Raw genomic sequence first — 129,847 nt, forward strand, 5'->3', positions numbered from 1 at the left:
GAACAGATTTCAACTTTTGCAGCTGGTAAAGGACAATTTTGATTCAACCTCCCAAAGCTTTGTTTGCAATGCTTTCAAAACATCTTCCATCTATTGAATTGAAAAAAGAATATAAAAAATAAAAAAGATTAAAATCATGCATGGTTAAATGATTAAAATATTCATCACTAATATAATTTCTGAACACATTATGCATTACATATAGATATTAAGTGTTTAACGGAATTCTGTTTATGTAAGACATAAGCCTATTAACAGTAGTCCTCAACCCTCTAATCTGCAGCCTTTTTACACACTCATCACTATCTTGCCTATCTGTAAGAGGACGTTAACATTCAAAAACCAGATTATTTTTACCGTGAAATATTGATTTAAGAAGATACATTTGTACTTTAATGATTTTAGAATATATACCACTTTGATTTTAGTATGAAATGTTTTCTTTATTATTTTCTGGATAAAGCTTTAGCTTAATTTGTAGTTTGGCTCCCCAAAAAATCAATTTTACTAACAACTGAAATAAATAAATAAGAATAAAATAAAATAAGTACTCGCTTACCATGAAAGTGCTAAGATCAAAACAGAGGTCACAATAAGGATTATTCCTGGAGGAGCACTTGTTCACTGACTGAAAGCTATTCATACAAAGATACAAATGTGTAGAACAAAATTACCTGCTTTAGCGATTTTTCTATTTCAACTCGGCTTTCAAGATTAAAAAGCTCTTTATCTTCTGACACAATTTGCTTTTCAGAGGACCCTAAAACATAACTGAAGTATAATAACAGTATAAAGTTAAAACATGAAAAGGGAGTAAATATAAAATTTATATTAACAATATTAAGGGAATTCCCTGGCTGTCCAGTGGTTAGGACTCTCAGCGGCCACTGTAGGGGGCAGAGGTTCAATCCTTGGTCAGGGAACTAAGATCTCACATCCCGCGAGGCATGGCCAAAAATAAACAAACGCAACAAAAAATTAAAATATTAAAACTCAAAGTATATTAAACTATATATTAGTACCAAGTAAAAACATAAAACAACTATTTTTGTCAATAGCAACCTACATAGGAGGCTAAACTACATGAAATCATGTTTTTCTCCATAACAGCTTTGTCCGAAGAGCCCTCCACATTTCCCAATATTATAAGTATTTCATTACTGGGAATAAACTTGCTCTTTAGTAAACTGGGCGGCAAAACATTACCACTCATAGTTCAAAATTCTATTTTAAAGTTTACAAAGATTCTGAAGAAGCCACTGCTTTATTATATCAATATTTTTTTTCTTTTTTTTTTATTTATTTATTCTTTTTTTGAGGTACACCAAGTTCAATCATCTTCAATATTTTTTTAATATAATTTCTCAGGAATGTGTGCATTTTCAAATTTGAATTTTAGTATATAATTTGTGGGTCAACTCTAGATTACCTAAATTTGGGGAACTTCAACAGTTACCCTATAACTTACGTTTTGCTCCACTCTCTGGGGTGATGAGATGTCATAGTTTAGAAAATAAAAAAAAAAAACAGAAAAATTGGCCTGGTAATGAAGGGAAAACAGACCCAGCTTTGGTAACCAAATAAATCTAAACAGTAGGGGAAAAGGTGCTAGTATTTCTCAAAAAACGAAACTTGATTTGCATGTCTTTAGTAGAAGTATTTCATTACATGTAACAACTTCAGTATGTCACTTCTTTTATCAAAGAAGAACAGTTTTCTCTTAGAAACTCAAGATTAAACTGAGCAAATTTCTGAAAAACGTCATGGGAGGCAAAATTGCAGAAGGCAATTAATATCCTGTTTAGAAAAGAAAAATGAGATGAGGGGGATATTAAATGGTATTAAGTAATTTATAACACTGTAAATAAACATTACAGAGGGCATCCACTTCTAAAACAAACCAGGTTCCTTGTCATTAAAATTCTGCCCCAAGAGGTAACTTTACCTTAAATTCAACTGTTCAGGAAAAAACAGCCCCAATACTATAATTCTCTATGGAGAAATCTTCCACATATTTTCTTTTATACAGATATGCATCACATTTCAAGTTTTGTACCAACCGTACTAAAGATTTCATGTCGTTTTTACTTGTACTCTCCCCCACGTGATTTACACAAAGCTTAGTAAAATTCTCATGGAGATTAAGGAAACAGTTGTTTGGGTTTGGGTCTTCTATTTAAAACCAAAACAGATCTGATCTCTCTCTAGGCAGGCCTACATGCTTTACATCAACGAGCAGTACTTGCTATATTATTCTCTTACATAAAGACTGTAAAAAGTTTCCAGATTTTATAACTTTGATCTGTCTACTTTCAAAGAAGGTGGCAAAACTGCAGTTATCGAAGATTAAATGAAAAATTATAATAAAAAGAACACTGTTTTAAATTTTTTAAAGAGAAAATCTAAGAAATTCAACCAGAGTGACGAAATACCTTGAGTAATGAAAGTGTAGGCACTTTCTTTTCTTCTTAAATTGTTCTTTTTTCTGTTATTTAAGGTTTCCTAGCCATCTTTGAAGTCCTGAGGGTTACATCTTTTCCAGGATAAGTGAAAATACATTGGGGTCAATTGATTGTTTCCTATTTTAATTAGAGGACCATTAAGGTATCTGTCATCAGACTCTAATTCACCTTGTCTCCTAACACTTTTTAGAGGTCTTAAAAAATGAAGGTACTTCTTTGCATCTCTCAAAAAAGCAGACAATTACTTACTACTCTCAAGGAAATAGCTGAAGTTTGAATTTCTACTTTTCCAGAACACCAAAGGGACTTCTTTCCTGACCATTTCTGAAATTCCTATTTCTTCATGATATTCTAGCAGACTAAAAAAAATAAAATGGACAAAATATAATGATCCAAGATAATTACTTTAAAAAAAAACCCATTAAACTAAATTCAATTATTAAGAAAAACAACATATTTTTACTCTGAAAAATGTTCTCACAGTGTTTTCTCCTACAACTTAGAATGACACTTTTCCAACAGCAAACAAATCAAGTCCAAACAAAACATCACTAGCTTGACTGTCAGAAATTATTACCTAAAAATATATTTTAACCAAACAATGTTTAGTTTAAATGTTTTCATACCAACTTCTCTGCAAACAACTTTCTGAAAATTCAGTTATGAGCTATTCATTTATACATCAAACACACCTTTCAATGGCTTCCACACTGAGGCAGAACAAGTCCCGCTTGTAGTCTAGATTCTTGGGTGTGCATCTGTATACGTAGCCAAGGTTAAGTGAACATCCTGCGCAGTACAAAGTCTCCAGGATGCTGCAACAAGACATGCCGCTGCTTTAGCAACTCAACAAAAATCCCATTGTTGAGATGCATAAACACCTAAATGTTTAAGTTGTTAAAGTATGTTGTTATGACCCTACTAAGTCATATGTATGAGAAAGGAAAGAATGACAGTAAGATGCTTACATTAGAAATGTAGACAGTCACCTCCATACTGCCTTAAGTATCTAATGACAAAGGGCATGTACAAAAGTGACAAGAAGAGAGTACAGTAAGGTGGTGTTTTTCTAGAATGTAAATGCCTCAATCCAGTATTAAGAAAAATTAACTAAAATTTTGAAATAAGACAAAAAGATTCTACATGTCCTTTAAATGTTATGTTGTCCACCAAGGATCATTAATGCTCTGGGGCAGGGATGGGCAAATTTTTTTCTGTAATGACCTAGAGAACAAACATTTTAGGCTTGCAGGCCACATGGTGTCTGTTGCAACTACTTGCCTCTACCACTATAGCATGGAAGCCACCACAGATAACACATAACTGAATGGACACTGTCTGTGTTCCAACAAAAATGTATTTACAAAAACAGGTGCTGGGCCCACAGTTTGGGATAAAGGATGGGTTCAGGTGATACAAGTAAACAGCACTAAGTAACACTGGTTCAGAGCAGAAGTCAATTCTCTTTTCAATTCTCTAGCAGTCCTGATTATAAAGAGAAGAAGATATAAAGAGAATATCTTTAGCTTGTATCTCACAGTTGCAAATCTTTTAACAGTAAGAGAACAGACCTCAGGCTCAGAACCAGCCAAGCAATAGTATCTCAGCTAGAATTTAATAACATTCGTTTTCACTGTAATTATCTTCACAGTTACTTTCTAGTTACAGCAGATGATACATTTATGGCAGTAATATAAAGATTCCTTTCTAAATAAATTTAAATAAAAATTCAGAGAAAATTTAATGAAAAATATTGAGTACACGATAGCATAGCTGTTACACGGATGTGGCAAAGACGGCAGAGTTGACATAAAAGTGACTAGAGTTGGGAAGTAGAAAACACTCTGCAGGAAGCAAAGAGAGATAACAAAACATCATCCTAGCTCTTACTAATTAGTCCTGTGTCCTTCACGAAGGACAGGCCTCCCCAGGCCTCGCTTTCGACATCCACAAAATGAAAAATGATCTAAGGCTGGGTTTTCCAAATTTTAATCACCAGCACGCTGGCAGTACAATTTTTGTTACATCCACGTACTACTTGTTCTGTTAGGAACTTAATTCCCCTTAAATAGAGCAATTTTTTAAATTAAAATATACTTCATTTAAATAGGACACTAACATTACTAAAAATTAAAAACCAATATTTTAAAATAAAAAGTATATATGATTATTAACTTCTGTTTAGTTGCTTGTATACCACTTACTCATACACATCAGTAAGACACGTTTCAGGCAACAATACTAGAAAGCAGAGCTTCCCATTCAGCTTGCTGAGGACACCACTTACAGCAGATAGGTGGCAGGTATAGCAAGATACCAACCCCTTCAAGCCTTGGAGTGGCAACTCAGGCCCTGGGACTGCTGGAGCCCCTGTGCTGTCTTTCCACAGCCTGTCTGTTTACCTCAACAGGCTGTATATGTGTGTATGTGTGACATTAGCATTTTCTATGGGCACCGTGACATGAAAAACGTGGGGAGCATTAATTTAAAGCATCCTTTGGCTTGGAGATTCCACGATACAGATATTTTCTTTTCCTATTTTTATTTTCGATTTTCTTCAGCACCAAGCCCAATCACCCAAAAAGGGAGGGTCAGAATATGCCCTGAGAAGTTTAGAAACTCTTCCATCTCATATCTAAAGGACACCCCCATTGCTCAAGAATTGATATGGGAATGACTGATTTTATACTGATTACCATGAAAAAAGTTTCATCCCAAATCTTACTGCTGATGATCTTTTTTAAAGATTTTTATTTGAAAAATAAACATTTTCTCTAACATACATATTCATAGAGATATACCCTTACTCACCAACCATTTTCATCTTTACGTTTGGATAGTATCTGTTCCTTATCCACAGAAACATTACAGGAAACACCTAGAAAGAAGAAAGTAACAATAATTTATTAAGGTGGTTTGTTATAATTTACATGCAGACATTGAGAGAACTTCTAATTCAACTTTAATTTTAGTACTCAGAAGGCCAGAAAAAAATAAGCGCCCAAAGTCACACATGTGCAGGGTGGTTTGAAACTATATGTACAGGGTCTTCTGGAAAAAGGTAGCAGAACAAGAGTTATTTCCCTCCCCTCCCAGAAAAACACTGAAATTAACAAAATGAATACAATGGGGGGGGGGATTCAATTGACAGTAAAACTTGGAACAATTAGAACCTCAAATCACAGACTACCAAGAATACCTGCCACACACAGTAAAACTGGAATCAACCCAAGGAAGAGGATAAAAGCCTGTGCGTACACCTCCAGATCTCACACAGAGCTCATCTCTCTAGAAGTAATTGAGAGGGCCCTCAGGAACCCAGCCAAACATCTTTCAGACCACAACTTGGACAGGGGTCAAAGCTGAACCCTAGAAGCAGCAGAAAACATTCCCAGTCCCCAAGTTCAGGACACAACTAAAGGAGGAGAATGGGGTGGAGGGACATGAAGAAAGGACATCAGATCTAAAATGGCCAGAAGAGACTCTTGATTTCACCTCCTCTACAGGCTACCTTAACTCAGCATATTCCACCTCCACCTACCCATTGCTCAAATCAGAAACCGGTGTCACCCTTGATTCACTGTCTCCTTACCCTGCTCCCCCCACAGACACGCCACAGATAAGTCCTGTCAATTCCACCTCACCACCCTCACTCTAGCCTCCAAACCACCACCTCCCCTTCCTGGATGGCTGCACTAGCTCCTGACGGACCTGCCCACTTCCATGCTTATTCTTCTCTTCAATGTGTCCTCCAAAGGAAAAACTGGGTCATATCACTCTCCTGCTTAAACACCTCATTCCCTAGATTAGATTCTCATTCCATGGAACAGCCCACAAGACCCTGAATCTTCTGGCCCCTTCCTCCCTCCCTAAATCTCATCTTTATTCTACTATTCAGCCACACTAGCCTAACGGCTTTTGCACTAGCTGCTCCCTGTGCCTGGAAAAGCAGAGCATGACCCAAGAACGGAACATGCAGCCAAGCTGACATTCATGTATAAAGACAACAGAAAGACATTTCCAACACTCAAATTTGAAGCTTGCTTGGGGATGGGGAAACCACTGGTGATGATTAATCAAATAAACAACTCAGGAATGAGAAAGCTATTAATAAGCTTCCTTATTATTAATGAGTCCTGGACTTGAGAAATAAGTTCATAGAAACATTGTATTAAAGCTAAATGATGAGGACTACCCTGGTGGCACAGTGGTTAAGAATCCACCTGCCAGTGCAGTGGACACAGGTTCGATCTCTGGTCTGGGAAGATCCCACATGCCGCAGAGCAACTAAGCCCTCACGCCCTAGAGCCTGTGTACCGCAACAAGAAAAGCCACTGTCAGGAGAAGCCCATGCACCGCAACGAAGAGTAACCCCTGATCGCCACAACTAGAGAAAGTCTGTGCGCAGCAATGAAGACCCAACACAGTCAAAAATAAATATTAAAAAAAAAGCTAAATGACGATGCTATGGCTACAGAACAGTATGTAAATATAAACTTGGACAAAGTAAAAATAATTAAACTAACTCAAATTGGAGTGGGGAGGGGAATGGAAATTAATCCCACAGTTCATTTCTTAATCTTTCACTGGGAGGAAGGGAAGGTGGGAGAGGGTATTAAATCGATTTGTCTAAAGCTGATTAAAAAAAAAAAGAATATTTATATATAGTTTTAAATTTTAAAAACTACTGGTATAGAAAAGCTAAATAACAGAATAGTGTTTTCAAACATAAAACAAAAGAAAGAGCCCACGTGATAAAGGATACAAAAGACGTAAAAACAGGAAGTACGGTAAAGATTTAACACCCAACATATCAACATTATTTCTTTAAAAAGCTGTAAATGACATAAACTCACCTACCAAAAGGAAGAGCTTCTCCTACTGTATCAAAATCTCAACCCAAATACATACAGTTGTTCTAATGGTGGCAATGCTGGAAAAAAAAACCTAGACTTCTACCAACAGGGGCAGACTGGGAGGATGAATGGCATCTCCATTAAAGATATCACTGAAGTGGCACTTCCTATTTCTTCTGAACACATGACACACATTAACTCACTTAATCCTCCTAATCACCCCATGTAAGTATTATCCCCATTTTTACAAAGGAGGAAACTGAAGCACAGAGAGGCTACGAAGTTTGCCCAAAAAGACACAGCTAGTAAGTGGCAGGCCAGGATTCAAACTCATGCAGTTGAGGGCCATCACCTATACTGCCTCTCAGCAAGGGTATAACAGGCAACTGTTAAAAATGTGAAGTATTCACTTCACTGTACAGTAGAAACCAACACAACATTGTAAAACAACTATACCCCAATTATTAAAAAAAAATGTGAAGTATGTCTATATGCACTAATACGGAAAAATACTCAGAATATACATGCAGAATAAAAAAGTAAGGATGCTTAACAGTATAAATAATATAATCTCAAGTGTCTTTTTAAAAATTTACATGTTTAGGGAATTTGAAAAAATTTACATGTTTAAACATGCTCATACATACACGGAGAGTATCTGGAAATCTAAATGAGAATAAAGTATGCTGAACCCTGGCGACATGAGAATGTCAGGATTGGGGTAAGTTCTGCATTATTTGATTTTACTAGGCAAAGATTAATCTCAATGGATTGTATGAAATGTATCTTCTTAGGTTTACGTTTAACAACTGAAAGGGACTCAGCAATTACAGTTAATTGAACCCTTAAGGAAAACAGGTTGCAAAAAGTTTCAGGTAACAGGTGGACACTGCTGCCCTCCTTTCTTCCCAATATACCGCAGAAAGGAAAACACTCCACAAACGTCAACAAATCGGTGGTGAATTTCTGCCATAAATATTTACAGAATTCAAGACTTCTCTGGTGGCACAGTAGTTAAGAATCCACCTGCCAATGCAAAGGACTCGGGTTCCATCCCTGGACCGCGAAGATTCCACATGCCACGGAGCAACTAAGCCCATGTGCCACAACTACTGAGCTCTCGAGCCACAACTATTGAGCCCACATTCCACAACTACTGACGCCCACACACCTAGAGCCTGTGCTCCACAACAAGAGAAGTCACCAGAATTAGAAGCCCACACACTGCAAAGAAGAGTAGCCCCCACTTGCCACAACTAGAGAAAGTCTGCGTGGAGCAACAAAAACCCAATGCAGCCAATAAATAAATAAATACATGTTTATAAAAAAAATTTACAGAATTCAAAGCGAGCCTAAACTTCATCTTGAAAACAAGTGCAAAAAAAAAAAAAAAAAGTCATTTTTACGCCAACTCAGAAAAAAAATAGGTGAACCACTCCCCTAAATAAATACTAGGAAACAACAAAACAAGGAAACGTTGGCGAAACACACAGGTTTCAAAAGATACTGGCTCTACCAGTTACCTGTATGCTTACTACATCCTCCTTCCTCTCCAATTCTGATAGGGTTGTTGGTGCTTTTCTTGTAAGTCTCCTCACATTTTTTTGATAGCATTATGTTCTGTCAACTGTACGGTTGTACCACTTCGGACGGTAAAGGCGTCCGCTGATACAACTACTAAGATCTGAGACATCAACCCTGACATCCCCTGAAGGAAGCAGGCGCGGCTAAAAAGCTTAGTTTCCTAAACCGTTAACAATACTATTTACTGACGCACAGCCCGCTAATTTCTATGAGGAGTAACACGGAGCAGCTACACCCTAAATGCTTACCGGTCATCTTTTTTCTAAGCAAGGCTCACGACGACGCTGCGATTCACCCACGGCTCTTCCAAGATGGGGAAACCCCAGAAAAGGACCTGTCACTCGGGAGCCCAAGGTAACAGGGATGACCCCCCTCCTCCCCCTTTTCTGGGTCAGCTCATCTCTCAGGCTTTTCTGCTTTTAAAGACGCTGGGAGGCCCCCAAACACCCTCCCGCCTCCTCCGGGGCTGCCCAGGTGCGGCCACCCCCGGGCAGAAGCCGGCCCTCAGCCCTACGCCCCCCGCAAGAACTGACAGCGCAGCAGGATGCAGTTGGTGTCTTCCTGGCTCGTCACCCAGCTCAGCGAGTCGCCCAGCGGCCGCCGGCAGCCGGAGCACAGAAACACCAGCGGCCTGTCCCCCTCCTCCTCCGCCGGCTCCGCAGCCTCCTCGCTCGCCGTCCTCTCCGCGCAGGCCACCGACGCGTCCCCGCTCACGGAGCTCCACATGCTCGCCCACTTCTGCAGCAGCTGGTGGCGGCTCGAGTCTTCTGAGAGCCGCCTGCCTAACAGCGAGGAGTCGCTCCTCTTGCCCTTGTCGCCACACGCACACCTAGTAGAGGAGCATCTTTTGCAACAATCCGGAGACCAAGCGCCCGCCATGAGCTACAAACTGCCCGCGCGGCGGAGCGTCACGGGAAAAAAAAAAAAAAAAAAAAAAAAAAAAGGAAGGTCGCCGTCGCGCATGCGCCGGGCGGGGCGCGGCGTCGGAGGGACGGCCGGCAGGCTGGCAGCGCGCATGCTCGCCTTGGAGCTGGGCCTGGCGCGGGAGTCACTGCGCCTGCGCCAGGCTTCCCATCCTTAGGAAATTGAAGCTGCGGGAGATGGGCTCGTTAGGCTCCTTGAGGAGCGTGAAGCCTCTCGCGTAGGAGGGGAAGTTACGCCCTTTCAAAAAGTTACGCCCACAAAACTAAATTACCAGCCCCTCACGAGGAACTTGGCAATGGTTACTAAATATGCCGCCTGTACACCCCTCTGAGATAGAAGTGTTGGGGCACAGGCCTGCTTTCGGTGGCCTGCTCCCTCTGTCTCTATAGCTACAACCCCTCACATGTAGCGTGTCTAAGAGTCACCTGGAAGCTGGTTAAGAGACAGATTTCTGAGTCCCACTGTGCACTGCAAAGAAAAAAAAATGCACAACTAAAAGTTGAGAATTATGCTTTATTTGGTGGACTTGCTGAGGACGTAAGCCCAGGAGGCAGCCTCTCGGTTAGTTGTGAGGGACTGTTCCAAAGAGGTAAGGAAGGAGCCAGGAGGTATAGGAGATTTTGGCAAAACAAACAGCAACAGAAACAGGTAGTTGGAACATCAAATGATAACTGTTAAAGAAAACCAGACATCTCACGTTAATAAATTTCACACTTTTTTTATGTATGGGAAGATGTGCTCATTGAAATCAGGGCGCTACAGTGGCTGATGGCTTGATGGCCAAAACATCCTTTGTTAACTGAAATGACAGGTGACATTCTTCATCTACACCCCCTTCACAGATTCTAAATCAATAGGTCAGGAGGGGCCCAAGAATTTGCTTAACAGGCTCTTGGGTGATGCAGATGCTGTCGGTGGGGGCACCTCCACTTTTGGTTGCCAGGGCTCCAGTTTGTCTGCCTAATTTCCTTGAGGTGGAGAAAGCAGGGGTTGTTGGGGAGCCACCGCATCACACGTTCCTTTTGTACGTTGTTATTGCTCTAACGAGACCCCCGGAAAGGGCCCCAGATCACTCAAGCTGGCACTGCAAGGACAAGTTGGAGAGGCGTCTGTGGGCAGTGGTGGTGTTCCTGGAAAGCGTGTAAGTGCCTCTGCTTTCTGGATCTGGGAGCCATTTGCTGCTTGAATGGGGCGAGCATCCCTTCTGGCTGGTAAGGACAGCCTTCCTCAGCTGCCCCAGGAAGCTGGCCTTTGACTTTAAAGCACCACAGTTTAAGGACAGGAAAGGCGGGTGGGAAACGGACCAGCTGCGATTTGGACAATCTGGCAGCACATCTGGGAAGAAAGGTACCCCCAAGGCCCTACATCTGCTCTTAGAATCCTTTGAGTGTGCCCCAGGTCACTGCCCACTTTGCTTGGTCAGATAAACATTTACAAAAAAAAAAATTTACTTCCAATTTTAGTCCCTCTGGCCACTAGCAATAAGCGAAAGCTTTGAAATCAAAAGCCTTGTGTTGACCTACTCCTCCAGGAGGTATAACCATGTAGGAAACTGTGAAAAGGCTACTTGCCTTCCCTGAGCCTAATTTTTCATGGTTTAAGTGGGTCAGCATAATAACCCTGCAGCAGGGTTATTACGGGGATCATGATGTAATGTGCGTGAAACTACTTTATCTCTAGCAAACTGTGCCCATGTTCATCAGTCTCCAAGTGGAAGAAAATGCTTCAAATATTTTAGGTTTTTATGTCAAAGGGATAATCTCTTTGCCTCAGGCTTTGGGTTCCTATTAGCAACACTTGAATACTGTGGTGGGATATCCCAGTAAGGAAGGAATGCAGAGCCGCGCTGCCTGGTGCCTTTTTTTTCCTTTTCTTTTTTTTAATTTATTGGCTGTGTTGGGTCTTTGTTGTTGCACAGGGGCTCTCTTTAGTTGTGGTGAGCGGGGGCTACTCTTCATTTTGGTGCAAGGGTTTCTCACTGCGGTGGCTTCTCTTGTTGTGGAGCACGAGCTCTAGGCTCTCAGGCTTCAGTAGTCATGGAACTTGGGCTCAGGAGTTGTGGCTCGCAGGCTCCAGAGCACAGGCTCAGTAGTTGTGGCGCACAGGCTTAGTCGCTCCGCGGCATGTGGGATCTTCCCAGACCAGGACTCGAACCTATGTCCCCTGCATTGGCAGGCGGATTCTTAACCACTGCGCCACCAGGGAAGTCCTGCCTGATGACTTTCGGTGGTCCTAGGAACTTGTGTCTTGCTGGGGCCATTCCTGCATTTAAATTTTAAAAAATTTTTTAAAAAGAAAAATAATGTTTTACAACTGTATTGCTATAAAGATACATATACAAATATTATTTTTTAAAATATTTCTTTGACCTACAAGTTCATTTGTTTTCTTCTGATTTCAAACTTAAAACATTTTTTCATGGGGTCTTAAAAATATCTCAGGCCCTCAGCACTGTGTCTAATGGAGAAGTCATCCCCAGAGCAAAACGAGCACCCTTTAAAGTCATGAGAGTGTTTGTATTATGAATGTAAAATATTTAGATACCCACAAAATCATATTTTATGTGGGGACAAAAAGAGAGGCTTGAATAAGAGGACCTTGGACTGGGGGTTGTAGTTGCTTCCTGAACAACCCTTCCCACCCTTCCTCTGAGTTACACAACTAGGAGATGTGGATAAGGCTGAGTCTGAGCCCCATCACCTCCACTACCATCACCACCAATTCCAGGAAAGGGTCCCCAGATGTTTAACGCAATGGGGATAACCCATCTCTCTCCCACAGTGAATGAGCCGGGATGGCTCCTACCCCAGGCTTAAGCCAATCAGCCTACGGTTCTCCCCTGGCGTTAGGAATTGACCTGGGATAAGAACCTGACCTATGTTGTTAAATTTTATCCAGTCAGAATAAATCTCAAGACTCTCATTCAGTGGTTGAGGGAAAAGATGTCCTCTTCGTTCCCTGGGTATGAACAAGGAAGCACATACCCGGCTCATATGGCAACCACCTCGTAAGCATGGAGACGGGCAGAACTGAGAGAATTACAGAGAAATGGAGCAGCTGATCTCCGGACTTTTTTATTTCTGGGAACCAATAAATTCTCTTTATTGTGGAAGCCAATTTGAACTGTTTTGTTCTGTTTCTTTTTACCAGCAACTAAAAGCATACGTAACAGTCTGTTATAGTCTGTTAAAATTGAGGTTTTAACTGAGACTTCAAAATGAGGTAAAGATGACATACCAGAATGTGTGAGACCAATTGCTTCTCCACCCCACCCTCACCACACACCCCAGAGGAATCTTCAGAGTGGATATTGGAGAACTAATTCCCTCCTGCCCTTAAACCTCCTCCCACATTCGGGGAATATTAGAGACTGGAGAATGTGGTGACAGAGATGACTTTGTGAGTGATTTTTTGGAGACTGGCTGGGCTGTGAGTTCCAGTCCTCTTCCCCAGTAGAGAAGGGGAAGGGTATCTCTCCACTTGCTTCCATCTTCAAGGAACCATTCCCAGAGCCTGGGTATCCCCAGGTGTTTGCAGACACACTGGCCCCCATGAGAATTAGGCTGTTGAGTTGTTTTGGGGGTCACAACAGAGGTGAGCTGGATAGATTGTCAACTAGATATGAATTTTGCTGATGGGAAGGTCACCTAGAATTTTAAGTACTGCCCAAGAAGATGACCCGAAAGGATGAAGATTCTCCAACAGGGAGCATCCAAGTGTGAAAGGGCCCCTGGGGAACCAGGGCTGAGGGGAGCACCAGATGGAGGGGAGACCTTCCCAGTCATGGGTGTGCAGCTGGGATTGGGGTGCAGGGAGTTTCTGAGGGGCCAGGAGAAAGAGCTTGTTCTGACCATGCCAGGCCAGAGGGTGCAAAACCGGGTTATGACAGAACCAGTTCAACTGAAACTGTCCTGTCCCCTTTGTCCCCCATTTCAGTCTAGGAATGGAATAGCAGGGTGCAGATGAGGTGTAAAAGAGAGCAGAGCCAGCCACACGCCCTTCCCCCACTAGAGGCAGGGGCCCACCTACACATCCTACCTGGGGGAGGGGGATGATTCTTATGCTGGAGTGAAGATTGCAGTGTTGATTAATATCTTGGACTGAATACTGTCCTTTCATCACTGAGATTTTTTTTGCAACTAAAGTGGTTGCAAAATTGTCTGCTCCCTAAGGAGGGTGAAGGGGGGCGCACTCAAATTCCAATAATTTGGGGAGGGTTGCTTTACAACATGTCAAATAACAAAGGTGGAGACCGCATGCAGGAGAAAACCTCAAGGGATAGAAGGAACCCTGGTGAATAGCAATGGAGCTGACACCATACCTCCCTCATCCCGCAGGGATGCAGGGAGGGAAACAGAGTTGGGAAGAGCAGACAACCTTGAGAGAGTCACCCTTCCATCAAGGGATGCAGCCAGCTGAGTTGACCTCCCAGGGGAGGGAGGCTGGAAATTAAATTCCTTGACCATGTTCTCATCCCTCCCTCCAGTTTCCTGCTGGAGCTCCCCATTGCCCAAATCCAACTGGAATCCAGAAGGCACGAAGCATATTAAAGTGATCCGTACACATCAGGGTGGAGAGTGAATCTGGAGGGGCAAACAGAAGGAACCCCACACATGGACCACCTTCGTCCTTGTCCAGGGGCACAGGAAGGCCATCCTCACCAAGTAAGTTCTAAGAGCACAGTAGGAAACAAAACTCAAAATAAGGTTCTATCTATTTTTTTGATCAGGGATTGAACCCAGACCCCCTGCCTTGGGAGCGTGGAGTCTTAACCACTGGACCACCATGGAAATCCCAATAAGGTTCTATCTTGATTTTATCCTTCAGTCCATCTTGCCCAACATACCAGTTACTCAGACTATCTGATACAACCCTCATTTCTGGCTGAGTTCAAAAGACTTGGTATAATTAACAAACATATGCTAGTCTAATTCAATATCTATGGCTAACATTAGAGAAAGAGGAAAAGATGTAGCAAGAAACTATAACTAGGGGAGAGAAGGAACAGGAAAAATTGGAGAAGAGATGCATGAGACCTTGACAGCTTTTTTTAAGGAATTTTATTAAGATATAGTTGACATACAATAACTGCATATATTTAAAGTGTACAATTTGACATTTTTTTCTTATTAGTAATGTATATATGGCAATCCCAATCTCCCAATTCATCCCACCCTAACACCCCCGCCCCCTGCACCTTCATAGTTTTGATGGAAAAAATTTATGACTTTTTAAATGTGCTCTGGCGATTGGCAAAAATCAGAAATTAATGGCATCTGATTACAATCAGGGACTAGATGTTAATTGCACGCACTTCCTTACACTTACACACAGAATGACAATGAGGTGTGATTACAGGTCCTTGGAATCAGCCAGCTGGCCCCTTTAGTATTTAGAGAGCTGGCTGCAGCTGCATTTGAAGACTGTTTGTTCCAGCTTTTACTGGTAGACAGATGTCTGGGAGCCAAATGGCACTAGCACTGCCCTCCCTGACCAGCTGCCACCAAGAGAAAGCCATGCTATGCACTCAGCCCCTCGAGACCTTCTGCCACAATCAGAGCCTCCTTAGGGAGATAAAATACACTGTGGGGAAAAGGTGGTTAGATATTTATATCTGTGTTCTGGGGTGAAACAATAAGTACAGGAATATGCTTCACTTTCTGAAAAATCCTCAGAGGCAGGATGTTCTTTAAATAGTTCTGTTTCCCTCTCCTAGTTAATGTGTGGAATCACGATTTTCCGGTCTTTAACAGAGATATTTAATTCTCATGCAAGTTAAAAAAGAATAAAGAGAAGAACTTGTGATTTTTCAGCAAAATCATGTGTTTGAGCTGGAAAAGAATCACAGAGATGCTTCATCCTCACATCTTACTCTGCCAATAGAAGAGGGGGATCTGGGTTGGTTCAGAAGTCATGGATCTAGTTAGCGGAAGAGATTGGTGTATATCTGGGCTGCTAGATGTCCAGCACTATTCCCCTTTTTTCCCCTTTCCTCCCGTCCCCCACTCCAACAGTGTGGCTGTGGTGGGCCTTCCCATCTTTAAGATCTTACCCAACTCCTGCCCCATCCCAAAGGTGGGCTCTCACCAGTCTTAGCCATCACCTTCCTGGCCACAGAGTTTGGCTTTAGGTGAGCAGGTATCAGGACGAGAGCCTATCAAGTCCATCCCTGGAACTTTTCATGTCAAAGCTTGGAGGGAGAGTCCCCTGCTCACCCTTTCCTCTTGATTCATGATTCCAGAACTGTCATCACCCATGTCCCCATCTATGTGGAACAGCCTGGCATGACACTAACCATCAGAGGGAAGCAAGATGTGAGGTGGAGATCGAGAGTAACAGCAGCATCCCAGTTCCCACTGCGCTCCCTCTGGTTCTGTGGGCCCTTCACAATTTGTTCCCATTAAACCCCGCTGGTGTTTAAGCTAGTTAGAACTAGGTTTCTGTCACTTACTACCAAGAGTCCTGACTAATACACAGATTCCAGTCTAGAACCTAAATACAGTGGTCATACCACTATACCACATTGTCGAAATATAATACCATACACTTGATAATGACTTGTAGATTTCAAAATATAGTCCCTCAAGGGGGCTAACTCTGGAGAATTACAATGTCACTTAAGGGAAGAATATATTTCCAGTATACAATTCTTAAGTCAGTCCCTTACTTTCTTTCCAAGCACTCCTTTGTTTTCCTCCTAGTTCTTTTCAGACTTTTTTGTAAATAACAGAGGAAGGTCTCAATTAGGGAGTAGTCTTTAGCACCCTAACCAAACATCTAAACTCAACACAGACTGATCCAAAAGTGAAGATTGTGACTCCTGGATCTGGAATAATACTTAGAGACCTTATGTATCAAAGATGTAAATTGTGTATCTTTAAAGAGATTTGAGGCAATGTTGCATCCATGGTAGAAGGACTGGAAGATAACATTGAAGAAAATTCACAGAAAATATAGTAAAATAACTAAGAAATATAAAAAGTGGGGAGAAAAGATAAGAGGCATAAGCGATCAGTCCAAGAGGTCCAACATCTGACTAACAGGTAGTACAAACAGACGAGAAAGACAATATAAAGCAGAACAAATAATCAAAGGAATAATACAATATAATTTTTCAGAGATAAAAGATTTGACTTTTCAGATGGAAAGGCTATACCAACAGCCCAGAACACACAAAAAAAGAAATAATCTCACACCAGGACTTAGCGTTGTAAAATATCAGAACGCCAGCCTTCAGAAAAGATTCCTAAGTTTCACAGAAAAAAAAAGGTGCAAGAATCAGAGTGGCATTAGACTTCTCATCAGCAACTCAATTTTAGAAGCCAGAAAGTTCAAAATTCAGAGGGAAAATAATTTTCAGGCTGGAATTACATACCCACGTGAATCATGATCCACGTACTATTGACATTTTCAGACATAATGTGTCTTAAACATATCCTTTCTTATTAAAAGTGTGCTGCAACAAGAAATGTGAGATGCAAGGTCACAGTTAAAGAAAAGCAAATATTTAATATATGAGGAGATTCTCCACCACGCTCATTTTTAAACTGCACTGAAAACCAATAGCTCACCTATCAGTTTGATGAAATCTGGAAATCTGACAACATAATCTGTTGCCCAGACTGTTGTCCAGGAAAACAGGTAGTTTCCTACCTGATAGGAATGCAAGGTATTATAACCTCTTCTATAGAAAGGAATTTGTCAATGTCTAACACAATTACATCTGTATGTATCCTTCGACCCAGAATTCTCACTTTCAGAAATTGATTCCAAAAATACAATGATAAAAATACGATAAAAACATGAACCCAAGGTATCACAGCAGCGTCTGCAATAACAAAGACTGAAAACAACCCAAACAGCCTCCAGTTGGGAACTGGATGGATAAGTTGTGGTATATCCATACAAGGGCAGCATTATATATCTGTAAAACAGAAAGAGAAATATCTCTACATGCCAGAAGAATAAAAGCTAGAGTTCTACAGATATACCTTATTCTATATATTTGATTTTGGAATTATGTAAACATTTTATAATTATAAATATTACATAATTATAAAACAAAATAAAATTTTAAAGTGATCTCTAAATATTGAAATAATATATTTAGTGGTGCGATAACTTCATACAGAAGAACAATTTCAAGTGACTCTAAAACATGAAGTTGACTACACATATCTCGTAGGAGGTACTCTAAGAACAAAACATAACAACCAAAAACCCTGCCCCACCCTCCCCCCAGAAAAGATCTTACATTGTTTTTAGTAATCATGTTGTTGATACTAATATTATTATTCTGAGACTGTATGTGTATTGCATATTGACTAATTATAATTATTTTGGGAAATAGGATTTTAAATTTTGGAAAAAAAAAGATGCAGCTAAGAAACGTAAGGTTAATTAAACCTCTATGGTGATGATTCTGAATTTAAAACTATCAGTATGAGAAAAAGAAAAAAATTAAAAATAGAAAAAAAAAAGCAGAAACAAAATATCAGTATGAACTCATGATTTTTTTACCTTAAAAAATACATGTCCTAGCTCTCTATGTTGACTAGGCCTGAACATTGTAACCAACTCAGCAGCAATAAGCACCCTTCACACCCAGAATACCATACCTAAATATTTCCTACAAAAAAAATCAGGAGTCCTTGCAGAAATGGCTGAATCCATGATCTGGGGTAAGAAATGTATAAAATGAGCCTGGAACATCTTGTCATTCCACAAAGCAAAGAAGCAATAAAAACCAAAACAAAGCAAACTACTAGTATAACCAACATGAAGAGGCTCTCACTGTCCAAATATGAGGTAATGTGTGCATCAGGAAAGATAATAGCTGTAATGGATTGGAACACACAAATAGGTTTCATTGCATGAGCGCATAATGACTCAAAACAAAAACAAACGAACAGGGCTTCCCTGGTGGTGCAGTGGTTAAGAATCCGCCTGCCAATGAAGGGAACACTGGTTTGAGCCCTGGTCCGGGAAGATCCCATATGCCACAGAGCAATTAAGCCCATGTGCCACAACTACTGAGCCTGTGCCCTAGAGCCTGTGAGCCACAACTACTGAGCCCACGTGCCACAACTACTGAAGCCCGAGAACCTAGAGCCCATACTCCACAGCAAGAGAAGCCACCGCAGCGAGAAGCCCATGCACCACCATGAAGAGTAGCCCCTGCACAACACAACTACAGGAAGCCCGCACACAGCAACTGAAGACCCAGTGGAGGCAATAAATTAAATAAAATAAATTAATTAATTAATTAACAAACATCAAACAAACAAACAAAAAACCTCTCAGTGTTCACTGCTGGAAGGTGCTAGAAACCTATTATTTTGAAAATTGGCAAAAAGAAAAAGAAAAAAAAAGGAAAGAAAAAAGAAAGAAACAAGTAAATCAAACATTTATCCTACTTAGGTATGAACTGTACCTCAGGTAACCAAATAGTTCATAAAGGAAGTCTTTTTCCTTCTTTTTTTTCTCTTTTTTTTTCCTTTTTTTTTTTTTCCTTTTTTTAAAGGATAGTAGTGAAGAAGGAATGATGGAATAAGTGAAGAAGGAATGATGGAATAAGTGAAGAAGGAATGACGGAATAAAGAAATCAACATTTTTACAATGCTTGATGCGTTAAAGGATCTCAGCAATGATCATCACTGACTGATAATATCACACAAAAAGACACACCAGACATTATGTGTCTCCCGAGGGTAAGACACCACACCATCTATGAGGTATTCTTGCCAAAAAAATTGAACCTAAATCTGACCCAGCCTCTAGCTCTAAATTCACTTCCCAGGAAATACAGGCAATGGGGAACATAACTAACACCACATGGGATCCAATTGGCAAACTCTTCAGAGCAAATAACTCATTTCCTCAACAAATAAATTCCAAATTTTAAAAAAAAAGTAGGAGGGAGAAGAAGCCTACAAATTTAACAGGAAGACTTCAGAGTCATTTCAACCAATTGCAACGCATGCAATTTATTTGCTCCTGATTCGAACAAATTAACTATGAAGAAATTATGAGACAAACTGGGAAAATCTTAACATTGACTAGATATTTGATGCAATTAACTATTATTCTTTTTTAGGTGGGATAACAGTATTATGGTTTTACTTTAAAAAAAAAAATCCTCCTTCAAAATGGATTAAATGCTCCAACCAAAAGACACAGACTGGCTGAATGGATACAAAAACAAGACCCTTCTATATGCTGCCTACAAGAAACCCACTTCAGACCAAGGGATACATATAGACTGAAAGGAAAGGGATGGAAAAAGATATTCCATGCAAATGGAAGTCAAAAGAAAGCTGGAGTAGCAATCCTCATATCAGACAAATAAGACTTGAAAGTAAAGACTATTAAAAGAGACAAGGAAGGGCACTACATAATGATCAAGGGATCCATCCAAGAAGAACATATCACAATGGTAAATATCTATGCCCCCAACATAGGAGCACCTCAATACATAAGGCAAATGCTAACAGCTATAAAAGGGGACATCGACAGTAACACAATTATAGTGGGAGACTTGAACACCCCACTTACATCAATGGACAGATCATCCAAACAGAAAATAAATAAAGACACACAAGCTTTAAATGACACATTAGACCATCTCGACTTAATTGATATTTATAGGACATTCCATCCAAAAACGACAGACTACACTTTCTTCTCAAGTACACACGGAACATTTTCCAGGATAGATCACATCTTGGGTCACAAATCAAACCTCAGCAAATTCAAGAAAATTGAAATCATATCAAGCATCTTCTCAGACCACAACGCCATGAGACTAGATATCAATTACAGGAAAAAAACCGCAAAAAATACAAACACATGGAGGCTAAACAATTCACTCTTAAACAACCAAGGAATCACTACAGAAATCAAAGAGGAAATCCAAAAATACCTAGGAACAAATGACAACGAAAACACAACAACCCAAAACCTATGGGATGCAGCAAAAGCAGTTCTAAGAGGGAAGTTTATAGCAATACAGTCCTACCTTAAGAAACAAGAAAATGATCGAATAAACAACCTAACCTTACACCTAAAACAACTAGAGAAAGAAGAACAAAGAAACCCCAAAGTGAGCAGAAGAAAAGAAATCATAAAGATCAGAGCAGAAATAAATGAAAAAGAAAGGAAAGAAACCATAAGAAAAATAAATAAAACTAAAAGCTGGTTCTTTGAGAAGATTAACAAAATTGATAAACCATTAGCCAGACTCATCAAGAAAAAAAAGGAGAAGATGCAAATCAACAGAATTAGAAATGAAAAAGGAGAAGTAACAATGGACACCTCAGAAATACAAAACATCATGAGAGACTACTACAAGCAACTATATGCCAATCAATTGGAAAACCTGGAAGATACGGATACATTCTTAGAAAAATACAATCTTCCAAGACTGAACCAGGAAGAAATAGAAACCATGAACAGACCAATCACAAGTACAGAAATTGAGGCAGTGATTAAAAATCTCCCAACACACAAAAGCCCAGGACCAGATGGATTTACGGGTGAATTCTATCAAACATTTCGAGAAGAGTTAACACCTATCCTTCTCAAACTCTTCCAAAATATTGCAGAAGGCGGAGCACTCCCAAACTCATTCTACGAGGCTACCATCACCCTGATACCAAAACCAGGCAAAGATGTCACAAAAAAAGAAAACTACAGACCAATATCACTGATGAATATAGATGCAAAAATCCTCAACAAAATACTAGCTAACAGACTGCAACAGCACATTAAAAAAATCATACACCATGATCAAGTGGGGTTTATCCCTGGGATGCAAGGATTCTTCAATATACGCAAATCAATCAACGTGATACATCATATCAACAAATTGAAGGATAAAAACCATATGATCATTTCAATAGATGCAGAAAAAGCTTTTGACAAAGTTCAACATCCATTTATGATAAAAGCTCTCCAGAAAATGGGCATAGAAGGAAATTACCTCAACATCATAAAAGCCATATATGACAAACCAAAAGCCAACATTGTTCTCAATGGAGAAAAACTGGAAGAATTCCCTCTAAGAACAGGAACAAGACAAGGGTGTCCACTCTCACCACTGTTATTCAACATAGTTTTGGAAGTGTTAGCCACAGCAATCAGAGAAGAAAAAGAAATCAAAGGAATCCAAATTGGAAAAGAAGAAGTAAAATTGTCACTCTTTGCAGATGACATGATATTATATATAGAAAACCCTAAAGACTCTACCAGAAAACTGCTAGCACTCATTGATGAGTTTAGTAAAGTAGCAGGATACAAAATTAATGCACAGAAATCTCTTGCATTCCTATACACTAACAACGGAAGAGCAGAAAGAGAAATTAAGGAAACAATCCCATTCACCATTGCAACAAAAAGAATCAAATACCTAGGAATAAACCTGCCTAAGGAGGCAAAAGATCTGTATGCAGAAAACTTTAAGACATTGATGAAAGAAATCAAAGACGACACAAACAGATGGAGGGACATACCATGTTCCTGGATTGGAAGAATCAACATCGTGAAAATGACTGTACTACCCAAAGCAATTTACAGATTCAATGCAATCCCGATGAAATTACCAATGGCATTCTTCACAGAACTAGAGCAAGAAATCTTACGATTTGTATGGAAACGCAAAAGACCCTGAATAGCCAAAGCAATCTTGAGAAGGAAAAATGGAGTTGGTGGAATCAGGCTTCCTGACTTCAAAGTATACTACAAGGCCATAGTGATCAAGACAGTATGGTACTGGCACAAAAATAGAAAGGAAGATCAATGGAACAGAATAGAGAACTCAGAAGTAAGCCCAAACACATATGGGCACCTTATCTTTGACAAAGGAGGCACGAGTATACAATGGAGAAAAGACAGCCTCTTCAATAAGTGGTGCTGGGAAAATTGGACAGCAACATGCAAAAGAATGAAATTAGAACCCTTCCTAACACCATACACAAAAATAAACTCCAAATGGATTAAAGACCTACATGTAAGGCCAGACACTATCAAACTCCTAGAGGAAAACATAGGCAGAACACTCTTTGACATCCATCAAAGCAACATCCTTTTTGACCCACCTCCTAGAATCAGGGAAATAAAATCAAGAATAAATGAATGGGACCTCATGAAACTTAAAAGCTTTTGCACAGCAAAAGAAACCATAAACAAGACTAAAAGGCAACCCTCAGAATGGGAAAAAATAATTGCCTATGAAACAACGGACAAAGGATTAACCTCCAAAATATACAAGCAGCTCATGCAGCTTCATACCAAAAAAGCAAATAACCCAATCCACAAATGGGCAGAAGACCTAAATAGACATTTCTCCAAAGAAGACATACAGATGGCCAACAAACACATGAAAAGATGCTCAACATCACTCATCATCAGAGAAATGCAAGTCAAAGCCACAATGAGGTATCACCTCACACCAATCAGAATGGCCATCATCACAAAGTCTGGAAACAGCAAATATTGGAGAGGGTGTGGAGAAAAGGGAACTCTCCTGCACTGTTGGTGGGACTGTAAGTTGGTACAGCCACTATGGAAAACAATTTGGAGGTTCCTTAAAAAACTACAAATAGAACTACCATATGATCCAGTAATCCCACTCCTGGGCATATACCCAAAGAAAACCATAATCCCAAAAGAAACTTGTACCATAATGTTTATTGCAGCACTCTTTACAATAACCAGGACATGGAAGCAACCTAAATGCCCATCAACAAATGAATGGATACAGAAGATGTGGCATATATATACAATGGAATATTACTCAACTATAAAAAGGGATGAGATGGAGCTATATGTCATGAGGTGGATAGAACTACAATCTGTCATACATAGTGAAGTAAGTCAGAAAGAGAAGGACAAATATTGTATGCTAACTCACATATACGGAATCTAAAAATGGTACTGATGAACTCAGTGACAAGAACAAGGAAGCAGATACAGAGAATGGACTGGAGAACTCGAGGTATGGGAGGGGGCGGGGGTGAAGGGGAAACTGAGACGAAGCGAGAGAGTAGCACAGACATATATATACTACCAACTGTAAAAGAGTCAGTGGGAAGTTGTTGTATAACAAAGGGAGTCCAACTCGAGGATGGAAGATGCCTTAGAGGACTGGGGCAGGGAGGGTGGGGGGGACTCGAGGGGGGGGCGTCAAGGAAGGGAGGGAATACGGGGATATGTGTATAAAAACAGTTGATTGAACCTGGTGTACCCCCCAAAAAATAAATAAATAAATTAATTAAAAAAAAAAAAAAAAGAACATAGCCTGGCATATCGTACACATTCAATAAATATTTCACAAATAAATGAAGTAAATAAAAAAAAAATCCTCCTTCAGATATACATAGTGAAATATTTACAGATGAAGTGATATATTTAGTATTTGCTTCACAATAGTCCAGAATGGGGGGGAGTGGGTGAAGCTAAAGATGGAACTAAATTACCCAGGACTTGACTGTCGTTGAAGTTGAGTGATGCTTCCATGGAGTTTTATAATACTATTCTTGCTGCTTTTGCAAAAGTTTGAAATTGTCTGTGATAAAAATTTATTTCTTTAAAAAAGTCATGCAAATTTTGCATTTGCTGTGTTATATACCTATGCTTGTTTGAATATTAAAATAACTTTTAACCAAAAATCTTTGACAGCAATGGATACCCCAGAGAGAAGTGCTGTGTAACATGACGTTTGCCCCATGTGGTAGGCTGAATAATAATCCCCCAAAATGTCCACATCCTAATCCCTGGGACCATGTGAATATTACTTTATATGGCAAAAGGGACTTTGCAGATGTGACTGAATTGAGGATCTTGGGATGGAGCGATTATCTTGGCTTGTCGGAGCGGACACCATGTCATAAGTATCTTCATAAGTAGGAAGAGAGAGATTTAACTACAGAAGAAGAAGGTGATGTGACAGCAGAATCAAGAGGAAAGGGAGTTCCCTGAAGGTTCAGTGGTTAGGACTCCACTCTTTCACTGCCAAGGGCCAGGGTTCAATCCTTGGTTGGGGAATTAGGATCCCACAAGCCACAGGGCCAAAAAATAAAATAAAATAAAACCAAATTAAACTGAAATGAAATAAAAATAAATCTAAAGAAAGAAAGAAAGAATCAAGAGGGGAGAAGGTATGCAGGGAACACAAGCCAAGGAATGAGGACAGCCTCCAGAAGCTGGAAAAGGCAAGGAAATAGATTTCCCCCCAGGGCCACCAGAAGGAACCTGTCCTGGCACCACCCTGATTTTAGCCCCAGCACTCATTTTGAATTTCTAACTTCCAGGACCATAAGATAATAAATCTGTGTTGTTTTAAGCCACCAAGTCTGTGGTACTTTGTCATGACAGCCACAGGACACAGACACACCCCCGTGTGCAAGTCCTAGGTGTACTGGGCAGAACATGGAGGCTGCCCCACCTGGCTGCATCCCAGCTCTCTCTGCCCAGAAAATCGAGCTCCCAACACCTGATCAGAGTATTGTGAGAATCACGGAAAATACCCAACACAGTGGCCAGCTCAGGTCATTGTCCAGTAAATGTTTGTTTCCTCCTTTCTCTTCTTCCTTTACCTTCTCCCCTGCACTCACTCTGTAGTCACAAGGATAGGTAATGAGTGTGTGCATTTCCTATAAAAGAAAGCATTGAAGGAAAAATAACTTCACCTTCAAGTTTGGAGTTATAAATTAACATGAGAAGAAAAACAATGCCAACCATCAAGGTCTTTGAGGTATTTGTTAATATAAACATGTCATTATTATCTCAGAGAGCTGACCTTGATGGGAGTATTAGTTCGTATTCATGTCAAAGGGGAAAAAATTTTTTAAATCTGTTTTTTTACCAGGTCACTTTCCTGGGTATTTAAAAATCAAGATTATTACCAGACCAATAAATTCATTTTAACAATCAGTATTTTGTCAGAAGTGAAAATTCCAAACTAATGAAATTAAATTATGTTCAATTTAATTAAATTGAGATTGAATTAAATTAAATTGGAAAATGTATCAAGGAAGGAAAGAGAGGAAGGAAGGGAAGGAAGGAGGGAGGGAGGAAGGAAGGAAGAAAAAGAGGGAGGGAGGGAGGCAGGAAGGGAAGGAGCGAGGGAAGGAGGGAGGGGTGATGGTGCTGTGTGTCAACTTGAATGGATCACCAGAAGCCCAGATTATCTCATTAAACACTGTTTCTGGGTGTGTCTGTGAAGGTGTTTCCAGAAGAGATTAGCATTTGAATCAGGGGACAGAGTAAAGCAGATGACCCTCCCCAGTGTAGGTGGGCACCATTCAATCCTTTGAGGGCTTGAAAAGAACAGAAAGGTTGAATTCACTCTCTGCCTGACTGGGCGAACATCAATCTTCCTCTGCCTGGCTCTCAGGCCGTCAGAGTGCACCTTGCACCTGCTTGCGTGTGTGTCTGTGTGCACGTGTGTGTGCGTGTGTGTACATGTGTGTATGTGTGTATGTGTGTATGTATGTACAAGGGTGAGTTAAAATTATCCACACCCCAGTTATATGAAAACTTCTGTTGACCTCACTGTCTTATTAGCACTTCCCGTTCAAGGCTACTGTCTCCCCAGTCACTGCTGTGCAGGTGTGAACATGTTACATCAGTTCATTTGTAACTGCGGTGCAAGCAAAAATGGATGCCCCACTTGCGATCTGCACGAAAGAAGAGCAGTGTGCAGTGATTCATTTTTTGTGGTCTGAGGGTATATCTGGCGCCACTATTTATCGAAGAGTTTGTGCGCAGTATGGAGAAAGTGCTTTGTCTCGAAGAAGTGTGTACGAATGGATAGAGAAGTTCAAGGAAGGTCGCACAAGTGTTAGCCAACAAGAAGGAGCCAGATTCACTTGTGATGAAGAAGTGAAGACAGCGGTGCATTCGTGGCTCTCAGCTCAGCCTAAAACATTTTTAATGAGGGAATATAAAAGCTTGTTGACAGATGGACAAAGTGTATTGAAAAGCAAGGAGATTGTGTCAAAAAATGATGTAATTGTCTTTTCTAAAAGTTAATTAAATTCTACAGCCAGAGTGTGGATAATTTTTGATTCACCCTCATATGTGTGTGTGTGTGTATATATATACATATATATATGTATATATACACACATCCTCCTGTTGGCTCTATATCTCAAGAACCCTAATAGAGAAGGAAAGAAAGAAAAGAAAAAAAGTTAATTTACCTATCATTCCTCTGTTTTAAAAATGTTACATAAAAATGTGAAAATCCTCCTTTAAACCCCAAGCAACCTCCTAATTTCAATCCATAGCTTTACTTACACAAATTTGGTGACCTTTAGGAAAGTCTATGAACTATTGAAAATCTGCAGTTGAGTAATATTTATCCCATGTCCCGGCCTCCCTTCTTGGGAGATGGGCCACAGGGAAGAGTCCAGGTTCCAAATCCAGTGAGGTGCCTGGGCACCTATCAAGCAGAGCTCTGCAATACCTTACAGGTGACTTGCACTCTGAACTGTGAATTTCAGCAATTTACAGATCCGGTTCCTTTAGACAGAGGCAATTGACTTAAGTGTTTTGTTGCTGTTGTTTTGAACTGGTCCTTTCAAAGACACTTTATTTTGTTTACAGATCAGGTAGATATACCCATGCATATACCCATGTAACACATCTGTGTTGACATAGAAAACATTTCTATTGCACCTAGAAAGTTCTTTTTTGCCTCTTTCCAGCCTCTCCCCAACTGCCATCCCCAGAACTAAAAAAAATTTTTTTGGCATAGTTTTGCCCTTTTTTTAGCATTTCACATACGTGAAATATACTGGTTTTATTTGCATTTCCCTGGTAACTAACAATATTAAGCACTTTTTAATGCGTTTACTGGCTATTCTCATATCTTTTTGCAGTTTGTCTATTGCCAATTTTTAAATTATGTTGTTTTTTTTATTATTGAGTTATATATTCTGCATATAAATTCTTTATCAGATATGTAACTTGTAAATGTTTTCTTCCAGTACGTGGCTTGCCTATTCATTTTGTGAGTGGTCTTTTTTAATAAGCATAATTTTTAAATTTTGGCAAAATGCAATTTATCACTATGCCAATTTCTATTTTTTCAAAAGCTACTGAGATTATGATTGGGATTGCATTGAATATTTAAATCAATTTGGTTTCAGTTGACATCTTATTAACACTAATGGGTATTGTTTCACCCATGAGCATGGTTTCTGTCTCTAAGTTTTAGGTCTTATTTAATTTCTCTCAGTAATATTTTGCAGTTTTCAGTCTTGTACATCTTTTGTGAGTTTTATTCGTATGTATTTATAGGATTTTTTTTACAACAGCAGCAGACATTTTTAATAGAATCTAAAAGCATAAATAATACTTGAAAAGATGTGTATTCTGCAGCTGCTGGGTATAGAGTTCTGTACAAACAATAAGGTCTAGATGACTGATAGTTGTGTGAGTTTGCTAGGGCTACCATAACAAAGTACCGAAGACTGGGTAGCTTAAGCAACAGAAATTTATTTTCTCACAATTTTGGAGGCCAGAAATCTGAGATCAAGGTGTCAGTAGTGTTGGTTTCATTCTGAGGCCTCTCTCTTTGGCTTGTAGATGACCACCTTCTCACTGTATCCTCACATGGTTTTTCCTCTGTGTGTGTCTGTCCTAATCTCTTCTTATGAGGTCACCAGCATATTAGATTAGGGCTCACTTTAGCGGCCTCATTTTAACGTAATTACCTCTTTAAAGACCCTAACTTAGATCCCTAAATTTATGCTTTTCACCTGATGTAGGGAATTTTCAGCGATTACATCTGCAATATTATTTTTCCGTCCTATTCACTCATTCTTGCCCTTCGGGGTACCATTTACCCATATGCAAGAATGCTTTATACTATCCCACATGTTACAGAGTCTATTTTCTAAATCTCTTTTCTCTTTGTTTTTCAGATACGTTCTAATTATCACCGCTCAAGTCTCCAGCTATGCCCACTACCATCTCCTTTCTGTGCTAAGCCCATCCAGAGAATTTTTCATTACGCATGCCCTACTTTTCAGGTCTGTACTTCCCATTTGTGTTTTGTTTTCAGTTTCATTTTCTTTGCTCAGAATCCCCCATTCATTCATTAATTTTGGTTGTATTTTCTTTTTAGATCTTTGGACATATTTATAACAGTTGCTTTAAGGTCCTTACCTGCTAATTCCAATATCTAGACGATCTCAGAGTTGGTTTCAGTTGACTTCATTTTCTTCAAGACTAGAGAGAAGTTACATCTTTCCTGTGTCTTTGTAATTTTTTTTGTAATATACTGAGCACTGTGGATGACATGTTATGGATTCTATTACCAGACTCTGGAGTGTTGATTTTTTTTTTATCTACAGGCAGTGAGCTTCGTTCTATTCAGACTCCAGACTCTGCTTCTCCTGAAGTGAGAAGCAGCTGAAATCACTCCGTTCTTTCAGCGTTTCAGTTGTTACTTTCCAGCGGGTTCCTTTGACTCCCTTGCACATATACAGTTCAGGAGTCACCCAAGGATTTTTTGTTAATTTATATTTTGAAATAATGTAAGACATACAGAAGGGTTCAAGAATAGTACAAAGAGCTCCTAGCATCAGCAAAACCAAGAAATTAACACTGGTGGAATATTATTAACTAAGCTATAGAGTTTTATATTGATCTCACCAGATTTTCCACTAATGCCCTTTTTTTAAAAAAATTTTTTTTCCAGTTTTATTAAAATATACTTGAGCTACAACATGTGTACGTTTAAGGTGTACAACATAGTAATGTCCTTTTTCTGATTCAGGAGCCAATTCGAAATGTTACGTTGTGTTACTTGTCATGTTTCTTTAGTCTGCACCAATTTGTGATAGTTTCTCAATTTTTCCTTGACTTTCATCACTTTGACCCTTTTGAAGAAGACTGGTCAGTTATTCTACAAAATGTCCTCCAATGTGGTGTTTCCTGGAGTTTTATCATGATTAGATTGAAGTTATGCATTTTAGCAAGCATACTGCCCTCCTCTGTGGGTACACAATGTCACTATGTCTTATTACTGGTGATGTTAACTTGATCACTTGTGTAAGGTGGTATCTGCTGGGTTTCTTCATTATAAAGTTATCCTTTTTCTCTGTGTAACTAATAAATAATTTAGAGTACGTACCTTTTAAACTATGCAAATATTGTTTCTCTTCAAACTTTTACCCTCTAACTTCAGCATCCATCAGTGGATCTTGCCTGCCAACAGTTACTATTGTGGTATTCTAGTGGTGGTTTTCTATTTCCATCCATATTTCTCCACTTATTTATTGTAATTCTTCTGTTAGGAAGGGCTATTCTTTCTCTATTATTTGTTTACTTAGTCATTTATTTATATCACTGTGGATTCATTTACTTTATCCTGTGGTTTATAATCCAACACTGTCATTAAATATATATTTTGCTCAAGTTGTTCCAGATTTGGCTATCATGATCTCTTTCAGGTTGGTTCTGTACCTTAGCCAAGGATATGAGCAATGTTCACACACAAATTTGAGGGTTTATTCTTCTATGACCCTCTACCCTTCAGGACTCCCCTCTCCCAACTTTCTAACTACTCTGTCTGTTGCCCCAAACTCTGTCCCCTGACTTCTCAAGCCAATGTATCTTTAGTTTTCTGCTTGAGTTCATGCTGTTCCATGCTATGAGGACTGAGGAAACATACAAGCAGGGAAAATGCTGTATAAATACAAATCTCACCCAGCGCAGTTACTTTTTTTCAAGTGTTGGCTTCTCTTCAGTTTCCACCTGCTTTTGTTTACTCTCCAGTGCCTCCAAATAGTTGTTTATCATATCTTATCCAGATTTTGTCATTGCTATCTGTGGGCTGGTTAGTATGATACATGACATTCCACAGTTATTGAAAGCTATTTGATTGGGTTTTAATTCCATAATTTTGTATATCAAGAACCTGAATTAGCTGACAGTTGTTACATCATTCTTTGCAGCCTTAAGATTTCTGGTTGTTGGGAATAAGTTTTGTTTATCTCATGGAAAGCTTTTAGTATGATTGATACTATCGACAAATACTGATATTACAACTATTGGGTAAAGCACGGTCTTTGTCTTCAAAAACTTTAAAAAGCAGGTAGACAAGTAAGGATATGTATGGAAGTGAATTTTAAAATATGCTTACCAGAATAGCTAAGCATTTGACAATAACAAATGTTGGTGAAGATGTGGAGCAACTGGAACTCTCATATTTTATCAATTATCTTCTCCTGTGTAACAAATTACCCTGAAATTAATGACTTAAAAGAACAACCATTCATTTACAGTTACCAAAAGGGAAGGGGGTTGGAGGAGAGGGATAAATTAGAAGTTTGGAATTAACAGATACACACTACTGTATATAAAGTAGATAAACAACAAAGACCTACTGTGTAGTACAGGGAGCTATATTCAATATCTTGTAATAACCTATAATGGAAAAGAACCTGAAAAAAATTTTTATGTACAGTTAGATATATATTCAGTTATATATACACATATAACTGAATTGTTTTACTATCCACTTGAAACTACACAACTTTGTAAATTAACTATACTTCAATAAAATAAAATTAAAAACAAATAAACAGAAAAGAACAATCATTTAACTAACTCAAAATTTCATGACTCTATAGATCAGCCATTTAAGTCAGGCTCAGCTGGGTGTTCTTTGGATTTTGGCTGTGCTCACCCAAGGGTCTCCAGTCAGCTGCTGGTCAGCTGGAGCACTCCAGTCCTCGGGCTTAGCTGGCTGTTGACTGGGCAACAGGTCTCTGATCACCCAGCGGGCTAGCTTGTGCTTATTCACAGAGTAACTGGACTGGGTTCTGGGAGAGTGGGCACCTGGCCTTTAGGCCTTAAAACCTTAGCTTGAAACTTTTACAACTTAATAGTCCTACTTATTAGTCAAAGCCAAAACAAGCCACAAAATCAAAAAATGGGGAAATGTGCTTCATTTTTTGATGTGAAGAGAATATAAAGTCACTGGGTGTGTAAGGAAAAGGATTGTAGGCATTTTTGCAATACTCCATATATATTACTTGTGAGAGTTTAAATTGGTATTGACACTTTTGTAAACTGTTTAAGAGTACCTAGTAAAGCTATCCCCATCAATATCACTCCTGATACATACCTGATATATAAATTAGTACTTATGTCCACCATATACATGAAAAAGAATGTACATAGCCCATTTATTCATAATAGCCAAAAGTGGAAACAATCCAAACTTTCATCAACAGGAGAATGGTTAAATAAATTACAGAATATTCATATAATGGGATACCACAGAGAAAAATAAAGAACACAGTGAGTAAAAGACATGAGATACAAAAGAGTCATATTGTATTGTAGGATTGGATTTACATGAGGTTTGAAATTAGGCAAAACTAATCTGTGATGATAGAAGTCAGAATATCGGTTTCCTTGGTGTGTATGGGAAGTAGGGGCTGGCTATCCACCAGGCAGGAGCCTGAGGGTGCCTGCTGGGGCACTGGAAGTGTTCTGTATCTTGATCTGGATCATGGTGACGTGTGTGTATGTTTCTGTGTGTGTAATAGTCATCAAGCTATATCTGTAAGATGCGTGCATTTCATTTATTGTAAGTTATATATCAATTAAAAATTAATTTTTTAAAAGGTGGTAGTGACGCCAAATACACGTGATTGGAGTTGAGGGGAGGGAAAGTTACTGGAGTCTGGCAGGATCGGAGAAGTTGTGCTGGGCCCTGGGGAACTTACACTTGAAGGAACCAAATAGGAGGAAGATTCAGGGCTTGGTGGAGGGAGGGGCAAGCACCCCCTCCTGACTCAGCTATTCTCACACTCTACATCACTCCACCTGCCAATTTTGCAAATCCCCTTGACTCCAACCTTCCAACCACCTCAGTTTAAAATGAGAAAAGAAAAAGTGATAGTGACTTGGACAGATACATGTTAAATTGCTTACAAGTATAAAAACATGTACGACCCCAATTAAGGTAGAACTGGTAGCATAATTGTTTCTGTTTCAAAACATCCTTAAAAGCCAGAGATCCTGTATCTTTATTTTTTTATCAACAAGATCTCACTCCGCCTTGAAATTGAACCCCTCTTTGGTCACATTTCTCTTTTGCTCATAGTCTAGGTCAACTCATTTGACCTTCAATTCCCAGTTGAGAAGGGGTCCCTGTCTCTTCGCCCTCCTTGTATCCATGGCTGTGCCTTTTTTTTTTTCCACTTCATTTATTTTTTTGTTTGCAGAAGGAGTTGAAACAAATTTTAAGGGTATTTTCATTTTTTCCCCCTAAACATGAATCATTCAAGTAAAACCAACTTAAGTATATAAATGTAGCAAAGTAAGGTGAAAGTAGCATAACAACCTAAGAGGCAAAGGGTGGGGGGGGGAAGAGGTGGGTGCAGTCCACATATAACATGCATAAATGCCATATGATTCACCTGCCCAGCGCCACCTCCCAGAAGGCAAGCACAAGGACACAATTTAAGAGGATGTTTTCCCCCACAAACATCTGAGAATGTTTCAACTTAAAGCTTAAAGTTAAAAAAAAAAAGAAAAGAAAAAAACAAAACGGAAACCCCCCACAAACCACCCAGCCATAACCACCTTCCTTAATTGATAGGAGTTTCTTTTCATTTCACAAAAGGATTAATAAAAATATTGAAAAATTATTTTCTTATCTTATATTTGTAAACATAACAGAAGTCAGAAGTTTCCACGCCTGTGTCTCAAGAGCTTGATATTCTTTGCCAATTGCTTTTTGTAAGTCACTTGTCCATGTGACTTACCTTTCCATGTGACTGTTTGTCCCATGTGACCGGTCCATGAAGACTGCCTGGAGCTCATCAAACTGGGAGTTGGGAGACTCAGGTTCTAATCTGGACTCAGTCACTAATTGGTTGGGTAAGCCTGAACATGTCACTTAACTTTCTGGAAAATACTGTATGTGTGTGTGTGTTTGCACACGCACACACATGGGTGCATGCTGATGGATGATAATGGTAACTGAAGGCTAGGAAAACTTCTTACTAGAAGTTCTCTAAAAGGGCAGGCAGAGAGCTGGAGAAGGTGAATAGTTAAGGCAAGGACTAGAAGGAGTTCATCTGTATCCAGGGTTGGCATTGTACACAGAAATGGATGGATGGATTAAGAGAGAGGGGGGCAAAAGTAGAGATGGAAGAGAAGATGGGCTCAATGGAGGATGAGAAATGAGAAAAGCATGGTGGGTGGGAGGAAAGGCTGCATTTGCTGGCGGGTGACAACAACAGCTTATATTTACGGGCACCTTCTACAGCCAAGGCTGCTATAAGTCCTGTGCCTGGCTGTGCCCATTGGTAGTCCCCGGGGAGACCCGCGCTGTGGTCATGCCCATTTCATGGATGAGGAAAGCCAGAGCTTAAGTCACTTTTCCAGGGTCATTCTGCTGGGAAGAGCTGGGATGCAAAGTGAGCAACCTGGCTCCAGAATCCATGCTCATGTCCCCCACACTCCACTGTCCCTTAACCGAGGACTCCCGGGAGGCATGTGCACAGCAGCATGTACAGCAACAGCTGGACGTACACAGGGATGTGCATGGTGTACGGAGTGTCTTCTCAAGTGGATCTTTCACTCCCTCGCTTTCGAAACCCAGGAGCTCATTTCTGCCTGTCTAATCGACTGAACCACCGAGGTTCAGCTCAGGGGGAGGGGTCCCCAAGGAATGCCACGGGCCCCCATCCCGGGGGGCCTGAAGTTATCTGGGTTCACTGTCTACACTATCGGTGCCCAGCTTTGCTCTGGCAGTGTAGACTTGAATCAAGAAGACTTGGAAGTTGATATATCGGAGGGAAAGTCCCCATAATTCTGTGTATTTTGATTTCATAACTAATTCTCAAGGGCTAAATTCTAGGGATCCTCTCACATTTAGTCCTGTTCATTCCCAGTCCTTGGAATGTTCCTCTTGATTGCGTCTGTGGTCTTAGAAAAGTGAGCGTACAACTTGAGTCAGGCCCTGACCAGAAGAATCCTTGTCACATTTGCCGTCAGCCGAGGGCTGGTGAACCCTATTTCACCCTGGGGCCCTATTTCCCAAGAGCACAATCCATGCAGGATCTTGGCCCGGAAAACAGCCTCTCCAGTCTGAACAAATGTAACTGCCTGGTTGGTTCTTGGGGGCCCAGATGAAAGCTGGGAAGTGTGCTCAGTTGGAGCGGAGTGTTCTTTCGGTTTAATTAATTGGTGATGTGTACATGAGAGAGGTTGCAAGTTCAGGGTTGAATCACTCAGGTTCTGCCCTCAGATAAGGAATCCAAGCCAGTGATTTGCCGGTTGCTTAATAGCACCAAGAACTAACTGCCTTAATGCAAGTCAAGGGCACTGCCAGGCTTTTGATTTGGTTTGCTTAACTTTTTAAGTATTTAAGGCAAAAAGTGACCCTCCTTTCCAGTCCTAGTCCACATCTTGCCTTTCAAGGGGCCTGGGGAGATCTGTTTTCCTGTCCTGATGCTGGGGGCCAACCTAGAGCTACACTGGGACCGCAGGCTCCCGCCTTGCAGCTCTGTTTGTTTTGGAGTTCCATCAAGCGGGGCAGGATGGGCTGCTCCACTTGAACGCTGAAGATGTCAGGCACACCCCACCCCCTCGACCTTCCTCCCAGCCCCATGGGTCTGATAAGTGGGCAGGCCTTGAGCCTGGAGACCCACAGACACACTTAGATGATTTTACAGCAATCGGCTGGGCAATCTCCTGGTAGAGCTCCAAGCAGCTCCAGAGGGTCTCATGCCAGTGCCGCAGGCATGGCCAACAGAACCAACGCCACCACCCCGTACTACAGCTACGAATACTACCTGGACTACTTGGACCTCATTCCCGTGGATGAGAAGAAGCTGAAAGCCAACAAACGTGAGTCCTGAACTGGGGAAGCTGGCCAGGCAGGGGCTTGGGGTTAGCCCAAACGGCTTTTCTCCATTCACTTATGAACTCCAACAGAAGTCACGGGGAGGCCAGAACTCGACCTTGAATGCGTGGATATAAGTGAATGGGAGTGTATCTGTTATCTTCTGTAATAAGTTTGGAACGAACTGCCTGAGAAACTAAGACACTTTGGGAACAGAATATACTGGTAAAACAGATTTCTTGATAGAGTTAGATTTGTCTAGGGTTCCAATAAGCTACATGAGTTTCTTCAAATTGCAGATTTCGTGTTTTCTGTTGTCTCGGTGCAGACGTGGGAGAGAGTTATTGTGTCCACTTCTAAGATGCATGACTAATTCTTTAATTTTTTTAATTAATTTTTATTACAGTATAGTTGCTTTACAATGTTGTGTTAGTTTCTGCTGTACAGCAAAGTGAATCAGTTATAAGTACACATATATCCCCTCTTTTTTAGATTTCCTTGCCATTTAGGTTACCACAGAGCACTGAGTAGAGAGAGTTCCCTGCGCCATACAGTAGGTTCTCATGAGTTATCTATTTTACATAGTAGTATATATATGTCATTCCCAATCTCCCAGTTCATCCCACCCAGCTTCCCTTGTTGGTATCCATGGATAAGTTTGTTCTCTACATCTATGTCTCTATTTCTGCTTTGCAAATGAGTTTATCTGTACCATTTTTCTAGATTCCAAATATAAATGATGTTATACGATATTTGCTTTTCTTTTTCTGATTTACTTCACTCTGTATGATAGTCTCTAGGTCTAGCCACATCTCTGAAAATGGCACTATTTTGTTCCTTTTTATGGCTGAATATATATTCCATTGTATATATGTACCACATTTTCTTTATCCATTCCCCTGTTGATGAAAGTTTAGGTGCATGTCCAGGCTATTGTAAATAGTGCTGTAATGAACATTGGGATGCGTGTGTCTTTTTGAATTATGGTTTTCTCCGGGTATATGCCCAGGAATGGGATGGCTGGGTCATATGGTAGTTCTATTTTTAGATTTTTGAGGCACCTCCAAACTGTTCTCCATAGTGGCTGCACCAATTTACATTCCTACCAACAGCGTAGGAGGGTTCCCTTTTCTCCACACCCTCTCCAGCACTTATTGTTTGTAGATTTTTTGATGATGGCCATTCTGACTGGTGTGAAGTGATACCTCATTGTAGTTTTGATTTGCATTTCTCTAATGATTAGTGATGTTGAGCATCTTTTCATGTGTGTGTTGGCCATCTGTATGTCTTCTTTGGAAAAATGTCTATTTAGATCTTCCCCCCATGACTTACTAATTCTTATTAAAATACCCACCAATGCTTAATCTTCACAGTCTCAGGAAGCACAAGTTAACATCCTTTTCCTCCTTTCCCTGCCCAGTCTTAATCTCTTGAATAACTTGGTACTTTGACAACAATCTTCTCTGGTTATTCCAGCTACTCAGTCAAAATAAAAAGTTAACTGAGGAAATGAGCATAAAAAACAAAACAAAAACAAAGTCTCAGTACCAGGAACCCATCCTCTCTGCCTATCCTGGAGTCCCTTGGGTTCCTTGGGTATTTCGCTGCAATCACACACTATGTCTGTCCAAAAATAAATGCAGTCTTTAGAAGGAACGGGGATGTTTCTCTTCTGAAAAGAAATATAGTCTGTTACACACCAGCTCAAAACTGAAATTCACTCGATTGTTATTATGTTATAAAAGGAGGACCCCTTGAAGGGCCCTTGGGGAAAGTCCTATAGAATGTATGGTTAGGAAGTGTTCCTGTTTCCTGTTTCATTTACAATTTCCAGAAGTTGAGGACTTCTGTTTCATGTTTGCTGAGGACTTCCTGTATCCCTGGCACTGTAATAAAACTTTTGGAGGGACAATAGATTTCATGTGTGTTTCCTGATACACAGTATATAATCATGAAATTAAAATGCAGATTTTTTTTTCACATACAACTCACAATAAGAAAGACATATAGTAATAGGGAGAAAGTGGCAGATTTGAACTAAAAGCCCACTCATGTATATTATCAAAAGTTCAGAACTTCAGAATACATATTAATCTGGACAACATAGATTGGCGTTCAGGAAAGACTTTTTAAAGTTAACACGAATTAAATAGGAGCTTCCCTGGTGGTGCAGTGGCTAAGAATGCGCCTGCCAATGCAGGGGATACAGGTTTGAACCCTGGTCCAGGAAGATCCCATATGCCACGGAGCAACTAAGCCCATGCACCACAACTACTGAGCCTGTGAGCCACAACTACTGAGCCCATGCTTTGCAGCTACTGAAGCTCATGCGCCTGGAGCCCGTGCTCCACAACAAGAGAAGCCACCACAATTAGAGCCTGCGCACTGCAATGACGAGTAGCCCCTGCTTGCCGCAACTAGAGAAAGCCCGAGCTCAGCAACAAAGACCCAACGCAGCCAAAATAAAAATAAATAAATAAATTTATTTAAAAATAGAAATAAAAAAAATAAAGTTAATACGAATTAAATAAAATTCTGGCTCAGCTTCAAGCATTCCTGCCCTTTTGTGTGCCAGACACCCCCCTCAGCCACCACCTGGGCCCCAAAGCTTCTCCCTGCTGCTTTGGCTGGGGGACCATTTGCAACTTTAGAATCTTAGAACCCATGATCTCAATTCTCTGCCCCTCCCCGCTTACCCACAAACAATTTCCGTTTCTGGGGAAAATCTCTAAATTGTGTGTGAGGTTTCAAATGGTCTTTCTTGCACGCTTGAACTAGAGTTGGAAGTTTACAACCTGGGGAGCTAGAAATGAGGTCAAATAAGAAATTCCTCCTCAAACTCCCAAACCCAGTAAAGATTATTTAAGGAAGGAATCTTGCCAGGGAGACCAGTCACTGCCCCCACCCCCACCCAGACAACCTCAATGTTGGGGGCTTTTGACACTCACAGGGAGAGGCCAGTCACTGGGTCCCTTCTATGAAGAGTAAACATGGATTGGTATTTTAATAGAAAGTATTCAAGTTACATATCTTAGGGGACAGACAAAAGAACTTTCCCATATCTGCATACAGACAATAGAAAACATGATATCTACAATTTGAAGAAAATCACCTGCTTATTGGAACCCTAAACAAATAAATTAAACTCTATCAAGAAATCCACCTTAAGGAAATTCCCTGGTGGTCCAGTGGTTAGGAGTAGGGGCTTTAATTGCCAAGGGCCCAGGTTCAATCCATGATTGGGGAACTAAGATCTCACAAGCCACACAGTACAGCCATAAATAAATAACTAAATAAATAAAGTAATTAATTAATTAAAATTTAAAAAATTTTAAATCTCATTTATTTAAAAAAAAGAAATCCATCTTAAAAGGGTATCCTGTCTCAAAATGTCTTAGTGTCTTAGAAAGTTAATTCCAAATTTATTACAGAGGATATCAGATATCATTTTACACCCAAGCCCTAGATATCAGAAATCTTTGACACCCACAGGGAAGGGTGCTCCTTCTAGGCTCCTTTATTCCAATTTGTGTCTCACTTATCCCAGGCTTCATGTCTTATCTGAATTTAATTTCTATTGTCTCTGGAAAAGAAGTCTGGGGCTAGGCAAAAATCCCTCCCCTGCAGGATGTTGAAGCCCTGAATAGGTCAGTTGTCTTGTTATTTCTGGGTTATCAGCTGTGTCTATATCAAGGCTAGGTGCGTGCACTCCCAAGCCTTTCGGCTGTAATTCATATCCGAGCTCTGCTACTTACTAGCTCTGTGATCTTGGGCAAATCAGTTAGTAAGGCCAGGCCAGATTCAGGAGGAAGGGGATTTCCCTAGTGGTGCAGTGGTTAAGAATCCGCTTGCCAGTGCAAGGAACATGGGTTCGATCCCTGGTCCAGGAAGATCTCGTATGTTGCAGAGCAACTAAGCCCACGCGCCACAACTACTGAACCTGTGCTCTAGAGCCCGAGAGTCACAACTATTGAGCCTGCATGCCACGACTACTGAAGCCCACACGCCTAGAGCCCATGCTCTGAGACAAGAGAAGGCACTGCAATGAGAAACTCGTGCATGTGCAACTGGAGGCCCAATGCATCCAATACATTAATAAATAATTAATTTTAAAAAACAGATTCAGGAGGGGGGAATCAGATGTGTACTAGTGGGAGAAGTGTTATGGAGGCAGTCTTCAATTCACCGTAAATAAGAAAAACATGGCAGATGTGCTCTACAGAAAAATCAAATAGGAAGCACGGCTAGGAGAGCTGGGGCCAAGGAGGGTTGAAACCTTGACTAGGGTGGTTGGTGAAGGCCTCTCCAAGGTGAGCTGTGAAGAGGTGAGAAATCAAGCCTTGAGCTCGTCTTGGGAAGGAGCCTTTTAGACAGCGTGAACACCAAGGGCAGAGGCTCCGAGGCAGGGGAGTGCCTGGTATATTCCAGGAAGGACAAAGAGACTGCAGTGACTATTCCTTGTATTTTTGGAAACTACCTTCGAAACATCCTTTTTCGCTTAAAATGGAAACCACTTTATTATTTCATAAGTCAACACAAGCCATCCATCAAGAAGAAAAAAAATAATAGAAATACTGTATGGGCAATCGATATATAAGGACCATAATGGAAGAAACTCAAATGGCCAATGAACATGAGAAGATGCTCAGTGTCAGAAGTCATCAGGGAAACGCACTGGGAAAGAACAGTCAGATACCATTTCACACCCACTGGATCCGCAAAAATTAAAAGGCTGGAATTTCAAGTGTTGGGGTAGGAAGTACAGAAGTTAATACTGTCAAATGCCACTAATGGGATGAAAATTGTGTTCACCGTTTGGGAAAGCAACTTGGCAAGGACCAGAGAAGTTGCGGATGTTCACAGGCATCATTCAGCATCCCTCTCCCAGGTGTCCCCCTAGGGAAGTGTTTGCACATGTCCACAAGCATACGTGTATTTTGACGTTCATTGCGGCACTGTATGTCGTAGTCAGAAATTAGAAATGACCTAATACCCATCAACAGGAGATGGGATAAATAAACAATGGTGTGTTACTACAACCACATTTTTAAAATATACTTTTTAAAGGTTGATATGCTCTTTAGTAAATTACATCACTCTACCAGTCAGAAGAAGATCAGTGTTGACATTTTGGTGCCCAGCCAACTAGGGTTGTTCTGTGTCCATATCCCCATGTGCACACAAGCACATACACACACACGTGCATGGACATACACACACACACACCCCTATACACCCACATACAATTGGACTCCTACTCTGTGTGTTGTTTTGTAATAACTCCTGCCTGGAGCTGCTGAGGGGAAACTGAGAACTTCCTTGGATCCCCTCTCTCCTTCCTGGGTCTGTCTGTAACTGTTTGAGGCTGGGTCCAGTGGGTGGGAAAGTGGACATCCTCTCCTACAGATGCTAAACAGAGCTCAGGTGGGGAGGACAGGCTGAGCTTGCGGGAAGTTGTGTTATCAGCTGGTGACAGTGACTCCATGTTCTGGTCTCTTTGGAAAACAACAACCTACAAACTTACCTCCTCCTTTCCCCTGGTTTCTGTCTCTCTCTATCTTCACTTCCATCTCCTCAACCTTTTCTTTCCCTGGTTGCAGGTATATTCCCTTGAGCAGTGCGCAGCCTGTGTAACTGTTCATGGCATCCCTACCTAGGAGCAATTCCAGGCTTAACCACATGCACTTTGCTTGTTTCCCTGCCCCTGCCCACCCCAATAGGTCTAAGCCCCCTTCTCCTCTTTGTAGATGCTTTGAAATTAGGCACTGTCAATTTTATTTTCATTCTTTCCAATGAGACCCACTTCCACATCAGACCAGAAACACTCCATACCTTTTCCTACCTTCTGGGGCCATTGCTCATGATTAATTCAACAATGAAAATTCTGCAACTATCCATTACAGGCCAGATGGTTACACTGGGAGCCGGAGGTATAAAAGCAAACTGACTAAATTTGCTTGATTTTTTTTCAAGAACTATTTTATTTTATTACCATGATGATCTATTTTATGATGATGTATTTTCAAGTAGGGTACAGACCTCATGACACTCCTCCACCAGATTTAGGAAACTGTTAAAAGTTAGGACACCACAGTACATCTAAACTTTTCAATAACTGTTTCTTAGTATCATCCAATATCCAGTCTATATTCAACTTGCCCCAATTCCCCCCAAATGTGCACAAGAGCTACTTTGTCCACTGTATGCTGATGGGCTGCCTCTGGTCCCTGGAGTCCCTCTTAGTCTAGATCAGGCCCTTTTTGTAGATGATACTGGCTCGAGGCATGAAGCAGATCACTCCATTTATCCTCCACTGTCCCATCAGGTGGGAGATACTGATCAGTAATAAATGGTTACTCAGTTAACGGTGTTAGGCTGGAGATTTGCAAAAGGTGCCAACAGAGCACAGAGAAGGACACCCCTAGGGAGAAGTAAGAGGTGAAGGAAGGCTTCCCAGGGATGATGTGGCAAAACTGAGTCCAAAAAATCGATGGGAATTTGCCTGCTATCCAGAGGGCTGGCGCAGGGTAGAGAACAGTTACACTGCTGTATATAAAAGAGATGCTTCCGGGAGGGCACTTGGAAGAGTGACAGGGCATGAGCTCCAGCTCCCCCAGGGGCCAGGTTCTTGTGGGCCAACCTCAGAGGATCCCTGTAAACTGCAGGGAGTCATTTAAAAGTGTAAGCAGGGAAGAGACAAGGACCAATTTGCTTGCTAAGAATATGGCTCTGGTGAACATATAAATGTAAGGGTCCGTAGGGTAGTGGTGACACATGGGCAGGAAACAGCCATGCGTCGGGGCTGGAAGTGTAAAGCTGAAAAGAATGAATGCGTGTGCTCTGGTGTTACAGCCAGAGGGATAGAGGTATGTGGGGCTCAGAGAGGCCGAGTGACTTATTTAGTGTCACCCAGCTGAACAGTCATAGAACCAGGACGTAAATTCCAGCTCTGATGTCTCAGGGCTCTTCCCAGGACACTTGTCATGATTAGGGGGCAGATTCTCACCAGGCTGTCGGATCCAGCAGAGCAGGAAACTTTGTTCATCTCTCTCTCTCTCCTCCCCCCCTCTCTCTCTCCAGCTCCTAAATAGTGCCTAGCGCATAGTAGGCACACAATAGATGTTTGCAGAATGAATGAATAAATAAACTAATATGACGCAGGCAGCTCTTGCGAGCATTATTAATTTTTATGATGAGTATTTTCATCAATTATCAATGTATTGCTTCTCAGTTCTGAATACACCCTTCAAAACTGGCTCTGGGATCAACGATGGAATTTCTTGAAAGTGAACACGTGTTAGGCTTTCTCGGGAGAGGTCTCTGAAGGGCACTGTAGGAAGGCTGGGAGGGTCAGCAGTGAGGGCGTGGGGACATCTGGTGGAACCAGCTCTACTCCCTGGCCCAGAACATGGTGCCTCTGAGATCTTGCAACCTCAGTGTGACAATAATCTCTCTGCAGCCATATCGACACAGAAATCTAAGCCCCTGGGCAACCTGTGGTCGGTGGGGGAGGGGATGTGCCTCCAGAGCCCCTGCCAGCCAACTCCACCATCCGTTCTCCATCCTCCCTCCACCCCCTGTCCCCCAAGCCAGATCTCTGGATGGTTGTCCATGGTTTTTCCAGCAGCTCCAGACCAGCTCAGACCTGGCTGGACCACCCAACATCTCTGCCATCCAGTGGCCAAGCCATATTGCCTCCAAGGAGGTCTGAAGCTTTTCCAAGTTTGTCCTTCCTTGGTGTTATGGGCTGAATTGTGTCTCCCCCGAATTCCTATGCTTAAGTCTTAACTCCCCATACCCCAGAATGTGACTGTATTTGGAAATAAGACGGTTATAGAGGTGATTAAGTTAAAATGAGGTCATTAGTGTGGGTCCTAATTGAAAATGACTGGTGTCCTTGTAAGAAGAGATTAGAACACAGATTCGCACAGAGGGACAGCCATGGGAGGACCCAGAGAGAAGAAAGCCATCTGCAACCCAAGGAGAGAGGCCTCAGAAGACATCCACCCTGCTGACACTGTGGTCTTGGGCCTCCAGCCTCCAGAACGGTGAGAAAATAAATTTCCGTTGTTTAAGTACCCAGACATGGCAATTCATTAAGGCAGCCAGTATGAGTCCATTCATGCTGCTATAACAAAATACTGTAGACTGGGTGGATTATAAACAACAGAACTTTATTTCCCACAGTCCTGCAGGCTGGGAAGTATTCAACAGACACATAGGGCCCCGTTGACTCGAGGGCAGGGCACCCTCTCCTGCAAGGTGAAGGTCATGGAGGACTCTGAATACTATCTACTGTCTCTAAAGAAAATTCCTTAGAGCTAAGCATCACTAAGCCAGCTTTTAAGCCCTGTCTTAGTCTACTCAGGCTGCTGTAACAAAATATCACAGGGTGGATGGCTTAAACAACAGACATTTATTTCTCACAGTTCTGGAGGCTGGAAGTCCAAGATCAAGGTGACAATAGATTTGCCGTCTGGTGAGGATTTGCTTCCTGGCTTCCTGGTTTCTCTTTGTGTGCTCCCATGGCCTTTCCTTGGTGCAAATGGAGAGAGAGTGTATTCGTGTCTCTTTCTCTTCTCATAAGGGCACTAAACCCATCCTACCCACCTCTCAAAGGCCCAACCTCCAAATGCCATCAACGCACTGGGGACCAGGGCTTCCAAATATGAATTGGCGGGGGGGTGGGGGATGAGGGGGGTAGGAAGGAACACAAACATTCAGTCTATAGTGGCACCTTTGTCTTGGCCATCAGCTGAAGCAGACAGAGAATTCACGATGCACATCCATCTCCTAGACACAGTTCAAATAGGATCTGCCTGGGTGTGCTCTCTTGTTCCCTGCTCTTATTGACCTCACATTATTTTGTTTTCCCATATTGTTAAACATTCTTTCACAAAAACTTTGTAAATAGCAGCATGGGGTTCTAGAAATTTATGTCTTTGAACATACAGAATGCTTCTAGGATTTTGATTTTATAAACAGTGGCCCTGGGGAGAGAAGAAATCCTTCCACTGTTGTGTGTTAAGTAAAGACGTCTTGCCTACTTTTGTCCTCAGCATGTGAATTCAAAAAAGCTTACTAAAAAAAAAGAAAAGGCCTAAAACATGCAAAACCAGAAATCTCCCTCATCCACCCTCTGTGCTCCGGTTATCACTGTGTCTCTTTAGTTTTCTGTGATGACCAGAAAAGGGCAGCATCGGGTGGTCTCAGGGATGCACTGTTTCTTGGCTTTGAAGGACGGGTAAGGTAAGAGTGAGTCCAGGTGAGGGTGCACAGAGGTCAGCCACAGCAAGCAGGTGACCTCCTTTGCTGACGAATGTGACTTTCTCTCCCTGCCAGTTCCTCTGGGTTGGATCTCCAACCCAGTCAAACAAATCAGAGAGCATCACATCCCAGGTCTCTGCAGGGGTGCACATCAAAGACGGAGAGATGCTGAGAAGGCTTTAGGGTGAGACACAGAGGCAAATCTCTCGCTCAGATCGTCTCACTAGAAGGTCACCTGGGGCAGCTGGTTGACATGGTGAAGGCCAGGCTGGGTTCAACTCATATGTAGAGTGGAGAAGGAGACAAAAATAGAAGAAAAAATGCCTTAGCTCATGTGTTAACCTAACAAGCAGGAAGGATTTTAAGATTTTTTGTGTTCAAGCCCAGACAGTGGAATTTATTGCATCATGGTTGAGCAGATAATTGGAAACATCTAGGGATTTAGATATATTTTTATGAGCATTCAATGCTGTGTTGAAGGCTGTGGGTTGCCCTTTCCCAGGGATGGCTTGAAATCTGGTGTGATTCTGTTGCAGGGACTTCACAAGGATTGTTACCCTTGTGATTTTCAGATGTGGCGTCTGTTTCACGGAAAAGTTAAGAATCTGCCCAACACTGTCAAAAACGGGGAAAATGCAAATCTGTCTCCTGAGACCCTGCCTGAACAGACTGATTACACATTTGATCTTCTATCTGTTCCCTTTGCAGAGGCTAAGTTAGGGAGAAAAAAACAGTCCCATATTCCAGTCTTACAGCGACCATACATATTATTTTAATATGACGAGTCTCCAGATACTGCTCAAGTGTTCCCTTGCAGGGAGTAGCGAGATGGATTGATTTCCCTTGGGTAGTGCCTGGCTTTACTGCTGTATTATTTACCTCTCAGGTCAATGTCTTTTTCCTTTAATTATGGGTTAGGAAGAATTTGTCATAGCCCATATTGACTTCTGCTGCTGCACTGCCCCTGGCAACTTCAATAATAAAGCACTCTGTTCATCTGCTTCTCTAACAGCTGGGAGAGGAAGAACAAAAACATACCACTAACCAATCTCTTCTGAACACAGTGCATAGACTTCAGTGTAAAGACTGAACAAAGGACCTATATATAACTCTTCTCTTTTGGCCAGAGCGATGAAGCTCGGGTTACAATTTTAATTACGACGTTTAAATCTTCAGCAAATGGTCAATCCCTATGGGCACAACATGAATAGTGAAAGTGATTTTTAAACGAAGATATGTGAGTGTTTTCCTTGGAACAAATTTCTCATCAAGCTAGCCCCATGTGGAGCTGCCACACTTGAATGAGTCTGTCATTGCTCAAAAACTGCCTGGAACTCTTCCTTTGGAACTGACTTTGGTGGCCATGACACATTCTATGAAATGTCCACAGTGATAAATTATGCATTTCTTTGGAGGGCGGATTTGCTTCTGGGAATAGTTACAAATCATCCAGAAACCGATCAGGTGAATGAAATTAAGCTGATTGATATCAGCCGGGTGTCAAAAATAAAATATGATCTCATAAAGTAGAAAAATCTGCATGTGTGTCTGCGTGTGTGTGTGTGTGTGTGTGTACTCCAAGGTAATTTGAAAAGAAGAATTTATAAATGTTTATAAATGTTTGATCAACACATGTATTTTAGAAAAATTTAGATGACTCTATGGTAGAGAGAGGATGATTATTTTGAAGGTCAGCATTCATTTGAATTTGTCAGTTTTGGTGTGTTCATTTAAAAAGTCATTTTTTAAAAAACAGATTCAATAGGGAAAATTGGTTAAATTAACAGAGTACCAGATAAAACAGACATTGATCTCTCTCTCATATAAAAGTTTGAAGGACAGAGTTGTAGGTCAGCTCCATGAAATCTTCAGGAATTGGCTTTGTTCCAGCTCATACCTCTGCCATCCCTGGGATGTGTCCTCATCACCATGTTCCAAGCCTGGCTCTAGCCATCTTATCCTATGCATGTTCTGGGCAAGAAAATGGAATCAGGGAATAAGAAGGGACATAGGTATTCGAAATCTAGCCATCTCTGCAGGAGGACTCCTAGAAGCTATCCTGTAACTGCTCCACTCACATCTCATTGGCCAGAGCCTTGTCACATGACCAAACTAAGTGAAAGGGAGGCTGGGAAATGTAGTCTTTATCCCAGGTGTGCCTAGCTAAAGGAGGGGTTCTATTACTATGGAAGCATGTAAAAGCAAACATTAGGATTGACAGCCAGCAATCTATGCTATAATTACCTTTACTCATAGCTTACATTTTAGTAAGCTTGAAGGATGCAGTGATATCACTTGCCACAAAACCCTCTTAACTGAAACAATAATTTTAGTTCTATTTATATATCAGTTCACGAACATTAAACAAAGAATTGTGTCATGTACACTGCATATACATATTATTTTATTTAATATGCCTAACTGCCTATATAACACATACTAGTATCCCCATTTAACAGATGAGGAAACAAATTTAGAGGTGCAAAATTCTCAGACTGCCTGAGATCAAACAGCTAGGAAATGGCCAAGTCAGAATTTGAAATCCAAACCATCCACCTCCAGAGGCTAGGCCCTTAATCACATTATTATTCCCCAAGAAGGGAAAAATCTTGGGGTTCATTTTCCTCTAGGACTCTGGAGAAGAGGGAAGGGAAGGGGAGTGTTCTGTGGCTGGACCAGTTTCATTGTCCAGCCGGCCTGGTGCTCCTTGTTGTAAAGACAAGCCCACGGATGTTTAAATATTTCCAACACTGGGGAATGACAGCTCTTGCCCTTTGTACAAAATGTTCCCTCCAAGCACTTAGGCTGAACCTTCAGAAGGAAGAGGAAAAAACCCTATTTTCTTGGCTGCCTTTTTCAACAGAACATGATGAACGAGACTCTGGTACAGGAAACGGCTAGTGGCTACTCTTTGCCTTTTTGGTCTAACAAAATTAAAATTTCGCTTCTCTGAAGACTCTGTGTTCTGGGAGAAGTAGCATCTCATTTCCTGCTCAGCATCTGGAGATAATGACCAAGGACTGGGACAGACAGTGTGAGCCTGGGAGAAGGGAGGGGGTGTCTCAACTGCTCAATTTTTGAAGCTGTTTTCTTAGGGGCTCTGACGGAACTTACCTAGGTGCCAAAGACCTCAAATCCTGCATTACTTTGATGAAAGAAAAAGAGTGTCAGTGTCTGCAGAAATCTGAAACTTCCTTATACAATAAAAATCCCAAACCAAATTTTCTGAAAACATATATACTCTTATGCTTTGAGGGTTATACAATAAATTGTGACCCTTTGGGACAGAGTTGAACCGAAGCAGGTATTGTGGAATAATACACAGTGAACAGGCAAGGAACACTAAAAAAGTCAGAGGCTTCTTTTGATTGAGGTCTACACACTACTATATATAAAATAGATAACTAATAAGGACCTACTGTACAGCACAGGGAACTCTACTCAGCACTCTGTAATGGCCTAGATGGGAAAAGAATCTAAAAAAAGAGTGGATATATGTATATGTATAACTGATTCACTTTGCTGCACACCTGAAACGGACAGAACATTGTAAATCAACTATATTCTGATAAAAATTAAACAAAAAAAAAATCCTTACGCTTAGGACAGACAGCAACAACCTTATTTCCTATTTCCCAGGAGCCCTTAGGTCCCCTTCAACAGTTTGTTGCTCTAGGGCGCCCGCAGTGGTTTCTCAGCTCAGGGATAGAAGCAGAGAGGATGAGTCAGCCTGGGGGGCTTTGCTGTCCATGCCTTTCTGCAGTATGAGTGCCAAGTTGCTGATGCATTACAAAGAGGTGGGCGTTCATGATTCCTTTTGCAAATACTACATCTTTTCCTTATTACCTGTTTTTGCCACTTAAAGTGTCAAAAGGGTGTGCGTTAGACAATGGTTCCCGCCTGCTCCGTGGAGGGCCAGGCCCTTCCCACTGCAAAGTTGTTACCCAAGGCTCCCCTGGCCAGCTTGCTGGAGGTAGAAAGAGCTGGTCCCTTTCTTTCCAGGGGACAGGCCCATCTGGGGGGCAGCTGATCCTAAAGGATCTAAAATCAACTCTTACAAGCTCTCAGTTTCTCCTTCTACACTTCCTGGGTACTGGAGGGCAGAGGTAACAACCTTTACTCAATCGCTATTATTTACCCCACAAAAGGCTCACAAATCTCTAATCCTCCATTCATTCATTCATTCATTCATTGGGTTATATGTTCATTTGTTCACCCATTTATAAACATCTTTTCACTTGAATACATCACAAAAACATCTTTGGTTTGAACAGAACCCAACAGAAGGCAGGGCGGGGCTCGTGCCGGCGGTACCGCAGGAGTGCAGAGGAGGATGCTGCGGGGGGATGTGCAGCATCCTGAAGGGGGTCAGTGATTTCTGGTGGGCTAAGGACCAACCCCCCTCCCCCCCCCAAATCCTTAACAGCCCCCAGCAAACCCCGGCTCGCGTATGCACTTAATACAAGCCTGTCGATTCCCATCCTTCAGTGGCTTCCATTGGTCACACATGTAGGTGCCTAGCATATCCTGGTCTGGGGCCTCTTGTCTTGGGGGCATGAGTGTGTCCGAGAAAAGATACTTACAGACGCTAATTATAAGCCTGGTGTTCTGTGCCCAGAGCCATTGACAACCGCCAAGAGAAACTACCACATCCCTGCAGTTCCCTAGCAACTTGCCGAATGCGCTGACCGGAGCCCTGGAGGAAAGCACCTCCTGACCCGCCAGGATCTACCCAGGGCCCGGAAGAGGCTAAGCATGTTTCCTGTTTTCCCCATGTCCCTTCATCTCTGACCACAGATACAGCCAGAGTGGTGGCTGCAATAGTGCCTTTTCCTCCTGCCACTGCCCTCCAGCTGAGCTGGTCCACCAGAAAGAAAGGGACCAGCTCTTTCCACTTCCAGCAACCTGGCCGGGGCCGACCTTGGGTAACCACTCCACAGTGGGAAGGGCCTTGTCCCTCCACGGAGCAGCCTGGCACCATTGACTAGCGCACATCTCTTTTCTAAGTCTCTGATCTTGGGGTCTTTGAAGCTGTCCCTAACCAGGCTGGTCACAAAAGTCTCCTGGTAGGGGCTGCAGCCCTCGCAGGGGAGGGGAGGCCGTCTCACCACGTGAAGTTGCTCACAGCCCTTTCTTCTCCCTCCCGAGAGGAAGGAAGGAGAGGAAATCCACTCTCTGAGCATCAGTAGCAGCTGAAAATCAAATCCACGAGGAGCCACCCAATTTCATTTACTGTTTCTCCCTCAATAATCCCCATAAACTGACCCAGCAGCTAGTGGCTCTGGGAGAAACACAGGTCCCTGCTGCCTGTTTCCTTCCCAAGGTTATTGTTAATGGAAAAACCTTCTCAGGGGTCACAGCCGAGGAGACTTACCCCCAGAGCCCCATCCCCACCCACGTGGGGGGCCCTTGTTTCCTGGCTGTGGGTTACGTGACCTCACGCTGACGTGAAGATGTGTGCCCGCTCCCACAGATTCCATCGTCATTGCCTTCTGGGTGAGCCTGGCAGCTTTCGTGGTGTTTCTCTTCCTCATCCTGCTCTACATGTCCTGGTCAGGCTCCCCGCAGACGAGGTAAGGAAGGACGGGGGGTACGTGGCAACTCGTGCGGCTAAATAGGGGGTAACTGTATGTCCGAGGTGGAATATTACTTGGCCATAAAGAGAAATAAAGCCCTGATTCACGGTACAATGCGGAAGAACCTCGGAAACACTGTGCTACGTGAAAGAAGCCAGACACCAAAGGTCACACCTTGTGTGATTCTGTGGATGTGAAATGTGTAGAAGAGGCAAACCCACAGAGACAGAAAGCAGATGAGTGGTTGTGCAGGGCTGGGGGCAGGTAGAGGAAGGGGAGTGACCGCAAAGGGAGACGGGGTTTCTTTGGCGGATGATGTAAATATTCTAACATAGACTGTGGTGATGGTCGCACAACTCAGGGAATATACGAAAGATCATTGAACTGTACACTTTAAACGGGTGAATTTTGTTGTGTGTAGAATATAACTCAGTTAAGCTGTTGTAGATCATGAAGCCGAAGTTAAATTGGAGGTACAATCCATGAGTTCCAAGTAGTAATTAGAGCCGAGCTCTTTATGTGTTCATTCTCCCGTGCTACACAATTGGCCTCCCAATCCCATTTTCCCTTCCAGCTGAATCCGCCCAACACAGCCACCGCCGTTCTAAGGACAATGCTTATAAGGGCCCCTATACCACCGCTCTCCCTGCCGTAGCTGATGGGACCAGAGGTGGGCAACTAACCTAGAGAGGGCTGGTCCAGAGCCAGCCACTGCCCCTGAAAACATCTGATCTGGCAGGAGAGCTGGGGCCAGGAGGTGCTGAGGGGGCCAGAGGAAGATGGGGGCTGGGTGCCATGATGGACCAAGAAGTCTTAGGGAGTGGGACCCAGGAGTCAGCATGGAAGCTGGGAGCAGGGAGAGGTGAGCAGATCTGTTCCAAGAGGAAGGGAAGGAGCCTCAAAGCCCCTGAAAGAACCAGAGGGCAGGCCCTGTGCCTGATGGGGTCCGGTTCCCTGAGGACCTGCAGATCTGTGGATGCGCAGACCTGCCTCGAAGGCCTCTGTTCTTCTACCCCTCCCTCATCACCCTGTCCATAGTGTCTCATCCACCGGGTCTACACACATCCGGTCATTCTGGTTCCCCTTGTCACATGTGGGAGGTGGGGACCAGCTTTCAAGCAATGAAGAATCTATTCCTTGTTTTCAGAATTCACGTTGAAGCTAAGCAGATTTTTACCCCCAAGAGATACCTGAGGGACAAACTAATGAAATCACCTTTCTTTTCTACTCTTCTGAGTAGAAAAGGCTTCCGACTTGGAGCAAGCCCTGTGCTAGGTACCGTTTGCAAGGATGGTCGGCTACCCTCCCAGAGGAAGTTTCCGTGGTCCGGTGGGCACACGGCGGTCTTGCACATCTTCTGGGCTACAGTTGTACAACAGGACAAAATGATGATGCTGTTTGCCCTGACTGGCCGCGTGGCTCACTGAAGAAAGTGCTCTCCAGGAACTCTGTAACAGACAGGGAGTGCTCAGGGCAGCCAAGTGGTTCCTTAGTTAAATGTAGGATTGAGAATGCTGAGTTGCTTCCCAAGGACTCATTCCTTCCATGCTAAAAAAAAAAAAAAAAAAAAGATTGTGCTAGCATCATCTGAGTCATCCGGAAGGCGGGCTCTGCTCTCTCATGCTCCCTTCCTGGCCCCCCTCATTCACATTACAGTGATAACCACGTTTGAACTAGTTCTCTAGCTTAGACAGCTATCAGCACATGGCCTCATCCCATCCTGATATACGTGAGGCGTATCATCCCATTTCATGAATGAAACTGAAGGCAGGCGGGATGTGCCCACTGCCCCCAGCACCTCGAGTGCGGGATGGTCCATCCAGGGAGGATGGGTTTCCAGCTGAGATACAAGTCGGCTTGAGCTATGGACACGAGATACTTGAGCTCACTACACTCAAACACATGGATGGATGGAGGGTCAACCTGTTTCCCCTCCATCCTCAACCCCCACCCCCACCCTTACCCGCCAGCTGTGAATGGACACACAAGGTCAGAAGGAAAGCCCCGAGGTCAGGGTCACCATCAAGCACTTCCTCTTTTCCATTTCTCCAATGTGGTGACCTTGGTGAGCCAGACTAACACCTCCCCCCGCCCCGCACCTTGGGAGCCTCCCCTTCGGGCTTTGGCGGGGCAGGAGGGCGCAGCAGGGAAGGCCCCCACCCCCACCCCCAGAAGGACTGCTCTCCGTGCAGCTCCGATTCCTCCTCCCCTCTACTCTGTCCACAGGAACAACGCCCAGCACCACTCAACATGCCCCTGGAGTTTCGGCCTCAACCTCTCCCTCTGCATCTGGAGGCAACGCCGGCACCACAGGGCCCCCCAGGGGACCCCAGAGCCTCCACTGAACTTGGTTGAGGAACCAGGGGGCAGAGCATCCAGCCCCATCCAGCAGCTTCAGCGGGAGGGGCCCTCCAACTCACTCCCCACTGCCCTCCAGGCCCACCCTGCTCTCCTCTGGGAACTGGCCCTTGATGGGGACCCACATGGCACCAGCTGACATCAGAAGCAAGCCCAGGGAGCCTCCCCTGCAGACAGAACCTCTCGACTGTGGAACCAACAGCAGCAAAGGGGCCACTGCCAAGTGAACCGGGGAACTCAAACCAACCTGGACTCACACGTGCCCTCTGAAAGCCTGTTTACAGGCAGCAGGACGTGCAACTAGGTCAAGAATGATTCTACAAGAGGGCCCATGTACGCGTTTATCCAAGGCCGGCACCTGCCCATCTAGCCGAGGGATGTAGTCCCAAATATTGCTCATTTTATTTAGTGCATTTAACCTGCCTACTTACTGCTTATGCTTGCTTTGGGAAGGATAGAAAAATAAAATACATATGAATTAAGATTAAAAAATATTCACTAATCTTTACTATGTCACTTGTTAGTTTCAACTACTACTTCTGCGATATTTATAATCAACTCTGAGTTTGCTTGGCGGAGCTGCACCTTTTTTAGGGCGCTCAGGGAGGGCCTGCAGGGCTCCCCTCCATGCCCCACTGACACGCACTGTTACCAAGATGGGGCAGTGTGTGCCCAGCCAGGCTCGCTGACTGTGCTCGGGGGACCCGAGCCACACCTCCGACCTCCCCAAGGCCTTTCACAGACAGGACCCAGGGAGGCGTCTGCCCAGATAGCACAGCTGGGTCCAGCAGGCAGGGCTTGAGTCAAAGTAGCAGAAGGGTCCCGTGCTGGGTGTGACTTCATGAGATCTCTGATCTGAGACCCCCGAAGGACCTAGTTCTCTAGTGCCCAACAGCCTGTCCCTGGCACAAAGCCAGTACCACACGACAACGCCTGTAAACCCCACCCCATCCCCCGTGAGTGAAACATAATTCCGCAAGGTGAGGGCCAGGCCTGGCCTCGCCTCGCCAGACTCGGGGGCAGTGGGTTAGACGGGAAGATGGGGGAAGGGAGACTGATGGGCTCCAGAGACGCAGAAAGTGGGGAGCAGAACCACATGGGCTTTCCAACTTGAATCTAAACGTAAGATTCTGGCTTCAGAATATTCTACGGACACTGTTGTGGGAGTTTTGCAGGGGAGGGAACAGAGCAGGTAAACACTCCTTGCTTCCTAGACGATCAGCCCTACTTGTGGGAGGGGGACAAATGCACAGAAGTGTTACTCTTGTCTCGGCAAAAATCTTAAGTCATTAAAAAAACCAGAGAAGAGTCTAAACAACACTGGAGGGAAACAAAAGTAAATGTTTAAGCTGAAACCAAGCCATTCCCAGGGCTATAAATAATCATTCGGCAAATAAACGGCCACCTCCCAGGTGACAGAGAGGGAACGCCATGTGCTGACGTGGCACAAGGGCCAAGCAGACCCCTGGGTGCCCGGGTGCGCAGGAGGGTACGTGCAGAGCTTTCAATGATCAGGACCGAATTTCATCTGAGAAACCCATGAAAGTTCATATTCAATGTCTGTCAGGTGCAATACCAATTAATACAGGAACCTTAAAAGCCAAATCCTGACCTCTAAAATGCAGGTCTCTGTAGAATAAAAATAGCCTATGATTAAATCAATTAAACAAAACACGAAAACCTAACAAAAATAGATATTTATTAAGAAGTTATAAAATCTGAAACCCCCTCTTTGAAACAGAATTTTAAAAAATATAGGCTGTCTTTCCAAAGCAGAAGTCAAAACAATTTTATACTGTAAGGATTCAGTGCAACATCCTTTTTATTTAATAAAATAATGTAACAACACTGGCAGGGCTTATTTATTAAAAAAGTTACACAAAGCTTTGTTTAAAGCTTTAAAGCACTTTAAACACCTCTCTTTATGCTCTTGTGTCTGATACATTTTTGGACATTTCAGGTTTAAAATCCGTAAATCCCTAAGTGCTCAGAGGTGCTACCTCAATTTGAGGTATTGAGGAACAATGATCCCCTAAGAAGAAGGGGCTCTTCGCTGACTGGGGCTCGTGGCCCGAAGGCACCTACTGTAACCGTGACCACTGCGCGGTCCCTTGAGCTTATTATTTATCAGTCCTAGAACCTGGAGCCGGAGGCGCTGGCTGCAGGGGTCAAGTGTCGGGGACGGAGGCCGCGATGTCCTGACAGAGCCTGATGACGGCCTCCTTGTCACCACCTTCTGCGTCCTCTGAGGCGTCGAGGACCATCCGGACGTGGGCCAAGAGGGTGTCTGGCTGCTGGGCCCCCAGCCAGACGTCCTTAATGTACAGAGACACCAGGAACGCAGCGGTGGCTGAGAAAGGGGACAAGAAGGCCATTAGCACACAATCCAGTCAGTCGGACAACAAGTCACCTGCATGGGGGCCCAGGGCTCTGCTAAGCCCCAGATGGCAACCTGCAGGCAGCATGCGGAGAAATTAATTCTGCCTTTGCTTGACTTCTAGGTTAATCTCTCTTGTTCATTTTAAAATTATCTTTTCATGTGATGAATGAATGTGTGAAATGTAAAAAAAAAGTTACTGCTTGTCAAACCTCTTCCTTGGTGTGACTACCCAGGCCAAGAACCACAACTGAAGTCTGGGAGGAGAGGCCCGGAGTCACTTCCCATCATCCCCTCAGTGGCACAGGCGAGAAGGTTTACAGGCCTAGACGCCCCCCGTCCTCCTACAGCCTCTGCTGTCCCCTCACCTGCATAGTCACACCTTTATTAAGCACCTGCTAAATGCCAAGCACATACATTGTGTGACATGTGTGTGCACTGTGCAAGTGTGCGCACTTGTGCATGTGTGTGCTTGAGTGTACACACACACACACCTGGCCACGACGTGAACCATGACTCTTCCCGGGGGTAACAATGGTAGGAAGCCACTGCTCTGCAGTGGAGCAGCCCTGGGGGGCACGCGCGGTGACGTGAGCAGCCTTCTCCCCTGTAAGCATCACCGCCACTAAAGGTTTCACCTGACGCAAAGGCTGACACTTCCTCTCCTCCCAGTGGCAGGTTCTTCGTGATCCCCAGAAACATGGTGAGGGGCCCCCACATACTTATGACAGGCTCTAAGGAACAGGAGGTGCTCCCCGTCCCAAGCCCACTCCCGTGATCCTTCAGCCTGTGACCCGAGCACCAGCGTTACCTCGCGTGGCTGCATCCTCCGCGTTCAGAGAAGAGAGGTGGACAGCCTTGAGCATCGGCGGGAAGGGGCTCCCCGTGGGGCCCCGGGCCGCCACCAGCTGCAGCATGACAGCATTGAAGAGGCCGGCCGCACTCTGCCCAGGCCCCACCAGCTCCTCGGCGCCGCAGAACCGGCTGTACAGCCTGAACACACCACTCATCACGGCGCCGTCCCGGAGGAGGTCAGCCATGACCGCCGGCCATGGCAAGATGTGGCTCTTGAGCCAGCCCAGGAGGCACGCCGTCTCCGCCTGGCCGAGTGGGCTCCCCGCCGCAGAGCGCAGCACCCAGCTGGCCACCAGGGAGGCGACGGCACCCACGGGGTGCGGGCCTTCGCTCTCAGGTTCGGGGCCGGGGAACGCGGGCCCCCAGTGGGTCAGGATGGACCTCAGGAGGCCCTTGCACACCTCCAACGTGGACGCCGGCAGCTCAGGGTCCGCTGCCTCCTCGGCCTCCCCGGGCCTCCTCTTCCGGCCCCGGGGGCCTTTGGCTCGGGCTGGCCCGACTGGCTTGTTCTTATCCTTAAGCATTTCTGTGACACACACACACACACACACACACACACACACGCACACAGAGAGAAAAGAGAAAAGGCAGTGAGACTGGTGTGTCCTCCCCATCCCCAAACACATATACAGATGCCAATGATGGGGCGTCCGTGGACGGGTGTGGGCGGCCCACGGGCTGCGCTCTCACAGGACGCGCCCCCACGCTTGGAGCACAGCGAGTGCTCGGTGTTTCCCTGTGACCCTCAACACTGTTACTATAGTAACAGCTGAGCACCAGTTAGTGGCAGAGCTGGAACTCAAAGCCGGGTCCCCATCTCCCTCTTGGGCTACGAAGATGGACAGGCCCTGTCGTCTCTAAGCCTTGTCAGCTGTGGACATGCTGCTCAGAGCGGGTGAGGCACCGGCTGCCCAGGGGGGAGCGACCACCGCTTGGGGAGCATGAGATGCAATCGTGGCTCCGACACTCACTCAGCAGCTCCCTGCCTTGGCATTTCTCCGCAGCTGCTCTCAGGTCCTCCTGGAGCCTGACGTCTCTCTCGATGAGGCTCCACTTGTGCAGAAGCAGGAGGACGTCCTTGGTGGACAGCACAGTCTCGTTCACGGTGAAGCGGCTCATGTCCTTGAAAGCCCGCAGCACGGTGCCCCGGTACCTCAGCACGGAGTCAAGTGCCCCGAAGAAGCCGGACAGCTGGGCGGAGGCCAAGGTGGGCCTGTGGGGAGCCAATGTCAGGGCTGAGCCAGAGCCTCTGCCTCGTCCTGTAGCCGAGCACAGAGCAGCTAGGCAGCAGACCAGCCCCGGACCCGAGGTGCAGACAGTCCACCCACAGCCCAGGCACCCCTTTGCAGCAGACAAGAGCGTGGAGCCCAGCACACAGAGCGGGAAAACATGAGCCACTCCAGGGGAGACAGAGAGGGGACCGGAGTCTGACCTCCACCCTGGAGGCACAGAAACCGGGAGAGCTCGGCAGAGCGTGGGGTGAGGGTGCCGCCGCCGCTGCACTGAACAGCTCCAGGACCGCCGGGTCCACCCGTCTCAGGAACTCTCAGACTCAAGTGAAAGGCTCAGAAAAACCCCGGGACAGCACCACCCCCGGCCAAACCTGATGGCAGGCACTGGGGGGACACACATCCCTCCGAGCTTTAAGGAACTGAAAGTTCAAAACCATCTGCTCTACACAATTGGTAAAATTTAAAATTTACAAATTTATAATGTATTCTGAATAACAATCAGTTCTCAGAGACCAATGTGTCTTTGGACAACCCCAAAATAAGAAACACGGCGCTCTGGCATTGGTTTAGCAATTAAATTCAGAACAGGAAACCAAGCGCCCTTTAAGTGTACACAGTATATTTCCTCTAAAACCTTAGAATCTGAGAATTGAGCTCTCCTGAGGAAACCAAGAACACAATTCCAAGGAGAAAATACTGCAATTTTCAAGGAAGTTCATGGATAAGGGAGCCTGTGCAGGGAACAGCTTAACTTTCTTAGGTTTAGATCATGGAAAATATGTTCTTTCTACAGAACATCATTTTGAGTGCTTGAATCTGAATGTCCAGGAGATGGTCTGCCTGCTAAAATGATGTGGCATGACAGGCTTCAGGCTTTTCAAGTGTGCTAAGTTCTCATGGTCTTGAAAGGAACCTCCTGAAGTCGAAGTGGAAAGAGAAGCAGCTTTAGTGGGTTTCCTGACGTCGCAAGAAGGGACGGCAGCCTTGGCCCAGAGCCCACTTGTGGAGCCATGACCAAGGGAAGACTAACAGGTAACCTCTACAGGGGTCACGCCCGGCGGGGAGGGGCTCACCTCAGATGCTTTGTGAGCACAAGGAGAACATGGAGGAACTCGTCAACCAAGTGCAGGGCGAGCAGCTTCGGGGGCTCCTGGGACCCAGGCTTGCAAGGAGGCTGCTGCCCCGCCTGCGCCCCTCTGTCCCCCAGGGTGGTCACCCACAGCGTGTGCAGCAGGGAGATGAGGCTGGACAGCAGCTGAGTCTCCAGAAACCTGAAACCAAATGTGGGAAAGTCCACTCTCTGTTACATCCTCTCCTCCCACGGACGTCTCCCGGATGGGGTGTCGGCAACCACAGAAGAGACTGCGCCTGTGGTGACCATCCCAGGTGGCAGGCTTCTCCCCCCGCCCCCAACCATTCTATCCGCGCACCCCCCGCTGCAGCCCCCAAACAGGGAGCCACAGCACCTAAGTAAACACAGGATGCCTCTTCCAGAAACGCAGCTCCATCCCAGGGCGAGGCCCCGACCCTCCTTTCTAACCAGACAACCGCCTCAGTCCCAACTATGGGACATTCCGCACCGCTGTGGCACCGTGAGAAGAGCCTTCCCACCCACAAGAACAACTCAACTCTGAAGCAAAAAGGTAGCAGCCAGGAACAGATAATCAGCCAATGCTGCCTTGAGATATAAGATATTACTTTCTTTTGGAGAAAATTTTTTAAATTCTTTTAAAAAATGTACAACACAGCCTGGATGTCCCCAGGCTTATTATTAGAGGTCGTTGTCTGAAAGGAAGACCCCTGGCACCAAGGGCTGTCTGCTGAGACAAAGTCTTCATCTTTTCACACAGCCTCAAACTTCGGAGACTGTCAGGAATCAAAATGCATCGCGCTCTGGACTGAACGGTGTGCCCCAGCCCAGCCCCTCAGATGCTGAAGCCCTAACCCCAATGTGACTGTATTTCAAGTGGGGCCTTTGGGAAGCCATTAGGTTTAGAAGAGGTCATGAGGATGGAGCCCCCACAATGGGACTGATGTCCTATAAGAAGAGGGAGAGACCAGAGCTCTCTCAGGCTCTCTCCCCCACCAGCGGGCAGTGTGTATGCCAGGAAGCGAGCTCTCACCAGACTCGACTGTGCTGGTCCCCTGATCTCAGACATTCAGCCTCCAGAAGGTGAGAAAATGAATCCATGTCATTTGAGCCACCCAGTGACAGCAGCCCCGGTAACAAAACAAACACCCACTCCAGCCCTCGATGCCGCTCCCGCACTGGCCCTTCGCTGAGCACCTTGACCCTGGGCGGGAGTGCCGTGCTGAGCCCACGTCCCCATGCAAGTTTCAGGTTCCTAAAACTAGAGGCTCTCCCTTTCTATCTCGGGGGGGGGGCAGCAGCCCTAAAATCTTGGATTGGGAACCCCACTCCAGGGGAAGAGCCTGGACCAGCGCAGAAGAGACAGAAAGGTCATTAGAGGATGCTGTTTCGGGGAATATGGATTCTCCCGGACCTTCCAGTGGACACGAGAACGGGCAGGAGGTACCATGGTCTCCACTCCACCCCCCAACTTCTGCCTGGCACACAGTGCTCGTGTGTGCTCTCTCTCTCTCTCTCACACACACACACGCACACACACACACGCACACACACAGTGCTTACTTGCTCTCCAGGATGTGTAAGATCCACGTTAAGAGGCTGTAGTCCCGAAGGATCTCATAGGCAGACTTGGCATCCCGGGCGGCATTCTGCAGAATTTCCAAAACCCAATTCTGAAAACCCCAAACAAAAAGTTACTTTTCAGTGGGAAAACCTGACTTACTTGATCCAGGGGAGACTTTAAAAAGTAGAATGGTATGTTCCAGTTACAGGCGGTGGCTGCAGGTGACATCTGCTAAGTCTGTAAGAGTGGTGGCCGTGTGGGACCACCCTTCCCCACAATGGCAGCCAGAGGACACAGACGGTCACAGCGAGCTCGAGCCCGGGGATGCCCACCCACTAATCCCTCACAAGCAGATAACGCAGCACAGACACCACATGGCCCACATCCAGGGCAGCCTGATTGGGAGAAGTGTGGACTCATTTCTAGCCCAGCCATGAACTACTGGCGGCTCATTTCATTGCCTCGATTTTACCACCTGGAGAGGAGGACAGAAAGATGGGACTCCCACTGGAACTGTTAACTGGGTGCTTTAGAGTTCTCACATGCCATGAAAAATAGAAATCTACCAAACTCAAATTCGGTTTATGCAGACTCACTCCTGTTTACCTACATTTTACACGACACCAGAAACAGACACTGACTGCACTAGAAATTAATCAAAACACGAAGGCTTTTCCTAGTTGTCTCACTCCACACAAGCCCTTGCTCTGGGGGCAGGGCTAACCCCGAGCAAGCGTCCACCCAGGCCCAGCCCCCGGGAGCGTGGGCCGCCTACCTGGGCCGCGTCGTCGCACAGCGGGCTGCTGAAGAAGGACAGGACGATGTGGAGGACGCCCCGCCTGGCGCACAGCTCGTAGCAGTGCTTGTCCCGCATCCCCTGGCGCAGAAGCCCAAACACCCACTCCCGCTCCGTTTTTTGCTGTAACCCAAGCAAACAAGAAACTATCGTTAAATAAGTGAAGGTCTTTCCCCTGAAAACTCTTCAAATGCCACTGTTTTCAAGTGGTGGTGAGGACGGCCACGTGGCAGCCCTGACCCTTCATTAAAAATCCTCCATCTCCTCTCTGCTTCCGTTTCTCCAGGTCAGGAGTAAAGGACAAGGTCAAGTTTACACAGTGAACTGTGCTTACTCAGGGGGGTGTTCTGGAAAAGCACATCGATATTCAGCCCAGTGATTCACCAAGAAAATGCAAGGATGCTGCAACTCGAGGCCTCTGGAGTAGTCTGTAAGTTCTGAGAACCCGCCCAGGAATCCAGGTGTAAAATGGGAGGTGTTTCCACACGCAGGCCCACCTGGCCCCCTGCTCCACCCCCACCTGTTCGGTCGAGAAACATCAGCGCAGCTGAGCACCCCGTTCAGGAGACTTCCAGGACCCCGAGGACCTCAGGGCATTACCTCGAAGTCCGAGCTGTAGAAGAACTGGTAGAAGCCTGGAACTTTGTTCATGTTCAGATACTCGTGGGACAGCAGGAACTTGTTGACCTTCAAGTACATGTGCTCCTCTGTGAACAAAGCTGGACAGTTACTCACAACAGCGCCAAAAGGACACCCCGAGGCCAGCTGGAATTGGGGAGTGGGGCCCTGGGGGATCAGACATAAATCCCTGCCCCCGCGGGGCTTTCCAATCCTCATCAGTTCCCGAGAATTAAAAGGCAGTAAGACACCTAGTTTCACACAGCATACGGGCTTCTCTTGAGGCTCAGGAACCACTTGGGGATGTCAAGTCCTTTGGAGACGCGGCAGGACTCCCCGCCCATCAACCTACTTACTCTCTACGCTCCAACAGGCTGGTGCGCAGGGCAGGGCCTGGCACACTCAGGACAGCACAGGGTTAACACCCAGCCCGTCGGCCTCCCACCGAGGAGACTGCCACAGCAGTGGGGCCTCAGACGCATCCCGGGTCGCTTGGCTCTAGAATGCAACGGGGTCAACCCCTCCTCCTCTGGTCCCACCCCATGACTGCTGCTGCCCTGCACCCCAACCCCGACACGAGGTCTGACATGGCACAGCTCGCCTGGGGGCACAGACTGGACGGGAGGCTAAAACCATCCACCATGACCTCTGCTAGGATATTTTCTCAGAAGGGTCTGTTTCTTTAGAGTCTAAATGGCTAATGATCTTCTATCCCCCCATAACTTCTAAGGTAAAGAAAAAACTGCATAATAACAATGACACAGGAGCAGATGAAAATCAGATCTGAATTCTAACAGCAACTTGACTACAGACTGATTGTGGGGCCTTGGACAAGCTATTTATCCTTAGGCACCCCGGCTGGGAGGCTGTTCCCTCATCTGGAAACAACCATGTTACCCCCAAAGAGCCCTGTGGTCCCTAACGGAATCAACATTCTATGACTTTTCACTAATAACCAAAAAAAAGGTCCTGTGATAGACTGACCTGTGCTCGCACCCCCTCGGCAGTGCCCTGCTCTGCTGTGAGGAACAAAGTGGTTCTGTGCCCTGGGTGATGCCTGCATGGGAACCACAGGCCGCCTGTCCTCTGGCTGGTGAGCTGCACTGACGGTGACCTCTGAGCTCGGAGCAGCAGCTGCCAGCAGCGACAGCCTCCGCGTCAGGCCCCCTAAGCGCTCACGTGTGGATCCATGAGCCCCTCAAGCATGTCCTTTGGTGGGAGCTGTGATTGGCTTTCACCACAGCTTTACACACCTACAGGCAAATACGAACACATACTCTTCCCCCATCACACACACTCGTCTGCACTTTGCACTTAATTTTTTTTCTGAATTTCACCCCAAAGGAGCTCATAAAGAGCTTCCTCACATCATCATTTATTCACTGTCCACTACTGGTGGGCACCTAGGTGGCTCCCAATCTGTCCGTGTGACAAGCACTGGGTGACCCTGACCTGTCTTCCTCACACACGTGTGGCGGGCTGGTTACGCCTGTGGGATGAGCGCCTCCAAGTGGCCTCGCTCAGCCTCAATATTCCCACCTCACCCCAGCCTGATTCTGTCTGTGGTACCTGGTTTCAAAATCTGCAAGGCGGCTTTGGCGATGAAGAGAGCCAAGGTGAAGGTGAGTCTCATGTTCTTAGTTCGGATCCCATTCCGGACTACATCCAACAGGTATAGTACCTTCAAACCAGGAAAAGGGGGCAAAATAAAAAAAGAGAGAACTTTCAGAATGGCTGCGATCAGCCTTATCTTGTGCAGCCTAAACCACGGCTTTGCAGAGTGGCCTGCTCCTCACACCCCAGGGACCGCCGAGGAGGACTCCCGTCCCCAGCACCTCAGGGTACGGCTTCTGCGGCTCTGTGTGTCCTGCGTGACAGCTGCAGTAACCCCTGAGTTCACACCAAGGAAACAGTCGACAGACATTAGACCTGCCCTGCCCACCACAACACAAGAAGAGCATTTGTAAGGGAAGAGCTCTCTCCACCTCCCAGGGCCGAGACAACCTCTGGCATCACTCTCACCGCCCCCCCCAGAAGGGGACAGACTTTTGTTCTGTATCAGTCTCCCAGGAACACCTCGGTGTTCCTTAGGGAATCCTCCCACCTGGCCAGGTGGAGAGCCATCCCCTTAGCCCCCTCACCTGGGGCTGCTCCCGGAAGCGCGCCCCCTCCAGCTGTGAGTAGTAGGCCGCCAGCACGGCGTAGGCTGAGGCTCGCATCTGGGGGTCGTAGCTGCTGAGGGCCGTGACAGTCAGGCCCAGAGCATTTGAATCCACAAATTTTCGACAATCCACCACAAATTCTGAGGGAAATAAAATACAGCATGAACTACACACACACACACACACACACACACACACACACACACACACACTATGATTCCAGGACGCTTGTGCAACACAGAGAATTCCATTTCCTTTTGCATCTTACCACTGTCGGCTATGTGTGTGCTCCAGGTACAAGAAATGCAAGCCTCCCTCCTGCTCCCCTTCACTTCTGCTAAAGCTGGAGAAAAGATCTATCTCCCCTTCCGTGGCAATAATCTCATGGCTTCAGTTTCTAAGATGCTTGTAAATCCTAAGAATCCCAGGAATCTTTCATTACTTCTCACAAACAGCCAGTGAGCCAGAGAACAGGAGGGGACATTAGGACCCCCAGCCGAGATCCCAGCATGCAGAGGCCTGGGGGACACAACCCGGGAGTCAGCAGGGAAAGCTGGCTCTCGGGTCTACCCTGCTCAGCCCTCAGCCTCTGAGTCCCTACCTACAAACACGGCCAAGGAAAATATATAAGGTGGCAACACCGGGAAATACAGCCAGGGCGAACCGGTCTGAGCTGGCCTAACAATTTTATGAAGGATTAACTTACATCCACTCTGCAACCCTAGTTCTTTCTTCAAACAAATGACAGAAATCTCACAGAAGCTACAGCTTAGAGAACTTGCTGGCTGATATTTTGTTATCACCTGTAAGGCCCCAAGAAACTCACATCACTCCAGGAAAGGATGTGACCAGGGAGAAGGTTGGATACATGAGGGGACCCACTTGACCACACCTGAAATTCAGGACACTTCAAATCCTCTTTAACAAAAACCCGGGCCTTTTTATGATATAAATACTATCAAGAAAAACCTCAGAACAGAGATAGATCACCTTGTTTAAAAATGATTATGCAGGGTTTGGTCATGACAGTCATCTATGATGATGAGAATGAGTGACTGGTGACGTAGTTAAAGTAGGAAGCAAACATAAACCAACGGAAATGACTCTTCCAACTGAGTAATCTTGGAATAGACTATCAATGAAAGGTATACCACTGATAATATTTTTAAAAAGTCAAACTCTTTTTTTCTCTTCTCTCCCCCAAATTAAGACTTTTAAAAAGACATGCCAGCAGTTTAAAAACACTAAGACTAAATCAAGAAGAAAAAATGATAATAATCAGCTACTTCTTCTCACTCCGAACAGCTACATAGCCACGTAATAGTCTCCAAATGGGTAGGTGTCCAAAAGTGTAGAAACCACTTGAAACCATGAAGTGGAGGACCTGCGGCCATGTCTGCAGCCCCTGCTTTGGAGCGAGGAGGTCTGAGAGAGGCCGAGTCACGCCAGAGGACCGGGACCCACCCATCATGCAGCACTCTTCCTCCTCCCTCAGCCTCAGAAACAGCAGAGCCCCTGGGAGCTCCCACCAGCGTCCCGCCCAGGGCTGCTTACTACAGTTCCCTTTCTCTGTCTTTCTCAACTTCCACACCATATCACAGAATAAGCAGGTTTTCCATTTCCAGCCAGGAGAGACGCACCTATCCAACTCAAGCAACGAGAAACAACTGAAGGAATGAACTAAGGATTTTCAAGACACTGGACATGAGGCAATAAAGAACAGCGATCCCTGAGATGGGAAACAAGGTGACCTCTGATTGTCCCAGCTCACACTTGGAGAGTTTCCAGGCCATGGCACAGGAAAGCAAACCAAGGCAGAGACTGGGGACCTCTGCGTGGAGGAGACAGAGCTGGGAGGCCTGGGAGGCCAAGGCCAAGCCCTGGGGAAGAGCGCTCCACTAAGGGAGCGTCAGAGTCTTCAGCTGAGCACCAGTCAGCAAGTTCCGTGAGCAAGCCACACTGAGCAAGCTGCCCGAGGCTGGGAAAGAGCCACCCAGAGGGATGGGCGGAGACAGCCGCGGGCTCACACCTGCCTGGAAACAGCTCCAGCTCCCACCAGCCAGGGTGGAAACCCTCACAGCTCACAGGGGTAGGGTAGAGTGCTCAGGGGATGTTACCTCACTTGTAGGGCAAAGGTTATCCCAGACTAAATGTTGCTTTGGTCCCACCTAATGGAGCTTAAAAGCAACACTGGAAAGGATCAAACCATTTCTAAGAAACTTGAATGTGTCCTAGAACAAAGCTTAAGAACATTTCACAGGAATATAAAAATATCCAGCACCAAACAAGGTAAAACTCACAATGTCTGGCTTCCAATAAAAATTACCAGGCATTCAAACAAGCAGGAATACGGCCCTCTATGAAGAGAAAAACCTACCATTTGAAAATGACTTGGAAATGACACAGATAACAGAATTTGCAGACAAATTTGTAACATTAAAACAGTTATCAGCACTGAAATCTACATGTTTAAGAAGTTAGAGGAAAGACTGAGTATGTTAAATAGAGACATGGAAGACAAGAAAACCAAAATCAAGGGACTTCCCTGGTGGTGCAGTGGTTAAGAATCCACCTGCCAACGCAGGGGACATGGGTTCAATCCCTGGTCTAGGAAGATCCCACATGTCACGGAGCAACTAAGCCCGCGAGCCACAACTACTGAAGCCTGCACACCTAGAGTTCATGCTCCACAACAAGAGAAACCACTGCACTGAGAAGCCCACACTCTGCAACAAAGAGTAGCCCCCACTTGCCACAACTAGAGAAAGCCTGCGTGCAGCAATGAAGGCCCAACACAGCCAATAAATAAGTAAATAAATTTATTTTTAAAAAAAAGAAAGAAAGAAAACCCAAATCAAGCTTCTAGAGATGAAAATTAAGATGTCTGAGATGAAAAATGCACTGGATGGGTTGTTGGGAAGGTAAATTGGTGCAGCCACTAGGGAGAACAGTATGGATGTCCTTAAAAAATTGAAAATAGAGCTGCCATATGATCTAGCAACCCTACTCCTGGGCATATATCCAGAGAAAACCATAACTTGAAAAGATACATGCACCCCAATGTTCACTGCAGCACTATTTACAATAGCCAAGACATGGAAGCAACCTAAACATCCATCGACAGAGGAATGGATAAAGAAGATGTGGTACGTATATACAATGGAATATTACCCAGCCATAAAAAGGAATGAAATAATGCCATTTGCAACAACATGGATGGACCTAGAGATTATCATACTAAGTGAAGTAAGCCCAAAAGACAAATATATGATATCACTTATATGCGGAATCTAAAAGATACAAATGAACTTATCTACAAAATAGAAATAGACCCATGGATATAGAAAACAACCTATGGTTACCAAAGGAGAGGGGAGGAGGGATAAATTAGGAGTAGGGGATTAACATATACACACTACTACATATAAAATAGATAAACAAAAAGGGCCTACTGTATAACATAGGGAACTACACTCAAAACTTTGTAATAACTTATAAGGGAAAAGAATCTGAAAAAGAATAGATACATTTATTTGTATAACTGAATCACTTTGTTGTACACCTAAAGCTAACACAGCATTGTAAATCAACTATACTTCAATAAAACAAACAAATAAACAAAGAAAAATGCATCAGATGGGCTGATCAGCAGATTAGACACTTCAGAAAAAAAGATCAGTAAGCCTGAAGACAGTAACAGAATCTAACCAAGCTGAAACACCGAGAGAGAAAAAAGGAATTTTAAAAACATGAGTATCAGTAAGCTGTGGGACAATTTCAAGCAGGCTAATACATGTGTAACTTAAGTCCCTGAAAATGAAGAAATAATGGCCAAAACTTCCAAATTTGACAAAACCACAAACCTATGTATGGCCAAGAAGCTCAGTGAACACCCCAAACACAAAAAATATAAAGAAAACTACACCCGAGCTTATCATAATCAAATTGCTTGAAACTGGTGATTTAAAAAAATCTTGCAAGTGCCCACAAAACATAGGGAGGAACAAAGATAATCATGGCAGCAGATTTCCTGTTAGAAACAATGCAATCCAGAATCAAGGTGGCAACATCTTTAAAGTACAATAAGAAAAAAACTTGTCAACCTAGAATTTTCTACCCCCTGAAAATCTTCCAAAAGTTAAGACTAAAAGCTGAAATAACTGATCACCAACAGCCTTGAACTACAAGAATTCTTAAAAGAAGTATTTCAAGGAGAAGGAAAATGATAGAAGATGGAAATCTGGATCTACACAAAGGAATGAAGAGAACAAAGAATGATAACTATGGGGTAAACATAAAATATTTAAATTCCTTTAAAAGGCAACTGACAGTATGAAACAAAAATAACCACATACTATGGGGCTTTTTAACATATATCGATAGATGGAAAATGTATGATAATTATAGCACAAAGCCAGGAGGGGAGAGACAGATACTGTTGTAAGGTGCTTCTACTATCCATGAAGTGGTATAATCTCACTTGAAAGTAAACCACAATAAATTGAAGATGTATACCATAAACCCTAAAGCAACCAACACACACACACACACACATACACACACACGTACAGACATTCACAAGCACACACACAAATTATAGCTAAAAGCCAAAGAAGAAAATAAAGTGGAATCAGATTGATAATCACATTAAATGTAAATGGTATATACTTTCCAATTAAAAGGCAGAGATGGTCAGATTGAATGAAATACCAAAACCCAAGTATAAGCTGTCTACAAGAAGCCACTTTTAATCTCAAAATGCAGATTTTAAGTAAAAGGATGGAGTGGTGATCATTTTGAAATGTATAGAAATATGGAATCACTATGTTATGCACCAGGAACTCACAGTGTTGTAGGTCAACTATACTTGAAAAACAACAAACAAACAAACCCATAGAAAAGAGATCCGATTTGTGGTTACTACAGGCAGGAGGTAGGAGGAGGGAAAACTGATAAAGGCAGTAACAGGTACAAACTTTCAGTTATAAGATAAATAAGTACTAGGGATGTAATGTACAACATGATACATTTAATTAACACTGATGTATGCTATATATGAAAGTTGTTAAGAGAGTAATGCTAAGTTTTCATCACAAGGAAAAAACTTTTATATTTCTTTCATTTTATATATATGTGAGATGATGGATGTTCACTAAACATTGTCATAATTATTTCATGATATATGTTAAGTCAAATCACTATGTTGTACACAAACTCATGCAGTGCTATATGTCAATTATATCTCAATAAAATTGGAAGGGGAAAAAAAGTAAAAGGATGGAAAAAGAACAATTAGAAGACTCTTGGGCTCTTAACTCGTGGAGTAAATCTTCTCATTTCTAACAAGTGGCTACTTTTGATGGGAGTGGGGAAAAATTCCAAATGCTTTACAAAGCATTAACCTGAGGAATAAAATTATATTGTTTTGGAAAAGATGAGATATGTTTAACATATACCTACATACCTACATAAAAAACACACGTAAATGGAATAAATTTGGAAAGAACCCTCCAAACATTTAATATTACGCTCATTAAAAATAGCTACTACTTAGCAGGGATATTTTTAGTAATCACTGATATTCTCTAAGACAAAAGGATCTTCCACGCGTCCATGAGGAAAAGTCAGTTCCATGTTCTGCGGTCATCTCTGTTATTCTCCAAAGTCTTGGCTTTGTAACATGTATGGAAAAGAGCTGCCCTTGAGTGTTGAAAATATATATAATAGGCTATCAAAAAATAGTTATAAATACCATTCACTTTATTTTAAGAACCTCATAAATAGCAATTCGGCCTCGGGATAGCGGATTTTCAAATCAAAATGGCTTAACTGGCACAATCATCAAGGAATAAAATAAAAAGCACCCCAGGTTTTATGGGCTTTGGTGGCAGTGCAGCTGTGCTGTCAGAGCAGCAAGAGCTCTTTATCATGCCTCCTCCTACACCATCTCCTGGAGGCGTACTGGTCAGGAAGGCTCATCACAGGGAGGGGTCCACGGAGCCTGTGTCCAGCGGTCTGGTGAGAACTGCACACGGGCCTCCCTGTTCTATGAATTAGGAGCCAAAGAGCTCAGCCCGGTTCTCTCGAGGACAAGAATTTGCTGTGGAGAAAGCATTTGTCACTGCCATTGCTAACAGCCTTGGCTGACCCTGCTTCTCAGCCAAGGACTCAAAGAAGAGAAGCATAAGGTTAAGAAAACAGGTTCCATTTTCAGCACAGTGTTGACACGGAGCAGTGAGACTAGTTTCTCTGAAGCCTGGTCGCCACACATACAAACTAATCACACACCTGATTTAAGGATGCAAAATGTTTAGCAACACCTGGACCCTGGTGCCACTACAGGAAGTAAAAACATGCTGTGGGGAACTTCTGCTACACAGAATCTCACATATATAATGTGGATAAATGGAGCTGATACAAAAGAATAGTGTTTAATGCCATTTACATAAAGTTTAAACACAGGGTACTGGTCCCTACTGGGGAGGAAGGAGTCCTGGCCAGGAAGGGGCCTGAGAAGCTGCCAATTATGTTCTGTTCCTTGATCTGGGTGGTGGTTTCACCAACACTTGAGCCATACATATAAGATTTGTATGGGTTTCTATATATCACACTTCAATAAAGGTTGACTTAAAACACTGTTCACGTTTACTTACCCACGAGGGCAAAAGTAAATGGAATAGTAACTTTTTAAAAAATAAAAATACGAGAAAAAGATTCATGACTTAATTCAACCACAGTAAACCTTTGGCCATTACGCTGTTCACAGATTTCTGTTCTGTTCAACTTAGCCTTTTACTGCTAGGAATTTTCCTCTCCTGATGAACTGGTATGCTTCCTTTAATTAGATGATGAAATTTGTTTAAAATAGTATGCTTCCATTTCTTTGCTCTGGATTATAAGTAGCCCACAGCAAAATTTAATGAACCTAGTTTTTCTTGGTTTGCTTGTTTGTTTTGCATATCTCTTTCCCTAACCACCTATATGCTTTTAAAAATTTTCTACTTCAATGTGAATGATTTTAGCGTAACCAGTATTTTAGGCTACTGCAAATCCTTTCGGGGTAGACATGCTCTGTAAATTTTTCTACCTATATTACATCAATAAAATGTAAAACATGCTGTATTTGAAGATTTCCCTAACTCGAGAGAGCACTTACTCGTTAACCTCTCTTCAACAAGAGGCCTTCCAGATTCTGTCCTTCCCCCTCCCTCCCCCTGCCCAGAAAGGGCAATATTCAAGATTCTGAGAAAAACACTGTCCTGATTTTACTACTTCTCTTAAGTGTTTTCCAAGCCTTTGCCCTCTGTCTCCTAAAAGCTCTATTGAAAGAAAGAGCAACAGACTAAATGATTTGTTATAATTCAATAAAGTTGCATCATATTTTTTGACTGTGGAAAATTTCAAAATTTTTCATGTTTGATGAGAAACAGACTTAGCCAGCACCACCAAGACATGGAGGGAATCAAAGAGCGTAATAGATGTGCCTCACTTAGTTGCTGCTGATAGTCACCAGGGCAGTTAAGATATCCGCTGGCCATCATCATCATCTGACATTTGCATGAAATAAAATGTCCCTGCCCTCTTGCAAAGAAAATCTAGCTCAGCCAGTGTTCACAGAGAGGCTAGTCTTTCTCTCATCTTTCTGTTAGGAACTAAAGGGCAGTGGTGAAGGATCAGCAAATCCATAAGAAGAGCATTTGAGTATAAAAAGACCATCAAGTTTAAAAGGGGTGAAAACAGGGCAATCAGTGACGCATGGTCTCCCAGTGCACCTAGTCTACACAGCCATTACAACTCGGAGGGAGGAGTCAGGGAGCCCCTCAGGCATCATGCAGGCTGGTCCCCACTGGGCATCAGAGGAAAGCTGAAGCCGTTGGTGACAGTGGAGGCCACGTGAGGAGCAGTTATGGCCATTCCTGCCCTCCCAGCCAGGAAGTGTCAGTGCAAGGGAGCCGGGACTCTCCTGCCTGGCAGGAACTGGGAGGAAGGATGAGGAGGAGAGATGGTGGATCAATAAAAGGAGGCTGGATCAGAACATTCATCGGCAAAAAATGAAGCTGGACCGGCCTAGGAATTGGACCCCGGTCTTCACAAGTGTGTCCTGGTATATGTTTCTGTTCTGTCTCTCCGACCCATTCACCCACGAAGATTCCCACCCTCGGGGTAGTACACAAAAATGCAATTTCAAAAATATACTTAAACCAAGAAAAAGCCAACCGTAACTGGCACTCACTCATTGTCAAGGACAAAATCTCTCATTTCTCCTGGTATATGACCACTACAGTGAAAATTCAAAAAAGGCTCTTGTCAAGAATTAAGAAAACATCAAAGAAAAAAATAAATTAAAAAATAAAAAGAATTAGGAAAATATCAAAGACAAAGGGATACTCCCAGATTTTAAAATTATATACATACGTATTTTTTAAAAAAACACTGTGTATTCAAAACATTAACTGTTACTTTGTTGAAAATCACTGGAATGAAAAGGGGAGAAGGCAGTTGATAATCCTTCAAGAATTATTTTCAAGATTAGGGTTCTAATCTGGTAAAAATTATGGTAATACCCCTCAACTCACCCCAGAAGGCTGCAATTACCTGGCCTGGTCAATTCACTGAAGAGATGAAGGAGGAAACAGGGGTCATAAAGGTCACTGAGATCCACCGTGCTCCTGTCTTTAAATATCGGTTCCTGCGCATCCTGAGATAGCCAGAGACAAACAAATGTGTGGTTCAACCTCACAAGTGTAACACCATGCAAATGTTTACCCACTATTACCTAGAGTTCAAATTATTTTGAATATTCAAGAACATTAAAAAAATGGTTCTATTAAAAAAAATAGTGCTTGTGCATATGAAACGATACCTTTGATATTTGCTTTTGTGGAAAGAAGTTATAAAAGAAACACACGTGGCCAGTGCTAACAACTGCTGAAGCTGGGTGATGGGTATATGGGTCCTGTGTCTGTACATTTGCATATGGTTGGAATTTTGCTTATAAGAAGTTAATATATCACAAGAAAAACAGCGCTTGTATTTTACAGCACTGAAGCCTGATGGCTTCGCCCTGGGCCTCCCGCACCTCAGGGGGCAGCAGCCTCCGGTTCTGGGGGAAGTGGAGGATGGTCTTCATCATGCGATCCCGATCCAGCAGGCGGAGGATGTCCCCGACGCTCGGCTGCTGCCACAGTGACTTGCCCAGGCTCCGGCACGTCTTCTGATGCTCCACAGCCGCTGGGCCCCACAGCAGCAACCTAGAGCCGGAGGGGAGCAGACTGGTCACAGGGCCCCGCCGGGAACAGAGGTGATGATGGTGATGATGACGTCGACCACTGTAGGTAGCTTTGTCGAGCAGCTAGCACGCCAGGCACTGAGTACACATCAAGTGTTCTGACATTTAATCCCCATCACAGCTTAGGGGGAAGGTGGGGGTGACAGAGAGGCTGACAATGATGAGGGGGGCGTGACTGTGTCAGGGATGAAGAGGCCAACACTTATGGAGAGTTTATGCTGTGCCAGGCACTATTCAAATCCTTTTAGGTGTATTAATTCACTTAATCTGCACAGCAATCCCATAGGTAGGTACCATTATCATCCCTATTTTGCAAATGGGGGAAAAGAGGCATAGGGAGGATTTGGAAAGTTGAGCAGCTGGCCCCCTAACGAAGCTGGTATGTGGCAGGGCAGGAACTCAAACTTGGGGAGCCTGGCTCCAGAGTCTGTGCTAGACACAGCGGCAGAACCCTGGCAACTCAACGATGCTCTACTGATAGAAACCTTTCCCCATTCCCATGGGGCCGTGAGCAGACCAGGTCCGCCCACACAGCCTTTGAGCCGTTCCCACTTCCACCTCTACCTTTCATGCCACCAGTGAGAGGCCACTTCACCTTCACCCTGGAAAATGACACAGGCCTCTCTCCTCCTCCCCACCCTTCTCCCTGCTCCCCCCACCACCTCCCCACCATTGAAGGATGCTCCTGGAAAGCCCAGCTCTGGGGAGAGCTGCTACTCTGCCCTCAAATGTCTATCAGCTCTTTGCTGCCCCCCAGGTGGAGATGGAAATACTTCAGTCTGGTACTTAAATTTCTTCCCAACTAACCTGCCTGGCCTTCGCATCACCTTTTCCCTACCCCATGGTTCGGACAAGCTGACCTACTCATCATTTCCGGAAACATCGTGACTTCCCCACCTCCCAGCTGTCAAGACGCCGCTCCCTCCACCCAGTGCCCCCAGGTTCCTCTGCCAACCTCACCTCAGTGAAATCTCTCCTTGTGCTTCCCATGCCAACCCTGCCTTGAGGCATCCCCTGACGCCCCAGGGGAGAGCGTGCTCCCGTGTGCCCCGGAACAGATGGGCTACAGCATGTGTGTGAATCAGAGGCCAATTTAAAGTTACATTTAGGACAGTCTGGTCCCCTTAACAGACAGTAAGACTGTGTCTCACTCCTCTCGGTATTCCCGACGGTGCCAGGCATGGTGCCTTACAAACAGCAGGTGCTCAGCGAGCATCTATAGAATTACATACTTCTAAACGGGATTCTTCTAAACAGACTCATTTTCATGGCAGTCAACAGCAGTCATTCAACTTAGAAAGTGAAGAACCTTCTTTAGGAGGGTTCCCTGGTGGCCTCTGCTTCCAACAGGCAGGCAGCCGGTGTAACTGCACCGCTCAGAGCATGAGACCGTCCACTGAGCATCCCATGTCCCCTGCAATGCCCCCGGCTCAGGCATCTCACAGTGTGTCTGCGTCAACTATTCTGAGTCTGTTCCTGAACAGGAGGGGGCGCCATGAGCCCCACGTCCTCTCCCCACCCCCTCTTCTCCTGGGAGCTGAGCCCGACAGAACCTGTCTGTGCTCGAGGGACCCTTCCATTAACCCGAGAGGGAGTTCTGATGCCAAGGGGGTGGGTAGGATGGCTCGCTCTTCACCGTGAGGGAAACTGCTTCTATCTTCTCTCCTCTCCCTCACGTACACAGGGACTGCTTATTCCAGAAAGAATACAACTGATGCAGTACCAACTCCAAGGCAGCGAGAGGGTGAGGCCATGAGGGGAAGGGAGAGAATATTTATTCATGAGCTGATCTCTTAAGAGGCAGAAAATGGTTTTCTTTATTGTTTTTACTTTTTTGGGGGTGGGGGGGAGGGTGGCTTCTAAGCTAATACATCTTTAATCTCTTTTAAAAAAAGTATTCTACAAGGGAAATAAGTTTTTCCCTTCCCTGCAGAGTTCTTCTGAACTATTTTTCTTGGCCCAGTAAGCTTACTTCCTGTCTCAGCACACAAAGCTCTTCTTATGTACTGGGCAGACGCTGGGGTGCTGGTCCCAAATTAAGGAGAAAAGAAACCAGGGCAGCAAAGAGAATCTCAGATGCTGTCTGTGAGTAGCTCAACCCCGGCCCCTGCAGAGCTGGGACAGGGCCCACAGGGAGAGGCGTCAGCCCAGCTCCTCAGGGCCCAACGCTGTGCTGGCCAAGGAGCAAGCAGCGCCTGGGAACCCAGGAGACAGACAGACACACAGACAGACAGACACACAGACAAACAGACAGGAAAGAGACAAAATCCAGGGACAGACGCTGTGCACACACGCACACGCGCGCACACACATGAGGAAGAGAGTAGAATTAACATCCAGCCAGCACGCCTCACTCTTTCCCCAAATCCCCACCTAAGTCACTCCCACCTCAAGGAAGGCACGAAGAGAAAGGGTCTCAGAAACATCAACTAAAGGGCCCCTGAGTCGGGAGGGAGTCTGCGGGCAGGTCTGTGACAGACACACGCCGTCAACCAGTGAGGCGGCCCAGCAGACACAGGCCCGGCCATGGGGGTCCAACCTCACAGTGAGAGGTCAGAGCGGCCGACACGGGCGCTGGTGCGCGAGCCGAGGGGCCCGCCCAGCCCACCTTCCCCCGAGAGACCAGCCCAGGTGTAGACTTCACAGTGCGGAGCCTTCAAGGTCTGCCGTTCACACCTCCAGGCCCACCCAGCACTCACCTGAAGTCGATGAGGCTGTGCTTGTTCTGTTCATACGCCCGCAGGAGCAGTAACATCTTCTGGTCTAGAGTCAGTTGAGGGTCAGTTTAGAAAGCTTCCTGGGGACCCCCGCCCCCATCCTCATATACTCTCTGATCACACTGCCCGGTCCTCACACCCTCCTGGGTCTCACCACTCAGTCCCCGCGCCCTCCCGGGACACATCACCCGGTCCCCGCACCCTCACCCAGGACGCTGAGCGAGGCACCATAGGCCCCGAGGAGCACCGCGAAGTGGCTGCTCTCGCAGACAGAGGGGCACAGCCTCACCACCACCGACATCAGGTCCACCAGCGCTTCTGGAAGAAAACAGCACTGAGCGGCCCAGGAGTGCAGGGGGATGTGCACGTGTAGAATAAAGTAGAGGAGGAAGCATTTCAGGGAACACAAATGCTTGCAATGTCCTTCTCTGGACAACACTGGTCTTAGGACAGCACCTGGTCCCTTCCTTACTTTTTCCTTTTTTAAAATAAACACATCTTTGACGAGGCTGCCATTAGCCTCTCCTCAGCCCCCTTACAAACTTTAGGGCAAGAAAGATTTTAAAACCTATGCATTTTTCTCCATGATTATGTTACCGAAGGCGCTAATATTTCTACTCCTGCCTGAAAGGAGGGAGCCTTTCTACTTTTCCTACTGCCCATACAAGGAACTTGGGTAATGGTTCTCTCCGGTTCAGCAGTTTATAACCGACCAGCTCTGCAGTGATTTCCAACAGTTTGGGGACACCAATTTTGTCTCTAAACAGGGCGTGGCTTCAGGGTGTGGAGGGCAGGACCCTTCAGACCTCTGCCATCTCCCACAGCCTCCGCCCCGCTAAAGTAAACCCTCACTGAACTGACTAGGGAAGGAGCCTGTGCTGTACAAGCCCCTAGCAGGGACCTATCAACAGGGACCTTCGAACCCATTGCCGTTGATAAAAGTTTCAATCATGCCATTAACACATGTCATGCAACTAAACCATTTCTCCCAGGTCAGACCCACTCTTCCTACAACTTCCTGTAACTCCCAGGTTTCAACACTCGCCCGCAATACGGCAGAAGACCTCAAACCTGGCTTCCGTGAGCAAGAACAGGCTCTGAAGACAGGTCTGCATTTGCTGTGTGACCCTAAGTCACAGGAAATATTTCTTGAGCTTGGATTTGACAGAAATGAAATATTGGGATATTTCGGTAATGCTTCCTCAGCTTTGAGAACACATGAAATCAGGAAATAAAACCCGTGTCTGAAGTGGGAGGCGCGGTGAGGAGTCACCTCTCACGGGACTGGCTGGGGCCTCCTCCTCCCCAGCCATCAGCAGAGTAGGCAGGAACAGGGAGTGCTGGGTGAGCATCGCGTGGACCACCGGGAGCTGGGTGAGCTGCGTGTGTGCGGAGCTTTCCGGGAGATACAGGAGCTGCATGGCGGCACCGAGGGCCTTTAAAAAGGCAGGGTCCTGATACCGACACCTAGGAGGCAAGAACCACAGGGGGAAATAGCTTCACAAACAATAGAGAACCTTTTTTCTCGGCATTTTATTAAGGAAAACTTCCAACATGCCACACCCATCAGCCCACTACCGCTGCAGCACACCTGCGGCACCACAGGTTTAGCTGCCTGCACGTCGCAGGGAGCGCTTCTGAAAGCAAGCGCGGGACGCAGAGTATCTCCCTTCCTGGCAGCAGCGCGAACACCGAACGAACTTCCCGCTTACCTGAGATGTCAGGAGGCAGCCTGAATAGACATGACACCCAGCCCACCCAGCAGGTCAGTCTCCCTTCTTCCTCCCTCTCAGCTACTCAAAACGCCCCCTAACGGTTCAGAAGCCACATCTTAAACCCCTTCAGGGCTCACTAAAGAAATGAAAGCATCAAGCTCTAGGCAAAAAGTTCTTAGTCCTATGTGAATACTGTTAAGAATCACCAAGCACACAGTGAGCATTCCAGAAACACGAAGTAACCAAAGATTCAAAGAAGTGTCCTTATGTCACAAAAGTAATCCTCAGGTGCCAGTAACCTCGGACCCACTTTCACTTGTTTCTCCTTCTTGAGTATTCTTCTCTGTTTCAAATTGATAGATAATCAGGGAAATGAAGATTACAGGTGCAAAGAAACACCGTTTTACAACTATCTGATTGCCAGAAAGAATGTGACCACATCAACTGCTAGTGAGGACGTGAGGACAAAATGAACTTCCACACTGTTACGTTAGCTTGAAAACCTTGGAGAGCAAACCGAAAAATCCAGTAAAAGTGAAGTTGCATCTACAGTAAGAGCCAGTGAGTGTCCCTCCCTGAGAAAATCTGGTCCTAAGAGACTTGTGACATTCCCTGTAGGGACAGGAAGGAGTAGGGGACTGGCTGAGTGAACTACTGGGCTATAGTCCTCAGACAGAATGCCCCACCACAGTGAAAAGGGATGACTTGGATCTCCACGTATCAACACAGGTAACTCAAAAACGTCAGAGTGCAAAAAAGGGACAATAAAGTGATACATCCGTATCCAATGTCAAACACACTAAACGTTGTTATTTATTGTTTAGAGACATATTAACATGCAACCAAAGTGTGAAAACACACAGGGCCATGACAGAGCTCAACCTCAGAAGAGTGACCCTTTTGGGCAAGGCAGGGAATAGAACCAATTAGGACAAATAGAGAAAACCGTCAGCATTTATTAACTCTGGGTGCTGCTGTATTGTTCTCTGCACATTTCTGGTTTTTAAAATATATTTCATTTTTTAAAGGCTGCTTCTCTCATCACTGTTAGAAGCACACACATATCAATGGGCAAATCATACCCCACCCCAACACTACTGTCTCGCTTGCCTGCCCAAAACAGGGGCAGCATCTGTTCCACCGCATCCTTTATGCTAATAACACAACTGGCCCTGCACCAGCAAAGACACTTGCCACCTTACTGAACTGCACCAAGAAAATAAATTCGACTTACTTGAGTCCCGTCTTCACAAATTTCTGCCAGTCACCAGGATCAACTTCATTAACTGAATTCTAGAAATAAAATAAGAAATATATGTGGAATATCTGAATTAATTTAAAATAAAGGACACAGAATTAAAGTTACAGCCCTTCAGAAAATATGGAATATAGTTATCTAAGCAATTCACAAAAGCATGCAGCTGTTTCTCACTTTGATTTTTTAAATAGTTTTGTTATTTCCACTAGTGGGTCTGTCATTTTATTAGCGTACCTATGATCACCAAATGACCGAAAGGAAATTCCCAAATAGCCCTGTAACCTTCCTCTTTGCCACCAGTTTGAACAGCACTGACTGATTTGCAACATACATGGGGTACAGCCACATGTGACTGTTTCAACACATGAGAGAACATCTACCCAGGGCAAGACCACTGCACCCTAACATGGTCCATGTAGGTTCACAGTTCCTGACGTGGAGGAAATCTCCAAACATGGTGTATTATGTCACAGTGGAAGAGTAGCTGCTCTGGCAGGAAGGGGACGGACTGGGAGAAAGCACAAGAGAGCTTTCTAGAATGACGAAAATCTTGGCTAGGAGTCTGGGCAGAGGGGTACATGTATTTCTCATCACTAAACTGCACACTTAAGACTTAATATTCCGCAAGATGAAAACCACACCTCAATCAGAAGAAAAGGGCTGCTGGGGACATTGACCATGGGGTGGCTACGCATGCCTGGGGACAGGGGCATGTGGGAACCCTGAACTTTCCACTCAGCTTTGCTGTGAACCTAAAACTGCTCTAAAAAAATTGTTTAAAAAAAAAAAAAGCGAGCGAGAGAGAGAGAAAACAGCAAATTGGCTAAGGAGGGAGGCCTACCCCAAGGACACAAATCCCTGTGACAGCACAGCCCAGCACCCCCGCCTCCACAGCTTGGCTCTCTTAGGTCTCAGGAATGCTCCTCCCCCCCCACCCCACCAGCTCTGCCATGCTGGGTTCCTACACGCCTTAAATTCACAATCCTGTAGCACAACACATTACGTCTGAAATACAGGTGATAAAGTCTCTTAACACAACTCGGCAGGCATTGCAGCTTGATCCACAACCTCTGAATGTACTTATCACACACTTATGATCTTCCACCTGGGGTTCTTTTCCTGAGGATTCCTTTTTAAGTCTTAGGTTCAGCATTTACATACAAGTCACAGACTCTATGACTTTTAACATAATTTTACACTGTGCATTGAGAAAAAACTCATATGCTAGCCTTCAGGGATGCTAATAATTTCTGTGCAAAGATAAAACATTAAAAATAAAAAGGAATAAGGGCCAAAAACAGCTAAACATTTCCAAATTTTATGAAAACTCTAAACTCACAGAGTCAGGAAGCTCACTGAACCCAAAGCACAGAAAACCTGAAGAAACGACACTAAGGCATATCGTATTCAAATTGTTTACGTCATGTAAAGAAAAAAAAATCCTCAAAGCAGCTGGAGAAAAAAAGCCATCATGTACAGAGAAGCACAGATAGGAATGAGAGATTTCTTATCAGAAACAATGCACACCAGAAGATAGTAAAACAACATCTTTAAAATGCTTAAAGAAAATAAAAGCCATTAACCTAGAATTCCGTACCCAGTGAAACTCTTCCTAACTCATTCTGAGGCCAGTGATACTTGATCCTAAAGCCAGACAAGGACACTACAAGAAAACTATAAGCTATTACCCTCATGCACACAGATATAAGAATTATTAATATAGCATCAGCAAACCAATCCAACACTCTATAAAAATGATAATATATCACAACTAAGTAGCTTTAACCTAAGAATGCAAGGGTGGTTTAACGTTCAACAAGCAATTAATATAATTCACCTTACAGTATTAACAGTCTAAACAAAAAAACAAAACCATATAACCATCTCAGTATGTGCAACTAAAGAAGCACTTTGACAAATTCCTGCATCCATTCCTGATAAAAGATGGCTCCTCATTTCAGAGCTTGCCCTGCACCTGCCCTCTGAGATGGCCCCTCTCATGCCCTCCCAGGCTGAATTCACACCACCTGACGTGAATGCATCTGTAAACCGGAGTTTGTCTATCTCATTCTTTCCCTTAAAAATCCAACTAGGGTCTCTATAAGAGACACCTACCAACAGTTCATTTAATCGCAGCAGCATCTGCTCCTCGTGGCCCTGGGTAGCATCATCTTGTGGGCCGCCACTGAAGGATGCAATCAGCCACTGTACACAGGCCTCCAGCAGCGTCTTTTTCCAGGCACTCAGCTCTTCTGCCGACCCTTCCAGGACCGCTGAGACAGAGTCAGCCACGACCCAACTGCAGCAGAAGACAAAAGTCACAGAGTTAGAGGTACGGCCCAAATCCCTCTGGTTTTAAGTGTAATCCAATATCACAACAGGCCATATAAGACAGATGCCCCGTATCCTGGTCCCTACACTAACCACCCAAGCACAGAAATCACAGGCTCCCCCTGCCCCTTACCCAAACGTCAAAGATGCACCAGGATTTTTACGACTAGGGGAAACACTATTAGCACACCAGAAAACGGATGTACTGTCCAGACTTCATCTGAATCAGGCTATCTCAGCCTCAGCACCACCGACATTTTGGGCTAGATAATTCTCTCTTTGGGGGGAGGGGCTGTCCCATGCATCACAGGGTATTTAGCACCACCCCTGGCCTCTACCCTCCAGAAGCCAGCAGCAACACCCCGCCCCACCCATATCGTGACAATAAAAACTATCAAACATCGCCAATTGTCCCCTGGTGCAGGCAAAATCACCCCTGGTTGAGAACCATGGTTCTAAGGGAATCAGAACCGACCACTTGTGGAGATGAACTCGCTCCAGACAGGATGCTGGAAGAAGAGTTCCTGTAGGAGCTGCCTTCTCACCAGCTGACACAACAGCAACGCGGCGATTTTCACTGCTTTATAACCACTACAGGGAAAGTAAAGCAGAGGCGGGAACTGCCATCAAACAACCCGAGCCTTCGTACCTCTTGTGACTGCCTGGAGTCTGAAGCAAGCTGGGCAAACGGTCCCTGAGGACACGGAGGTCCTTGGCTCTTGCAAACGGGACCAGCTGGGCCAGGATCTCCTGATGCAGCCCCGATTCTGGGGGCCCATCAGCACCGAGGAGCCTGGTCTGCAGCGGCCTCCACAGGGCCTTCCTCAAGACGGGAACGACAGCAGAGGACACTGGGGCAGAGACAAGTAGGAGAGGGAGTCGAACACCGCGGAGCGCTAGAACCAGCTCACAAGGCTCTAATTCACGAAACTTGTAACCTGGGTGATGTCACACTGGTAGCTCCAGGTTGACCATGGTGGGAGTTTTGATGCCATGGAAATCAGCAAATGCTACAAACCAGTCTCCCCCAAGAGCTGGCTATTAAGCACTTAACAGCACGCCACTGGTCAGCTCTCATCACTCAACCCTGACAGGGATCGTTCAACCCCACGGGCCCCAGGTGGAGCCCCAGCTCGAAAGTCATGACGAGATGGTGACCACCTAAGTCCTGAACTCACTCGGGAACAGCAGAGGGGCCTTGAGAACCCCTGGCCGGAAGGCTCCCTGCTGTGGGGGCTCTTACTTTTTAAAAACATTTGTTATCGATGATATGAAACTATGCGACACAGAGGCAAAGCAGGGAGCGAAAAATCACTCATACGTACGATGAAGGGGAATTAAATTAAGTTGGAGGTGATCAGAAAGTGCCTCGGATCTGAAACCCAAGGGGGTGGAGAGAGAGGAGAGCTGGGCCCAGCTGAGCGCTTCAGCTCAGCGGCGACTCACCAAAGCTCCCCACAGTGGGGCGAGGGGGAGGGCAGAGGACCAGCACCCGAGGCCCTCCCTCAACCTCACAAGACCCAGCCGGGGCCACTCCTTCCTTGGCCCCTAGTGGCCGCAGCTACTGCCCACCCCTGGCCGCAGCGTCCCGTGGGTAACTCGGAGCCGATGGGAGCGTCATCTTCAGAGCTGGGCAGACACCGGAGGAAAAACAGAACTAAATGATACTCCAGAACATGAAGTCCTGGGGCTTAAGGATAGACACAGTTCCACCTGCTCCGTCCTCTCAGCTGCCCAAAGCCGCCCCTTTCCGTACCTCCTGCGGGGCGCGTGAAGTATCCCCGAGTCCTGCACTGGAGGTACACGTGGACGAGAGGAAGGAAGCTGTCTAGGGCCTCCTGCAGGCAGAGCCCTGAGCCGGGCTGCCTGCACCACTGCTCAAACCGCAGCAGGTGGGGACAGCTGTGCTGCAGGAGCAGGGCCGCTGTGTCCAGCGCCGCTGGTGTCCGCCGGGCCAGGCAGTAGTCAAGCAAGGTGACCCCGACCGCGGGGGCCAGAGCTGGCTCTCTCTGCAGAGCCTGGAGGAGCACAGCGTCCAGCTCATCCATGGCCAGTGTGGGCAGCAAAGCCCCCAGGCCTCTCACGTACTCGGAGGCCCAGAGGAGCTCGCCACTCTGCAGCTGATCTTGGGGGCGGCTGGTTAGCAGCTGGACCAGGGTCTTCCCGAAAGCGTTCAGGTGTCTCTCCTTCTTGGGGGACTTAGTGGGTCGCTGGGCCACCAGGTGGGCCTCAGGCAGGCTCAGCAGCGCCAGGGTGACCTCCCGGAGCTGGGCGCCCTCCAGGTACAGATGCAGCCCCTGCAGGGCTTCGAGCTGAGGAAGGGTCTTTGACGTCGGTGTGGCTGAGCCAGCCCTCCGGCTCTGCAGCTCTTTCAGGACGCTCTGGGTGATGGCCTCCGAGTACCTGGCCAGAAGGCCCAGCTGCCCGATGCTCTGCAGGATCGGGGCACTCGCCGCCAGCAGCGGAAGGACCCCCGTGCTGAGGTGGGCCGCCAGGAGCTTCACGAGGATGGGGCTAAGGGTGTGTGGGGGGAGGGCCTGCCGCTCCAGGGCCAGGTACCAGCCCTCCAGCGTGGGATGCCTAAGGATGGCCACGAGCACCTCCTCCAGCGTCTGAAACACAGTGACAGGGCGCAGACCTCACCCAGGGCCCTGCCAGCAGCTGCACCGTCACGCACCTCCTCCCCTATACAAACATGGGGCTGGAATGTGACTCGGTCAGTGCCCACCCCCTCCCGGGAACCTGATGAATGCAGCCTGAATGAACTTACTGTGCAGTAAAACTGCTCTCACTCAGGCAGGGCCGCGGCCACGCAGAAATGCCCAAGTGGGATTACGATCAGTTGTCTCCTGGTTTCTCCCTAGCAGCCCTGTCCTCCTACGTAAATCTGGATGAGGGAAGTGGGTACCACCTGGCAACCAGCAAGGGGCAACCTCGGCTCACGAAGAGACTCTGTGGCTGGGGAAGGTGGCTAGGGGTTAACCGATCTAGAACTGAAGGTGAGCCTGCGCCCACTTTCGGAGGGAGACTGGGCCTTGAGTGACCCCCTGAGGAACTAGCTCTGACCCTGAGACTAGTTTAAACCACTGAGCAGAGAGCAGCCAAGCGCACTTTGCTGGGTTCAAGGATGATTCCATGCAGCCCTGCTGCACACGATTCCCAGACAACGAAGTCACCCAGTCCCCGGGGACAGAAATAAATTTTTTTCCTTATTTACTCTTCAGGAAGGAAAGAGGAGCCTATCACACTTTTCAACTGAGCTTTCCCAAATAAAAACAGAAAAGCACATATCAGAAGTGCTTTGCCTGCTGAATGGCCAACAGGTGGTCCTGAACCAATGAACACCCCCCAAGAAAGCCCCCTTGGAGATCAAAGGAAGGGAGCCGTGCATTTGCTGGTGAACTGAGGACACGCCTGCCTGCGAACCCAGTACAACAGGTCAAATGGCAAATGGTGAGAACGTTTCGGCCTGGCCTGGTTAAACAGCTGATTCACAAGACTACCGGCAGGAGAGGAAGGCTCACTCTTCCCTGGGCAGTGTGGTCTCTGTGTGTATTTACGATGAAGGGCCCACCCACGGCCCTGCCTTTACTCAACACAGGCTGCAGCTCTTTAAGAAGAAAATACACAGGCTGAGTTCTCAGGATGCTCACGGCACAGTGGGAGGGAAAGTGCTCACAGAAAGGTGAGTGTCAGCAGAGAAGTGACTGGGAAGACGAACACCCAAAGTAAACCGTCATTCTCTCGGGGTGAGGGTGGTGTTTAGTGTCTCCTCTAGCATTCTCTGCATCTCCCTACTGCCCTGCAATGAACACGTACTTGTTTTTAACCAGAAAAGAGGGAAAGCCAGTGTCTGTGACCTCACAGGGAAAGGCTAACGGGAAGGGGACCCTGGGCAGAAGGGTGGTGGTACCTTGTCATTGGCCAACTCCAGCGAGGCCATGGACTCCATGTCCAAAAAGAGGTCGGACTCGGCCTGGGCGGCCTGGCACTTCTGCTGGTTCTGGGCGTCCAGCTGCTGACAGTGCACAACCAGGCGCCTGAGGAGGTCCAGGAGGAGCTGCAGCAGAGGAGGTCCCGTGCTCCTGCCCAGCTGTGAGGACGAGAGACACAGGACCCTCAGGCCCAGGAAGGGCTGACAGTCGCCAGAACACTGACTGCCGGGTCCCGCCGGCGGCAGAAGGGTTGATGTTGCCAGAAACAAGAGTTAAGGAGGGAGGCAGGCCGAAATGGCAACTCCCCGTAAGCTGCCAACAGCCTCAAAGTCATTTCTTTTTTTTTTTTTTTCTTTTGTAACTGACATTTTATTTAGCATGCTTTAATATTTCATTCCATTTTATTGCCAAGTAATATTCCATTGGTGAATATACCACATTTATTTATCCATTCAGCAATTAATGGGATATTTGGGTTGTTGGCACCTGTGGGCTATTATAATTAACTTTGCTATGGCTAGCCATGTACAAGTTTGTATGTGGACATATGTTTTCATTTATCTTAGGCATGGTACTCAAAGTCATTTCTTAATAAGACATGCCCTCCTAAATCTTGCTGAAATATACAGGTTTATTTTGACCAAGAGAAAGGGTAAAAGCCCACCTCAAAACCTAAGTTAAAAATCTGTAAATCTGGGAGGAGAAGGCTCAACAAGGAGCCAGCCAATTAAAAGCTACGACGTAAGAGGGGAGGCCTGGCCACACTGCCAACCCAGCCAGCTGTGGGAGGCCGTCCTGACTCAGCTGCACTTGGCTCCCGCTGCAGGCCTGCCCAGGGCCCTACTCAGTGGCCACCACCCACCCCATGTGCAGAGCAAACGGGGAGACAACGGGGCCCCGGGACTCCGTCCCCACCACCACTCAGTATGGACCCGACCAGAACGCCACACTCTCTGCAGGCGGAAAGGCAGGGGAGCGGGGGCAGCACTGACCTGGCCGAAGTTCTCCACGGCGCTCCTGATGTACAGCAGCAGGTGTTTGGCCGAGCGCAGGGCCTGGTGCATCGGGAGGTGCAGGAGGGCGGCCCGTAGCTGCTCCTGAACCCCCTCATCCAGGAGAGGGAGCGAGCCCCGGCCCTGGCCCTGGCCAGTGTAGGCCGTCTGCAGCAGGGCAGAGAAGGAGGGGTCCAGAGGGCCCAGTGCGGCAGCGCTGCTCAACGTCTGCAGCGGCTGGGAGACAGCAGAGGGGAGAAGAGGAAAGGCAGGTCAGCACTGGGGGCAAAGGGCACCGGGCGCTAAAACAGGGACAGGGCGACACGCACACAGAGGGATGTCTCACAAAAATCACCTACTGATACGAAACACTATGCGGCCTCCTATTTTATTCAAGTCAAGTCCCAACACGCTCAGTCACACGGATTTTCCCAGCGTGTGTCCACATGAGGGCACTGAGCTGGGGAGGTATTTACACTTCCTGGAGAACAGGAGCCACGGGGCACAGAGACAGGATTTTACTCTCAGGAGTCACTTGTGATTAATCCCCAGAAACTGGAAAATGCCAGCCTAGGAAAGGGCCGGCTCAGTGAGCTGCACGCCTTCCAAAGGCCTCCCCGGGGAGGACGGAAGGATGAGAGGATAGTGGCCGAACGGAAGACAAATTCCTGAAGTCATTGAGTCTCAAAGTGGTTTATTTCTTCTAACTTAATTCCCAAACTGCCTTCTTTATTCACCCCACGTGGCTTTTATTGTTATAACTCCAGACTGTTTCCTAAGGCCAATAAAACTAGGCTGTATGTGCCCTGAAACTCAGCGGGTCTCAACCCTGAACTAGCAGTAGCATCACCCCGGAACTCACTAGAAATGCAAATTCCCGGGCCCACCCCAGTACTGCTGAATCACACGCCCAAGGACCACGTCTGAACAAGCATCTGGGAGATCCTGACGTGCACTTGCGGGTGAGAACCGCCGTGTGCCCAGCTCCAGCGTGGACGCCTACACGTGGAGCACCGCGCGGCACAGCATGGACTGCTGGCACCCACGGAAGCTGCTGTATGGCTCTGACCACTCCTGACCACAGCCTGTGAGGCGGGGAAGGCGGGTGACAGCTGAGATGGGCCTGGGCTCTGGAGTCCACATGCCTGCCTGCATCCTGAGTCCACCACTGACTGGTGGTGGAATCGCTCTGAACCTCAGTTTCCCCATGTGTACGAGGATAGTAAGTCTTGACCCTTCTCTGAGTTGTGAGGATTAAATGGCGTAAAATACACGCAGTGCTCTTAGGATGAGGCCCTGACAAACAGTGACCACGCAATCAACACAGGCTACAGCTACCAAGTTCATCAGAGGAAGAGGTCCTGAGCTGCCTTTTTCAAGGGCAGCCACAACTGAATGAATACACAAAAATGCACACTCAAAGGGAATTTCTTGCCCCGCCCAGCAATCCTAAGTACTTTGCATTAGAGCCAGACCTGCAGCACCCCTTATAAGAATGCAGTCCCCACCAAGAGAAAATCATTTCTTCCTTTTTTCATTTTCCCAGTTTTAGCAGAATATAGCTTGCTGGCGGCCTTTAGGGGCCAGGTCTGACTGCTGAGCACACCAAGTCTAGGGGCTGCTAGGGTGTACAGAGGAGGGCGCGAGGCAAGCATGCACAGACCACTCGGGAAGGGGAAACAAGGCAACCCCACTGCCTCCGCACCCACCCCCCGCAAGCCCAAACGTGATGAGCCAATCATGCAGCCCATGGGCAATTCAATTCTGCTGCATCCCTGGGCCCCTTTGAGTCTCGTCACATCAGCTGAGCAGCGGTGACGTGACTCGGCTTCCTCTCCCACACAGGGGAAACGAGAAGGTGAAGAACGTTCACCCTATAGGCCGTGAAAAGCTACACAGCTGGGGTACAGCCTCCTGCGGCCCACAAGGAGGAACCGCCAGGGTTTTCTAGGGAAAGAAAGGCCTGGTTTCCCCAGGAGTGGTGGTCATCGCAGCTCACCAAGGCCTCCCGGGCTGGCTCTGGGATCCAGAGGCTGTAGTATCTGTTGAACCAGGACAGCTGATGGCAGAAAGGTGGGATCGGAGGCTCCAACTTGTCATAAGACTGAAGCAGAAGACACAGAGCCAGCGGGTCTCTCTGGGAGTGGAGGAGGTCTGTCAGCACCCCTGTCAGGTAGGCCACAATGCTTTCTCCTGCAGAGGAGGGAGAGGCTTGCTGACCCGCCCTTCCGTAACCCATCAATGACACCCACTCCCACACATATTCAAGACCCAGGAAGATTTATAACAGCTTTGCGAGGGATCACACAACCACACTGGAAGGCAGATGCTATCACTGCAGATTGCACCAGACTTATTAAACATACAGCACACAGTCAGACTTCAGGTGCTGAGGCCCAGAAGTGGAGACCCAGGCACAGAAGAGGTGAGAGAGGTGAGGCCAAGGCCACCCAGGACCGGGACTTGCTTGGTGCAAGCCAACCTAGTTCCTCTTTCTTGGCACACAAGCCTCCCCCGCAGTTAGGCTGGGACCACACGACTGCTTAGCCACCTCCAGCCTGGCCAGAACACCCATCTGTCCACTCTCTCTTCCTCTTCCACAGTGACCTTGGAAGCCATATGTTGAGATGGCACAGCTACAGGATGGGAGCAGCCCAGGTTCCTGAGCTACCTCCTGGACGACAGCCACCCAGGAGAGCACCTGACCTGTGTATGGTGTTAACTCATTAAACCACTGATGTGTTAGGGCACATCTGTTACTGCAGCAAAGCCTGAGCAATCCTGACTAATTACACCACTGTGATCTGTGAGTGCTTTCCTGGGTCTATGTTGCCTGGATACCCAGTAAGGATGAAGGACTTGTACCTTAGCACCAAGGTATAGAGAATAAATACCGTTTGTGCCAGTTTCTGCTGTGCAGCAAAGTGAATCAGCTGGACGATACAGATATTCTTTAACTCAGTGTTTCTCAGTCTTGGCTCTATCACCACTCTGGACCAGCTCCTTCTCTGGTGGAGGCTGTCCTGCGCTCTGCAGGATGTTCAGCAGCGTCCCTGCCTCCACCCACTACTCTGCAATGTGAGAGCTAAAAATATCTCCACACATGGCACATTGTCCCGCAGGATAAAATTGCCTTTGGTTGAGACACAGTTTTAACTTAACTATGCTGAAAATATTTTGTAGCAATGATGTATTCATAATTTAATGAGAAAGAATATGAAAGACCATCAGAAACTGTAAATGGAACAGCCAAAGCATGAAATATTATGCAAGCACTGAAATAACTAATCATCATACTAGTTGTTTAGAAGGATGTCTATAAGGTAGTATTGAGTAAAAGGAAATGGGGAGGAAAAGTTAAAAAGGAAGATTGTGCTAAAAAATAGAGCACTTATGATATGCAAAGGTTTCTTATCAAACATTTGAATTAAAAATCTGTGAACATGTATGTGTGCATAACACAGAAGAATTTTCAAAGACAAATATTCTGGAAGATAGAATGGAGGTGAAAACGTAATTAGGTTAAGTGCAGTGGTTCAAAACAGCTGTGTGAAACAAAATTGAAGTAAATACAAAATCAGCTTCTGAAAGTACTCAAAAACTTAGTACTATCATGACACTAACAAGTCAGAAATTTGTACTAATTGCCAAAGACTCAGAAATAATACATTAAAAAGTGTTTCAAAAAAAAAAAAAAAGAATAAATACTGAAAAGAAAACATCGGTGTTACAGCAGGTGTCTGTGCAGCCAAGCAAATACACTACTTCAGACTCATCCGTCAAATGACCCATCTCCCATCAGCCTAGCCAGCCTCTAGATTCCTATTCCTGCGCACTTAGTTCTACCAGCTGTGCAGCTATCACTTTGGTGGGTCTGAACCCCTGCTGCCCTGGGCTTTCAGCAGTTATTCCCAGAGCCCCCGGAACCCCACCTCCTACCCACAGAGACCCAGCTGGCCCAGTGCACTGAGAACATCCTCACTACATGGGTACCTGCTTCATTTCCTGTTCCAAGAAGCAGCTTATTCCTGGCTTCCAGGGCGGCAGGGACCACAGCACTGAACGGGAACGTAAGCAGGACCATGTCTTCATTCAATGAGAATCCAACCTCCTCATCCAAGCCCTCGCTGCCCTCCACCAGCACATCCACCATGTCGAGAACATCTGAGGCAGAAAGCGGGGAATCAGCCCAGGCAGGAGGTGCCTGTGGGGTCTACTGCGAGGACCCCCCAGGGAGGGCAAGGGAGGGAACATTTGCAAAAAGAACAAAAAAATAAAAGCTAAGCTTCTCTTGGGGGAAAATGCTTAGTGTGACGTTTGATTCTAAACAGATAAGGGCATTGCCTATAAAATCTTAAGATCTCTGCCAGACAAAACGCGGAACTATCCAGCTCAGGTGGTAACAGGGTGAAGCTTCCTCAGTGACACTGAGAAGCCCAGAAGCTTTAACCTGGATAGTCCTGGAAACAAGCCAAAATCCGAGAAGCAACAGAACATAAGGTTTAACACACAGACTGGGGCCAGTGGGTCTGGAGTCAAATCCTGACTCTGCTACGTCCTCGCTGTGTGAGGCTGAGCAGACTGCTTAACCTCTCTGTGCCTCAGCTGCTTGGTCAATACATAAAATGAGGATAATCCCCCCTACCTGGGGTTCTTCATGAGGTTATATGAGTTAGAATTCGTAAAGAGCTGAGAGCAGCACCTGGCACAAAGTAAATACTGCACAAGTAAAAACAACGCAGTGAATAAGCCCTGTGCATATTTCCTGTTACATAAACAAATAGGGGATTTCCAATTCTAGAGGCAGCTGATCTCTGATGCAAAGAAATGGGACATCCGCCCTCTGCATGAGGCTTCAGTGCAATTCTGTTTTTTGTTTCTAACACGCCACCGAGGCTGGCTCTTCAGAAGCCCAAGGAGCGTGGGGGCGGCACCCACCATCGATGTGGGAGATGGGTATGCTGACATCATCGGCGTCCTGCTGCGTCCCGGAGGCCTGCAGGGCACTGGCTTCCTGTACAAAGTCAGACGCTTTGTCCGTGTACGAATAGGGATTCGCCACCAATGTCAGGAGAACCTGAGCGTTAAAGAGTCAAGTGGGAAGTATTTAGATAGTTACGTGTGAAATGAAAAATGCCCCCAAATGTCACGGGTAAAATAAAGGGAAGAGCAAAAATCTTAACTGGACTTCAAAGAAAAATACTCTTCCTGAAAAGTTTTTTAACTTTTCATTGTAGAATTTTTAGAAATATCTCCTTTTCGTATTAGACTATTGCTTTTAATACTGCTCCTCGTATACCACTAATCCCTCCTGCAAAACCAAATGCCCAAAAGGAAGTTAAACAGCACACAGTAACATATTCTCATTTTACAGATTCTAAAACTTAGTCGTTTCTGACGTCTCAGCAAGAATTAGGAAATGAAGCCAGGAGGAGAGGCCGATGGGCTCTGGTGCATCAGAAATGCCTTAATTATACTAGGAATCACTTAGTACATCATCCTGAATGTGCTGCTTTACACGGGAAATACATGCTCACACGTTCCAGAAACTGAATCACGGCCTCCTTGTTCTCCATGGTGTCATCCACGTGTTCCAGCCACAGCTCCAGCTCCTGCCAGGTGTGCTCAAACACCCCTGTGTCCCGCAGGATCTGAAAAGTCAGGGAAGAAACCGCTGTCTGTGGGTCCTCTGAGACCCAAGGAGCACAGAGGGGGTCAAAGTTCCATCCAGTTTTACTCTAATAGCTACGCTTCAGAACAACCCTCTCGTTGTTCAGGGAAACAAGGAAAAGAGGCCACTCTGGGCTCGATCAAGTAGAACACAGTCCCTCGTCTTGCTGCTGCTTTACTTCTGTCCTTCAACTCCTAAATAATAAAAAGGGGAAAGATTCAGCGCTACTTGAAAGTCTGATTTTCAACCTGGGACTCGACTCCTCGCAGCCACAACCCTCAGCCTGCGTGAAGTTCTCCAAGACAATGAACCGGCCAGGCCGCATCATCTCCATGCGGCGTCTCAAGTCCCGGGCCTGGGCCGGAAGCACCACCACTTCTAAGGGAGCAGAGCTTGTTCCGAGGCAGGACTTGGTGAATGACATCCCCAAATGGCCCGGGGACAGGACTCGGGGTCTCGGCAACCCCTCGGCACGAGCCCTGCACAGAGTGCCCCGAGGAAGAGCCTGACAAGCCATTCCACCCACACACAGGAAGTGACCATGAAGTCACACCTGCACAGCCTTGTAGAGGTCAAGACCTAGGCATTCACGTCCTCTAAGCAGCTTTGGTGAGGTTAAAGGGCAGCAAGATTATTGGTACTTCAAAGAAAGGTAATATCACTGTTCCCTAAATACAATAAATGTGATTTTTGTAGCAATCTGCAACCCTGCCCCACCCCCCCCAAACCCCAGACCAAGGTGCCTGCTGCACAGCTGAACCCAGGAACTGGATTTCCTAGTGCTGCAGCAAGACCTGATGGAGCCCTGGAAAACGAGTTCAAGTGTAAGAAAGAAGAGATGCCAACAAACTCCTCATTCCATTCTGCTGGCTTTGGCGACACCTGTGCTGTGGGTGACTGCCGAAGTCAGAAGGCTGAAGCCCTGGAGAAGGCTGAGTCCGGAGCTGCGGGAAGAGGCATCGCCTATTAAATTGTTCCCCGGAGGGCCAGCAATCTAATGCTTATTGGGCCTAGAATGCGTCAGGCATGGCCTACTACTTGATCACATGTAACCTCCTCTGCAATAACGGTTTTGCTATTCCCATTCACCATGAGAAAGCTAAGTTCAGAGAGGTTAAGCAATGTGTCCAATGCCACCCAGGAAGTGGCAGAACTAGGACTCAAATCTTGGAACAGGACTTCAAAGTGCCATTTCACCAGGCCACCTCTTGGGAACACAGCCAGGTTAAGACAGAATTAAAACTGTGATAAAACCTTCTATTTTTAAATTATAATAGTCCCAATACATCCTTAACTCAACAAGTGTTGACTAAGCATCTGCTATAAGGAAGACTGCAAAATGCTTCCAGAATTAGGAACTTGTAGAAAAGGCTCACCTTCACAATCAGAAGTTTGGTTGACAACTTGAGTTGCGAATAGCTACTAGTCACAAACATTTTCATCAGTAAGTAAAACACGGATCGCTTTCCTCCAATAATTTCTGCATCTGGGCCTTCCTGAAGTTTGAACAAAAGAATATTATAAATGTAACAGAGACCACTGTTTGCTGAGTGAATAGGTACTGCACGTCCACTATTCTTCCCGGCCTCTCATCTCATCTCATTTTAACCACCACTTGGCAAGCCTGCTGGGATGTTATACGTGAGGAACCCCAGGAATTAGGAGGCTCACCCCACATCCCCGACAGCAGCTGCAGTAACATCAGAGTAACAGCAGGAAGCAGGGGGCCCTTCAGGGGCTTTGCTTACACTGACTCACTTTATCCTCCCAACAAGCCTGAGGTGGGGACGACCGTCACCCCCATTTCACGTGTGTGGAGACTGAGGCACAAGGAGGTAATGGCTGTTTAATGACTGAGGTGAGACTCAAGCCCAAGAGCCCTGGCGCAGATGCGGCACTGGCTGGTGGCTGGTGAGGAAACACACAACCCGGGGCTGCCTGACTCCATCAAATGCCACACTCGCTACATTTCAGCAAGATGCCAGTGCTGATATAATCGGTTCCTTACACACAAGCAAGCCTCCTAACAAAGGCTTCTGGGCTTTGAACACATGGACCTCCAGACTCCGGTTCATCTGTGTCTCCCCGGAGTGTCCCTGCAGCCCTGATCTAAGCATGTGAAGGGCTGTTGTTCACAAAGCCCAGCAGATCCATCTTATAAGCAAAAAATGAAGCACGGGATGTAAACTAATATGTTAATACCAGTTCTTTCAAGGTAAGAGGCCTCTGTTCACTTTCCAACTAAATCATCAAGATCCCAAAGGCCCAGTTCAGCTGGGGTAAAAAACTAAACACCCCAGACTCATCTGTCATCTCGCTGGGGTCCTGGCAGCAATCTCACAGGGGTGTAAAGTTGAGAGCAGGGTCTGGACAACACTGCCTGGGCCCAATCCTGGCTCCCCCACCTATGGCTGGGACCCCGCAGAAATCTCCTAAGCACTCTGCGCTCCAGCTGTCTCGTCTGTAAGTGGTGGTAAATGAGAGGCACATGGATCACTCATGCCAAGCCTGGCGTTCAGTGAGTTCTCGGTGAGGATCATCCTCAACTACGAGGCAGGTGAACCGTAGAGAAAGGACTTAGGGGAAGACAGAGATCCCAGTGCCATGGCACTCTTATCCCTTTCTGGAAATATCACCTCTAAAAGTGCTAATGTACACTTCCACACTACTGGTTCCATACCAGATCTTTTAGAAGGTGTAAGTCATTAAAATAAGTCATCTGAGCTACTGAGAAACAGACAAGGCTTAATTTGGCCATCATTTCCCCTCTTTGGATAGAAGTGACGTGGCATCCTGTGCTTAAATACACAGGTAAATATCTGTTGCATCGTGACTTCCCTTTATGATTCAACATTATGTTCTCCAGAAAGTCCTAGAAGACATTACCAAGGACACAGAAAACAACGCCAGCAACATTAACTGATTTTTCCACTAGCCTGAATCTCTCCTGGCTTGGTGTCTATTCCCATCCCTGTCTTAAATTCTTACAGGATGAGGACAAAGGAGAAGGGATGTATTTTGTTTACTTCCAAAAAGGTTTTTAAAAGACAAGAAATATGTAAGCGTCAAGATAAAAAATACAAAAACTCCCAATATCCAGCAATAATATATTTTCAGGAAGGATAGCTAAGCACCTTAGTTTGCAAAAGCAAAGAGATTCCTGGTTCACAAATCAGGACCTGGCCTCTGCTCTAGAGGCTTCTAAAAGGAGAACCATGAACATCTTCCTTCGTAACCGACTGTCAGGGTTCTGATCTAGCCAGAAATTCCCAGGCCAAAAAGCCGACACGCCTACAGGTGAGCTAATGATGGACGCGGGAGCTCGGCCTCCTACCTGGGCCTTTAACCACAGAAACTTGCTGGCGGGCAGCTCCAGGGCCACCTGGAGAATGTGGTGCTGCAGGATGGGAGGCACCTCCTCCTGCACGCCCTCCTCTGAGATGACGCCTGCGGGCGGAGAGAGGAAGTCAGGAGGAGATGGGGGCCTGGCCACTGCTGCCCCAGCCAAAAGGATGGGACAAGGAACCAGCCAGGAAGGACGTGGGGTTCTGCCCGCCACTGTCCTGCGGTCACCCTCATACAGGCTGTGCCTTCTCTCCTGCCCACACACCTCATCTGACATATCCCCCGCTCCTGAGGTCTATCCAAATCCTTCACTGAAGAGATGGGATGCCGCCTGCCCCTGGAAGCCCTTCCCTGCCCTCGGCCCACACTGACCACCTCCTACAGCCCAAAGCCCCCACTGCACACTGCCCACTGGGTACAGTCTCTCGTTAGTGTGACCCCTGGCGGGGGGCACGAGCCTTGCTCCCCAAATGGCAAGCATCTTGTGCACAGCCCGTGGCCACCCGAGACCAAGACAGGGTCCTCAGCCTCTGGCCTGATTTCCGGGTTAATCCTTTACTTGGGAAGGACACGGTCCTAAATGTTAAATGTCCATGTTCTAGTAAATCTCATATTCTCACAACAAGAGAACTTTTTCCCTTCAAACAATCAAAAAGTTAATCACAGCTTTCTGAATGGGATGGTTTCAATAGCTTATACAAATTCCAAGAATGATATTTCTGCAAGTCTGCCTCCGTAGACCCAATTATGAAGTCAATTTTATTAGACAAACTTTTCCATCAGGGAAACGTGGCCAGACAAGCATGTTACTTTTACAAGATGTGGTCTGAACTTCACTGAGTAAAATATGAGTAACTATATCAGGAGTGCCTGTGCGTGAACAGGACTTCCTTCTAAGGAGCTCTCATTTCTGCACCCCTCTGCACCGCTCTTCCCCTGAAAAGAGGCTTTAGAAATAATATCACATCATCTCATCTGTCGATCACCCATGGCAGGCAGCTCTGCCTGGCTGGGTTCTCCCTTCTCTCTTGATGCTGCTAAGTGTTCACCTGACATTAGTCCAGATGAAAACGGCCAGGCCAGTGGATCATACACGCCAGCCCCACGCCCAGCAGCCTCCCCAGTCCTCGGCTCCGGGGACTGCTCTGGTTTTCCCGCACTTCCTTCACCCCCACTGGCAGGACCAGTGGAGGGGAGCCCACCATCCCTCAAGATGCACCTTTCAGGAGCTTGCTGAAGTCAAAGTTGTACTGCATGACCACGTGCGGGACCACCTTCTGGTAGAGGCAGATGACCTGGAGCAGAACGGCTTTCAGAAGAATCGTTTCTGCATCATCTGAACCAGAATTAAACAGCTTGAATCAGGAAACACACTTGTTCTCCATCCTCAATCAGTAAGCAACTGAGCCACCCATGATCCATCACAGTCAACTGCGTGTGGAACACTGAGGCTGCAGACAGATCCCCACGGAACGAGATTTAAGGAGTCAACGTGGTAAAAAAGTCAAGACTATTCAAATAGGCTGGGTCTAAATCCCCATTTCACAGCTGTGACCTTGGACAGGGTAAAGCTACTCTGTCTCTCTGTGCCTTTAGTATCTGAAAAATGGGGACACACAGCAGTGCCTACTCGCACAAGGCCACGTAAGGATTAAACAGGACAGGAATATAAGACACAAAGCCCACTGCCTCACCCATGACATGTTCTGAGTCAACACATCTTATCACCGGGGGGGACCGTGTAGCCCACCTCTATCCAGAGAACAAAAGAGAGGCCTCCTCTCTCATCGCAAGGCCAGAGCACATGGCTCACACAAGTTTTTAGAGAGACACAGTGCTTGCATAAATCCTGGGCACATTTCTAACAGATGTGAAAACTCAACGTGTGAGGCCATGCTCATTCTCCTCCCTGAGCAAAAAAGGACACAGGATTCATTCAGAGCCAGAGAGGCCTTCCCAAGTTCCTCTAGACTGGCCCCTCTGGACAGGAGGCTCCCAGGCTGCCTGTGCCAGCCGCATCTGCGAACAGCAGAGGTCTCGCAGCGCCCTCACCGCTCTGGGGAGCCACGCAGGCAGCAGGAGTCCTGTTGCCCTTTTTCTTTCCTTTCTCATTGTCCTGTTCTGTCTCCTGCTTCCTAAGTGACTGCCAGACCCACACGATGGCGTTCAGGTCTGGTAAAATCTAAAAGGGAAAACAAAGAAACAAAAAATCAGTCATGTTAAAACCCAGCGTGTGTGTGTGTGTGTGTGTGTGTGTGTGTGTGTGTGTGTGTGTGTGTGTGTGTGTGTGAGAGAGAGAGAGAGAGAGAGAGAGAGAGAGAGAGAGAGAGAGAGAAAGCGGCCCCATCCTTTGGGAGCTCTGTTTCGGGGTATAATTCCCAAAACCAAACACAGTAAGGATCTGCTGAAAACACAAGTACTGATCATTAAAACAAACCCCTGAAGACTTGTTCACCAGAGCCAGACACTGGGAATCAAGAAAACTCGTCCTTACCACCAGCTGGGGGGACCCAGCCCAGCAAGCCCTTGGCTCTTCCGGGCAGCCACCCAGCCTGCGGACGCCTGGCCTCCCTGCTCACCAGACCACGCCCCCGGGAGCAGGCCGCCTGTCGCTACAACCCCAGCCCCAGCCCCGATGAGACCTCAGGTCCCAGGAGCACCCCAACCCCTTCCCTGAACTTCGCACCCACCCTCTGGGGCCCCAAGGTCGCCTTTTCCCTCTGGTGTGCTCACCCGTGACGCCTGTAAGGAAAGGCCAAGCCTGGCTCCGGGGCCTACCTTGCTCAGGGCTTCTCTGAAGAGCTGCACAAAGTCCTCCATTATGGCAGCCGTGTACACGCCTGACTCCTGCCAGGCCTCTTTATTCAGGCAGTGGTCAATGGTCTTTAAGGCTCTCTTCAAAATGACGGAAATAAGGGATAAAGCTGTGTGTTTCACTGACTTGCTGTCCAACTGGGAAAAAAAGAGGTAAATCCACAGGTGTCTTCGGGATGTACTGGTGGTCACAGAGCACCCAGGCCCTGCCCCTTACCAGGAGCCAGATGGCCTCTGCGCTGTGCAGAGGTGGCCCAGGGACCCTGTCTGCTTGACCTCCTGCAGATCTGACCTCAGCAGTTGCCAGGAAGGCAGTTACGAAAGGAGGCATCTGGTGATTAGTCTCAATTGCTGTTCCACTGTCTGTTCTCGGTAAGTCTTCCCTGACAACCCCTCAGCTCACAGGGATCACCCCCATCAACAGCAGAGATCCCACCAGGACCCAACCAGCCCCTAAGAAGCACTCATCGTCAGGTGGAGGGATGACAGGAAAGGCACTGGGCACCTGAGTCTGACCAGCCTTCTCTAGGCTGGGAGAGCGTGCAGCCCTCACCCCAGGCCTCCCACGTCCAGATTCTCTACTTGACAGCCAGGAGGGCCTTCAAAATCCTCCTCTGCTGCAGAGATTTAATAACCTGGGCTATTACCACCAAAGGGGAGAGGCTAGGCCCCGGCTGGTGGCGGTGTGTCCCTGGGCCAGCAACAACAGAGAGGATGTCTCCCGGGCACGTTCCATCTCAGGCCCAGCCCAGCCCACCTCCATCAGCCCCAGGTGACTCCCGAGTACAGAGAAGTCCAGGGAGCAGCGGCTGGGATGCTTGAGCTTCACAGTCAGGTAGAAACAAGAGGGTTTTCCAATGGACCTTCAGTTTAATAACACCCCAGGCCCCCAGCACTCCAATTAGCTGGGAGTCTCATTTTACATGGACGTTGTATGCTAAAAAAAGCGCTACATGAAATGTTCTAAACCAATAACCACTCCCACCCTGTCATCACTTCAAAGGCAGGACCTGAATGAGTATTCACACATGCACCTGCTGGCTTGGAGCACAAAGCTCAGCCAACAGCCTGAGACCTTGCCTCCAAATACCTTCTTGTTTCCTGTTTCTAAAACCAGCTCACTCTTTTCTTTCTGATCTAAGCTGTACGCCATTAAAATTTTGCAGATAATACTGTAAAGAATAAAAGAAAAACGTCACTAAAAAACCAACACATTCTGAGAGAGTAGCATAGACATATTTACACTACCAACTGCAAAACAGATAGCTAGTGGGAAGTTGCTGTATAACAAAGGGAGATCAATTCGATGATGGGTGATGCCTTAGAGGGCCAGGACAGGGACAGTGGGAGGGAGTTGCAGGAGGGAGGGAATATGGGGATATATGTATAAATACAGCTGATTGACTTTGGTGTACCTCAAAAGCTGGTACAAGAGTGTAAAGCAATTATATTCCAATAAAGAGCTTAAATAAAAAAAGAAAAGAAAAACCTACACACTCCTAACTCCACCCCCTAGACACAGCTGTCACTGGACAGGGCCCAGGACCTGTGTATGCCAATAACTCATGGCCGTTCACCCAAGCCATGTGGCTATGGTGAAAATGCATGGGTCCCTCATAGTGTGACTTCTGACAGGAACTGGGGACCTTTATAATAATTAATGACATGGAACTGAAGTATCAATTTTTCCCATGAATATGTCCTCTCCAAACTCCTGAGACAGCTGGTCCTCAAAGTAAATGTTCCCCAGAAAACTTAACACTATTCATTTAATGCACAAAAGAAAGGATTTGCTAGGCAAATGTCCATCCCGCCCTGTCCAGAAATCCTAAAGTAATGAGACTTTACTGCGTGACACTGGGCTGTCGCTGAACACACTTCCCTCTCTCTGATGTTGACCCCCTCCCACCCGTGGGAAGGCCCAGAGCCGTGGCGGGGTCCTGCGGTTCCGGCTCTGAGCTGGAGCAGGGCAGGGGTGTGCCCCGGGTCCCAGAGCCCCGTCCCCGGGCAAGTGGAGGCAAGAGAGCCTCAGAGGCTCTGACAAAACACGACGCGTACACGCAGGCGGGTGTCGCCGGCACAGTCCGCAGCACGGCCAGCGCGGCGGGCGGGAGGGCGTGGAAGCAGGGTCCCCACTCACATTCAGCGCCTGGGTGAACATGATCTTATTGCACACCAGGGGAGCGGTGGTCACCATCACCATCGCCAGCAGCCGGGGCAGCGGGATGAACTCTCTGGTCTGAAACGCACGGGAGACGTCCGGCTGGGCGGCGTAGATCTAGGAAAGGGAGGACAGAGAGTGAGCCGGTGGCGGAGGCTGAATTTGAAGCCTGAGTCTACCCGTAGGCACCCAACAGCGCAGCCACTCCAGTGAGACTACGGTAGTCAAGGTCCGAGGCGCGCCCCCAGGAACCGGGTCTGCAATACGAACCCCAGGATCCACTTGTTAGAGACACGCCAGGTCATGAGACGGTTACTGGGGGCGGCGACCCTCAAAGCAGAGCTTGGCCTGTGGTCTGGGAGCCTCTTAAAACCCCCGATGGCAAACAAGCCACTGCTAGAACTCACAACGGGACTACTTACTCGTCAGTTACTGCACTTGGCAGGCACCTGACAAATTATGTCATCTTTTTAACACTTCGTGACAACCCTTTGGGGTAGGGATATTTTATATCAAGATAAAACATGTTTACAGATGACATAACTGGACCTCAGGGACATCAGGCAAGAAGGCAGAGACGCGAGGACTCCCATCCGGCCCTGCAGTGGCTGTGCGCCTGCACCCCTGCCCCCCACCCCACCTCTGCTGAGCAGGGCCAGAGCAGCTCCCAACGGGGGTGGTGGCCACAGGGACACCGTCCCCAAAGTGGGGGGCAGAGTGCCTCCTTCTTGTCCCAAATACACGCTGGGAGGGAATTCCCTGGCGGTCCAATGGTTAGGACTCAGCACGTTCCCTACCAAGGGTACGGGTTCGATCCCTGGTCAGGGGAACTAAGATCCCAAAAGCCATGTGGTGTGGACCAAACAAACAAAACACCCAAATACATACTGGGACCACTGCACACATAGGCATTCAAGGAAAATGAGGGAATACGTGAATAAAAGCTTGTTTTACAGATAACTCCATGCCCAGGTCAAAGCACAAGAAAATAATCCCAGGTGTGTCACCATTAGACAGGCCGTAAACCAGAGAGAGAGAGAGGTGAGCCAAGCCAGGCAGAGCTGCCTAAGAATCTGTAGCAGGCACTTCCATTGGTAGATGAGGGGAGGTTGTTCTAAGTACTTGAAATGGCAATCTTCAAAAACTATTGTACAGTTCAGACATCTCACTAATTCCAGCCCAACTGTGTCGAAACTCATCAAGATCTCACTGAGTAAAATCTGGATGAAGAAGATGAAATTGACTCAACAGATTCAAAAGCATAAACCTCAAAATTCAGCTCAGTGAAAAGTAAAATGCCCTTAGAGGATGAAGACACCAAATTAACATCATCTAAAATATGCCCTGAAGAGCGGCTGAAAGAAGTTTCTCATCCTGTAGAGTTTATCAGAACGTCACTCACCCCCCTACCCCCTGGCCACCCCGACTCCTCACACCCACCCACCCACGACCCCATGAGGCAGACTTCAAAACGCCCGTGGTCTTCACCTTGTTGAGCAGTTTGATGTTATTGGACCAAGTGGACTGCACCCTTGGGAGAAAGGAAAACGTCACTTCCTTGAAGTACTTGTTCAGTAAGTCCGGGCACACTTTCAGGATGTTCACCACAAGTTCAGCGACCAGCTCATCGTCTGCTGCAGTTTTCAAACCCAGCAGGAAGTGCAGAAGAGTCAGGTTTCCCCCTCTGTCAGGGAGAGAGAGAAGAGAGAGGGGTGAGCAGGGAGTTTTCACAACGCACTGAGAGCTCAGGATGACAGGGGCAGCTCCGTTCAATAAACACAGTTGTGACACAGTGATGGGCAAACTTCATTTCTGGTGAGTTTCTCTCGCAGCATAAAGTGAGATGTTTTCATGGTCTGTGGGGTTCCTGCTCTCCACCAAAGCACCTGAACTTCACTCCTCTACTTCTGAGTGGCTGAAAATTTCTACTTTGTCCTTTTCCCCGCCTCTCGGTCCCTCCCTTGAGTTCTAGCTGACCTTTAAAGAGGAAATTTAAAAATTTTCTTTTGCAATTTTACTGACCTTTTTCCTCCAACCACAGGTGAAAAAGCATGTATGTAAAGACGTATGTGTCCATTAAGTATAAAAAATACAGAGAATGCATTTTTCTTTAAAAAGATTACTTTTTCCCCATGAAGTGCTCACAAATCGCCACAGTCCAGAGTGACACAAAATTATTTCTAAGACGCAACCAGATGGCACAGAGTCCTTCTACAGGTCTCTGCCTCCTCTGTTTCTAGCTAATTTCAAATTCCTACGCCTTCACTTGGCAACCATGTGAAGCTAACATAGGGGGAATAATCTACTGCATGAAAATAATCAAAACTTGTCCCAAAGTGGGCAGTTTTCAAAAACATAAGAAGATGATAAAAACAGGAAAACCTACATACATTAAAACTTGGAAAAAGGGAGCACCTGGCCCAGGATCTACATGGCCAAGAGGGTTTTACCCCCAGATAAACCTTTCAAGAAAAGATGTCTTTTCATATCTGCTTGTCCCTGGGAAATCATAACATCCAGAAAAAACTCAAAACTTGCCTCACTGGCGTGTCATGTTGATGGCTTCTGGGATCATCATTGTTTTGTAGCCCCCTATAGACCAAGACTATTGATAAGATGCAATATGACACTTTACAGATAATAAAAATTTTTCAAAAATTGAATTAGAAAGTGTGCAATTTTGATCAGAAAGCTATCTTTTAAAAAGCTTAGAATTCCTTGGGAGATTGGGATTACCATATATACATTACTAATAAGAAAAAAAGATCAAATTGTACACTTTAAATATATGCAGTTCATTGTATGACAATTATCTCAATAAAAGTTCTTTAAAAAAAAAAGCTTGGAATTCTTAATAGGAAAATTTCATGAGCAAAACACAGTTTGTGCTTTCAAACACAGAGAATGTTAAATTTGCAAAGAGTGCCAAAAATACTATAGACAGACACAATTTTAATCAACGATGTGATAAAATAAAAAGCATTTATATTTGCAGAGTTTGCAACACGTGCCAGGCACTGCTCTAGGCAGTTACCACCTGCTACCTCTCTCTGAGGTGGGCACTAATTGTATTTCCTTTTTACAGATGAGGCAATATTGGCAGAAAGGAGTAGAAACCTGCTGAGGTCTCAGAGCCACTCCAGAAACTATTCTCTTAACCTCCAGAGCAGGGCTCAGCAAGCTCTGGCCCACCACTTGTCTTTGTCAATAAAGCTTTATTGGAACACAGTTACATCCATTTGTTTACTTATGTCATGGCTGCTTGGGTACCACAATGGCACAGCTGAGCAGCCACAGGAGGGACCGTAAGGTTCACCAACCCTAAAATACTTACTATCTGGACCTTTAGAGAAAAAGTTTGCCAACTCTTGCCTATACTATAATGTCTCACTTTCAACGTCTACTACGTGCCACGCACTGTCCTAGGTTCTGGGGATTCAAAATAGACTAGCCTCTGTTCTCACTGATTCTTGCCTATCGGGTAATGAACAAGCAAATAAACAAACATGCAGGATGGTGATAAGTCACCATCAGAAGCAAAGGCCAAGCAAAAGGACAGTGACAGTGGAAGGACTATCAGAATAGGGCTGCCAGGCAAGGCCCCTCTGACGTGGTGACATCTGCACGGAAATCTGCAGGAAACGAGGGAGCTTTACGACCACAGGGAAACCAGGCATTTCCATTTTCTCAAAGCTTCCCATTAACACCCCACAAACAAAACTCCCTTCCTCTCTCCTGAGCACAAACATAGGTCTTTGGCCCATGGCTGAAAAATTTTACATAAACCACAGCTTATTTAAACACACCCACAACCACAAGTTGATTCAATAGGCTCATTAAGTGTTCATCTATTTTATGGGTCTCCATAATAGGGGAAAAAAAGCATTTTAAGCATGCTGTTATATGATGTTAGGCTATAAAAGTCTGCTATTACATTTCAGCAAGAAAACAAGCTTACTCTCACTGATGAGAGAAAAGCTACCATATAACCAAAACGAAATTAAAAGAAAAAGGAATGACATGGCAAATTCATAATAATCACAGAATCAAAACAATTCAAAGCCATAATCAGGGAGAAAAATTCCCACAGAATAAAGACCATTATGAGGGATCAGTCATTTCCTGACTGGTGGAAACCAAATGAAAACATCTCTATCCTTATAACAAAAAGTCAAGTGGGTAAAACTAAGGGTCATTCTCAATGACCAGAAAATATGTCCAATATTTTTATTGTCAAATGGGAGAAACGCAGGTTGATGAATAATATATCTAACGGTACGCTGTTTTGGTTTAAAAATTAATAACGTGGATATGTATTATAGGTCTATGACTCTAAAGATAAAGTCCAAAAGAACATAATCTAAACCATTAGCTGTGGACTTTATGCTTCCTTAGTGATGAAATGTTCTTATAATGTTATTATGTTTCCTTACTGTGAAATGTGAAATAAAATGTAAAAACAAAAACTTTGAGATCCTAACTCACTAGCAGCCATCTCTGAGGAGAGGAGGGCTGTGCAGCTGTCATGAGCGTGGGCTGGGAACCAGATCTCCCAGGTTCCAGGCTGAGCTCTGCCACTTGCAGGGTGAGTGACCTGACCTCTGTGGGCCCATTTTCCTCATCTGCAAAACTGGGGTAACAATGGTACCCACTGAGGACTGTGGTGAGGCCCAAGAGAGGGCCCCCCACCCTGTCCCCATCTCTGGGAAGGAGGTTGGAACAGACTTAGGCTCGAATCCCGCTGGCGCACTGTTCCCAAGTGAATGCACACAGCACCTTCCTGGTGAGACACCGCACACTGTGTGCCCGGGTCAGCTGCTACCCTGAGACTCTGAACCAGGGCACACAACAAACAGGAGCCCTCTGCGTCCTATTCTGAGTTCATCCCTAAAATTAGTCAGATAATGTCTAAATGCTAGTTCTAACCCACTACAGTTTCATTATCTAACAGATTTCCACTGGAAGTCAGGGACGTGATGACCTTTGAGAACTCACACTCAGGATTCACACAGGCATTATGCTTTACCTGCCGAAGGTACCAAGAGACGCGTCGTAAAAATTAATGCCATGCTTGAGCGAACAGCAGAGATCCATTAGGAAGTTATGAACGAGCTCCCTCACCATGGTTTTCCCCGTGTCTTCGGCAGACGCCTATGAGGGTTTCAAAGAAATTCAGTGAAAATCCCAGGTTCATAAGCCTTAGGAACAACTACAGGGTAAAAACTGGACAGTATCACGTGCCTAACGGCAACTTAGAAAACATTTTAAATTGAACATCTGGTATATTCCAAAAACAACCTCCCCCCCAAGAAAAAAAACAGAAACACCAATCAAAATTTAAAAATACCCTTATATGTGGAATCTAAACAAAATTAATTTTTTAAAAGTCTTTATTGAATTTGTTACAATATTGCTTCTGTTTTATGTTTTGGTTTTTTGGCCTCGAGGCAGGTGGGATCCTAGCTCCCTGACCAGGGATTGAACCCACACCCTCTGCATTGGAAGGCAAAGTCTTAAGCACTGGACAGCCAGGGAAGTCCCAATAATTTTTTAAAAAAGCTCACAGATACAGAGAGCAGACTGGTGGCTCCCAGAGGTGAGGGCCAAGGGGGTGGGAAAAATGGATCAACTGTGGTCTTTTGTTTGTTTTTTAGTTAAATAAGTTGAATTTAAAATTTTCTTTTTAAAGTTGAACAAACAGGGAGTTGCTGGAACAACAAGAAACTACAGAGAACATGAGATTCTATGTCATTTGCTATTGTTCCCAAGCACTTCACAATAATTCTTACAGCAGCCCTGTGAGTCTGGCAGGGCAGCCATGATTACACCCATTTCACGAATGAACAAACTGTGGATGAGACAGCTGAAGTCATTACTGAATTAGGAGTACAGAGCACATCAGTATTAAGGCCCCTAGTATTAAAGATTCTCTGTTTACAGCATATGCTTTACATAGAAAATTTTCTCTAAGCTTTTTCTTGCTTTTGCACTGTGATACTGGGACAGAAGAAATAAATATTTGGTCATGGTCCCCAGTTCCTGGCACAGAGCTCCTAACTTTCTGAGTGATGGGATGAGAGGAACGTCTCACATGGAGCTCCTAAATCCCTGAGAATTTCCTAGGTGACAGGAGCAGCTTTCATTCTAATGAGGCAACTCTTAATGGGCCCCAGGAGAGCTTCAGGATGGGGTGTGGACACCAGAGTGTAACCAGTAATGAGAACATCACTTAAATCTCTGATTCCAAACATCCTCATGTATAAAATAGAACAATTAAAAAATATATATTTGGGAATTCCCTGGCAGTCCAGCGGTTAGGACTCAGCACTTTCACTGCCGTGGGCCCAGGCTCAACACCTGGTTGGGGAACTAAGATCCCAGGCAAGCCACGTGGCACGGCCAAAAAACAAAAATAAAACTCTTGAGAGGGGCAAGTTTAAACTTATATTTTAAAACAAGCTTATGAATGACTTAATTTCTCCTGCTCTTTTGAATAAAATTCTACATTTGGGAGTATTTTCATTAAGCCCCTGGGGCTTCCTGGTCATAGAACGTACAAAACATATTCAAAACAAGAGGACACGGGCAAGTTGTGAAGATAAAAGGAAGTAAAATAGTGGGCTCGAGAGGTAAGTTATCATAGAGTTAACAGGAACTCTGAGCCTTCACGACTCTGGTCAAGTTCATGTTCAGAAACACCCTGAGGAAAATCAAAATGAGGAGAATTAAAAGGTACACTGTCCTTGGGTCCCTGTGATAGTGACTGTTCTTATTTAGCCCTTGTTACAAAGCAAAATACATGTCAGTAGGTGAGGAAATTGAGGTTTCCTAGATACTTAGGATCCTGAATTAGAAGCAACAGGCCTTGAAACTCCAACTGCTGGAAAAGTGTGAAAAGAATGGACAGGAGAGGAGAGGTAACTGAGGCGGGAGAGGGAGCAGGGATCAACCCTGTAAGTCTATCGCGCAAGCTGCAGGGAAAATTAAGATGCCATGCACCTAAAGGAATAATGGTTTTCTCATTAAAAAAAAAAGTTTAATATCATGACACCTCAGAGATTAGAAAAAATCTTACTGTAAAAAAATAAAATTAAAAAACTCATATTGCATCTAAGTTGGGAATTAACATAACCACCAGAAGAAACAGATCGAATAGGGGAGCTTTTTTGAAGGCAGGCGCTATGTATAGGATCTTCAGTCTCCCGGCTCTGGGCATCACTCGCTAACAGTGAGGCCAAGCGAAACCCAAAGACAAATGTACCTTGACATTCTCCAGGCTCACGTCGACAATCCCCTTCCAGCTGTACAGGGACGCTATGTGGTTCAGCACTTGCCCAGTAAAGAAACGCACCTTCTGGGTTTTTGTGATATTTTTATTGTGAACTACCTGAAAACAATAAAACAAATGAATTTCAAGGAATTTGATTTTTAAAATATTGTTTATTGGATTTCATCATTATAAAAATAATGCACGCCTGTGGCAAGATATTTAGCCAGAAAAAGAAAAAAACGTAAAGAGAAAACAAAATTCACCAATATTGCCACCATCCTAGGACACCAACAGCTCACATTTTAGTATATTTCCTTCCAGCCTCTCCCCTCCTCTCCCCAACACACACAAAATATACATGTGTATGTATTAGGTTTTTATTGGGATCTTTTTTAACCTCTTTGAGATTATACATAGTTTTGTGCCTGCTTTTACTTATGTGGCATGAGCTGTCTCCACATGATTAAAAATTCCTTTAGAACATCCTTTTGGAGGGCTGAACACCATTCTATCCTATGAGTGACCATATTTATTTAACCATTCCCAGGGTGTGTACAATTAGGTTGTTTCCAAATACTGGTTATGATTAGCATCCTTGTACAAAGCCTGCACTGCATCCCTGACTATGGACTTGGAGTTGTGGCATAAGTTCTCAGCTCCATCCAAACCTACCCCCCATATCTCTGAGGGTTTATGTATTTCAAATTCATTCTCCGGGTGATTCTGAGGCAACCCCCAACCTCCACCCCAGGTGTACAAACACTTTTGAGACCTCTGACACATACTGCCAGACCGGCTATCTTCCAGAGGGGTTAACACTTCCTCCAGGAAAGTACCTGACTCAAAGCAGCTTTGCTGGCACTGAATATTACTATTTTGAAAAGTCAATGCCAGTGTGGTAGGTGAAAAGACCTGTGTCTCATTAATTGCACTGCTTTAAATCAGGGCTTTTCAACCTCAGCACTACTGACATTTGGAGCCAATAACTGCTGTGAGGGGCTGTCTTGTGCACTGTAGGATGTTCAGCAGCGTCCCTGGTCTCACCAGATGCCGCTGCATTTCGCCAGTTATGACAGCCAAAAATTGCCACATGTCCTGTGGAGGGCAGAATTTCGCCCAGTTAAGAAGCACTATATACTATGCTAATTAGCCGTCTTTATGTGAGCTGCAAAAGTTCACGGCCTTTTGACGACTTTTTATGTTGAGAGGGTCATAGAGTTTTCCTAACTGATCACTTTAGGAGTTTCTGTATCAAAGACAGTGATCTTTTCAACACGTTTTAAAATTTCTGTAAGATGCTTGTAAAAGGCAGAATATGCAAGATGACACAAAATAACATTTTGTAGGTGTGTAAATGAAGAAGAGTTGTGATTTACAGCTCACAGTTACTCCAGGGGCAGGGGGCGGGGAGCAGCTTTTCTCCTGTTGTGATAAAATGGCAGCCTCATCTGAACTGAAGTGGAGGCTTCAGTGCCTGTAACCTTCAGGACTGGCTCATTACCACCGAGTTTCTGCTTAAGAAACAGTTTCCCATTCAACCTATACAACATCCCATATAACCTATGATGTTATAGCTCTAAAGTCCTGTAAAACACTGGAGCAAATAAGTGATAGGAACATTGATCACCAAATACGCACCTTTGTTTTCAGTGTGGATAACAAAATATTGATGGTAGAGATCCTATCTTCCTTGATGCCTGAGCTAAAAATGCAAGGAATAAATTCTGAAAGTAAAAGTTTCAAAGCATTAAACTCAAAAATACTTTGAATGAGAACAGATGAAATAACATTACTTCTTAAAATGGTACAGCAAACCATGTCATTTACTTGCCTTTTTTTTGTTTTTTAAATTTTGTCTTTTTTAATTACATAAGTTCACAGTAGGAAAAACTATTTTTGTGACATAGGAAATCAATATCTAAAAGCAAAACAATGACTGAACCATTAAAGTACAATAGTCCCTTTGGTTCTATTTTACTTTCCTTTTCTCATATTAACTTCAGCAAAGTTAATTTAATACTGACGGTCTGAAAGAGAATGTATGGTATGATTACAGCTTTCCAAAGTTTCTCTCTTTGCTTAGACTTGCTCAGAGATTTTTTTTTTCCTTTTTGGCTGCGTTGGGTCTCCACTGCTGCGCATGGGCTTTCTCTAGCTGTGGTGAGCAGGGGCTACTCTTCATTGTGGTGCGCAGGCTTCTCATTGCAATGGCTTCTCTTGTCATGGAGCATGGGCTCTAGAGCGCAGGCTCAGCAGTTGTGGCACTCGGGCTTAGCTGCTCCACAGTGTGTGGGATCTTCCCGGACCCGGGATTGAACCTGTGTCCCCTATATTGGCAGGCGGATTCTTAACCACTGTGCCACTAGGGAAGTCCCTCAGAGATGTATTTAAAATGACGGTCATCACTTTATTGATTGGTGGTAGAATTTGGACTGATTTATTTGTTTGCTTTCTCTGTATACTTTTGGATCCCCAAGGACTCAGCGTCCACAGCCTGAAGCTGTACCATTACTAACATACTGGTGACACTGGTAAAAAGCAGCAAAGCAATTCCAATTTCTCTTGCTCCATACATGCTTAATGGGCACACATAATTTCTACAAAAGCAAGCTCATTATTCTTACAAAAAAAAAATCAGAAAATACCAGACAGACATTTAAAATCAACCATAACAACACTATCCAAAAGTTAACACGGCTAATGTCTGGGTTACCAGTTAACTGTTAACATTCTGACATATCCATATTCTGTTAAATTCAACTTTTAGTAAAATGAGATCATACTATACCAGTTTTATGACTGAGTTTACACCCAATCCTATATCCTTAAAAAAAATCTGTTATCAATAAGCACATTTCTACATCATTTTTAATAGCTGCATTCCTCCTATGACCAGCCCTCAATATGCTCAATCGCTTGTTGGTGGGTAGTTAGGAGGAGTCCAATTTTCAGCTAATATGAAGAAATGTCCCCCAACAAAACCTCTACTCACATCCTTAATTATTTCCTTAGGATAAATGACCAGACATGGAATGGCTGGACCAGCCCAGCTGCCCTGCAGAAACTTTAACAGAGGTGCATCCCTTTAGCAGTGTAGATGGATAATCCCTAATCAGTGTCCTTTATTTAATACATGGCCAGATGCCAAGAAGACCTAGAGGATTCTGAAGAAACGCCCAGCCCTGGCAGCAGAGGGCATCCTACACAAGCCTGGCAAAGAGCAGGACCTGTCCACTGCACCACGCGAAGGAAGCACTGCCTCCAGGGGGCTGTTACACAGACCAGGCTGACAACATACAGGGACCAGCACCCGCACCTGCTCATAAATGGCCTTGGCAGCTCATTCTGGAGGGGTCTCAGGTCTCTCATGCTGGGGGAGGTGGAGGAAAGGCTGGCGGCCCCACACTGTTCCTCCTCCCACACGTCCCTGGGCCCAGCCGGACATCAGCTCCTTACCTGCAGACAGGGCTTGATCCCAGGGTATTTTACTGGACAACTGCCCTCTCCTCACTGCCATTTGCCATCCTGATAAAACGCAAGTGGCCCAGTAGATGAAACTAGGGCAAGCCTTGCTCTAGAGAGACAGGCACCAGAAGGTGGTCCAGTTGGAATCCTCTGAAGCTCTACTACCAATATTCTGGTAACATTTATTAAAAACACAATTACTAAGAAAAGCCAGGTAGCCTGGGCTATGAATCCACATACTTTCTGGAGCCATAAAGCCTCCTTTGTTTGCATAAGTCTCTGAAGTTTGCATTTCTCCTTTGTTATGCCCGCTCAGATCCAGCTGGTGAAACAAGGACACCTCTGTCCCCACTGACCAACGGTATCACAACCGCACTGACCAAAGCCTTTGCCACACACACACACCATTTACCCTAGAGTATAGGGCAGCTGCAAAGGCTGCAGACTTTCATTAACCTGCAAAATGCTCTGCGGTAGGTTTTTCAAAACAATCACAAGCAGCCTTTGCCCTGAGACAAAGAGGCACACCTACCTTTCAACTCCAGCACTTGTGAGATTGTGCTGTCATCACCAGCGATCAAGAAGGAAAGAGCGAACTGAATGTAGGCCAGCCGGACGTCGTGCACTCCCTGGGGGTGAAGGAGACCACGTGTCACATGCGTATCCACACACGCCCGAGGAAGCAGGAACATGTGGCAGGCACGCCCCTCCCATCCCAGTGTCACAGAGGCCTCCTGGGCTTGTGCCATTAGAGGGTCTAAGTCTAAAAGCACTGGTCATCTCCTTATGGAAACAAAGGGTTTTTTCTTTGCCCTTTCCCCCTCAATCTTCTACTCTACTTCTCCTTCTCTTTCAAGCTCTCTCTAAATACAAAAGTGTAGCTCTCCCCTTCCTAAAAATGTGTAATACATACACATTTTTAGTTCATGGAGCACTCTGGTATAGAGCAGAAGACTCTCAGCCTGTCTAGATAGATACCATCTACTCTTGCGTAATGAAATAATATATCTATGTATTTAAAAATCCAGAGATAATGCAAAGGCTGGTGCTGCTTTTGATGAGACACCAATGAGGTGATGTCTGGTTTTTATTAGATATTATAAATTTACACCAGACACCAACGCACAGATGCTGTCACATTACAAACCCAGCATGGCCTTTCCAGGACTGCAATCTGCACTGTCCCGCAGGCATCAACCATGACCCAGGACAGCATCCTCAGTGAGGGCCCAAAGGCCATGGCCAAGAGCCAACACCTCAGGGGAAGCCACTAGGGCCACCTGGTCAGTAACTTTAAGATAAACCTGTGTCTCACATTCCTTTTTTACATCCAAAGAACCCATGGCATATGGTCTCTCGTCAGTTGAACCAGAACCAGCACATACGCTCAGATCCTCCACTGCTTACACCGAAAACATTTCCCTACTTCAATTATTCTAGAGGTATTTTAATTTGATGACAAGAAGTAAGTGAACATCATGGAAATCACTGCCCTGAATGACTGAAAAGAGTAAGAAGTCTCTGCCTTCCAAGAGTCGCATTCCACTTTATAGTGGCAGCGGAGGTGGACGCAGTAGTGATGACTATGATGGTGATGACGGTGATGATGCTGACAATGGTGATGATGATGGTGATGGTGGTAGTGATGGTGATGATGATGGTGATGACGGTGGTGATGATGGTGGTGGTGATGATGATGGTGATGGTGGTGATGGTAATGGTGGTGGTGATGGTGATGATGGTGGTGATGATGATGGTGATGGTGGTGGTAATGGTGGTGGTGATGGTGATGGTGGTGATGATGGTGATGGTGGTGATGATGGTGATGGTGGTGGTGATGATATCAATAACATTTACTGAGCACTTACTATGTGCCAGACACTATGTCAGATGCTGCACATCTGTTATTTCATTTTCTCCTTATAACGACCTGAGGTACAGTTTCCCCATTTTACAGATGGGGAAACTGAGGTTTTAAAAACCTCACTTAAGGTTATATAACTACTGAGTAAGTACTGGAACTGGGGTGATGAGAAATACCTGTGCAAACACACTGCTTCATGCCCAAATTCACATCTGCCTACAGAGAGGTTCCTTCTTCTCAGGACTCCCATGGCATCTTTATTCCACTTTTTCTCAAGGTGCAAGGACCATACGTGGCACCATGGAGGCCTCTGTGAGTCCTGAGTTAATTCTGTCTCTTTTTTATTGGATATGTTTCTTCCGGAGAAAAGAACGTGCATCCGACCCCTGGGCTGTAACACCTGCAAAGGTAGAGGCCTTGCCCGTTCCTCGTGCTGATGGAGTTTATCTCCATCCACACCACGAAACACACACCAGCAAGACCTTATGAGACCAATGCTGCTTTATTCCAAAGACACTAAGAGCCCCGAACCCTCTCGTTCTGGGGCCTATGATCCCGTGGGCCTCTTCATAACGTGGGGTTTAGGTACAAGGATGGCTAAAGTCTTGAAAGTGAGCTGCATTCCTTAGACTGCGAGCGACGCTCCAGTGCCTTCATTCATCAACTCGATGTTAATCAAACACCAATTACACTCAAGATGCCGTATTCTCAGGCTGAGAGGATGCCAAGGTGACTCAGATATTGCCCCTGTCCTCCGGAAGCTTAAAGTAGCCACTGCTCCCAAACCATCCAGACGCCTCACCGTTCAAACGTGTCACCTAATTCAAGCACAGTTCACTTGTTATCCTGGTCTGCGTACACCTTACATTTCAAAAGAATTCTGGCAAAATGCTAAAACTTGCCTGGTAAAATTAAATTAGGTTTTATCCTTTCGCAGCAAGTGGAAACGGTTCCACAAGTTTTGGGGATTTTTTTGTCCACTGAAGTATTGGGCGTCAGGGCCCTGGAATGTTGGTCCCAACCTGCCATTCTAGGTCTTTCTATCCTGTGTGAACGCAGCAGAGTTGGACTGGATCCTCTCAGGGGTGCTCCAACAATGAACTCTGAACTGAAATGGAAGTTAGTTCTCACCTGCTGGCATCCATCTTGTATACCCCAGAGAACCCCCAAATTTCAGATTCCTGTCGTTGTGGAGGACAAACCCCCCGAGACACAGCCTCTGCCCATCTCCAGCAGCCACTGCCAGGCCTCGGGCACCTGACCAGAGCCCCTCACTGGCCCAGAGCCTCCACCCGCCACCTCCAGCAAACTCCATCAAAGGCAAGAAGGCCGCACGCCTACTCCGCATTCCTACCCTGTGACTTCACAGGTTATTATCCCAGGAAGAAAACATCCTGAACTCTACGGCTTGTTCTGCAAAACACTACCTAAAATAGACCAAAACATATTTGGTAAAACTGTTCTTTGGCACAGGATTTTTAACAAAGCTTTCTTTGGATAAAAAATATTCGTAATCCTCTTTCCTCATGAGGCTTTAATATCTCCCTCCAAAATGCTAAATAAACACTCAAAGAATTTATCTCCTAGCTTCTTCAATAACTAAATGGCATTTAAAAAAAAAAAAAGGAGGTGGGGGGAAAAGCAGAAAACTCAAAGAAACGAAGAGATTTAAGAAAGGTATCAACCAAACACAACGTGCAGCCCTTGTTTAGATCCTGATTTAAACCATGAATTGTAAAAACGTTTTTGAGACAGTTGAGGAAAAGCTGAGACTGAACTGGGCATTAGATGACGCTGAGAAATTATTAATGGTGTTAGGTACGATGATGGCACCATGGTTTTGTTTTCTAAAACGTTGCTTTCTGTTAGAGACACACACTGAAATACTTATGGTGAAATACATGTGAAATGTGCTGTAACAGACTGCCCCAAAACAACCCAGAAGGTGGGAGGGTGACAGTGTCTGAGGCTGGATGACAGGTATATGGGAATTCACTGCGCTGTTCTCTACTTTTGAATGTTCCTGACATTTCCTATATGAAAAAAAAATTTTTTTAATGTCTCAAAACCACTTCCTGCCACGTACAAAGTATTTAAGATACCTGATATAGATGATTAAAGAAAGTAAAAACACTTTCATTTCGACAATAGCTCCCATTTTACAGATCAAGAGAGATGTAAAATAACTTGCGAGGCCCCAAGATGAAGCAGCACGTGTGCCGCCCTGCCCGGACCCAAGCACAGAAGCCCAGCTTGGGTTTTCCCATGCTGTGTCCTGGCGGGTGGCCTGTCCGCTGACATGTACCTTACTTAAAGGGCTGGGCTGGCTGAGGTCAAGATGTAGGGTAGGAAAGGGAAGGGATTCTGATGGGTAATTACTGCCAGGCAGACTGCCAGGGAAGACCAAAGAGCCGTGGTCCCTGCCCTCATGCACAAGCAGCGCGCACATTCTTTTTATTAGGTGCGCATCTAGACACCAGGAGCCGCCACGCACTGCATGCAACCTCTGACACGTTAATCACAGTGTCCGTGAAACACTAAGACCTGGAATGTTTACCTCAGAGAAAATCTTATTCATAATTGCAGTTACCGTGGTTAACCTTCAGCCTATTACCTGGCAATGCAGAAACTCTTAATCCTCAGGAAGAAGTGGAGAATAAGGTCACACCTGGGTGCAGAAGTCACTTATTCTAACGTGGCTCCTCCACGTGGACAACGGGGTGGGCCTCTGTCGCCTGGTCCTGATGCTCAGGAAGGGGGTGTGGAGGACGGAGCCAGGGCGGCCGCGGCACCGGGGCGCCAGTGGGAAGAGCAGTCCCGGCGAACAGGAAGAGGCGCTTGGGCAGCCTGCAGCTGGCACGTGCGTCGGCAGGATGCCCTCGCTCCAGCTTATGAGACCTGAAACTCGTGCCTCTTCCTTAAGAACCTTTCTGAATGCAAGTGAAACTTCTGGAGCTACCAGGAAACTTTTTTAACAGCTCTCCTCAAAACCAACCATTCACACTTCTAGTCTCTTTGGCACAAGCCAGCCCCTACTCATTGTAAGACTTACAATTGGGAGCACAAGAAGCAAGTTAAAAAGCCATAAATGTCCTCTTTGATGATGTCACTGGCTTGGCCTCCCAAGGCTTTTCTACAAAGTGGACAGAACCTGCACAGGAGGACCAGGCCACCACCAGGGTCACAACACGAGGCATGTGGAGACGATTTTCACTGCTCTATGAGGACGCCCAAAAGCTACGACACCCTCACAGGTCAGCAAGGCACTGCGATGCTGAGCCCCCAGAGAAGCTGGCCTCAGACATCCCTGTCATTCAGGCCCCACCAGGCAACCGGACTCCCATCACCAGCCAGGTGTGAGGCCTCCCTTCTTCACAGGCTCCAGCAACCACCGAGGCATACATGTCTCCACACAGAGGCCTCCCGCCCCATCTACATGAGGACTAAGGCCAGACAGAGGAGGACACATGAACCACTGCGGCCCCCCAAAGCGAAAGGAAACACTCAAGGGATGTGAGATGCTCAGCGTTCCTCACCTTGGAATCCCTCTTGGTCACCAGGTTGTACAAGATCTTTTTATTCAGATCAAAATGGCTGCAGACATCCCTGGCGGCCTCGGGACCCTGGGTCACCATGGCAGCCATCATGTTCAGGCAGGCTCGAGCCATCCTGTTCAAGGACAAGAAGGAAACCAGGTGTGTCAGGACAGCAGAAGCACAAAGCCACCTCCCCACAAGCCAGCTGCACATCTGGCCGTGTGGTCTGCTACCCTAGAACCAGAAAACGCAAGAGGAAGACATGCAGACATGCTCTTTCTTTTAAAAAACCATCACAAAATCTTCAAAGAAAGCTAAAAAACTGAGTTTGAGGAGGACTCAAGAACACAAAATGCAAGATAAGAAGATGGCCGTTTCTGTCTCCTGTAAATGGTCATGTAGCTGGACCCACGTCACCCCCACCGCTGCAGGGCACGAGGAAGACTGCTGCACAGTGGGCGTCTCCAAATGTGAGCTCCCAGCTGCCTTTCCACCCTGCAGTCACCCAGAATCCACGGTTACTGAGCACTCACTATGTACCAGGCACCGTTCCGGTGCTGGGAAGACAGCATTTTACAGGACAGTCAGGGCCCCCACATGCATGCACCCTGCATTCTAGTGGAGAGACTGATCTGGGACATTGTGTCACATGTGTAGCTGTGGATGGGATGGTCAGGGAGGGCCTGCCTGAGGTGACACCTCTGCAAAGCCCTGAAGGTGGAGAGGGAGGGAGCCTGTGAGGACCTCGGAGAAGAGCCGTCGGGCAAAAGGACAGGCAGCATAAAGAAGGGCCGGAGTGCCCCCAAGACAGCAGGGAGAGCAGCAGGGCAGGAGCAGGGGGACACGTGGTAGCGAAGGAGTCAGGGACAGTGGGGGCCGGCCAACAGAAGGAGGGGCTGAGCCACAGGCTTGACAGCCTCGGAAACGGCTCCGCTCTATCTGTGAGTGGAGGAAAGGTCAGGTGCATTTGTGGCGAGCTGAACACAGACCAAGCCCAAGGCTAGTCCTTCCACAGAAAGATGGGCAACTTACCTGTAGCCCGAGGCATACAGGGACTCACAGATGAGCTTCATGTGGTTATTCAGTAGCTTTTTCACGATGTTGGTTCCCACCACATGAAAATGGGAAAGGTCGCTAGCTGTCCGCAATAATATGGCCTCGAAAACTTGAAATGTTAAAAGCATCTGCAAAGACAAGACTGAAATGCTTACGAGTCATCGCCATTCCTTTCCTCCTCTCCATGTATCATCCTCGTCTTAGCCACAGTCACCTGCAGGTTTAAAACCTTCAACTTGCAGGATGACACCTGCTCAGATCCCGAGCCAAACACAGGGTCTGCCAGGCCCCAGGCTCTGGAATTTGTCTTGCTCCAATAGTCTAGCTAAATAGAGAACAGCTTGCTTACAATTAAACCAAATGAAATTAAAAGAGAAATTTCTACTAATGACTCAGCCTCACTGCTCTGGGGATATTCAGGTCTACAGCTTTATGGCAATAATCCTGAGATTTCAACAGGTTTATAAATTTTGAACCTCTTTGGAACCAGAAAACAACAGTCAACTCAACATATGTCTGCACCTGTGACACACAGTCTTTACCTATTTCCCTTTTGTTAAAGCAAACCATGGTGAAACTAAGTGCATTTAGATTAAGAATCCATGATCTTTCCTTCTGGTATTATTCACCAATAACAAATTCCCACTAAAATGCTTTCAAAGGTCATAATGCAAAAATGAATGAATCCCTACAGCACAGGCACAGAGCATCATTTTCTGTAGATAGCCAGTAATATCTTAGAAATTTATATCACATTTCTCTTCATCAAGCTTAATACAACAGTAGCAGTCACTTTTTCTTCTCTCCATGAGGCCAAGTAAGAAATAGCATACTTCACTTTCAGGGCGCTTCTCCCCACTCAGGAGCTGGAAAATCTCTACACACTCAACAGAAATCTTTATGTACCCCTCCACGACGTCGTACACATCTTCTCGGGGTAGCTTCTTGGCAGCAGAAACAAATGCTTCCAAGGCTGAAATAAGAGTTATAATCAGATGTGAATAAGGACAGTCTAGAAACAATCTCACCTGCTACTGCAACAGAGGGAGATCTCTGACAGGAACATCCCGGTGATTGGACGTGCCGCTCACCGAGATGGAGAACAATGTAGCAGGGCAGAGACAGGGAGATCAAGAGTTATGACACGGCCTTTTCTCCATCACCAGTAAGTCATGGGCAACATCTTTCCAAGGCGCTGGTTTAGAGCAGAACCCTTCCTGATGCAGGGATCCTCCCTAATGCTGATACTGGTCCACTCCGGAGCACCCTCCGCCTCTTTATCAATCTAACCCTGCTCTCCCCACGACCCCCCACACACCACCATGAAGGGGGTATATGGATAAAAAAATGTGGTATATCTATATCTATATACAGAAATATATACAATGGAACATTATTCAGCCTTTAAAAAAGGAAAGCCAGAAGGAAACTCCACCTTTTGCAACAACATGTATGGACCTTGAGGGCATTAAGTGAAATAAGTCAGACAGGGAAAGACAAATACTGTATGTTCTCACTTATATGTGGAATCTGAAAAAACCACACTCATAGAAACAGCAAGGTTGCCAGGGGCTAGCGGATGGGGGAAATGGTGAGATGTTGGTCAAAGTGTATAAACTCATAGTTATAAGATGCGTTAAGTCCCACGGAATCTAATGTACAGTATTATGACTGTAGCCAACAATACATATCTTTGAAGTAATCATATACTTCAAAGTTATTAAGAGAGCAGATCTTAAATGCTATCACCACAAAACAGTGGTAATTATATGAGGGGATGGAAGCGTTAACTAACCTTACTCTGGTAATCACTTCACGCTATACATGTGTATTGAATCACCACATTGTACACCTGAAACTTACATATGCTATATATGAATAATATCTCAATAAAGCTGGAAAAACAAAACAAAACAGGAAAAAACCTTCCCTAACGCCTGGATGAAAACAAACCCCCCTAACATTGATCAAATCCGCTTCCCCAATCATCCAGCGAGGTGACCCTACCACAGGAAGTTATAAGAACACATCAAAAAGGAGGCAGAATCCAAGACAGAGACCAGATTCAAACACAAATCCAACAGAGCCTCACACAAGGGACTCACACTGTCACCCACTGCCTTCAGCCCCTCCCCGCCTCCCAACTCCTTCACCTACACCCACTGCCTGTCAGCCCTGGTTTTCTTCTGAAACCAGTTCAAATGCAACACCTGGAAGTACAGAGCTCTGGGCAAAACCATGAACATGCCTAAGACTACAGTCTTTCAAATAATTAAAGATGCTCTTTCTTCCACCAGAAGTGTTCCTGTCCTTGTTCTTTCGAGGACTTGTGCTGGATCAGTCTGTGGTTTTATGGACTGATATTTGACTATTCATAAGCTCCACGATGCCAGGGCCCATCTGATTCTTACCCACCATTTTATCTCTACCCTAGCAAATAACAGCCCCTTGTAAATAGTGAACAAATGAATGAATGAAATGTATAATCCTGTGCTACAGCATGTATCATCTCCCTAGCACTGGCTAGTAGTTGCAGGTATCAAACGTTTGAAAACAAAATCTCTGGGGACTTCCCTGGTGGCACAGTGGTTAAGAATCTGCCTGCCTACCTGGTGTACCCCCAAAAAAATTTAAAAAAATTTAAAAAAATAAATAAATAAAACTGTTACTTAATTTATACATAAAAAAAAAAAGAATCTGCCTGCCAATGCAGGGAACATGGGTTCGACCCCAGGCCTGGGAAGATCCCACATGCGGCAGAGCAGCTAAGCCCGTGCGCCACAGCTACTGAGCCTGCGCTCTAGAGCCCTCCAGCCACAACCACTGAGCCCGTGTGCCACAGCTACTGAAGCCCGTGAGCCCAGAGCCCGTGCTCCACAAGAGAAGTCACTGCAATGAGAAGCCCATGCACTGCAACGAAGAGTAGCCCACACTCACCACAACTAGAGAAAGCCTGTGCGCAGCAAAGACCCCACGCAGCCAATAAATAAATAAATAAAAACAAAATCTGTGGAAGACAAACTGGAAACTGAGGCTATTCTGGCCATTAACGTCATAACTTTTCACTTGAGATAAACACTGTCACCGTTTCATTACGACACACAGCCAGTGCTTCCACATACTAGCATATTCAATTGTGTTTTGTCCTCGTAACCTAATGGATTACAAGGAGTTGTGATTTCACTTTTCAAAACAGGAAATTATAGAATCTGCTTCATATCAGTCACTAGTCTAATCCCCGTCAACGGACGAGTCCTGTGGTGGCTTCGCGTGATAGCTTATTACTTGCTATCGGGTCAGTGTGTGTTGGAGGATCAAAGCTACTAAAACAGAGCTGCCAGCCACGGTAGCAGCAAACCGGTTCACTGAACAGCCCCGAGCTGACTCACAGTCAGGACTCGATAAGTATTTATTGTGTGAGTGAGTAGCACACTTATTCACTTTCCTAACAACTGCGATAAAGGCTTTCAGAGCTTGCTGAGGGATGCTGCCCGGGCAAGGGAAGCACACAGTCGCAGGGAACTGTCACCCTCAAGTCAGTCTGGGCCCTGGACACCCAGGCACCCGGGTCTCGGTTTCGCGACTCCCGATGCGGAGGCTGGGCTCTGATCCTCACTGCAGAAAGGAGCAGCTGTGTGTGCACACGCAGGCCTCGCCACATCGAGGCCGGGAGGCCGCCTCGCACGCCCGCGCTCTCCTCCCCGAGCCCCACACTCACCCGGCCCCGTGCCCTGCGGGTCCCTCAGCTGAGTTTTGAAGCGCACGCCCGTCAGCTCTTCGGTGCGGGCCCGCTTGGCTGCGCCCGCGGGGGGAGCCGCGCCGTCCTGGCCGCCCCGGGTCTTCCTCTTGGGGACCCCCATGGCCGAGAGGGCGGGGGCGCGCCGGGATCCACGCCCCGAGGGACCCGGAGAGAGGACACTCGCGGAAAACTGACGCGCGGCTGCGGCCGACACGTGGGTTAAAGGGGCGGGGCTGGCGGAAGAGGCTGGGCCTCCGGAGGGAGGCCGGCGGAAGGGGCGGGGCCTGTGATGAGGGCGGTCCGGCGGGAAGCGGGTAGTGCTGGTGCGGGGACCCGGAGTCCTGGGTTCCCTCTCGGTGCTGAGGTCCCAGCTGGCTCGCTGACGGCCCGCGGCGAGCCGACCCTCCACGACACCCCCACTCGGCCGCGGCTGGGAGAGGCCCATCCGCGGCCTTCTCGAGGGTTCTTGGCAGGAAGAACCCCCAAATCCTCCACTCCCGGAGGTCGCGAGCCCAGACCCGTGGTAGCAGCCCTGTCAGATCAGTTCTTGACCTGAGGCTCTGACGGTGACTGTTGAACTAGATGAACAAGCAGCGGGATTCGATGCCTATTCGAAGCCCTGCGGGTTGGCCGGCAGGGTGGATGCCCCTGGCTAAATGCCAGGCGGGCCTCTGCGGGGAGGTCCTTGGTCAGGCACCCGGTCGGAAGTCGTGCGGACGCCCCTAACCCTGACCCCTAGCTTATCTCACATCTCGGACCAAGCCTGGCTTGTCTGGTGGGATGTGGCCCCAGACTGACCTCCACTTCCCCAGACGAATGGGAGGAAGGGCACCCTTTTGGCCGGGCGGGGTGGGAGGAGAGGATCAAATGAAGTAACGTCTGTGAAAACCCTTCGTGGACAGCACAGCGGCCTCCACATCTAAGCCCCCGGCATTAAAATGGAGACAGCAGAGCCAGCTGTCCTAAGCGGAGAAAATGATGCAACGCATGAAAAAGTGCTTTGACGGAAAAAAAAAGTACTGTGTGTTTTGTAAAATGTTATTAATTGACTTGAGAGCCACATTAAATGTTCTGAAATAAAATGGAGGCATAAATAAATAAGTAAAAACAGGCTGCTGCATTTTTTAATATAACTTCATCAATACTTGGTTATGTGTTCAAATAAATCATCAACCAGGTCATTAGATGAGTAATTTGGTGATTCCTGGAATTGTCTGTCAGCTTGTCCTCCAGTCTGAGGAAATACTCTCCTGTGTCCTGTAAGCAGATCCGAGGTGGGCATCTGAGGATGTGGGGGTTTTGTGGCCTGTTGGAGTTTCAGAGTCTCTAATAGAAAAAGTCTGTGGGGTTGACCCTGAGCCTGTCACCTGACAAGACTGTTGTGCCTGTGGAAATGCCTACCTTGTAGGCAGCTCAGAGGGAGTGGCCTGAGTAGATCTGAGTTCTTGCAGCAGTATTACAAGACAGGGATATGCCCACAATTTAGGCTGGAAAGGGCAATACTCTTGTTAGTAAAGACAGACTTAGTTCTGACTAATTGTCCACACTGGTTCTTTTCTGTGGTTAATTGCCAACCACCAAGTTTGTTTTCAACCAGGGTGGACCTGACCAAAGAGACAACAGGAAGAGGTATGAAACAGTCAAAACTATTCAGTTTCTGCCTTTGTGGCCTTGGGCAAATTATCATCTCTCTTTACAAAGAGAGAGTGGGAGAACTTGCCAGTACTACCCAGCTGATAAGTGGTGGACCCCTCACCCAGTGTATCCTAACCCCAATTTAAAAACAAAGAAACAGAAGTTGTCAGTGCTCATCCCAGCCTTAGCCAGAGACCTACCAAATGAGGTATGGCTCAGAAGAAAAACGGATGCTTCCGACTAAGTGAGCCTGGTGCAGTGAATCATTGGTACCAGGTCACTAATGAAACTTGTTCAGGTATGAGGCTCACCAATCAGCCTCTGGCTAGTGACACCCTTTCTATGTGACAAACCTGCATGGAGAGAAAGGGATTTTTTTGCCCCAAGAACATTCTAGTCTATTGAAAATAAGCATTACTGTTCCTAGGACAGTCTAAGCTGGTATCCACTCAGGGGCTTTGCATTTGCTGTCCCCTCCCTCTGAAACTCTGCCCAGACCTCACATGGCTCATACTCTCACTTCGTGTGGCCTCTCCCTGTCCATCTCTCACTCCCTATCTTCTTACCCTCCTGTTTTCCTTTGTCACCTTCATCACCTACTGGTAATATTAGATATTCATTTGTTTGTCAAACCCCTTTACTAAAATGTGCACTCTATAATGGCACAAAACAAAGTACACTGCTTCATACTCACTGCCTAGAACAGGGCTTGGCACCTCATAGGGCTCAATAAATATTTGTCGATTAGATAGATATCTATGTAAATGAATACAGAGACCTGGGTATTGAGCTTGGTTAATGTCAAATTATCCTAAAAGACAGGTTGAATAGGTATGCTGTCAAAAAGCCTCAGGATGCAGGTTTTTGAATCTACAAGCTTATGAACTGGCCTCTGAACTATGGTGAATTAGCCAAGGGAAAAGTCCAGCCTCTAATAGCCAACCAATTCATCTCCACTGGCCATACTTCTCATTCACATCTGTTAAGTGAGTGTGTTTATTTATTCCCATTTCAATCTTACAAGGTTAAGTTCAAGTTCTGGAAAGGGGTAAAAAGAGAAGCTCAATCAAAGACTATATCAAGTTCATATTAAATCATGTTTAGACTTCCCTGGCGGTCTAGTGGTTAAGAACTCACGCTTCCATTGCAGGGGGTGGGAAAGTGGCGGGGGGGGGGGGTATGGGTTCCATCCCTGGTAGGGGAACTAATATCCCACATGCCAAAAAAAAAAAAAATAAGAAAGCATGTTTATCACGGACCCTCAGGGTGTGAGAAGGATACATTGCTGAACACAAGATAAAGTTATCTTGACAGTTTACCCTACGTTATTTCATCTGGTTAAAAGCTTGTTAATGCAATCACATTACAGAGAGGAGAGGTATGGAATTCCTTTCTCTATTCTGATACAAAGTTTAGTCTCTTTAGTGATAAATGTTTTAGTATGGTGCTAACCTAAGATCAATGCTATTCCATATCTGTTTGTTTTTCAGTGAGATGAATGAAGCATTCTTTCAAAGACAGTCCCTTGAACTCCATTGAAAGACACAGTGTCCATAGGTTAGAAAAGATAAGTAAATCTACAGCAATATTTGCTATGTGCATTGCATTATACAACTAGCCATAATAGACTCAAAAAAGTATTACACAGTAGACTTACACTCAAGACTTATAGTATCATTGATAATATGACACACATGATAAGTTCAATCACAATAAAGATTTTACCAAGAACCCAAGATAATATGAGATGCTACAAGGCCATATAATAATTATCAAATGAATTATTCGAGCAATAGATATATCACATTAGTATGATCCAGGTTAGGTTGTTGTGAGTTTCTTTGTGAAATGATAGTAAAAACAGAAAAGAAAACAAAAGCATCATATTTGTCTTTTTTTCTTTTCTGAGACAAAATTGTAGAAGAGCAGAAAATGTTCCCCTCTTGTCCAATATGGAATAAACTAGCCCTAAGCGTGAGGCCAGTTGATAAAAATCGTGACATAGATGATGTTTGTTTTCTTAAACTTTCCCAACTCCACTCTCTGCTCACCATCCCCTCACACACATGCACACACCACACCCTCTCGCTGCCCCCATCTTCCCAAAGCCCCAACTGTTGCAGCTTTCCCAGAACTCGGATCCCTGCAAAAATGCTTCCTCCAGAATTATTCTTTTTTCTGCTTCCCTCCCTATGCTAAGTTCCCCTTCTTCCCCACCCTTCCTCCCTCACCTGTCTCCTTACAAGAGTTGTTTTTAGCTAGCCATCAGAAAATAGAGAAATTTGGTAAATTTACCATAAGGTATTGGAGAATAATATCATCTTGCAGCCAACTCATGAATATCCTTACATTTGAAAAGAGGACATTTGGCGATCACAACTCCCCCAATGAATTTCTAGTAGTTGCGTTTTAGTGGCTGTGACATTGAACAGGTGCTGGGGTGGGGGTACAAACAGGCAGGTCATGGACCGGGAGAGCTTCTGAACATTCTGCATGAATCTGCCTGTGAATTCCAGCCATTATCCCTTATTTTATAGTTGGGGGGGGGGGGTGTCGGTATGCCCTTGTTTAAAAATGTACTTTCAAATCCATTCGAGAGGTATGCACTGATCCTACTAGGACAATTCCCGTAAGAGCCATATCCTCAATAAAAATGTATTGAGTTGATGACCAGGGTCTCAGATCACACTACTCAAAAATACTAGGTTATTGAGTTAATGGCCCTAATCTTTGAACCATGAAATGTAGCAGAATCCATACCCAATTTAGAGATTAAAATATCAATGATAAATTTCAAAGTTATTGTGAAAACTAGTCTAACATCTTAGTCATTGGACAGAAATATGAGAAAATATAGAAATTTTGAATAATAATGTGTTCAAATTAATAGATGGTACAAGAACTTTATACACACAAGCAGCATTCATGTTCTTAAGTAACATGGAACAGTCATAAAAATTGACTACCTCCTAGGCCACAAAGGAGGTCCTCATAAATTCCAAAAAAATCAACATCATACAGAGCTTGTTCTCTGACCATCAGGCAATAAAATTTGACCTTGATAATACGAGGATAGGTTTTTTAAAATCCCACAAGCCTGGGAGAAGAAAAAAAAAACTTCTAAGTAATCCTTGGGAAGTATTAGGGAAATTATGAAAGACTCAGAATGCAATAAAATGAACACTTTATATTGCTTAGTCTGTGGGACGCAGGTCTTAAAGGAAAATTTATAGCTTTAAGTACATTTATCAGAAAGCAAGAAAGGTTGAAAACAAATGAACTGATGATACATATACAAATCAAGAAATTGGAAAAAGTACAATAGAATCAACCCAAAGAAGTAAGGAGAAAAGGGAAGCAAAGATAAGGAGAGAAATCAATTATAAAGAGAATGAGAAAAACAATAAAGAATATTCACAAACCAAAAGCTGATTGTTTCTCTTTTTTAGATTAAGTAAACAAACCTGTGGCAAGACCAAGGAGGAAGGAAAAAGAAAAACTGCAAAGCAACAAAACACAGGAGTAAAGGGGAAAAACAGTATACAAACATAGATTTTAAATAGTAAATATTTAAGTATATTTATAAACATATTTAGAAACAACTATTCACAAAAACTTTCAAAACTAAAAGAAATTAACAAATTACGCTTCTAGGAAAAAGTAAAAATCCCCAAATTGGCACCAAAAACAATAGAAAATTTGGATAGACCAATAACTGTTAAGTAAATTGATATGATAACCAAGTCTTTCCCAAGATACAGGTGATTTTCAGGTAAGTTCTTGCAATCTTTTAAGAAACAGATAATCCCTACCTTATTCAGTTTGCTTTATAAAACAAAAAAGAAAGAAAGATTCCCAACATCTCTTATGAGGCTAATATAACCTTAAAGACAAAATTAACTATGGGTGATACAAAGTAAGAAAATGATGGGCATATTTCACTTATGGACATAGATGCATGTAAATAAAATACTAGCTAACCTAATCCAACACTGCACTTAAAAAAAAATACAAGAATGGTTTGATATTACATCTATGTAATTCACCACATTAATGGATTAAAGGAGAAAAATAAATTCTTATCTCAATAGATAGAAAAGGCATTTGAAAATATACCTGGTCATGATGTCTTAAATTCACATAAAACTAGGAATAGAAGGAACGTCCTTAACTTAACAAAGACTATATGTACCTAAAACCTACAGTAATCATTACACATAATGGAAAGATTTTAGATGCATTTGAATTATGACTGGGAACAATAGGAAAGACACAGATGAATGTGCAATACGCTACTGTCTATTACTAGAGGGACTGATTAATGAGATAAGGTTAGCAATAAGAGATAGAAAAATTAGAAGAGACAAAACTGCCATCTACTTAGAAAATTCAACAGAAATACAAACTAAATAAAAGTTTAGCCAGGTTGTCAGATATAGGATCAAGTTACCAAAATTGGTATCATTACCTCTACACTAGTAATAACTAATTTAAAAATGTAGCAGAAAACAAAACACCACTCACAAGGAAAAAAAAAACCTGCCAATTATTTCTGAATTAAACTAAAACAACTGCATAACATCTCTAAGGAGAAAATTGTAAAAGAAGATCTGACTAAATAGACAATAAAATGTTCATGGAAGAATGTCTTCACAGTATAAATTTGTTAGTTAATTCTTCCTAAATTAAGCTATAGGACCATTGCCATTCCAGTCAAAATTAAGAAACTCAAAAAAATCATAATAAATTTGTATGGAGAAATAAAGGTCTATGAGTAGCTAAGTCAAAAAGACTTCCTTATCATGCATGAAGATATCTTAAGGTTATAATAATCAAATTAGAATGGTAGTGGTAAAAAAAAAAAAAAAAGACAAATGACCCAGTGGAACAGAATATAGACTCAAAAACAGACCTATGTCATGGAGGTATATGTTAACAATTCTGAAACTTCTTTTCACGTATCCTGGAATTGAACAAATAAATAAATGGATGGGAGATAATGGGGGTCAGGTTTCTCACTGTTGAAGAGGGCAGTTACATATAAACAAGAAGGTAAGGCTAAAATGAACCCTGTGGGACTGGATAAAAATTCAAGACATTAGTATCATCTCATATGTCGCTTAACATAAACAGAGATAGATGGATACAGAAATAAGTATAGATATGCATTACACCTGGGTTTGTATACACATGCGTATATTTCCTTTGAGTGACAAAATAATTAACAACTTGAGTGACAAACTAATCCAAATAATTGGATTACAATCTCAGGTGTAAAATAAATATATATAAGTCTATACTGATATAAAAATGATCGCAGAATAAATAAATGGGGAAGGAGATCTTCCTTATAAGATAAGCTTTCTTACAAATCTTTCCTACAAAAGGAATCCAAGTAATAGATGTAAATACTTCCTGCTCCAAGAGGTGGAGTTTAGTTCACACACTCCCTTCCCCCTCCTCCAGTGCAGGCTTAGTGACCAACTTCCAAAGATTAGAGTATGGAAAAGGAAAAAAGGTAACTTTACAGTGGGGACACATGACAAACACTACCTTAACCGAGTGATCGAGGTTAACATCACCAATGATAAGTGCTATCGCTATCATGTACCATTTGTGATGTGATGTGATGTGATTGATGTGATGTGATGATGTGATGTGATAAGAAGGGCATGTCACATTTATAGCATCCTTCCCCAAACCCATAACCCTAGCCCAATCATGTGAAAGATATCAGACAAATCCAAATTGAGGGACAGTCTAAAAAATGCATCATCTGTACTCCTTAAAACTGTCAAGATCATGAAAAACAAAGAAAAACTGGGAAACTGTCAAAGATCAGATGAGCCTGGGGAGACATGACAACTAAACGTACTGTGATGCCCTGGACTGGATCCTGGGACAGGAAAAGGACACCAGGGGAAAAGTTGGTAAAATATGAATAAAGTGTGGAATTTAGTTAATAGCAATGCACCAAAGTTGGTTTCTTAGTTTTAACAAATGTACCAAACACGCATGAAAAATATGGACATTAGATGAAACTGGATGAGGGTATATGGATTCCTTTTTTTTCAACTTTTCTGTAACTCTAGACTTAGTCCAAAGTCAAAAGTTATTCAAACGAATACAAAGACCTAGGCATATATAGGAACTTGCTACATGATAAAGACGGCACTACTTTTTCACAGCGGGGTTTCCACCAGAACACAGGCGTGAAACACACACTACTGAATCTAAGCCAAAATGGGAAAGGAGAAGACTCTTATCAACATTGTCATCATTGGACACGTAGATTCAGGCAAGCCTACCCTTAATGGCCATCCGATCTACATATGTGGTGAGTGACAAAAGAACCATCGAAAAATTTGAGAAGGAGTCTGCTGAGATGGGAAAGGGCTTCTTCAAGGATGCCTGGGTCTTGGATAAAGTGAAGGATGAATGTGAGTGTGGTATCCCCATTGATATGTGGTATTAATATCTCCCTGTAGAAATTCAACATCAGCAAATATTATATCACCATCATTGATGCCACAGGACCCAGAGACTTTATCAAAAACATGATTGCAGGCACATTTCAGCCAGACTGTGCTGTCTTGATCATTGCTCATGGTTTTGGTGAATTTGAAGCCAGATCCCATGAGTGTGCCCTTCTGGCTTACTTTCTGGGTGTGAAGCAACTAATTGTTGGTGTCAACAAAAAGGGATTCCTACAGCCAGGGAGAGTTATGTGGAAACCGTTAAGGAAGTCGGCACCTATGTTAAGAAGAATGGCTACAACCCTGACATAGTAGCATTTGTGCCAGTTCCGGATGGAACGCTGGCAACATGCTGGAGCCGTGGAAAGTTATCCATAAAGATGGCAATGCCGGTGGAACCACACCGCCTGAAGCCCTAGACTGCATTCTGCCACCAACTTGTCCAACTGACAAGCTCATTTGTCTGCCCCTCCAGGACATCTACAAAATTGATGGAACTGGTACTGTTCCTGTAGAGACTGCTTTTTCAAACCCAGCATGGTGGTCAGCTCGGCTCCAGTCCACATTACAACTGAAGCTAAAAGTCTGTTGAAATGCACCATGAAGCTTTGAGTGAAGATCGTCCTGGGACTATGTGGACTTCAATGTCAAAAAGGTGTCTGTCAAAGATGTTCACCATGGCAATGTACCTGGTGACAGCAAAAATGACCCACCAAAGGAAGCAGCTGACTTCCTGACCATCCTAAACCATCCAAGCCAAATCAGTGCTGGCTACCTACCTCTGTGGGATTGTCACACAGCTCACATTTCTTACAAATTTATTGAGCTGAAGGAGAAGATTGATGACCATTCTGGGAAAAAGCTGGAAGATGACTCAAAATTCTTGAAACCTGGTGATGCCGACATGATTGATGTGGCTCCCGGCAAGTCCATGCGTGTTGAGAGCTTCTGTGATGATCCTCCTTTGGGCTGTTTTAC

At 45.3% G+C, this 129,847-nt stretch overlaps 3 protein-coding genes across 5 annotated transcripts in view; 1 reads left to right on the forward strand and 2 right to left on the reverse strand.

Moving 5' to 3' along the window:
• MIS18A (MIS18 kinetochore protein A) overlaps positions 1-9,822 on the reverse strand; it is a 10,235-nt gene extending 413 nt beyond the window's left edge. Inside the window, exons 1-5 of one of the 2 annotated variants that reach the window (XM_057697978.1) lie at positions 9,436-9,822; positions 5,274-5,340; positions 3,155-3,277; positions 675-771; positions 1-90 (exon numbers count right to left, since the gene is read on the reverse strand). The exon at positions 1-90 is cut by the window's left edge and continues 413 nt beyond it. In XM_057697978.1, coding sequence (XP_057553961.1) covers positions 10-90; positions 675-771; positions 3,155-3,277; positions 5,274-5,340; positions 9,436-9,781 — 714 coding nt within the window. In that variant the 5' untranslated portion in view covers positions 9,782-9,822 and the 3' untranslated portion in view covers positions 1-9. Of the gene's footprint in view, positions 91-674; positions 2,534-3,154; positions 3,278-5,273; positions 5,341-9,435 lie in introns of both variants that reach the window. The other variant, XR_009047810.1, reaches the window with a different exon arrangement.
• Positions 9,823-35,604: 25,782 nt separating this feature from the next.
• Positions 35,605-53,183, forward strand: MRAP (melanocortin 2 receptor accessory protein). The gene is made up of 3 exons (XM_057697889.1): positions 35,605-35,710; positions 50,446-50,545; positions 52,775-53,183. Exons 1-3 carry the CDS (start codon positions 35,605-35,607, stop codon positions 53,043-53,045), a joined length of 477 nt encoding a protein of 158 aa, XP_057553872.1. The 3' UTR covers positions 53,046-53,183.
• A 1,455-nt stretch (positions 53,184-54,638) lies between these two features.
• On the reverse strand, positions 54,639-120,976 carry URB1 (URB1 ribosome biogenesis homolog). 2 transcript variants are annotated; one of them, XM_057697199.1, is made up of 39 exons: positions 120,738-120,976; positions 117,853-117,992; positions 116,996-117,147; positions 115,964-116,096; positions 111,096-111,192; positions 108,737-108,822; positions 107,090-107,215; positions 104,855-104,979; positions 101,317-101,512; positions 99,808-99,945; positions 97,632-97,805; positions 96,906-97,035; positions 96,073-96,189; positions 94,843-94,955; positions 92,885-93,004; positions 91,375-91,488; positions 90,776-90,914; positions 89,831-90,001; positions 87,837-88,030; positions 85,838-86,074; positions 84,824-85,003; positions 82,667-83,522; positions 81,560-81,761; positions 80,695-80,878; positions 78,556-78,614; positions 76,880-77,073; positions 75,814-75,924; positions 75,589-75,652; positions 72,680-72,851; positions 72,196-72,298; positions 63,580-63,740; positions 63,008-63,119; positions 61,421-61,527; positions 60,800-60,943; positions 60,024-60,133; positions 58,444-58,641; positions 57,110-57,351; positions 56,095-56,664; positions 54,639-55,256 (listed from the first exon to the last, which is right to left on the reverse strand). In XM_057697199.1, the coding sequence occupies exons 1-39, from the start codon at positions 120,877-120,879 to the stop codon at positions 55,075-55,077; spliced, it is 6,795 nt and encodes a 2,264-aa protein (XP_057553182.1). In that variant the 5' UTR covers positions 120,880-120,976; the 3' UTR covers positions 54,639-55,074. The 2 variants fall into 2 exon arrangements, with proteins under 2 accessions (XP_057553182.1, XP_057553181.1); XM_057697198.1 differs by lacking the exon at positions 120,738-120,976 and having other exon boundaries at positions 61,421-61,539; positions 116,996-117,161; positions 117,853-117,928.
• Between the last annotated feature and the right edge of the window lie 8,871 nt (positions 120,977-129,847).

Source organism: Hippopotamus amphibius, chromosome 10 (genome assembly GCF_030028045.1).
Source record: "Hippopotamus amphibius kiboko isolate mHipAmp2 chromosome 10, mHipAmp2.hap2, whole genome shotgun sequence".
In the NCBI taxonomy this organism is placed as follows: domain Eukaryota; kingdom Metazoa; phylum Chordata; class Mammalia; order Artiodactyla; family Hippopotamidae; genus Hippopotamus; species Hippopotamus amphibius.

Excerpts from the sequence above, each read along its gene's own strand:
- MRAP (XM_057697889.1), top strand. The coding sequence starts at position 35,605 with ATGGCCAACAGAACCAACGCCACCACCCCGTACTACAGCTACGAATAC. Across the intron at positions 35,711-50,445 it reads GAAGCTGAAAGCCAACAAAC|ATTCCATCGTCATTGCCTTC; the intron begins GTGAGTCCTGAA and ends CCGCTCCCACAG. Across the intron at positions 50,546-52,774 it reads TCAGGCTCCCCGCAGACGAG|GAACAACGCCCAGCACCACT; the intron begins GTAAGGAAGGAC and ends CTCTGTCCACAG.
- URB1 (XM_057697199.1), bottom strand. The coding sequence starts at position 120,879 with ATGGGGGTCCCCAAGAGGAAGACCCGGGGCGGCCAGGACGGCGCGGCT. Across the intron at positions 90,915-91,374 it reads TGATTCAGTTTCTGGAACGT|GTTCTCCTGACATTGGTGGC; the intron begins GTGAGCATGTAT and ends TTTAACGCTCAG. Across the intron at positions 60,944-61,420 it reads TCTACAGCTCGGACTTCGAG|CAAAAAACGGAGCGGGAGTG; the intron begins GTAATGCCCTGA and ends CTTGGGTTACAG.